The sequence below is a fragment of the Lissotriton helveticus genome, chromosome 11 (genome assembly GCF_964261635.1).
Source record: "Lissotriton helveticus chromosome 11, aLisHel1.1, whole genome shotgun sequence".
Classification (NCBI taxonomy): domain Eukaryota; kingdom Metazoa; phylum Chordata; class Amphibia; order Caudata; family Salamandridae; genus Lissotriton; species Lissotriton helveticus.
Window position 1 is genome coordinate 56,353,339 of NC_136072.1, and position 144,179 is coordinate 56,497,517.

At 43.2% G+C, this 144,179-nt stretch overlaps 1 protein-coding gene across 2 annotated transcripts; it reads left to right on the top strand.

Annotated features, from left to right (window-relative positions):
- Window positions 1-51,958: 51,958 nt before the first annotated feature.
- Window positions 51,959-111,191, top strand: LOC144792817 (cytochrome P450 2J4-like). Of its 2 annotated transcripts, none has more exons than XM_078668016.1 (9): window positions 51,959-52,200; window positions 69,831-69,993; window positions 73,472-73,621; window positions 74,895-75,055; window positions 81,616-81,792; window positions 87,848-87,989; window positions 101,740-101,927; window positions 106,253-106,394; window positions 108,969-111,191. In XM_078668016.1, the coding sequence occupies exons 1-9, from the start codon at window positions 52,030-52,032 to the stop codon at window positions 109,184-109,186; spliced, it is 1,512 nt and encodes a 503-aa protein (XP_078524142.1). In that variant the 5' UTR covers window positions 51,959-52,029; the 3' UTR covers window positions 109,187-111,191. The 2 variants fall into 2 exon arrangements, with proteins under 2 accessions (XP_078524142.1, XP_078524143.1); XM_078668017.1 differs by having other exon boundaries at window positions 74,958-75,055.
- Window positions 111,192-144,179: the final 32,988 nt, after the last annotated feature.

The window sequence follows — 144,179 nt, forward strand, 5'->3', positions numbered from 1 at the left end:
GCGTCGGTGAAGCCACGCCGACCCCCTGACCCTTTGCAGTCGTGACGGAACCATACCGTGCACTGGCAGATATTTCTGCTCCAAGTATCCCTCAGGCCCACGGAGGAGACGGAGGAGGCGGTCCAGCATCCAAACGAGACGGTGGAGGAACGCGGCGAGTCCCGACCAGAGCCCAAGCCGAGAGTCCAAGGTCCGAGGTATCCGGAGGCCCACCCGTAACTGAAGTCCGAAGTCCGAAGTCCGTCGTAGTCCAGTCCCGTTCGAGGCCTTCCGTTCCGTGCTGCCCGGTGAGTACCATTGCTGGGGTAGTATCTAGACAGGACCAATCTAAATTGACTCCTGGTCCGTGGGTTGGTGGTACCCAAGCTCACAAACGAAGTGTTCACCTAGGTGGATACGGGTCTTGATGCGTTCCTTTATGGGACCGGTATGTTCCGTACTGTTACAGCAGTGCATCCAGTAACTCTAGTCTGTTCCGTTCTCGAGAATTCTGTTCTGTTTCTGTTTTCAGTATTTTCAGGTAGTATTCTGTTCGAACTGTTATGTTATGATATTGTTTAATGTATTTCCAATGTCGTGGTATGCCTGAATTGTTCTCCCAATTGTTATTGTTTTTCGTGTATTGTATTGTGTTCCGATTCAAGTGTAGAATGCCGCTCTTTTCCAAGTTACGTCAGTTAAAAACTAGAAAGGGTCTGTTAGAGGAAGCAGTTCCTGTCCCGCCTAGGGACAGTCCAGGTCATTTTATGTATCAGAAACATGGCATAAGCGCCATAATGTATCTAGATTTATGGGTAGAGTATACCAAACAGTTAGAAGAAAAGTATAGATGGCCCGTATCGGGTACATGGGATGCCGAATGTATCATGCGAGTAGAAGAAGCATTATGGAAAAAGAAAGCCAGACAGTCACAGAAAGATGCCATCGAGTTATGGCGTAAGGAAGCGCATAGAAGAACGGAAAAGGAAGTCAGAAAGTCAGAGTTAAGTAGAGAATCCCAAGAACGAGCCCAAGAAAGAGAATTAATCGAGATAGGTGAACAAGTCAAAGCCGAACAGTCAGACAGGCAGAGGCATGCCCTTATTAAGGGTATGTATCCTCTTCTTGCCGAAGGAGTGCCAAAAGCGACCCCAGAGGCATCCAGTAATTTCCCGCCGCCATTAATTCCGACCAAGCTACGTCACAAACCGACCGCAGCTGATATTTTTATTTCGTCCTATTTGGACGACACAGTCCCCGAATATGCAAATCCTGTTCGTGCTCCGCCAGTCCCTGTAAATCAGGCACTTCCCGCTTCTCCAGACACCGGAGTACCTGTTACGGTACCCCCGGTCCAGCCTACAGTTCCATTTCCCACTCTGCCAGGACGTAGAGCCTCAGTAGACGACTCTAGTCTAGGGGCCGTAGGAGGAGCTACTCCTCAAACCCCGCCGCCACACAAACGTTTATCAGCACTCGAATTACATGCTCAAGCATCACAGCGTACTCCTAAAAGTAATAAGTCTGTCACAGAAATCAGGCAAGCCCTTAACGAATGTGTCTATGATCCAGTTCCAGGCGAATATACTATGGTTTTATATTCCTTACGTGTAAGGAGAGTGACCGAGTATCTAGTCACCTTGCCGAATATGAAAGAAGATCTAGACAGAATATATCGTTTCATCCGTACAGGGGATGATCCAGAAAGTATTGGCGAGATTATGTCTCAAAGGAAAGCCGAGATTCAGCTCATGATATTAAAGTTCCTGATCAATTGTTTAATAAGAGAACAAGATTACCCGTCTAAAGATCCCGTCGAAATGAGAATCCTGACAAGGTGGAGTGATAATATAGCCGAGGGTAAGCACAAGACCGTCAGTGCCATGGAGAGTATGTACAAGAAAATTCGTAAAGAAATAATAAGGTTACACGACCAGCGTAAAGCAGCACAAGTAGGCGAGAAAGAAAGTATCTCTGATCCTGAAGAGGAAGAGAACGAGAATCCCGCCAGAATAGCGTATGTAGGAAAATCCAGATTTCCAGATCGCCATTTACGTCTAGAACCCAAGGGTATTTTTCAACACCTAGCACCAGAACAAGGTTCCCTAGAACAAGTATTTCAAGCTACCGATCACATCCTCAAATCACGAGTCGGTTACAGTGAACTAAGTACTATGCATGAACAAGAACTAGCCCGATCAGCAGTCCGATGGATTACTGATTCTACCACTTTTCCAGACGAAATAGTGGCACAAATGTTTCTGAAACTGCCCCCAGCCGAGCAACGACTGGTGGGTATGTATATGATCCAGCACCTCATTACTCAGTATGAGGGTCAACATTCTGATCCAGGCCCGTTGCACGATATCCTGAACGAGTTACTCCAGTATAGATGGAGAGGTCTAGGTACTGATTTAATTAGTGTCATTCTAGAACAGCGCCACAAGTATAGAACGTTTCTGAACCCGCATTTTGTTCATGTCTCACCCCCAGAAAATAAGCCATTCTACATAGACAGACAGAATCCGTTACGAGAAGTCCACCCAGTCCAAGGGGCGGGTGGCGTAATGCAACGAGTGTTTGTATACACTCCGATATCAAAGATGGAACTTCTTGAAATGAAGAAATTAATTCCCTGTCATGACAAAGATCCAGCAGGGTTCCATAGAGAATTAAAAGACATGCTCCGTATGGGAGAATACACTTACCCAGACATCATTAAAATGTTAAAGGTCCTGTTACCCGCAGGGGTGTATGAAAAGTTAAAGGAAAAAGAATGGGAGGTGGGAGAGAAAAAGATCGATTGGACAGCTCTAGAAGCTGAAGACAAGGCACGAGTACCAGGTACCGGTCTTGGAGATAAATGTAAAGATTTACCAGAATTATTGATTCAAGTTTTACCCAGATTATTGACAACTAGGAAAGAAGACTGGGATGCAATCTCAGCCTGTAAACAGAAACAAGATGAGGATATTAGTGATTTTTATTCTAGATTTGAGAAATGTTTCAGTATTAATAGTGGTCTCAAGACAAGTAGTGAGTCATACCCTCACCTTTTCGTTACTAAATTAGTCGAGAATTCAAGTCCACAAATTAAAAATCGAGTTTTGAAAGTCGAAAGCACCTGGCAAGCAAATACTCCGTCCCAGATGCTCCAGATGCTCCAGTACCACCAGAATAGAATCAGGGAAGAGCAAGAACACGAGAGAAAACGTATGAAAGACACGAAAATGAAAGTGCTAGTTGCACAATCTGTTCCTCAAGACAGTCAGAAGAGGGGTCCGAATCAAGCCAGTCATCCTGCAGCTCCCGTTAAAGGGAACTGCAATTATTGTAAACAGCCAGGTCATTTTATAAACGAGTGTGCAGTTCTGAAACACAACATAGCTACTGGTAAGACTAAAGAAAGACCACGTCCGCCGAGACAAGAACAAGTTTCACAGACTCCTCAGCTACAGAATGCACAACAGACAGTTACAGTACCGCAGCCTATTGCTGCAACACAGCATGTTACATCACAGATGTACCAGTATGCACAGTCCGAGTATCCAGAGTATCAGTCATACTCATGAAACAGCCTAGAGAGGGAGGTAGGCTTGCCTCTCATCGAGATACCTGTAGATCAAGAAGGTCCCTATGTTCACAGTCAAGTATTAGGGAAAGACAGAAAGTTTTTGATCGATACAGGGGCAAGTAGGACCACAATTAGTCATGCCGAAGTTCCAGGGGCTCCGCTCTCAGGCTCAAGAAATGTTTCCCTTGGATTTTCAGGAAAACCCATCGTTAATGAGATATCTAAGCCAGTTACTCTAGAAGTAGGTCCATTGTCCCGCACTACTGATCTGTTACTTACTAAGTCATGTCCAGAAAACCTATTAGGTATTAAGACACTGAAAGAGTTAGGTGCAGTTATTTGCTGTTCCCCAGAGGGAATACGTCTGTTCCTACGTGACTTTAAGGGTCACTATGTGTTACGAGATTTTGATTCAAGATTGTCTAATGTTCCACAGCATTTATGGGCGCAAGGTCCAACTGATGTAGGTTACATGCAAATCACACCCCATCGTGTGACTCTCAAACCAGGTGTAGTGTTACCCCGAATCAGACAGTACAGATTGCCACCTGAGGCTGTAGCAGCCTTATCCAAAATTATTGACGAGCTCATGGCTCAAGGAGTAGTTGTAGAAACTGACTCCAATGTATGCAATTCTCCGATCATTCCAGTCATGAAACGTACTGATCCGAATGCACCCCCAGTATATCGATTAGTGATTGATTTACGAGAGCTTAATAAATGTATTATTCCTCAGTACCCAGTTGTTCCAGATATTTCTTCCCTGTTAACAGCCATTGATTCCGAAGCCATGTTTTTCACTGTCATTGATCTCAAGAATGCATTTTTTAGTGTTCCAATTCATCCAGACAGCCAGTTTCTTTTCGGATTCTGTTTAAATGGAAGGAGCTATATGTTTACACGCGCTCCTCAAGGTTTCACAGAAAGCCCTAGTATTTACAGTCAAGCACTCAAGAGACAACTAGACAATATTCACATGCCAACTGACACTGCCCTGCTCCAGTATGTCGATGATCTACTGATCACAGCCCGTTCTGAACGTGCTTGCGAGCGAGCATCACTTACAGTTCTGTATTTTCTAGCCGAGATGGGGCACAAGGTGTCACCTTCGAAGCTTCAATTCTGTGTCCAGCAAGTGGTATACTTAGGACACTTGCTGTCCAAGAGGGGTAGGCAGTTGACACCCGACCGTATCCAGTTAATAGCGAGTCTTCCCCAGCCCAGAACCCAGAAGGAGGTACGTGCCTTTATCGGCCTTACTTCTTATTGTAGACAATGGATTCCCCAGTATGCATTTCTAGCCAAGCCACTGATACAGTTAACGACACAGGAGGCAGCCGTATCGACTGTCCTCCCTTGGACATCTGACCATACACTTAGTTTCAACGAGTTAAAGAAAGCCCTATGTCAAGCTCCAGTTCTAGCCACACCGAACTATAGTAAGCCTTTTACACTTTTCGTTACTGAACGGGAAGGTACAGCATTATCTGTTCTCACACAAGATCAAGCAGGACAATACAAGCCCTGTGCTTATTTTTCAAGCACATTAGATCCAGTCGCCCAGGCGTTGCCTGCGTGCCTCAAGTCAGTTGCAGCCACAGCACTAGCTATCAGACAAAGTGATTCCATAGTTTTAGGACATTCCTTGACAGTACAAGTCCCACATTCAGTAGAAGTTCTTTTAAACCGAACACAAACTCAGCACTTGACAATTGCACGTTTAACAGGTTATGAATTGACACTGTTCCAGCCACACATAGAAATTAGACGCTGCAACGTCCTGAATCCTGCTACACTGTTACCATCAGTTAATTCAAATCCAGACCCACATGACTGTGTGGAAGTAGTTAACATTACGACAAAGCCAAGACAAGACCTGACAGACATTCCGTTACCAGATCCTGACCTGACACTTTATGTGGATGGTTCATGTATGAGAACTAGTACAGGAGAACTAGTCGCCGCGTATGCAGTGACTACTGACACTGAAGTTATTGAAACACACCGTATTGACACCCTGTCCGCTCAAGCAGCAGAGCTAGTCGCTCTGACACAAGCCTGTATACATGCCAAGAACCTGAAAGTTAATGTTTACACAGATTCACGTTACGCATTCGGAGTTGTACACGACTTCGGAGTGCTCTGGCAGGAGAGAGGTTTCATGACTTCTCATGGAACCAAGATTCAGCATGGTCTCCTTATTCAAGCCCTGTTAGATGCCATACATTTACCGACATCTATTGCTATCATGAAATGCAAAGCACATACGAAAGTCACTGACATTATTTCCCAAGGTAATGATCTAGCAGACCGCACAGCCAAGCTTACAGCACAGACTCCAGACATTCCAGTTAATCTGACACATACTCCAGATCCGACTACATGCATGACAGTTAAGGACCCTACACAAGATGTCATAGATATACAGTTACATGCTACTCCCGATGAAATCAAGAAATGGTCTGAACAAGGAGGGGTTCAGACAGATCAAGGATGGTTAACGAAGGGTAGAGCCACATGGTTTCTCCCCGATTCTATGGTTCAAGTCATTATCAATACCGCACATAGTCCAGCCCATTTAGGAGAAAAAGCTATGTTAGACAGTATCCAGAACATTTGGTTCAATAAGCATTTACGAGCTGCAGCCAAGCAGAAAGTCCGTACCTGTATGATATGTTGTCAGTTTAATCCAGGTAAAAGTGTCCCGGTGGAACAAGGTGGTTTCCAGCCCCCTGACCACCCTTTTGAGGTCCTCCAGATGGATTATATTCAGATGGAGCGATGTCGAGGTTTCAAGTATGTCCTTGTAGTAGTATGCGCTTTGTCCAGGTGGACAGAAGCATATCCAGTCCCAGATTACACAGCCGCGACCACTGCCAAGCAGTTGGTTCGTGAATTTTTCCCTAGATACGGACTCCCTAGAGTCGTATATTCTGATAACGGTCAGCCATTCTCCTCAGAGTTAATGAAGCACGTTTCCCTTTTGTTAGGGTACCAGTGGAAGTTTCATTGTGTACGCCATCCTGAAGCAGCCGGTCTTGTAGAGAGACATAATCAGACTCTAAAAATCCGTATTGCAAAAGTCTGTAAGGACAAAGGTGTGGACTGGTTAATAGCTCTGCCAGTCGCTTTATTTTATATGCGCATGGTCGCACATTCCAGATCAGGTCTGTCCCCGTATGAGGTCGTATTCGGCCGCCCCCCTAACATGTGGGGTACTCCTAGACCCCGAAGTATTACCGATGTTTCATGTAATATGCTGACAGATTACCTAGCTTCCTTGATGTCTGCCCTCAACTCATGTCGTTCACAGGTTGCCGCCGCATTTCCAGACAATACCGAGGTGGCACCGCACGAGATCGTTCCAGGCTCCCTTGTGATGATCAGAAATTTTGACAGATCAAGTCCGTTGGAACCACGTTGGAAGGAGCCACGTCAGGTCCTCTTGACCACCCGAACTGCCGTCAAGTTGGAAGGCAGGAAGGGGTGGGTCCACCTTTCTCATGTAAAACTTTTCAATCCATTGAAATCAGTCTCCAAAAACATTTTCCAGGATTCGAAGGACTGCCAGAACATTGTTTTAAAGGACTGTCCCGCACAAGACATTATTACAAACCCTCCCTTGTTAGAGAAAACTCCGCAACAGGAGTATAAGTTCAAATTAAGGTCTAGTAAAATAAGTCAGTCAGTTTGATTGTATAAGTCCTCCCCTAGGTGAAACGGTTAGACTGTTTCTGACATGTATAAAATAGACCCCCATAGTGAGAGAGTCAGTCAAAGTTCAATCAAATGTATCGTTTTTCTGAGTTTCATATTATTTCTCAGCATAATGATTTCCTGCACTAGTTACGCACTTTTCCTGTGTTTTCCAGTTCCTCATGTAAATATGTCTGCTAATGCTACAGTAGAGCACACGTTTAGTGATCTGCCTCCTCACGAATATTCTTACCGCCTCGCTATGCGCAACAACACATTCATCCGTATGTTACATTATTCACACCAGACCAGCAATGCCACTAATTGTTGGGTGTGTGGTCGACTCCCCCCTTTCCAGACCTCGAAGGGAGTTCTGCCACTCTTTCCTTATCCATTCTCACACAATGGTTCGTGTGGAGCATGGTCCACGTTAACGTCATCCTCAACAGATATGTCTTTTCTTAACAGTACATGTTTTCCAGACAAGCAAGGTCTCCCCCACAGAACAGGTTTAGATCTAGAAAATGAAGTTTATAATTTAGGTAATTATTCGTCGAATTTCATGGTCCTGAATGTTCAGTCTGATACTACTCCAGACTTACCTGCTATTTCAGTACTACCTGTCAAAGGCGAATTATGTGTCCGTAGTTATGGTTCTGTACACATAGGTCATAGTGACTGTACTATTGTTGTCAAGTATAGTGACAGTGGGAAATCTATTTTCAAAGCTTCACGTCATTCTTATTTTATTTGTGGTCAAACTGCATATGTCCGTCTGCCCCTCGATTGGGAGGGAACCTGTTACATTGCCTTCCTACTGCCACCTGTTTTCCTAGCCCCACCTGACTATCATAGGAATTCCTTCCTAGTACATACCAGACACAAGAGAAATCTCCCGATTGTCGATTATACTGAAACTGCTGCAGAGCAATTCATTGATATTGATAAAGGTGTGTTCCCTTATTTAGGCACAATTGTAAACAGTAAGCTAATCCGTAGGTTAACAAGAACCCTTGAAGCAGTAGTAGATGAGACTGCCTCCGCTCTAGGTAACCTAACCGAAGAACAATCTGCTATGAGATTTGTCGTTTTGCAAAATCGTCTCGTCCTTGACGTCATACTGGCCGATAGGGGCGGGGCCTGTAGAGTCATCGGATCCAGTTGTTGCATTTTCATTCCAAATAACGCGCCGTCTGTTTATTCAGCTATAACCAGACTCCATAAAATTGCCCATCTGTTACACCAAGATCCAGGCACCTGGACATGGTCCGGTTGGTTCTGGAATGTAATTTCCGCATGGGGATGGAAAGTCCTGTCCTTTTTAGGTATTGCAGTAGCGATTATATTTAGCTGCTGCCTCTGTATACAATGTGGCCCTGCGATTTGCAGCATGTGTGCTACCTCTTGTATTCCTAGTCCCAAGCCCCGTTCTAAATCCCGTTCCAAGACAATTCGAGACGAGCAAATGGTACTGTATGAAATGATAGATGGTATCATGAAAATTGATGTTTCCTGATGGAAACGTAGTGACAAGGAGGGAATGTGGAAAAGTAAATTTTGCCATGTTCTGTGTCCCTACGCTTCATCCATCATATGTTATGTGTGCATGACCAATATGCATATGTTATTCCCCATGCCTGATTAATGACGCAATTCCAGTTGTGTCCACCTCTAGTATGCTATTTTCCAGTCTTCGTGAATACTACGAATATCAGGCCTATGTAAAGTAATGTTGCCACGTTTCTCAGTGTGCACGTTATTCCATTATAAAGTCCCCGTTTCCAGGCCTCAAAAGGGCCCGGACCACAGATTCAGCTCCTGTCTCCTGAAAGCCTCGCTGAGGAGCGATACAGCCCCCACCTGTATCCTCGACCCTTCACTTACTTCCTGCCTCGCAGTGCCCGGTGCAGCTTGGCTCTGCCTCTGAGTCTGCCAAAAGTATGTTATAGTTCCAGTTATCAGTTCAGTCCTCCTCCTCTGCATTCCTAAGCTACTGAACTGCATCAATAGTTTCCGTCATTGTCTAGCCTTCTCGTCTCCATGTTAGAGAAATACTGTATTTAATGGTCATTTAATATTCTTCATCACGCACTACATGTAGAATAATGCATGGTCCAGTCTTAGAATCAAGTTAGCTTCTCCCCTCATGACTTCTAGTTTATATCAACATGTTCCCTAAACATCAGATACCAGATAGGGTTTAGGTACATGTCGCTCCGACCCTCCAGACTTTAGTCTCTGCTCCTAACACAGAGTTCGTAGCCCCCAGCTTCTCCTAGTAACACGTCATTGCTAGTTTTCGCGCACCATTAGGTTAGAGGTCCCGGCTCCTTAGGTAGCCCCCTTCAAAGTTTCCGCCCATTCATGACATATTCTGTTACGTTTGCACCACATGTCTATGTATACGCCCAGTTACACCTCTTTTTACTGTTATCTCTCGCGACTGCTACGCGTCACGCCTTCTGCTCCACCCACTGCTACGCCTACTGCAATGTAATGCTATGTGTTTGCGCTATGTATATATGCCTGTGTTTTGTTATTGAATGTTAGCGCGCTCATCCCAGACCCAGCCCCGGCAGCTGCCGGGCCTTATTGTCCTATTCCCATGCAGGTTGTCCTGATCCTGTCCTTATGCTGTAATAAACCTGCAGAAACTCCTACTACCTCGAATCTTGACTCTTATTTTATTGAGCTATCTGTTATGCTATAAGTCTAGTCAAAAATAGGGTATTAATTATTTATTTACCACACTATGAGGCATCCCTATCACTTCTGGAACCATGCCCCACACACTAAGAGCTCGATTACGACTTTGGCGCAATTAGCGCTTGCACGACTGTGCCAAAGCTAGCGGGAGGACCACTTGCCCTATAATGACTTTTTTAGACTTTGAAAGAGAGGAATCCCAGAAGTTATATAACTATAAAGACCTATCAATCGATTCCACCAGTGACAGTTGGTGAATACTTTTATCTGGACGCGGTAAGGAACCAGCAACATAGGTTTATTCTTTTAAGGTTCCCCTTAATCTTAATTCCCCTAATGCTGGGTTTTCCTTCAAAACAGTACGCTCATGGTGACTTGACAACTTGCCCATGCGATAATTTATCATCCCTGTCTGACTTCCACCTATTCTTCTTTTTGGATTTTTATAAGGATTAGAGACCCAGATACATTAACCCTTTAACCGCGGCGGAAATTCCGCCGCAGTGTGGGTGATTTATAGCGTGGGCGTGGTTCGGACGGCCCTACGCCATCCTCCGCACACGCCCACCATGACGTCGGATGGCCGGCGGCTGTCCGACGCACGCAAGGGGTTAAACCTCTTTTAAAGTGGCAGGATTTTAAGCAGTGCTGCGTCGCCCTACGCTATCTGAAGAAGCTTCATGATCCTTTTGTATGTTTCTGTGTAGCCTCATTCCTTTGGGCTTGTAAGCGTAGGAGACATTTACTAGATTTGGAGAGCTATGCTAACCGCTAGACTTAAACTTATTTATCCCCTAGAACATGCTATGTAATCTCCTCGCAACAGTCTTGCAGAAGTAAAGGCTCTCCATAACACGTGTAATATTTTTAAAGGGCTTTTATAACTTAGGATGGTGGTCTCTTTTTTTAATCTAAAATGTTCTGTTTTCAAAAACTATTTATTTATGTGGTAACCGAGAACCTGCAGTTCAGCATTTACTCTTTTTAATTTGCTCACTGCACATAAATTAGCCATTGAATTGCGTAATTTGCACAGCTCAACCCTATATCCCCATTGTTTTGGGTTTTTAACTTGTACATTGGTTTTTGCTATTTAAATTGTTAGTTTTTAAAAACTCACATGCATTGAACTGTATTGCCCTAAGAATAATGATACTGTTTTATCTTTTTAATATGTATACTTTGATGATCTATGCTTTCAAATTAGATCGAATAAAGTCATGGAAACAAAACGATACAACTTTTTTAGTACTTGGCGGGCATTTCCTTTACCGTTCTCAATGCGGTGCTATGAAATAGGCACAGCAATGGGAACTTCAAAGGAAAGACATCCATGAAATCAGTAGTGGTGATGAAAGTCATTAGATGCTTGGGAGGACCGCGGGGGTCCTGGCAAACATATAGATACCTCTTGACCATCACGCCACGGCAAGGGAATTTATTTATTTATGTCATTTTTAAAGCGTGCTGCAACCCTACGGGCATCCTGGCGCTATGAAAGTGCAACTAAAAAATGAGCATCATGGGGCAGGATGGGGAAGATGAGCAAATTACTCTTGGGGCAGTTATACTTTGGGAAAGAGCCATGTCTTTACCTTTTTCCAGAAAAGGCATCAGTTCGCTTGTTTTCCTGATTGCAGTAGGGAGGCTATTCCAGAGATGGGCTGCTGCTATGCTAAAGGCTCTGCCACCGTGAGTAGCTTCCCTGATCCTAGGTATGCTAATGAGATTAGTGGATGAGGAGCGGAGGGTCCGTGTGGGCTCATACCATTTGAATTTGTTTTGTAAAGTTTTGGGACCCAGACCATGTGCTGCCTTGAAGACAGTACATAGAGATTTGAAAAGGATCCTCTGATGCACGGGCAGCCAGTGTAGCTCGGCCAGTGCTAGGGTGGTGGAAGATCGTCGTCCTCGAGAGAGTGCCATTTTCGCGGCCGCCGTCTGGATGCTCTGAAGTCTGGAAATCAAATATGCAGGAGATTCCAGTAGCAGAGCGTTACAGTAATCCAGGCGGCTAAGAATAGTGCTCCTTACTATGGTGGCTCTAGTCTGTGCTGGAAGGAGAGGCAGCAGCTTTCGAAGGCCCTGCATTAGGGCAAAGCAGCTGCTCACCTGTCTGTTTACGTTGGTCTCCAGATTCAGGTTGTCATTAAAGCTGACCCCCAAATTCCGCACTGTTTTTACTGGTGTCAGTGGCTCACCTGAATCTAGAGGCCAAAAGTCAACAGGCAGGTTTCTGGCACTTTGCATTGCATTATCTCAGTTTTACCACTGTTAAACTCTAGTAAGTTACTTTTTAGCCAAGTTGCCATTTCCAGCATGCAGGTGTGGAATGTCTCAAGTGATTCTGCATGGGCACCATCAAGAGAAATCATCAGCTGCGTGTCGTCCGCATAGTTGCTCACGCTAATGCCGTGAGCCTTGATGATGCCCATCAGGGGTTGCATGTAGACATTAAAAAGGATCGGGCTGATCGCAGACCCCTGTGGGACCCCATGTGGCACTATGGCAAACTCAGACTGGTATGGAGGGAGTGCCACTGCCTGCCATCTATCTGTCAGGTAAGAGCGAAGCCAGTCGAGCGCCGCTCCCTCTACTCCAAATGTTTTCAGCCTTGACAGCAGGATGTCATGACTCACCATGTCGAACGCGGCGGACAGGTCCAGCAGAATTAGAATGGCTGATTCTCCTCTGTCCGCCCTCATTCGCAGGTTGTCCAGGACCATCAGCAAAGCAGACTCGGTCCCATGGGCTGGTCTAAACCCAAATTGCTCCTCTTCAAGGATGTTGTTAGTTTCCAGGAAGAGGGAAAAAGACTTACTGACCAGCCGTTCCATGATCTTAATTGGATACGGCAGGAGCGAGATGGGTCGGTAATTCTTGTGGCAACTGGGGTCCAGATTCGATTTTTTCAGCAGGGGTGTGACAACTGCCTCTTTACATTCTCTCGGTACAATACCTGTGCCAAGGGATTGATTGCATAACTGACGGAGTACAGGAAAGAATTCAGCCCCAAACTCTTTTACTACTTTGTGGGGTAGGGGATCCAGTGGGGATCCAGATGTTATGTTAAGGGCTATTCGCGCAAACTCTTGTTCTGCGGGAGTATCGAATTTGTCCAGGATAGCCTTTGGCATCAGATGTCCTTCTCTCTTCTTCCCGTTCTCCATGCTGCTCTTGTGCTGCGCTAGGGAAGTGGGGGCATCCTCCATACTCTCTATTAGCTTGGTAATTTTTTCCTGAAAGAAGGAGGCCAAACCATCACATAATTCCTGTGAGGGTTTGATATTGCTATTGGCGCACTCGGGGTGGGACAGATCCTTTACTATCTTAAAGATGTTGCGTGACTTATTTGAGCTTTTTAGGATAATGGCTGCAAAGTGTTCTGCTTTGGCTGTGGCAATCTCTTTCTTGTACTTAGTTATTTTCAGCCTCCAGAGTAGTCTATTCTGTTCTGTGTAATCTTTTCTCCATTGCCTTTCCGCCTTTTTACAAACGTTTTTCAGGTCTTTCAGTGTTTCCGTATACCAGGGCGCGGAAGGGTTACCTCTTTTCCTGATTACTTTTAGCGGTGCTATATGATCAAGTTTCCTGGTTACATGATCACATAGTGAGCGATAGTTCGCAGTAATATCGTTCTCTGGATTAAACAGGGTCCCCAGTTGAAAGAGGTCAGTCTCCTTTTCCCCTTTTCTTTTTAGTAGTCCTTTCCAATCACGGCTAATAAAGGTTCTGACCTGTATGTTTGCCGGTCCCATGTTGACCAGAGTGTGAATAATAAATGTTATAAGATAGTGATCTGACCATCCCACTGGTTGGATTATTCCCATGGCTATCAGATCTTATTCAGCGAAGATTAGGTCTAGAATGTTTCCTTCCCTATGTGTGAGAGTGGTTACCCATTGTTTTAACCCTAGGTTGGCACAGGATTGTGTGATGTTATAGAAGGCTGTATCTAGTTTGCCGTTGGTCCATAGGTTAAAATCTCCTAGTGGTAGTAATCTGCTATGGGTGAGTGTCAAGTTGTTAATGACAGCAATCAGTTCCTGCCGTTGCATAATATTAATGGACCCTGGTGGCCTGTAGCAGATTAGGCCAGTAAGGCAGTGACCTGAGTCATGTTTAATCGATAACCCAAGAAATTCAGCAACGATGGTCCCAGGGTAGCATGACCCCTAGGGTCATAATGTGGTGGTCGCAAGACCGCCACCACCACCCCACTATGAGTCTGGTGGTCCTCGAAGAACCAGATTCGTAATCTGACCCTTAGTGTAATGTAAAATGATGGGAGGCTGAAAAACAGACAAAATTGAAGAGAACATCATTGCCGGTATCGACCACCATGGGGTAGATACTGAACTCTGCCCGCTACACCCTACGGAAAGCTTCTCTGGCATCTTCTGTTATAGGCAACCGGGCTCTAGGGCTTCCTTTGGGCAGGATGTTAATAGACTTTTAGTACCCTACTGTGAAAGATCCAATTTTACCCCTTTGGGGGATTTTAATTTCCACTTAGAAAATATCCACTGTAAGGATACCCAAAATATTGTAGAAACCCTGGGCTGCTGTGGCTTTTCACAGCTGGTCAGAAAACCTACCCATAGAGCGGGACACTTACTTGGTGGTGTCTTCTCTAATGATGCTCGTTTAAGGGTGGGGGAACCCATCCCCCTAGTTTGGTCTGACCACTTTGCTATTCCTTTTGGTCTACACTTCACTGCATCAGTGACGGCTCTTTCAGGTAATAGGCCATCGGAAGAAAGGAGGAATCTCAGCCTTATAACCAAGGAGTCGCTTTCCACTCTTCTCAATATTTTAGCGGCGGAGCTTTCATAACTACTGTCTGCTGCAATGGACACACTGGCTCCCTTTAGCAAGCACTACTCAGAAAGGAAAAAACCCTCTGCCCCCTGGTATTCGGATAGACTTAGAAAGTTGAGACAGAGTTGTCGCAAACAGGAGAGGCTATGGCGTGTTTAACTTGATCCGCTGAGTAGGAAATTGCATAAACAGTGTCTAAAAGAATACAAATCTGCCATTGCGGAGGAAAAGAGACTATACTTTTCTAAGACTACTGAATCAATGAAATCCTCTAGGGATATCTTTAAGGTAATTTATTTATTTATTTATTTATTTTTTACATTTCTAGAGCGCTCTGTTACCCGGAGGTGTCCTGGCGCTAACCGATTGAAACTGGTGTGTGTGGGTAGAAGTTTAATGGGTGAAGAGCCAGGATTTCAGTGCCTTTCTAAAAGACAGAAGATCAGGCAATTGTCTAATGTAGAGGGGAAGCTTGTTCCAGGCTACTGCCGCTCCTAAGGAAAAGCTCCTGCCTCCCCATCTTGCTCTCTTGACTCTAGGGACAGATACCAATGCCTGCTGACCTGATCTAAGAGATCTTGCCGGTTTGTACCAGGGAAATAGTTCCTTCATGCATCTGGGGTCCAGATCATGAAGTGCTTTGAAGACCACACAGAGTGACTTAAAGGTAATTCGTTTCCGCACTGGCAACCAGTGAAGTTTTGCCAGGTTCTGTGCCACAGATGCGAATTTAGGTGTATCTGTTATCAGGCGAGCGGCAGCATTCTGTAATGTCTGTAGTTTGTTTAATATGCCGACTTGGGCGTTCAGCAAAAGGCTGTTACAGTAGTCTAGCCGAGATAGAACTAGACCGGTGACCACTGTTTTTCTATGCTCTTGCTCCAAAAATGGTAGCACTTTCCTAATTGTTTTAAGAACATAATGGGTGGATGATATCAGGGCATTAATCTGAGGTTTAAAAGATAATGAGTCGTCCACCAGAATGCCGAGATTTTTCACCTTAGTCACTGGGGCGGGCAGGGTTCCCATTTCTTCAGGCCACCATCTCGGGGACCAGAAGTTATCTTTGGAGCCAAAGAGTAGCACCTCTGTCTTCGAAGAATTTAATTTAAGACAGTTTTGCGCCATCCAAGCACCCACTTCTCACATACAGCCTTTGAACCTATCCGCCGTGCTGTCTAAGTCCCCCGGCATCAAAGACACAACTAACTGCGTGTCGTCCGCATAAGCTGTGAGGTTGAAGCCAAAGGTTCGAATTATTGGGGCTAGAGTGGAAACATAGACATTAAAAAGGGTAGGACTCAAGGAGGAGCCCTGGGGCACTCCACAGGGGAGCGAAAAGGGGCATGATTCAAAGTCCCCCAGTGCCACCGCCTGAGTCCTGTTGGAGAGGAAGGCCTGTAAGATCTTCAGCGCCTTATCTTGAACTCCGCAGGCCCTCAACCGGTCCACCAGCAGCTTATGATGGACCATGTCGAAGGCCGCATAAAGATCCAGCAGGATCAGGGCAGCTCTACCTCCTCCGTCCAACACTCTTCTAATGTCTTCCACTCTTTTACCTCTCCTGAGGTCATTGACCCCTCAGAATTTTCCCAGGAGCGGTGTGATAAAATATCAGATTTTTATTCACTAAGATTTCAGACATCTACTCCTTGCTTGTAGCCTCCAACGCCATTGTGAGGGTGCCTTATCAAACACACCCTCCTCCGCAACGAGGCCTCATCCACAGAGGGATCTCCCAGTCTTCTCTCTTTTCCCCGTATGTCTGCTGAGGCGACTGACCGGTTGTTAGAACGGGTGAAATCGGGTTCCCCTTTGGATCCATGTCCTCTCAAAGTGTTAACAACTGGCCATGACATCATCATTCCCCATCTGACTGATGTTCTTAATCTTGCAATCTCAGAGGGGCAATACCCTACCCTGTGGAAAACGGCCGTAGTGATGCCGCTTTTGAAGTAGTCCTCTCTGGATCCGGGTGAAATGAAGAACTACCGGCCGATCTCCTTACTTCCAGTTCCAGCTAAAATTCTGGAATCCTACCTAAACTCTCATCTTAGCACCGATCTCAAAGATCACCACCTTCTCGATGGCTCCCAACTTGGGTTCAGAAGCCACTATAGTACAGAAACAGCATTGACGGTCTTCATTATGGTCAAGGAGTTCTCCAACCCCAGCACCGGCAACAACGACATCACTCCGTCACAAGACCTCTGCGACTCCCTCGCCTCGTTCTTCCACCGCAAGATCGCCGACATCCACAACAGCTTCGGCGCCCCGCCCACGCACCCAACCGTCGAACCAACGCCCCCCACCGCCACCCTTCGCACCTGGACCACGGTGACCACCGAAGACACAGCCCGCACGATGAACACCATCCACTCCGGATCACCGACCGACCCCTGCCCACACCACGTCTTCAACAAAGCCGACTCCACCATCGCATCCCAACTCCGGAACATCATCAACACCTCCTTCAACACCGCCACCTTCCCGGAGAGCTGGAAGCACGCCGAGATCAGCGCCCTCCTGAAGAAACCTACAGTGGACCCCACCGATCTCAAAAACTTCCGCCCCATCTCGCTCCTCCCTTTTCCTGCTGAAGTCATCGAGAAGATCGTCAACAGACAGCTGACCGCCTTCCTCGAGACGAACGGATCCCTCGACCCCTCGCAGTCCGGCTTCAGAGCCAAGCACAGCACCGAGACCGCCCTCATCGCAGCCACCGACGACATCCGGACCCTGCTCGACAAGGGGGAAACAGTGGCCCTCATCCTCCTGGACCTCTCCGCTGCGTTCGACACGGTCTGCCACCGCACCCTAGTCCAGCGCCTCAGCAACATCGGTATCCAAGAGAAGGCACTGGAGTGGATCATCTCGTTCCTCGCCGGAAGAACACAAAGAGTCCGCCTCCCCCCGTTTCGCTCCGAGGCCACCGAAGTCATCTGCGGCGTCCCGCAAGGATCTTCACTCAGCCCCACCCTCTTCAACATCTACATGAAACCTCTCGCAGCCATCGCACGCCAGCACAACCTCAACATCATCTCTTACGCCGACGACACCCAGCTGATCCTCTCCCTCACCAGAGACCCCGACACCGCCAGAACCTGCCTACATGAAGGGATGAAAGACGTCACCGAGTGGATGAAGGACAGCTGCCTGAAACTGAACTCGGACAAGACGGAAGTCCTTGTCCTGGGATCTTCACCCTCCGCCTGGGACGACTCCTGGTGGCCCCCAGCCCTGGGCACTGCACCCAAGCCAACCGACCATGCACGCAACCTGAGCTTCATCCTGGACCCCTCCCTCTCGATGACCAGACAAGTCAACGCCGTCTCTTCATCGTGCTTCAACACCCTGCGTATGCTTCGCAAGATCTTCCGCTGGATCCCGACCGAGACCAGGAAGACTGTCACCCAGGCACTCGTCACCAGCCGACTGGACTACGGAAACGCCCTCTACGCCGGAACCACAGCCAAGCTACAGAAAAGACTCCAGCCCATCCAGAACACCTCCGCCCGACTCATCCTGGATGTCCCCCGACGCAGCCACATCTCCAGCCACCTGAGGAACCTGCACTGGCTCCCCATCGACAAGAGGATCACGTTCCGGCTCCTCACCCACGCACACAAGTCTCTCCACGACCTGGGCCCCAAGTACCTCAACGACCGCCTGACCTTCTACACGCCCACCCGCCAGCTACGGTCCACCAGCCTCACCCTCGCAGCCGTACCACGCATCCGAAGAGCCACCGCCGGAGGAAGATCCTTCTCTTACCTGGCTGCCAAGACTTGGAACTCCCTCCCCATCCACCTTCGGCTGACCCAGGACCATCTCGCCTTCAGGAAACAACTCAAGACCTGGCTGTTCGAGCAGTAGCATACCCCTCCCCCCAAGCGCCTTGAGACCCTCCCGGGAGAGTAGTGCGCTATACAAATGGCATGATTGATTGATTGATTGATTTTCGATAACATCTGGACTCAAGTGGACTCAGGGCACACTACCCTGCTTGTTCTACTTGACCTCGCCGCGGCCTTTGATGGTCTGTCTCCTCGTAGGCTGATTAATCGCCTTAGAGAGATAGGCATCGGTGGCTCGGCCTTGGAGCTTCTTGCTTCCTTCCTCAGTAAGCGGGCTCAGATGGTGAAGCTTGGTCAATTCTTTTCAGCCCCTAAACCTTTGCTTTGTGGTGTTCCTCAGGGCTCCTCTCTGAGCCCTACCCTTTTTAATATCTATGTCGCCCCTCTTGTAAAGGTGGTGAGATCTTATGGGCTAGAGGTGCTGTCCTATGCGGACGACACCCAAATAATGGTGTGTATTTCACATAGTGTGACGGATACGGCCCTTAACTTTAGGAATTGTATGCAGGCAGTCTTCTCCTGGATGGTGGAAAATTTTCTCAAATTAAATGGAGAAAAGACGGAGGTCCTGATTTTTGGGAGTAAACAGGAGATTTGGTCCAGTGACTGGTGGACAGACGCGCTTGGCGTCTGTCCCCACCTGATTTCCCATGGGAAAAACCTTGGGGTCATTGTGGACAATTCACTGTCCCTAAGCTTGCAGGTTTGTAGGACAGTCTCCACCTGTTTCGGGATCATTAGGATCCTGAGAAAAATCTCCCATTTTCTATCTTTGAGGCACGTAAGCAGGTTGTTATTGCCCTGGTAACGTCCTGATTGGACTATTGTAATGCCCTATATCTGGGCATACACAAGGGCCTAGTGCGACGTCTGCAGATGGTGCAGCACGCTGCAGCCAGGCTGGTGATTAATTTACCAAAATATCATTCAGTCTCAGCCTCCATTAGGTTGTTGCACTGGCTGCCCATGGACCGTAGGATCATATTTAAGACTCTGTGCTTGACTCACGATGCCTATCACGGTTCAGGTCCTAAGGCGATAAAGGCTATTGTACACCGTTATGTTCCTAGCAGGCCGCTTCGGTCAACAGATAAAAACATGCTTCAAGTTCCGAGATTTAAGAAGGCTAAATGGGGAGGAAGATCTTTTTCCTCTGCTGCTGCTAAAATGTGGAACGGCCTACCGGAAGAGATTTCGAGTCAGGCGTCTCATTCTCTCTTCCGTAAAGCCTTAAAGACCTGGCTCTTTTCACAGTACGCGGTATGAGCATGTTTCCTTATCTGCACCCTTATGCTCCGCTTATAGTGCCCTGATGCCCTTGGGCTAAGTTTCGCGCTCTACAAGAGCAATATTCATTCATTCATTCAAGTCAAGTCATAAACTTTTATTCGATTTGAAAAATACAAATCATACAAGCAAAACAGCTAAAAACAATTCATTGCATGTGTAATGACAATTCTAAGAATGACTCAAAATATATTCAAGAATAACACATACCAAAACCTATTGACATACGCTGGACAACAGTATATATTAAAAATGTGAAACATGGCTAAAAGACTTATAAAAAGAAGGTCATATAGGTACAGACAGGAATAAATATATTTATCGCACAAGTGCTTTTCCTGGCAGCTGTACATTAAAACTAAGGATCTAATATGGCTCGGGCATGCACGGGAAAAATAGTTAAATAAGTAAATGTAAAAAGGACCAGATATTTATATACAATGGGCATAATACAACATAAACAAGGACATTAGTGTACAGACAGGAATATATAAAATTATAGTAGCACTATGCTCTTCCTGGCAGCTGTACATTTCAAGATAAAAGTAGCAACAAAAAAACAAATATCCACATTCTCTAGAGAAGATAATAGTACTAGAGCACTCTTTGTAGATCTGATATTATGCCCCAGTGCCGCTAGCAGGTAGAATTTATGCAAATGTATGCACTGTGCCAGAGAATTTGCGAGCAGATGGATAATGTTTCAGGGCCGTGGGGTCCACAACCAAAGGAAAACCTGTGATAGTTTGGTTTTGAGGTCGGATTGCAGCTAGCAGGGTAGTGAACTTTTCAAGGCAGTGCAGGCCACATCTAATGGAGAAGCTCGTAAATGTTTGGGCTTGTAGTCGGGCTGTTGTAAGCAGGGGAATAAATCTTTGTGACCTACTGGCGAGAAGTGACAGGTCTTCGTGGTTCGTGATCAATGCATCGAGCTCTGGCACAGTGGATACATCTGCATAAATTCTACCTGCTCACACTTGTCTCGTCCTGATGATGATCTCACATTCATGAGATCGAAACGCCGTCGACCTTCACAACCAAAACTCCATTATTGAAACTAATTCATTTGGAGTTTTGTGTCATGTTGTGTCAATGCGATGTAAATTTTTATGTCACAAACACCCCACACTTCATGCACTTTCACTGTATGTGTGAGCACCAGAACTATTACTAAAAACTACACTTTGATACTGCCAAGAGAGGGATAATGCCGGCCGGGCTTTGCTCCGCTGAGGCGTCCACCACATAATCCTTTTGCCTGTTTGTTTGCTGTGGGTGACGGCCGGGCTTCGCTCCGCCGAGCGAATCACCCTCCCTGCTGCTTTCCTGTTTGGCAGGGCACTGCTCCGCCGAGCAGGACTACGTTTCCCAGCTGCCCCAGCCAGGACGCTGCCACACCTGTCATCACCGTGCGCCAGGAGGCGCTTAAAAGTCAGCGCGCAATCTCGTCCAGCGAGGACGCGTGCTGGACGCGCCGGGCTAAGCCCGGGCAAAGGGCGGGCCATCTGTGGCCGTCCGGGGCCAGACGAGGCCGGGCTGGGCCACCCCCCCTGACTCTTGACTCACTCTATAAGGTACATTATTATGATTCTGCTTTGTCTCTGGGAGGATACCACAACGCCCATATTGCTGAAATTACTGATAAGGACGATACAAATACTATATCATTGTGGACTGGTGGGAAGGGAAGGAACAAACTTCCTAATTACTTTGATACTTATTAGAGAGAACGTTAGAAGAAGGTCAGTGCCAGGCGATAGTGTACTCCAAGTCTAACTATGTCTAAACCTCCCAAAACGCGCTCGGCTACGAGTAAAGCACACCTAGCCGGTACACCAAAGCCTGTAAGTGTAGAGCCAAAAGTAGTACTGTCTCATAAAACAAAACCTACCGCGATTGATCTGATGCGGAGGAAAGTCACAGGGGAGATGGAGTGTATGGAGAGGAGTCTGTCCTCTTCTCCAATTCCCATATTAGCCACCCCCAAACAATATTGGGATATAAATACATCTGTGACATCTGTAATTTCCCATACAGAGATATTGGGTAACTCAATCGAGGGTATCCCCTGTGCACAGCTGGTAGTTCAGACAGGGGCAGACGACACCAGGGACAGTAATATAATTACATGTAAAAGACCCAAACAACGGGGGCGCAGGAAGGGCCAATCTAGGAAAAATAAACCAAACACAATGGTGTATCGATCCAAAGATAGCGAAGAGGCAATGTCAGTAGAAGTAGTGCCAGCCCACTCAGGACCACCAGGATGGATGGATGAGGTAATTGGAGACCTCAAAAAACATCTGGAAGTCTTTATCACTAGCCAATTAAAACCGATTGTCAGTAGGATAGACAAAATAGCAAATGAACTGATTAAACAGGGAAAGACCAAGGGCCCCATAAGTAGTAACTTTACTCCAGACCCCAATCAAATAACCAAAACGACAAATGGCCAAATGACGGATAAAAGCAACTGTGTTAGCAATATGCAATGTACGATCGCACAGGTACATGATTCACCCAAAACATCAGTACACCCAGAGAGGGGAAACATCCAGAAGGAGGGAACTAAGAACGCGGATAAGGTTCAACATCGAATATGTACGCAAATGGGGCAAATGGGGCAAGAAGGGTATTCCACAACTCAAGGACCAACTAATTTATATCATATAGGTCACCTTCTGAATGAAAGACCAGAAAATTCTCCAACACACATAAACCTGCCTCCTGAAGCAAGCCCTTACATCATTGTTTTTGCTGGGGTACCTGAACTCAGGGCTGCAGAAAAAGAATCACACTTAGAACTAAAAAACAAAATAACTAAATGGCTGAATATTCATAGGCCCTTGAACGTTGGGGAATGCGGCGAGATCCTCCACGTAAGACGAGCAAATTGGTTGGGTGGCAGAGGGAAAGACATCACAGGGGACTGTATTGTGGCAAACTTTAGAGATACCAACCTAGTGGACTATATACTAGGCAACCCAAACAGAAACCAGACCAGTACTATTCGCACCTTACCACTGGGATATTTTTACCCGAGGAGACGGAGTACTTACACATCGCCTTATCCCAAGTGGAGCACAGGAAGGGCACCACCTAGACAATGGGACAGAATGCACAATCAACCAGGTCAGCTTATACCACCTCGAGACTACCCACAGTGGAGAAATAGATTCAGTCCCCTACAGTCCCTTGATGAAAATGACTGACTACCCCCAGTAGGGAATGGGCTAGAAAAGATGACCACAAGGGTTGGAATTGAACGTACTGGGAAGAGGGCTAGGGAATGCCATGAAGTAAAGAGGACTGAAGAAGCCCTAACATATAGTGGAGTGGGCGACAATGGGGTTAAGTTGCCCGAGAAGGCTGAGCACAGTCCTAATGGTCAGGATCTAAAGGGAGGAAAAGTATCTAGGGCAGGGCTAGCTTTACTGTCCTGGAATATACCGGGATTTGGGGGGAAATTTGAAAACAGGGACTGGAGGGAGTATATCCGTGGTTCCCACATAGTAGTGATCCAGCGGCCTATAGAAAATATATCATAAACAACACTACCCAACTTCATAACCTAAAAACAAAATTCTATACTAAATTATGGACCCATTTATAAACCTGACATGTTTTTGGGCCTACTGAATCAGGTGGTCGGATTAAATCTATATACACCTAATTTACAAACTATATACAATATTAAACATTAGCGGAAAGAATATTGTCATTATAACAAATCCTAACTATTTAAACGACCACCATTGGCGACGTGATCTAGCTAATAGTAACCTACACTTCTGAATAATCAAGACCAGCTTGTTTGTCAAAAGTAAGATTTTATTTACTAAATTATGGTATTTCAATTGATAGTTTTATAAAGGTAATTTATTAGCATTGAAGCAAGCATGATTGTAAAGAAACGTGAGAAAAATACAATTTAAGCAAGTGAATCAAAGTTAAAGTGAGTATTTAAAGTTTAGCATTTCTAAAACCTAAGTCCCTAACTGAGCTAAATAGATAGAAATTAAAGTAAAGTTCTTTGAGGATTCTTACGTGCTCCACGCAATGTCCGACAGCACTTCACCCTCATCGGAAAGTCAGAAAGCAGCAGCCAGCCCATCCCTAGGGGCATGACTTTTTATACCTTTCTACACTAACTAAACTACGCAAAGGAAAGTTTTCAGAAATCTTCGACGTCCCATTGGTTGAGAGTGACAAGTGACATGTCACCCACATTTCAAATCTTCCATTAGGTCACTTTTCTTAAGGACCATTGTCCTTTCCGAATGCAACCAGGAGCTTCCTAGGTTTGCAACAAATGTACAATAATGTTCTCACTGCTTCCAATTGACTTCCGCGGATGCCAAGTTAAGGGCTGACAAAATGTTCTCTTTCGACCTTGGCCACGTCCGACAGAATGATGATAGCACGTCAGTTTTTGCTTTGTGAATGCAGCTTTTGACGAACACTTTATTTCAGAATGGGCGTCTCGTGACTTTTGCAGAAGTAAAATTCAGCTTTTAGCAACTCGAGCAAACTAGGCCCAAAAGCAGGCAACTTATGCTTTCTAGTATAAAACAAACACAAGAAAAGTATTAATGTAAGAAATAATGTAGATTCTGTATTCACCCCAGGATTTACTAATTAATTAACCCACCCGATTAATCAAATGTTACCTAGCAAATGCAAACAAATAAAGCAGCGTTTATATCTACCAGTCTTCATTAATCCAAGAGACTTATGTGCACCTAGAATAGTAGAAATGACATCACACAGACAAGGAAAAGCAAAACAAGCACATGCTTCTTTTAAGTTTGCAGCAGTTAGTAGTGACAAAAACGAAAACAATAAATGATTTTATTATTTTGCACGAACAAAAAGATGCAACAATTATGCACGTTTATGAGCACACATGTTAGTCCCCCCATGTGTAAAGTTTAATCTAAGTTGTATTAGCACGACATATCACAAATCATTAATATTATTATTCATGTTATGGAAATGTGACTTCACGAGTTTAAACAAAATTTTGTTTTCTATCTCGCTCCATCAACTCCCTCATCTGGTGATTAACAAATCACCACACCAGCACCCAAAATTTTGGTAATTTAAACTTCCGAGAAATCGATTCAAATTCATTTGTATCAGTAATCCTAAAAGTCTGTTTCTGCATAATCTTTGGAATTAGCATAACGCTCTCTATGTAACTCCTGTAATTCGATCTCCCTTTCTTCTTCTTTTCTAAGTTTATAGATTCTTTTCTTCTCTTTCAACTGCTTCTTTCTTTTATGTAACAAACAACCTATTTTGGTTAAAATAAAAATGAATACTATTATAATCAAAGGTGCCAAAATCTTGCCAAGAATTGAACTTCCAATATCGTGAAACCAGTTTTTAATTGCTTGGAACCTTTTTGAAAGTTTCCCTGTAAAATCATCTTCTTCTAAAGGAATTATCTCTGAATGCATTTGTGTAATATTCTTGATGTACATTTCAATATTCTTACTTTCATCAGGTATATATGTGCAACAATGTTGTACATGTAAAATGCCACAGACTCCTCCCTCTTTTGCTAGGAGTATGTCTAAAGCAAGGCGGTCTTGAATTACCATGGATCTAATTGCAATAACTTCAACATTCACTAATTGGAAACCATCAGCTGTGTCAGTTGATAATCTATCAACTATAGTGGACAATTTTCTGATTCTCCCTGCATTTAAGGTTATACCAACAAAAGGTATTACTGCTTGAAAAATATCTCCCAGAACTTCAGTAAAAGTTTCTCTTTTAACTCTATTTACATAATTATGAATTTTAAACAATCCTTCTGAATCTCTGTCAACATGAAACACTTTAGGAAAAACAATTCCCACATAACAAGTTCCATACCAGTGGTCTGGAAGGTTGTAGTAGGCTTTGTCACCACAAACAAAATAAATCCCAGGAAAGATTGGATCCTTTCCACCTTTAAATCCCCAACCTCCCAAAATCTGATAAGTATCTTCACAGTTACTTGCACCTACAAAGTAATTATCAAAAAGTGTGTTATCTCTCCTAATGCAAAGCTTTCCACTAACTGGTTTGTCTATGTGAATTGCAATATTTTCAAGCATTTTGCCATTTAACTTTTCATCCTCTTTCTGCCAGAATCTAGACTTAGTCTGCTTGACTAATTCATTCCTCTTATAAATTGCTCTTCTCTCCTCAACCATATTCAAAAATGTCTTTCCTTCAGCACTTAATTTGCAAGTTAGATTATTTTTATAAGCATACTCATAAGTAAATTCGTTAGTAACAAGGAAAAATTCTCTCATTTGCTTTGCTTTCTTATGCTTATTTAAAGCATTTTCAATCTTAATATTTGCAAAAATCTCGTCATAATCTGAATAGTAATATTCTAAACGTCCAGTTTGATAAAATAAGCTAGTTAACACACTACATGTTACACCATAAGTGAGAGGAAGCATATTATATGTTACTCCCTCAGAAACAGAAGCAGGTAACTTAACGCAGATGTAACAGTCTTTTGCATCCATTACCTTAACATATTCACTCAATAGCTTAGTGAATGTATTACTTGAAAAATCACTAATTGATTTATCTTGATGAATGTTAGGCTGATGATCAATAACTTTTGCAGACGCAATATGTTTAGTTTGGCTAACCAGAGCTTTGCTTGTTATGTTAACTTTGTGTAATTCTCTATTCATCTCCAAAGGGATAATCACAGCTAAAACCAACCAGAGCAGAATCAAAATGAGCAGACACACCAGAGTCATCTTACAGCATCTCTTAAAAACAGAACACTTTGAAGTGCTCTCCTTAACATAAGGCATTTTTGGTTAGTTTAGCCTCAAAATAAAACAAAATAAAACAACATTTTTAAAATCTAAATTTATATTTACACCCCCCTTTTAAAATATTTTTTTTTTTTTTTTTTTTTTTTTTTTAAAACCCTAAACAAGATTTCTTCGACCTTATGTCATACATAAGTTTTCTTCAACTAAACAGTTTTTCTTCGACCTTGTGTCAACTAACAAATTTTCTTCAGCCTCTTGCCAATTTAATATTTCTGTACTTCAATCATTGTCACTAATTTCTTGGACTTCGTCTTCTTCTTCACTACTACCATATATGTCAATAACGGGTGGAATTACTAAATAAGTCCACTCAGGAGACTTGTATTTTTGGTTTGGTCTTACTATTCTTTTTCCTTTTCTCGATACCACTTCAATTTTCCTTCCAACTCCAACTTCTTTTCCAGGACTCTTTTGACTACTGATTTCTTCGACTTGTTCTTTTGGTTTCTTGATCAACCTGACTCTCAATCTTCCACCAGGCCAGTAGTCTGCTTTTCTCACGTACTTCTTCTTTGGTTCAGAATTATTTGATTCTGACTTCCAAGTCCTTTTCTTTCTGTTTTCACTTTCACCATCCACGTCACTTTCTTCAGTTTCGTAGTCTGAAATTTCAATTGACTCAGGAACTTCTCTATTCGGCAATTTCACTCCTTCAGGAACTTCACTTTGTTTTCCATCACTGGTACTCGGTAATTCGTCTTCCTCCTCTTCTTCAATTACCCCCAACTTCCCAGATTTCGGATTTCTGTTCCTTACTCCAGAGCTTGTTCTCTGCCTTTCGATACTCTCCTGGTCTGAAACTTCTTTTTGTTCTGCTTCTTTGTCTTCAATAGAGACAACCGAATCCTCAGTTATCTTTCCCTTTAACAGATTCTCTTCACCTTCAGAATCTATTTAAATGATTTCCAAGTCTTTTCTTGTCAATTTTCCATTCACTGGTACAGTTTCCAGATGTCGACTTTCTTGTCGATCTTCAGAATCTGGATTTATTTCACCTTCTGTTTCGCCTTCTGCTTCAGAATCGGAATCATCTGTGGTATCACTTTCAACATCAGAACTCTCAGGAGTTGGTACTGGAATTGTATGACTAGGATGAATCCAGCGTTTCAATCCTCTGCACTTTACAGCATTAGTAGTGATCAAAATTATTTGCCTAGGCTTCTGCCATCTAGGAGCTAGACAATTCCTTCTCCGATGTACTTTCGTTCTGACCCAATCGCCAGGTCTCAGATCATGTGTCAAAACCTTTTCATTTGATTGTGTTTCAGTTCCCACCTGATTAGACACAGAAGTTACCATATCAGATAACCTTTTACAGTAATCCAAAATAGCACTGTCATTTATGCTCAACAGTTTACCTACAGGTACAAAAGCTTGCCTCATAACTCTTCCCATTAAAATTTCATGAGGACTCAAACCTGTCTTTTTATCTGGTGTACTTCTTAATGACATCAAAACAAGTGGAAGAGCATCAGTCCACTTTACACCTGTTTCAAGACACATTTTTCCAATTCTGTTTTTAATTGTTCCATTAATTTGTTCAACCACCCCTGATGCCTCTGGTCTGTATGCACAGTGTATTTTCTGCTCAATGCTCAAAGCTTCGCAAATTAACTTCATCAGTTTGTTATCAAAATGGCTTCCTCCATCACTCTCAATAGTGACTGGAAAACCGTACCTTGGGATGATTTCTCTGAGCATTAGTTTTGCTACTGTAATTGAATCACAATGTCGTGTAGGGAAAGCCTCTACCCATCTTGAAAATAAGCAAACAATTACAAGCACATATTTCAAACAATTGTGTAAGGGCATTTCGATGAAATCCATTTGTAACCTGGTAAAGGGACCACCCTCTCGACCAATTATTCCTGTCCCCACCACTGATTTTCTGTTTGGATTCATTTGTTGGCATGACAAACACCTTTGACAAAAAGATTCTGCAATAGTTCTGAACTTAGTATTGAACCATGTTTCTCTGAAAAGTCTAACCATAGAATCTCTTCCCAGATGTGCTGGACCATGATATAATCTGGCCATGTCAGCAATCAAGCAATTTGGTAAGACTACTCTGCCATCTTTGTAAACCCACACTCCATCTTCTTCACGTGGTCTACAATCTGATCTTAACCACAAGTCTTTTTCTTCATCTTCTGCTTCATTTTGTAAATCTCTAATCTCATGCCATGTTTCTACAACTGTTGTTAGCATTAATGAATTTGAATCAGTTTCTTTACTCCTTTCCCGATTGTATGAATAATTTTTTCTTGCGCAGTATTTAGCTGTTTCATCTGCGAAGGCATTGCCCTTGGAAATATAATCAATTCCTCTAGTGTGCGCTGCACACTTAACAATGGCGATTTCTTTCGGCAATTGTATTGCTTCAATTAATCTCCTAATGAAAACTGCATTTTTAATTGGTGATCCTGCTGATGTCATGTATCCTCTCTGTGACCAGAGTTGTCCATAATCATGCACAACTCCATACCCATACTGACTATCAGTAATGATGGTAACTCTTATATCTTTTGATATTTCACATGCACGAATCAAAGCAATTAATTCAGCCACTTGTGCTGAACGAACTCCTTCAAGACATGATGCTTCTTCGACATCCTTAACTGTACAAACTGAATATGAAGCTTTTAAGACACCTCCTTCGGATCTTAAGCATGAGCCATCTACAAAGTAGACAAAATCCGATTCAGACAAAGGTCTGTCTTTGATGTCTTTTCTTGGTTTAGTGCAGAATTCCATGACATCTAAACATTCATGTTCTGTTTCAATGTCATCAACAATTTCAGAATCAGGCAGTAATGTAGAAGGATTCAGATTCAAACATCTTGAAATTGAAACATTATCTGCTCCTAGTATGATTTTCTCATACTTTGTCAATCTGCTACTTGTTAAATGCTGAGTCTTACCTCTTGTCAGTAATATTTCTACTGAATGAGGCACAAAAACTTTCACAGGAAATCCCATAATGATCCCCTCACTTTGTTCGAGACTAATACTTGTAGCTGCAACTGCTTTTAAGCAACCTGGTAATGCTTTTGCAATTGGATCAAGAACTGCAGAGAAGTATGCAATAGGTTTCTTTAAATTTCCGTGTCTCTGAATCAACACAGATAATGCACATCCTTCTCTCTCACTGCAATACAGTTCAAAATCTTTCTCATAATTTGGCATACCTAAAGCAGGAGCTTGACATAAGCTCTTTTTCAGGTTTTCAAAAGAATCCATCTCAGCATCATTGAGAATAATTGGATCTTTTACATCTGACTTTGTCAGTCTTTGTAGTGGTTTTGCAATTACTGAAAATCCACTTATCCATTGACGACAGTAACCAACCATTCCCAAGAACATTCTGACCTGTCTTTGTGTTCTTGGTGGTAACATTGCTTGAATCATTTTTATTCTCTCTATTGTTACTTGTCTTTTTCCCTTTGCAATTCTGTGACCAAGATATTTTACTTCTTGTTTGCAAAACTGTAGTTTTGCTGGGGACACTTTATGTCCTTCTTCTGCAAGGCGATTTAACAGAATTATTGTGTCTGTCACACAATTTTCTCTTGTCTTTGCAGCTATCAACAGATCATCAATATACTGCACTAACGTTGACCTACCAGGTAAGTCTAGGTCTTCTAATGATCTTTTTAACAGTTCATTAAAGATTGAAGGACTTTCTGTATAGCCCTGTGGGATTCTTGACCATCCGAGGGTCTTACCTTGGAATCTGAAAGCAAAGATTTCATAACTGTCTGGATGTAAGGGAACAGTAAAGAATGCATTGCAAAGATCAATGACTGTATACCATTCAGCATCATGTGGAATCTGATATAGAATTACTGCTGGATTTGGAACCACAGGACAACATGGAACGACAATTTGATTAACCTTTCTCAAATCTTGTACGATTCTAAATGTTCCATTAGACTTTTTAACTCCCATAATTGGTGAATTACAAGGACTACTCTCCATTTCTTTTAATACACCCTGTTTCATTAATTTTTCAATTATAGGTGTAATACCTTCAATTGTTTCTGTTTTCATTTTATACTGTGGAATGTTAGGAAATTCTATTCCCTGTTTCAATGTAATTTTTACTGGATCTACATTTTTCATTAGACCCATCTCGTTCCCAGTAAAATCCCATATTTCAGATTTCACTGTTTCCTTGAGTTCTTCAGGTAAATCCTTTTCTTCAAATGCAGGAAACAATTTTGTTTCTTCTGCTTCCATCATCATCATTGTCATTCTGTATAAACCATCTTCCTCCATTGTTTGTAACTCAACTCCATCAGGAGAACAATATATTCTGCAATTCATTTTACATAGGATGTCTCTGCCCAATAAATTCACTGGACTACTATTACAAACCACAAATCTGTGTTTGTCTCTGTAATTTCCAATTTCAACTGGAACTGGATCAGTTAAGTCAGTTTTAATTTGCTGATTACTTACTCCGACAACTTGGATGGTATCCCCAGAGAGAGGTAGGTTTTCAATTTCCACTGATCTAACAGTAGAACGGGTAGCACCAGTGTCCACTAGAAAAGTGATGTCTACATCATTAACTTTCCCGTTTACAAAAGGACCAGACTGGTCAACCTCAAGAGTGGCTCCAACAACACACTCTTCCTCCTCTCTCGGGCACCGTCAGCAATAATCATCAGAATCGCTGTCTTGACTTTCTGCTAATAAAAACTGTTGTGAAACATTTTGCATTTGAACTCTTTGCTGTTTTTGCTGTTTTTGCGGTTTTATTACCTGTTCACTTCCCTGAAATCCCACGTTTGGATTAGATTTTTGAATTCCCCCACAATTCGGAAAAGGTGGTTGTGGCAATTGATCCTGACGATTATTCACCTGTTGCTGTTGTTGTTGCTGCAATTGTCGCTGAATGTTTAATTCGTTTAACCCCTGTTGCATCTGTAGCTGTCGCTGCAGGTCAACACCATTCTGCATCTGTGGATTTAATAAGGGATTCTTTAAGCTTTTAGGAGGATGAGGACACTCGTCTCTCCAATGTCCAATTTCGCCACAATTAAAACAAGGTAATCTTTGTTTCAACTCCTCAATCTTTGGGCTAAATTTCTTTGGGAAATTATTACTTTTAAACTTTCCTTGTATCTGGTTTGTATTTCCAGTTTGAACAAAATTAGTGTTCTTATTACCCATGCTGGCAATCTGTTGCTCAGCCACTTTTACCTGAGCCCACATGGCTTTCTCCTTGAGCTTCTTCTGTCTCACTTCTAATTCATCACTGCAATACTTAGCCTTTCTTAGAATATCATCTACAGAAAGTGATTGCCATCCTACAATGCTATTTCTGATCATTTCTCCGATTTCAGGTTTTAGTCCATAAACAAATCTATAGACAAAATGACTCATATCCTTTTCATCTAGTTTTTCATAACCACTGTATTGTTTAAAGATTAACAGTAGTCTTTCATAAAAAGAATGAACTGATTCTTTTGTTTCCTGTTCTGTCCTTTCTATTTTAACCCAATCGATTTCTTTGGGTGGAATTTTGTTTTTCATCCAAACAATCACCTTTTCATAAAAATCCATTACAAGAGGATTAGGAGCACCTGTTTCTTTGATTCGCTCAGGTTCTGTTTTTGGCCAACTAATCGATATTTTGCATTCTGTCCAAAGATCTGATGGAACGACAATGTCAAAAAATCCATCTAAATCAATCCACAGAACTTTTGACACTTTGATAAATCTATCTACTTGTCTGTACCATTCCACTGGTTTTTCCCTCAATTTTGGAAAGTCATTCGTAAACAACAGAATGTCCTTTCTCGACCAAGGGACATGAACATATCCTCCACCTGCAATTTCTCTCATTGGAAATTGTTTTGACAATTTTTCCAATCTTTCATCTTCCTTCTTTTTCGTCCATTTTACTCTCCACTTATTCAGTTCTAGCTTTTTGATATAAACAATCAAATCTTTTATATGTACTATTCTTCCCATTGAGTTCAAACTCTCAATGTCACTTTCTGAAAAGTCTAATCTATAATGTTTCGCAAAATTCTTTTGTTTGCTCACATCGATTTCAAGTTCCGCTGCTAGATCCTCTAGTTGATCATATTTATTTTTTGTTTTCCACTGAATGCTTTTGCAAATGAACAGTAGTTCATCATCTCGATAGTAATTTAAACTATCTGGACCGATTGTTCCGATTATTAATTCTTCGATATTCGCTTTTAATTTGGCCACATCAAGTTTTGGTGTGGTTACCCTGACTTCAGGACTCCCTATATCTGATATAGCACCCATTGGTGTTTTCGGAGATAAATCCTCATTAAAGGTTAAATCAGGCATTCTTGATTTAGAAGAGTTTATTTCAGATAAGTCTGAATAAAATTTTTCAGCAACCTTTTGAATTTCTGCATTTAAAGGAATAGTTAATCCTGTCTTGTTTGTTTCTTTTTGGTCAAATACAGGCTGAACAGGACCAATCGTTACTGGAACTGTCACAGCTTCCATGCCTTTTGTCATTCTTTTTATTAATTCTTCTTTAGATCTTAAATATTCATTATAATCGACATCTTCAACATTTCTTGCCTCTCTTGTATAATCTTTTGGAGCTTCTCTTGCCCTTGGAGCCATTGTAAAATGTCTACCTTCATTTCGAGCATTATCAAATTCTGGTCTTCTAGGAGTTTCAATGATTTCACAATTATTTGGATAAAGTTTAGGAGCTTCATTAATTGGAGGTGCACTCGGTGAAGTTTCAGTAGAAACCACCGGAGTAGACCATGATCTAGGAGGTCTCAAAGGTTGATTCTTTCTAGCTGTAGTATATATTTCTTCCATAACTGCATCCTCAGATTCACTTTCCATAGATTTCCCTGTAGGAGTACCCATTACCATTTCTTGTATTAAATACAATCCTTCACTCATGTTTCCCTGTCTCCACATTCGCAATCTATCTTCATGAGTTTCTCTTCTCCAAGGTGGATTTTTAGAAGGTCTTTTAATTCCACTAGCTTCTCTTTGTAACTGATACATCTCATCTTCCCACTCAACTAAAGCTTCAAATTGAGTTGGTCTCGGTTTTGGAATAAGAGCATTCATTTTCTCTCGTAAATTTCTCAAAACTTTTACGTTAAATGAACCATCATCAGGCCAAGTTAAAACACCATCGTTCTTAGTATAGCGTTTCCAGCTATCAAACCATAAGACAGTATGATATCCATATTCACCTTCCATGTACGCTGCAGGTGTTTTATACTTATGAAGTAGTTTACCACCTCGCGTTTAAATTTTCTTGTCAGGTGAAAATAAATTTTTAAATTTCTGAAATAATGTTGGCTTTTTCTCAACATGTTTAAAATGATAACTCATTTTTAAGAGTTAATTCTAATTCACAAAATCGTTCGTAAAATATTTCCGGGATGCTCCGCAAAACAACCAATCCGTGCGCGAAACACACCGACAAGCCAATGACAGTTGAGCTACGTCACTTTTCTGCTCAACCAATAAAAATGGAGTTTTCCTAAAGAACCAATTAGCTTACAGATCGTCAGAGACTCAAGAGCCAATCAGAGTATAGTTTGTGACGTAGGTCACCCAATCCCAGCGCGGCTCTGTGACGTACACAGCAGCTGCGGTTTCTCGTTTCTCACTCCTGGCGCTTACCCCTCCTTCACAAAATCTTTTCACAGCGCCATTTTAAGAACACTTTTCAGTGTAAATTAATTCTTAACAATGACTATAAGGACATCATCTGTTCGTTTCACTATTTAGGATAGTTTACATACATTCAAGTATCCACACTTCGGAATAGACGGCGCTATTCACACTAAGGATAATATTCAATTGTCAGTAGAGTAACCCTTACCCCACCCTTCTAACACGTATAATTATGAACTCGCTTTCCTCTGAACGCACCGCGAAGTGACAGTTCTAAGAGTTCCACTTGAACATAAAATACAAATCAAACTCGCACTTTCACACTGAAAATTCCCTAATTTCGAACACACATGAAATCCGTACAGGACTCTCACCTGTTTATAGAGATCATGCACCGTTAGCAAAATAACGACGTTATCCGTACAGGGCTCTCACCTGTTTATAGATATGAAACATGTACCCGTACAGGACTCTAACCTGTTTATAGATAATCATGCACCGACGCTACTTTACCCTTCACTCAAGCTCGGATATAACTAATACTCTTATCACAGTGAGTTTTATGGAAGGCGCTTTGTCCCTATTCTCATGCTGCTTTAATTTCTTAGAAAACCCTCACTATACAAGATTCACACCTAGCCCTAAAACTGTGCTGCTCGGCGACAACACTATGGTACACGGCGATACCTCTTGTGATACTCGGCGATATCACTACAAACGGAACAGATGGCTTGCGTGACTAATTTCTCGCCACACAATCTATACCGGTATAGCTTACAGATAGCACGAAAAACGAACTCAACATGTGTTAAAACATCGATCCTATTTCCTTACCATAACACTTTAGTAACCCTTAGCAACCAACATATTACCTTGGTTACCCTTAGCAACCATCAATTTCTGCTACCAGAGAATTGATCCAGCGGCCTATAGAAAATATATCATAAACAACGCTACCCAACTTCATAACCTAAAAACAAAATTCTATACTAAATTATGGACCCATTTATAAACCTGACATGTTTTTGGGCCTACTGAATCAGGTGGTCGGATTAAATCTATATACACCTAATTTACAAACTATATACAATATTAAACATTAGCGGAAAGAATATTGTCATTATAACAAATCCTAACTATTTAAACGACCACCATTGGCGACGTGATCTAGCTAATAGTAACCTACACTTCTGAATAATCAAGACCAGCTTGTTTGTCAAAAGTAAGATTTTATTTACTAAATTATGGTATTTCAATTGATAGTTTTATAAAGGTAATTTATTAGCATTGAAGCAAGCATGATTGTAAAGAAACGTGAGAAAAATACAATTTAAGCAAGTGAATCAAAGTTAAAGTGAGTATTTAAAGTTTAGCATTTCTAAAACCTAAGTCCCTAACTGAGCTAAATAGATAGAAATTAAAGTAAAGTTCTTTGAGGATTCTTACGTGCTCCACGCAATGTCCGACAGCACTTCACCCTCATCGGAAAGTCAGAAAGCAGCAGCCAGCCCATCCCTAGGGGCATGACTTTTTATACCTTTCTACACTAACTAAACTACGCAAAGGAAAGTTTTCAGAAATCTTCGACGTCCCATTGGTTGAGAGTGACAAGTGACATGTCACCCACATTTCAAATCTTCCATTAGGTCACTTTTCTTAAGGACCATTGTCCTTTCCGAATGCAACCAGGAGCTTCCTAGGTTTGCAACAAATGTACAATAATGTTCTCACTGCTTCCAATTGACTTCCGCGGATGCCAAGTTAAGGGCTGACAAAATGTTCTCTTTCGACCTTGGCCACGTCCGACAGAATGATGATAGCACGTCAGTTTTTGCTTTGTGAATGCAGCTTTTGACGAACACTTTATTTCAGAATGGGCGTCTCGTGACTTTTGCAGAAGTAAAATTCAGCTTTTAGCAACTCGAGCAAACTAGGCCCAAAAGCAGGCAACTTATGCTTTCTAGTATAAAACAAACACAAGAAAAGTATTAATGTAAGAAATAATGTAGATTCTGTATTCACCCCAGGATTTACTAATTAATTAACCCACCCGATTAATCAAATGTTACCTAGCAAATGCAAACAAATAAAGCAGCGTTTATATCTATCAGTCTTCATTAATCCAAGAGACTTATGTGCACCTAGAATAGTAGAAATGACATCACACAGACAAGGAAAAGCAAAACAAGCACATGCTTCTTTTAAGTTTGCAGCAGTTAGTAGTGACAAAAACGAAAACAATAAATTATTTTATTATTTTGCACGAACAAAAAGATGCAACAATTATGCACGTTTATGAGCACACATGTTAGTCCCCCCATGTGTAAAGTTTAATCTAAGTTGTATTAGCACGACATATCACAAATCATTAATATTATTATTCATGTTATGGAAATGTGACTTCACGAGTTTAAACAAAATTTTGTTTTCTATCTCGCTCCATCAGTAGCACTTCAGGAGACGTGGGCAGTTGATTCCTCTCCCTACCAGCTAGATGGTTATAAATGCTTCTTTGTGCCCGCACAAGAAGGCAGATCGGGCAGGGCAAAGGGAGGGCTAGCCTTGTATGTTGACCTTGATTTAAAAGGTACATGGACACAACCTCCCTGGGCTTCACATACTCTACAGGCAGTGGTATTCCAAGGACAAGGGTTGAGGTTGTTGATATTAAACTTCTACAGCTCTGGGCCTGTAGATAGGAACTATCCAGTTATACAGGAACTAGAGAGCAGATTAAATGATGAAACCGAGCTAAGGAAAGGGGGTGCGGAGCCAATTATCCTGGTCATCAGCGACTTTAATTGTCACCTTTGCCCAAAAGTCCTCCCTGTAAGCCCCGACTGGTCATTTTGCCCAATAGAAAGTGGACCACATTTTGAGCATAATAAGGAGGGAAAATTGCTAATGAAGTTGTTAGATAATTATGCTCTCACGCACACAATAGACCTGCTGGCTCCGAGAAAAGATGGAACTCTAACACCAACATTCAAGGGCAGAGGCTGCTCATCCATTATAGATTTTATGATAATATCCACTTTTGCTAAAGATCAGATTAAATAGGTGAGAACGGACTGGAGTCCCTTTAGTGACCATAATCCCCTAATTCTTGAAATTCGATATAATGGTCTCTCAATAAGGAGCGATCTGGCAGACATTGAGGTGCGCCCTACGGACCAGGGGAGGCGATTAAGATGGTCTAAAATCAACACTCAGGAATTCTACAGAACTTTAATAGAAAGAGGAAAAAATCAAATACATGTCTGTTTAGAACTTACAGTAGAGGGCAGAGATGTGGTCTCAGCGTTCGAGTCCTTAACCAACGTGGTTGATGGACTACTGAAAACTAAACGTCCCACAAAAGAAATAATACAACCACGATGGTTTGACACTAATTGCTCCCGGGCACTGAGAGAGCTAAAACTGTGCCTTAAGACTCTCCCAAGGGACAAGCAGAAACTAGCCCTGTGTAGGCGTATTTACAAAACCCAGCTCAAACAGAGAAAGATCACGCTGCAAAAGGAAGTCTGGGCTGACCTGAGGGTAGCAGGGGAAAACAGGGACTATATTGAATTTTGGAAAATCATCAATAGGCCCTGTTTTCAAGACAGCAGTACCCCAGTGATTAGTACTAACATACTCTCTGAGCAGTGGGTGACTCATTTTAAGAGCCTTTACAACCACCACTGCGACACAGTTTTGGTAGAGGTTTGGGATGGGCCCGGCCTACGGAATTAGAATTTTCATTACAAGAAATCACCGTGGCCAGTCAAGGTCTGACTCGAAACAAGGCACCAGGGCCCGATGGCACGCCACCAGATCTTTACCTAAGTAACATTGAACTCTGGGCGCCCATTATGACTAGGGTGTTAAATTCAGCGATAAAATCTGGGTTCCCGCGATCTTGGTCTACAGCATTGACTGTCCCTATCTTTAAGAAGGGTAGTAGGGACAATCCTCAATGCTATAGACCAATATCGCTGATAGATGTGTCAGCCAAACTACTGGGTAGGGCGGTTCTAAACCGCCTCACCGCTTGGACAGAAGAGCACCACACCCTAGTAGATACCCAATATGGATTCAGATCGGGTAAATCAACCAGCGATCAATGTCTCAACCTCTACCTGTTAATTGCCAAATACCCAAAAGCTAGCAATGGAACGCTTTATATGGGATTTATGGACCTGGCTGCGGCCTTTGATAATGTAAATAGAACCAAGCCCTGGGCCTTGATGTGCAACCTGGGAATTGACCCTGAACTTATAAACATCCTAAAAGAATTACATTGGGACACCACTGCTAAGGTCCGCAATAGCGCGGGAGGGGGGGAGTACCGATCCCTTCCCGTGCTCTAGCAGAGTGAGGCAGGGGTGTATCCTGGCCCCCTTTTTATTCTCACTGTACATAAATGACCTAGAAAGAACATTGATTGCTCTGGAAACTGACTGCCCCAAAGCAGGTTTGCGTTACATATACCAGTACTGCTGTACGCGGATGACGCGGTCCTGCTTGCAAGAACAGCACTGAGTTTGGAACATCTTGTGGATGGATTTGTGAAGTTCATGGATAACTTAGATCTTTCCGTGAACCTGAGCAAATCCTTTGTAATGGTGGTGGGAAAAAACCCCCCAAAGAAATATGTATTCAAAATAGGGGCCCACGTTTTAGAAACCGTTACCACCTTCTCATTTTTGGGTCTGCTATTTGATGGGGAGATTAAGTTTGATTCCTTAATTGAGGAAAGGTGTAGAAAATTGGTTTCAGCAAACGGTGCTATATTAAACTTTGCCCGTAGGCTGGGTCACTGTCACCAGAGCAAGTAATGACTTTATACAGAGCGGTAAGTACCGCCAAGGCCATGTACGGGGCAGAGGTCTGGGGTTTTAGTGATGTAAGACACTTACAAGTAGAGGAAGACAAATTCCTACGTAGGATTTTGAAGACACCGCAGAGTTTTCCAGCAGCAATTGCACACACTGAGCTTGGGGTTCCATATATCACCGACCAGATAAAGGTGAGACCTATCCTGACATGGCTCCGAATCTGGGTAAATCCGGAGGCGGAGCTAAGCAGGATAATAGTCAAAGACTGTTTACAAAAAGAGAAGTGCCTTCGAATCCCATGGCTAAATTATGTCAAGGAACCACTAGGAAGTATAGATCACCAGATACTGTTCAGGGATCCGACTTCGATTGATATCTCTTGTAAATATCGGATCAAAAAATTATTATTAGCAAAATATGAACTGGGCAGACAAAATCCTGATTTACTAAAAACATCTGTAGCTGCACACCGCTTAGCAAGTAACGGGGAGGGTATGGAACCCTATTTATTTTTAATGTATAATCAGCAAGACAGATTTTTAATGTGTCGTTTTAGGCTCAATTTGTTACCTAATATCTTAGCTTATCCGCCTGGTTTTACTTCAACAATTGAGCATTAGGGTGCCTGCAGCTGCGACAATAGGTCTCCGCAGGACACCCTTCATTTTGTACTTTTATGTTCTTTTTATCGAATCCCTCATCGTAGATTTCTTGTAGATATTTTAAAAGAGTTAAAATTTCGCCATGCCAAAACTGCATTACTTTTTCTGCAAAGAGCATCTGATATGCGCACCCTATGCTCTATTATGAGTTTTTTTTAAAGTTGCAGTAAATTTAAGAAACACGAGAGGTTGAACTAGGATGTATATAATATCATATGTTTGAACTGTATACATTTTGTTTTTAATATTTCATGGTTCAGAAATGTAATTGATGATTTTGTATAATGAATTTTTATGATGGTTTTTAATCATCGAAGTAAAGTTTACTGAACTGAACTGAACACTATGATACTCCGTTTATGCTGTTAATAAATGTGATGTCATACCAAACCTTGTGTCCCAGCATACATTGCATAACTGGTCCCACCTGTTTATTTATTTATTTATATCATTTCTAAAGCGCGCTGTAACCCTACGGGCATCCTGGCGCTGAAAAATGCGACTGATGGGCTGGTCAGTAAAGCAAGGACAGGGGGGAGGCTTTAAGGAGGTGAGACATTAGGAAATAGCCTGGTCATCAGGGGCTGCATATATACGTTGAAAAGGATTGGGCTAATCGCAGACCCCTGAGGAACCCCATGTGGAACCATAGCAAACTCTGACTGATACGGGGGTAGTGCCACTGCCTGCCATCTGTCTGACAGGTAAGAACGGAACCTGGACTACATTACTTTGCTCTACCTTACTAAAGGCTGTTTAAAATAGTTCAGTAGCCTAGGCTATATGAGGACCCGCGTGGCCTCCCCCTTATCGTTGTTTTCCTATACACGTCTCTAACTCTCTACCCCTGGTCGTACTATTGGGGTTCCCTTGTTCCTCAAAATATATACTTGATAAAAATAGCCACAAAGTACTATGGATCAGAATACCTCAGTTGAGTGATAGCTGATTATTCTAAATGAGCAAAAAATTTTGAATAATGAATAGCCAACAGTGTCTCCATCCGGTGGAAATTAAATAAGGCAGAAATCCTGGTCCAGCCGGAGGGGTGACTAGCGCAGATGCTAAAAAGTCTATGCCATTCTGGAACTTCTGTGCAAAGTTGTAACATACTTGGCGGGACCCTGGATGTCCCGCCAAGTATATAGTTGCTTCTGGAGCGCCGCACCACCATTAGGGAATGGCGGTTCCCTGGCAGAGTCGCGGTCTCAAGGCTACACGTCCGCCAGGGTCATAATGGGGCAGTCGCAAGACCGCCACCACGAGTAGACCGCCGGACTCGTAATAGGCACCTTAGGGCCTGTTTACGAATTCGGCAGATGGATTACTCCATCACAAACGTGATGGATATTCTGACCTCCATATTACAAGTTCTAATATGTTCCATTGTATATAATGGAACTCATAACACAGCAGACAGATGGAGTAACCCAGCCGCCAAACTGTGGTAGCTGGGTTACTCCTCACAATCATGACAGATATCCTGTCCGCCATATTACAAGTGCAATAGCATATAATGGACTTGTTATTCAACGGACAGGGTATCCGCCACATTTGTAATGAAGTAACCGATCCGCAAACGCTAAATCAGACCCTTACTCCATTTATGGACTGGAATGTCTATATGTGCGCAAAACATCACCTAAGTGCAGTGAAAGGTTTCAAAATAGAAAGATTAGATTTTTTTGACAGAGTTTTACATAGCGCAAACTTCACCCGGTATCGTGTATCAGAGCGCTTTACATAGCACCAGTTGCATTACATGAGGACACATTCATTTTTGTTAGGCACGGGGAGATTAAGAGATTTGCCCAGAATCGCAGGATGTTCAGTGTCATTGCCAAGACTCAAACCCAGTTCCCCAGATTCGAGGTTGACCGCCCTAGCCGTTAGGCAAGATTACTTCTGTCCCGTACTGCGTGAAACACACACTTGGGGGCCTCACCACAGGCTTGGGTCAAGATTTTAAAATTGAGAACCTCGTTTGGAGTTTGGTGGGCGGGTTACTCTGTCACAAACGCAACGGATATGCAGACAATCTACATTCATATAAATGCCCTAGAGTTGAGTCGACCGCTCGCAGCTCCATTTGAAATCCGTGACTTTGGTTTTGTCTCCTTGCCTGCTGTTCCCTGAAGTGAGGGCGAAATATTGCTTTTTGACTGTGAGTGAGGCTGTTCCAACAGGGGCCGGGACTGCGAGACCCAGGGTTCCGCGCAGGATCACCGAAGCGCACCTGGAGTCTCTTCCCGCCCCTGCTCCTCCCTGATTGGCTGCCTGCCCACTTAACAGCTCGCGGCCCCCGCTTCGCGGGAGCCGCTCGCAGCTGCATTTGAAATCCGTGACTTTGGTTTTGTCTCCTTGCCTGCTGTTCCCTGAAGTGAGGGTGAAATATTGCTTTTTGACCGTGAGTGAGGCTGTTCCAACAGGGGCCGGGACTGCGAGACCCAGGGTTCCGCGCAGGATCACCGAAGCGCACCTGGAGTCTCTTCCCGCCCCTGCTCCTCCCTGATTGGCTGCCTGCCCACTTAACAGCTCGCGGCCCCCGCTTCGCGGGAGCTGCTCGCAGCTGCATTTGAAATCCGTGACTTTGGTTTTGTCTCCTTGCCTGCTGTTCCCTGAAGTGAGGGCGAAATATTGCTTTTTGACCGTGAGTGAGGCTGTTCCAACAGGGGCTGGGACTGCGAGACCCAGGGTTCCGCGCAGGATCACCGAAGCGCACCTGGAGTCTCTTCCCGCCCCTGCTCCTCCCTGATTGGCTGCCTGCCCACTTAACAGCTCGCGGCCCCCGCTTCGCGGGAGCCGCTCGCAGCTGCATTTGAAATCCGTGACTTTGGTTTTGTCTCCTTGCCTGCTGTTCCCTGAAGTGAGGGCGAAATATTGCTTTTTGACCGTGAGTGAGGCTGTTCCAACAGGGGCCGGGACTGCGAGACCCAGGGTTCCGCGCAGGATCACCGAAGCGCACCTGGAGTCTCTTCCCGCCCCTGCTCCTCCCTGATTGGCTGCCTGCCCACTTAACAGCTCGCCGCCCCCGCTTCGCGGGTGCCGCTCGCAGCTGCATTGGAAATCCGTGACTTTGGTTTTGTCTCCTTGCCTGCTGTTCCCTGAAGTGAGGGCGAAATATTGCTTTTTGACCGTGAGTGAGGCTGTTCCAACAGGGGCCGGGACTGCGAGACCCAGGGTTCCGCGCAGGATCACCGAAGCGCACCTGGAGTCTCTTCCCGCCCCCTGCTCCTCCTACAAAGACACACCCCTGACGCTAAGCGGGACGCGTGCGGGACGCCGGACGAAGCCCGGACAAAGGGCGGACAGTCTTAGGCAGTCCGAGACAGGCTGAGACTGGACTGGGCCATTCACTTTGCTTGTGTCTGGCTCGAGACACCATCTTTCAGGCGTAAGACTGTTGTTAATCTGGTCATTTACACATATAACTACACTGTTGCATTTGAAATAGGAGAGCTGTTGTAGAACGTCACTTTGATTGTTTCCCTTTTATTTTTATTTTGGTCCCTCTTGTCTATTAATCCGGGGTTTTTATATTGTTTTATACCCTATGGTGTGGCGCAAAGTAGCTATTATATAAAATGCCGAAAAAACTAGCCCCAATTGCGTCAAATACGATTGATAACTACATGGTTCAAGTAGTTTCTAAAATAAATAACGAAAGACGTCAGTCCCTCGGACTTAGTCAATCACCAATTCTTTTACCTTTAAGTCCATCCCAGCAACCAACTGTGTTGAATGTATCTTTAGAGGCCATTGATAGCGACGTCTTTGACGCTGATCCTCATTCTAGTGGCGTACTCGACCATAGTATACCCCTAGTGGTCGAACTTGAAAATGACATAGAGGTTAATGTGGAAAGTGATGATGGTCTTGAGGCAGAGGTACATGTTCAGGGTTCGGAAGGAGATGTTTCGACCTTAGAGCAGGATACCAGGGCAGGTAGAAAATGTAAAAAGTCACTACCAAAGCGGGGTGGGTTACGCTCAGGAATGAGAAAGAAAAGGGTCTCACCTCCGTGTAAAACTAAGGATAAGAATATGGATTCTATGGAGGTTAGTCCCAAACGAAACAACATTGATGAAGAGCTTTTTCTCAGGATAGCAGACATGATAGAGATCAAAATAAAAACTATTATAAAACCAATGGTGGCAAAAATAGATAAACTTACAGCGGAGGTGAAAAAACTCAGTGGTATCCAGGCTAATGTACATAGAGAGGTGGGCAATGTAGTAACTTTGGTCTCAAACATTACAGCCTTACCGGGGGTGAATGGTCCTACCACGGTAGAGGTAGAGAAAAATTTGACAGCAACCATTCTACCCGGACAGGTACCAGAGAACGTAGATACCCACACACTAGTCAGAGAAGAGGCGCTGCCATCTATCGTTCAAACTGCTCCCAATCAAGAAATTGATAGTCCACAGTTTATGGTAGAAGCTTCCCCGTTGGTATTGGTGCTGGCAAATGTTCCACCCCTGACAGCTGGACAGCTAGAATCTCCTACTTCCCTTTCTAGTAAGGCGCTGCACTGGTTGTCAGGCAATATGCAGTTGGCACCTGGAGGAAAAGAGCAATTGGCAGGGGAGATTACTTCGGCCAGAAAAACAGCATGGATAGGGAATAAACAAAAAAAATTCAAAGGGGATTGTGTGGTGGTGAATTTTTCCCATTCGGCAGTCCTCCCTAATCTCTTGCCAAATATTTTACCCCCGCAGCGTAGGAATGGCACCATTGTTCCCCTTACCTTAAAATTTTTTTACGGGGAGCGACAAAATGTAACATACCCCAAGACCCCAGGGTTAAGGTGGGATATCCCGTGAAACAGGTGGGGTGCAGGTGCCCCAAGCAACGAATGGGGGATTAGTCTAGAAAATAGGTATGGCATTTTGTCAGGCCTTAATGACTGCGACTGACTTAGGGGGGATTCTATTTTTGCATCTATAAAACTGATTTCGGCCAAAGCAAATGAAGATTCTGCACCTCTTAGTTCAGCCTACACCAGTGTCACTAGTGTGCCCCGGTCCATCACACAGGGCATAGATAATACTGTAGAGTTCCCTGAAGGGATTAAGGGCAAAAATCAATCTAATGACTCTATGGTACTAAATACTGCCCATATCAGTAAAAACGTTTTTATACAGGAGGCACTGGTCTCTAGCCAAGACGGGGGTTTAGTACTACCATGCCAAGCTGGGGGTGGAAACGCCCCTAATTCTAGAACCGATGGTACTGATTTACCAGCATTCGCCACATTGGTTTCATGGAATGTGGCCGGGCTGAGGAGTAAGGTTACATCTTCGGATTGGCAAGCCTTCTGGGAAAACAAAGATATAATAGTCTTACAAGAAACTTGGCAGGTTAATCCGGAATATACGCAAGGATATTTAAACTTCTTTACCCCTGCAATTCCCAGCTTAAGGGGAAGATCAAAGGGTGGTCTGCTGACATGGGTCAAGCAGGACAGCAGATATTCTGTTACCCAGTTGAAAACAAACAGTCCGGATATTTTGTTAGTTAAACTTAAATGTTTAAATTATAAGGATTTACTTATTTTTAATGTTTACTCAAGGGGACTTCCTGGTGGTAAATCAACAGAAGCAATTGAACAGTTAGATATTCTCCTTGATCAATATGGTCCATTAGAATATAATATCATCGTTGCAGGAGATTTCAACTGCTGTTTTGAACCACTAGATAACTATGATGTGGTTCTCACAGTGGAAGAGGACTTCATCTGGAATAACCCTCAGTTGGTAATACCACCTATTAAAAAATGGTCAGAGGCAGCATTACAGCTCAAAGTCCTCAATGTGGAGCATGGGTTAAGTGCCACTAACGGAAGAATGGGTTCTGATAAGCAGGGCGCATCCACCTTTAATAATGGCATATCACATAGTCGTATCGATTATATCCTGACGAATAAGGAACATTGGTCTACTATGGTCGATATGCGAATAGAAGAACGGGTGGAGAGCGACCATAACCCATTAGTCCTTGCATTCAGGTTGTTTAATTTACCGAAATCTGAGGGCACTGGTGATTGCGTGGAAATAGCCCTCACAAACAACCAGAGACGGATTAGATGGGCAAACTGTGCTGCTAATGAAGAGGGTTTAGCTGCCATAAGGGATTTAACAGTCGAAGCCATAGCAGATTTAAGGAATAATTCCACTGTTGAGTCGATAGTACTGAACACAAGTCGGATTCATGACTCACTCTTTACTAAATTAGGATCTTTTTTTGTAAAGAGGGCGCCTAAAAAACAATGTAGACCAGCTAGGAAAGAGGATCAATGGTATGATAAATCCTGTAGAGTTGCATATAAGGCCTTATCAGATGCAGTAAAGACTAAAGAGATAGCCAAGATTAAGGTTGCCCGGGTCATGTACAAAAAAGCTCAACATAAGGCGAAAAGAGACTGGGACAACGAATATTGGAAGGAGCTCCTTAGTGCCTCTAAAGAAAGATCTATGTCCTCCTTTTGGGATATGGTAAAATGGGGCAGAGGGGCCAAAAGGGGCGACCCTACTAATTATGTATCGCCAAATGCCTGGGTTGCTTATTTTGCGTCTCAGTTCACTGCTATTGATACGTCGGGGGCAGTGAGTGAGGCCTTCCTAAAAACAAAAGAGGGTATTGACCACCTATCCTTTACTAAAGTGGATACCATAAAAATCTTGGATATAATACCCAAAGCTAGGGCACCAGGCATGGACTCCGTCCCAGCCGATCTTTTTATGTATGACAAGGATCTCTGGGCCACTTATATTTCTTTGGTAGCTAATGGCATTGCAATGGGCTCGCCAATACCCGACTCCTGGAAGGGAGCCGAGATCATTCCCATCTTTAAAAAGGGGGAATGTTCGGACCCAGGAAATTACAGGCCAATCAGTTTGATTGCGTGTATACAAAAGGTAGTTGCAAGGCTTTTACTGCAGCGTATTCAGGCCTGGATAGACGAAATGGACATCTTATCGCCTCTACAGGCAGGCTTTCGTAGCCATACAAGTACCATTGATCAAGTTTTTAGATTTGTTTTAATATATTGGCGTGTCGTGTTACTGGGGGGGGCCTGCTTTTTGCAGTCTTCGTTGATCTTAAATCAGCGTTTGACCTGGTGCCACGCACCAAGTTGTGGGCAGCCCTCCAAGAGCAGGGCATCCCACCTGAGATCTTGTCATTCCTAATTAGACTGCACGAGAATAACTATGCCCGGGTTCGCTGGAACCAACAGGGAAGCACAACTGAAAATTTCCCAATTGATAGGGGGGTGCGCCAAGGGTGCGTGCTAGCACCTACCCTCTTCTCGTTATACATCAACCGGGTGATCAGCTATTTTGAGCGGCAACCAACTGATGCTCCCAAACTAAATGGTAAGCTGATCCCCCTGTTGATGTTTGCTGACGACACATTACTGATTTCGCGAACACAGCAGGGACTCCAGAAAGCTGTTAGGGTTTTTGAGGTCTTTTGCAGGGATCATGGCCTTGTCATCAACACGACTAAGACTAAGTTTATGATCCTGCATAGGAGCAAAACCGTTAGAGGGAAGGTGGTTATGGATGGGGTCCAACTTGAACAGACCCAGGTATTTAATTATCTGGGCATAACCCTATCAACCAAACTAGATTGGAAACAGCATACCAACCAGCTACTCACAAAACACGCACAATTGACAGGAGCTCTCACCAAGGAGTTTTACCTATCCAACACTAGGCCCATCACCCCGGTTCTGAAGATTTATGATGCCAAAGTAGGAGCGTCAGTACTTTACGGGGCAGAACTCTGTGGCATATGATAACTATGTAAGCTGGATCACAAAATCCTTGGATCCACTTTTGCCTCTCCGCAGGTCATCCTCAAAGCGAGCGCGGAAATCAGCCCCCTGGTTTTCCGACTCGCTAAGAGAGCTGAAACGCCTTTGCAGACAACGAGAGAGAGCTTGGCGCTTAGACTTCCTCCCGGAAAAAAAGGCTTCCTATAGAGAGGCGATCAGAACCTATAAAGAAGGGGTCAGGACAGCCCAGTCACTCTACTATTCCGATAAAATTTTGGAATCCAAATCTAGACCCAAGGAAATTTTTAATATAATAAAGCAATGTACCAGTGCCGTCACTGCCCCCCCTCTGATCAAAACCCAGGAGCAATGCAATGAGCTGGCGGAATTCTTCTACAATAAGGTATTAAATATATACTCCACCTTTCCAGCCATGGCCGCAAATCATGAGGCGTTTGAGTCATTTCTCCCGGAAAATCCCCCCCCCCAGGCCAATCGACTCCTGAACCGATGCTTGATCATTTCCCCCTCCTGGACCTGGACACCTTAAACAAAGTGGCACGCCAAGTAAAGTCGGGCTCCCCCCATGACCCAGCTCCTCCAGGAATCTTGATGCAGGCAGGCGAAGTCACCCTCCCTGTAATCCTGGAATTACTAAACCTGTCCATATCCACATGTACAGTTCCCATTGCGTGGAAGCAAGCCATGGTTCGGGCACTTTTAAAAAAACCTAGCCTAGACCCTGATGACCACTCTAATTACCGCCCCATCTCACTCCTCCCGTGGGCTGGCAAGGTGTTGGAGAAATACATAAATGCCCTGCTGGGCCAGTTCCTGGAGAATCATTCACTACTTCACACGTCCCAAACAGGATTCAGACCAAAACATGGGACTGAAACTGCCTTGTTAGCAGTCGCCGAAGAATCTCGAAGGATACTGGATCAGGGAGGATCAGTGGCAGTGATCCTCCTTGATCTAAGTGCGGCCTTCGATACGGTCAGCCATGCCACTCTGCTGAACCGGCTCCAGAACATCGGAATCTCGGGAGACGCATTAAGGTGGTTCAGTTCCTTTTTAGCTGACAGATCTTTTCAGATCTTTGATGGCGACACAACATCTACCAGCAGGCCACTCAGCTGTGGAGTACCGCAGGGCTCGTCTTTGAGCCCTGTACTATTTAACGTATACATGGAGCCTCTGGCTGGGGTAGTCGAACCGTACGGCATTAAGATCGTGTCGTACGCCGACGATACCCAGCTGGTGGTTTCATTGGCCCAAGACAACAACAGACAACCCTCGGCTGGCCTGCTGAACTGTTTGGAGAACGTGAGGGAATGGATGACCAACTCCTCCCTCAAATTGAATGGAGGAAAAACAGAGCTCATGCTCTTAGGTCCAGCTTCACCAGTACCCTTTACCTCCTTGTGGCCCGACGGTCTAGGCGCACCCCCTACTCCCAAGGATAGTGTGAAGAGCCTGGGAGTATGGCTTGACAACAAGCTCTCTTTCTCCACTCAGGCCACCAGGCTGTCTGCCACCTGTTTTGGTCTACTTAGATCACTGAGGAAGGTTCTTCCACTTCTGCCTTTAGATGCTAAGAAGGTGGCGGTACAAGGCCTTATCCAGTCCCGTCTGGACTCGGATAATGCTCTCTACCTCGGGGCACCCGAGATGACCCTTCGGAAGCTTCAGGTGGTACAAAATTGTGCGGCACGTACCATACTCCAGATTCCACGATTCCAGTCGGCCAGACACGGCCTGAAAAGCCTACACTGGCTGCCAGTGAAGCAGAGAGTGGCTTTCAAGGCACTGTGTATCACGCATCGGGCCTTCTGGAAGACCGGCCCAGCAATCAACAACAGCCTGGTCACCCCCTACCACCCTAACAGGAACCTTCGGTCTACGAGTGCCTTTCTGGCAGTTGTCCCTAGAGTGAAGAGAGCTAGGTCGGGGGGTAGGCTGTTCTCGCTGAACGCCGCCAAGCTTTGGAATGCCCTGCCCCTCACTCTTCGATCTACATCCGACCTGCTCTCATTCCGTAAAAAGCTGAAAACTGTCTTATTTGCCAAATCCCCTTAGTTCCTGCTCCCCCGGCCCCGTCACGTCTCTGTTGAACTCAGCGCTTGGACGCCTCTGGGCAGCAATTGCGCTTAACAAATCGATAAATAATAATAATAATAAATAATAACTCTGGGGATTTAGCAATTTGAGAAAATTGGCGGGGGCGAAAAACAAATTCATTCGTAATATTACAGGCCTACCGCCTTCCACTCCATTAATCCCTCTCCATTATGATTTAGCATCTCATAGCCTCGATGATATGGCCAGATATAGATCGGTCGCCTACTGGAGGAGATTATGGGTTACACCCGAACTCACCCAGTATGCGCAGGCCTTCATTGAGGTAAGAGATCTTGATAAAGCAAGGAAAATAATATGGTTGAGAGAGGTTAAGGCTATTTACAAGGCCATGGGGCTATCTGCACTGTGGGATGACCCTGCAGGCAATCCCTTCCCACCAAAAAAGACTTTTCAAGGTCTGTACTGGAGTATGCTTGAAACAACGAGATTAGGCCGTTGTATCGAGCCGTCGCTTACGGCTGACTTCTTAGTTCTCAAGCATTCCCCGGTCTTTGAGGCATATTGGGATTGGATTACCATTCCAGGGGACAGGAAGAAGTACCATCAATTTAGGGTGGGGACACTGCCCTTAAATGCCTTTACCGCCAAATGGTGAGGAGGTCAGGGATTCGCCTGTCCCTTCTGCCCTGGTCAACGGGAGGGAATTGGCCATGTCCTTTTTGCCTGTCCTGAGTATAAGGTTCCAAGGAGATCCTGGTTAAAACCTATCTGTCTTCAGTTAGGACTTAAAACAGGTACTGAAGCAGTCAGGATACTGAGTACTGATAACTCCCAAGCCGTAGTAATAGCAATAGCTAAATTTCTTCACTGGATGTGGATAATTCGGGCCCGTAAAATGAGCTCACAGTAATTGATTTGTTCAAAACAAAAATATGAAATTGGTAAATGTATATGTATATGATTAATGTTCCTGGTGATGAATTTCCTTCTATATTTTAATAATACCTATATATAACTAATGATTTTATCTCTATTTTCTTTTCTATTGTAACTATTTATTGTTTTTATTGAATTGATTTTATGATCCTTAGCTGGCCATTGTTTATTGTATAGGGATGAATTATGGATCCTACTAGTTATAAATGATGTATTCTCCCCAAATTTTTCCTATTTGGATTTACAGACTTGCAAAATTGTTTGTCTCCTTTTTAAAAAAAATGTTTTTTTATGTAATGTCTTTCATGATTGAAATATATCGAAATAAAGACTTTTTGACTTTGAGTCGACCATGAGTGCAGTTAACAGGGAGAGATTGCAACTATAGTGGATTTTTGAGTTTTGCGAGTTGCAGTCAGAGCAGTCGGGCCAGCATGACTCGCGGGTGGTGGGGTGGGGAGTCGCACGGGGGAAGTTTAATTAAAACAAAAATAAATTCACTAACCTTTGCCGGCCTGGTCCGGTCCCGCGTTGTTCTGCTTCTGTGCTCCTTCACAGGAAGCAGGCAGCCTCCCTCCCCTCCCCTAAGCCAATCACTATGCTGCAATGGCAGCATTGTGATTGGTTGGGACGCCAACCACACAGGCGTCTATGGGGGGGTCCATTTTCTCCATGTAGGCTGGAGAAAAGGCAGAGTGCGTATGACTGGTTTGGTTGACCCTGGGGCCGACCAAACAGTCAGCGCACTCAGAGTGGGCAAGCCCCTCCTTCCCTACCCTAGAGCAGGACCGCCCACCTGCCCCCCCCCCAACCAAACCCTTCTACTTTCTCACAGTGCGATAAGCAGAAACATAAAATGGTATTTATAATACCATTTTATGTTTCTGCTTCTCGTACTGCGAGAATGCAGTGGGGCGACGCTCCTTCGCCCACATTGAGGAGCCGCCCCTGAGTCTGAGATTTGCAATTCTGCTTTTCATATTAGAAATGCAAGACTACAAGAATGTAAGAAAAGCCTGACACAAGGAACCCTGAGATTGCTGGAGTGTGCCCAGTCAGCAGACAATGATTCTGTCTGACAAATCATGACTCAGGAGTGAAATGATGGCACTGCCTCAGGTCGGGGAAGTGTGTTTAATCACCACTGTTTCTGCATCATCAGAGGAACTTGCCGCGCCTGCACACACGTGTCCTTTTCCGTATGGAAATAAATAAATGCAGAAGAGGGGGCGGTAAGAGACACAGAGAGAGCACAGAAGATTTAGAGGTTTCAGTTCAGCTCTCTTGGTGCAAAGAATTGCAGGGTTTTGAGGCAGGTGGGCACCATGCTGTCTCCGACTGAGCTCCTCCTGTCTCTGTTGGTGACTGTCCTCACAGCACAGTACCTCAAGCTCCAGTGGTCGAGGAGGCGATACCCTCCGGGACCGACCCCGCTCCCCATCATCGGCAACTTGTGGACCCTGAAATTTGAGATTCGCCATGAGACCCTCATGCAGGTAAGGTTGCAACGTTAGTGACAGCGTTTCATTTCCATGCTTAATTATGATTTACAGAATTTAATTACATTGTTATATGTGATTAAATCATGTTCCAATGTGCATGGCATGCATAGCCATGGACACAGGAGAGTATTTTAACTAAATTGTCACCGTAGAAACCCAGAGACCTGGGTTCAAAATCTGAAATACCTACTTACGTATTTTGTGTGATCTTGGGCACATTTTTCTCAGTGAATATACAACTTAATTGCAAAAATGTAAGGGTTCATAAAATAGATTTACACTATACGAGCTGGAGCTCTTGCAAAATGTTTTCTGCCCTATACAAAATGTATACTTTTTTTCACCCACCTACTAAAATAGACATTACACCCTCTCCATTCACACTGAACTATTGTGACAGTTCGTCATAGCTGCCGTGTCCGATGCCTGCGATAGGCTGCATTTTTACCTAAAGGTAGTTGCCATTCTGGGATTAAAATGGTCCATTCAATGAATGACGTCACAGTAGGTCTCAAAACCCAAGCAGACGTCATCAAACAATGGAACATTCTAGAATGCCTGTTGTTGGTGACGCCAGAGTCGGAAAGAGAACTGCACGTTCCTCTTTGCGCGAAGGTCCCTTTACTAGCAATATATTTGGGCGCATAATCTCAGGTCATCTTCAGGTAACACAATACTTTGTATAAAAGCCCCATGCCAGGTGCCCGGTGCCCTCTGGGCTGAAAGGGCTTAATCGCCAACGAAATGCAAGCGCCCGTCACTCCATAAATAAGAGAGGTCGATCTACTAGCAGAAACATAGAGTTTTGCTTCCGAAGAAAAGTAAATTCTATTTTTTTTTGTTGTGTTTTCTTTTATTAATCTGGTCTTGTCGGACCTATGTTAACAAGATGCACTATTATTTAGATGATACCCTTGCAAAAAGAAATGTTACTTACATCATGACATTGCTTCGTAATGTTTATTGTAGATTTTGTGTAGTGCCTCATTTCATATTTCTGCTGTTTCTAAGTGCTGTAAATAACAGCTTTTGCTATTGACTATTTAGCGTGAAATATGTCCATCGTATTTCACGCCCAAAAATTCACAAACATCACGAGAGCCGTAACCGTGAACCCCTCGCGTCCTGCCGGTTTGCGTTGTTACCATATTCCACTTCCTGCACTAATACTATACAGCACAGTGACATTTCAAGAATGTCGCACACGTGTAACAGTACATTTGCGAAATGACCTGAAGATAATCAGTTGTTTCAGGAGAAAATGTTTAATGCGCATTTATATAAATATATGTGTGTGTGTGTGTATACATATGTATCTATATATTTGTGTGTATACATATATATCTATATATGTGTGTGTGTATACATATGGGTGTGTGTGTGTGTGTGTGCACCAGTCCTACATTAGCAACAAGAGCAACCCATACCCATATGTGGGCCTGAGTATATTACATACGCGTAATTGTTATTCATTAACAATATTTACATATACACCTATTAAAATAAAAAAAATCAAGAGACACACATCCAGTTTCATACACTGTCAAGCTCCCAAATTTTTTAAAAAATGCCTAACAAATGCACATTATTTTGTATGCAGTCCGTTATCCTTCAATGCGCCCTGAAGAAGCTTAACAAGTCACCTCGAAATAATATGCAGTTCCTGATAGAGAATTCAGACAGGAAGGCAGAGGAATTGAAAACTGTGGGGCATATTATCAAGGGGGTTTATCTCCACTTTTTTGGCTTTAAAAGCCAAGAAAGCGGAGATAAAATTATCTCCCTATTACCTAGCTGTTGCTAACACCAGTTAGCGACAGCTAGTAGGAGATAGCGACAATCTTGGGCCCCACTTTGCATGTCAGTTATATTTATCATTAATGACATGCAAAGTGGGCGTGCCAAGATGTTAGCGACTGGAAACAGTCGCTAACATCGCTATCTCCTATTACCAACTTATGGAGATATTCGCGCTAAGCGCGAATATCTCCAAAAGCTAACACCTGCCCTGAGCAGTTCTTAGCCATGTTATCCAATGGGAGGTGGATAACATGGTTAAGAGCATTAGCTCGGTAATGCATGAATATCGCAGACTTTTCAGCGATATTCATGCATTGCGGCCGATTTTTATCGCATTTGCGATAAACCTTGGTAATACCAAGGTTTATTTGCGATAAAAATCGCCACAGCGCAGCGGTAAAATGTTGTCTCTAACCAAGCAATAGCGATAATTATCGCTATTGCTTGGTAATATGCCCCTTAGATTTTAAATTTGGAGAAAGGAATAACAGCTAGATCCATCCAACAAAAATATGCTCGCAAAGGGGCAGATTCTCAGAATCTGCCCCTTTGCGACCAGTATTTTTGCATTTGGGATGCATCATCTCAAATGCAAAAATCGCAAATAGAGAAATCGCTAAATTGCGATTATTTGCATTTAAGGAATCTCAAATTGAGATTCCTTAAATGCAATGCATGAAAGTTTTAAAAATAGCGAATTCGCTAATAGGGCACGCAAATTACCATGAAGTACAACTTCATGGTAATTTGCAAAAACTTTGAAAAATGCACTAAAGTGCATTTTTCAAAGTTTCATGTTGCGCACACACATGCCCTAAGGGCATGTGTGTGCGCAACATATGTGCACAGATCAATTTCAGGGGTGCAACAGGGTGTCCTTTGGACACCCCTGCACCCTTGAAATCGCAATCTCAATTTGCGATTCGCTAAATGCGATTCGCTAATTGAGATTGTCTTCCCATTCATTCCTTTGGGCCTCTAGGCCCATAGGAATGAATGGGGAGGTATTCCTTAATTGCGACTCGCAATTTGCGAGTCGCAATTAAGGAATTCTAACAAATTGCTATTTTTTTCAGTGATTTCTTGATGCATTCCATTTTGCTATTCCTTAATAGCGAATCGATATTTTTCGCTATTAAGGAATCGCAAAATGGGTTGTTGATGCATCTGGGGGTTAGTGCTATAAATATGACAGAACCTATCAAGAAAACGTCTGAGAATGTAAAAGATGTCATGAAAATATATCAGGACACATGAGATAGGGTAAGGCCCATAAATTACGTAGAGACAAAAATGATAACAAATCAGGTTGGACTTTTTTCCTTTGCTAAGACATTTGATCCAGAGGAAGGGAGATACACAAAGAAATACCTCCAAAGACTCAGAAGTAGCTAATGACTCGATTTCTAGCATGCGATGGGCTGGAATTATCAGACCCTGGTAAGGGTCCATCAAATACAACTTTTCTTTAGAAGAAATGAAGAGAATGGACAATTGCAACAAGGGTGCTTTATTGTCGCAAGAAAACACGGAGAGAAACGAGGGGAGGTAGATAAACAAAGGAAAGAATGGACGTGCAAGCAAGATCTTGGACCAACAGGAAATTAGTACAGAAGCATATGAGGCATCGAAGGATATAGCAGTGATTGACATGGCTGTATGCCAGAGGCGCGCATGGATAAACCACATGTGCCTATACAGTGCTGCCTAAACAACAAATGCGTCTTAACAACACATTAGTTTACCACGCATGCTTGTACCACTCAATTTTGTCATAAAGGCATGACTCGTAAAGGGAAATGTGTGGTACAGCTCACACTCCAGCCCCGCGCTCTGAGCCCTAAAAACAACCCGACCCCCCGAGCCCATAAAAAACAGACCCCCCTTGAGCCCTAAAAACAACCCGGCCCTCCCTGACCCCTAAAAACCCTACCACCCCTCCCGAGACCTAAAAACAACTTCAGCACCCTCCCGAGCCCTAAAAGCAACCCCTGATCCCAGCCCTAAAAATAACCCGATCCCTTCCAATCTTTAAAAACAACCCGAGCCCAAAAATCAACCGCAACAACCCCACATCGAGCCCTAACAAAACCCTAAACCCCTGAGCCCTGAAAACAACCCTAACCCCCCTAGGTCCTCAAAACTTCTCCACCCCCAAAAACTACCCACAAAACAAAAAACTTACCAGACAACATCCATGTCTCCACGAAGACAGAAGTATTGCTCTTCGGAGCCAGGGATAACTTCTGGTCCCCGAGCTGGTGGCCAGATGAAATGGGTCCTCCCCCCTCCCCGGTGGACAAAGTAAAAAACCTGGGCATTTTAGTGGACAATTCCCTGTCCTTTAAACCCCAGGTTAACGCACTCTCTTCCTCCGTGCATTATGTTCTTAAAACCATTAGAAAAATTCTTCCCTATGTGGAGAAGGAACATAGGAAAACCATCGTTACAGGTCTAGTCCTCTCCCGCTTAGACTATTGTAACAGCCTGATGCTAAACGCCCAGCAGAGCGTCCTTAATAAACTCCAACTATTACAGAACGCAGCTGCCCGCCTGATCACTGACACTCCAAAATTCGCATCAATTAGTCAGGATTTGGTGACTCTACACTGGCTACCTGTCCGCAAGCGAATTGTCTTTAAGGCGCTGTGCATGGTTTTTAAAGCCCTACATGACATGGGCCCCAGATATATGAAACGGCTCTTTCGCTGGCACATACCGGCACGAACATTGAGATCAGGGGAACTGGCCCTGGTCACGGTCCCCAGAACCAAAAGAGCTCGCTGGGGAGGCAGGAGTTTCTCCCTTGGGGCAGCCGAGGCCTGGAACAAACTTCCTCTCACGCTCAGACAATCCCAGGATCTGATGGCTTTCAGGAGAGAGCTCAAAACCTGGCTCTTTACCCACTAAGTCCATCTACTCATACCAGCACTAGCAGCTAGCGCCAGGACACCTCCGGGTAACACAGCGCTCTACAAATGTGAAAATAAATAAATGTCTCCCAATCCGTCCTCTTGCAGTTCACGCCCATCCGTGCATCTAGACCGCGCACTGCCTTTGCCATGCGTATGTGGGGTTAAGGCAAGCGCGATTCCACTTGCGGGGAAACTGCATGCACGACTCAGCCCTCGTTGCAAAGGCCATTTCCCATTAACATGTCTAATTTGGTGTTGACTAAAGATATGGTGTAAATCCTGAAGGAAGGTTGGGGATTTTGCCCTAGTGTTGATTGCGATATAAATACAAGTAAAATTGATCTTTACAAGTTTGTGAGGAAGTTTACACTGAAAAAGTATTTTGAGAATAAACCTAAGCTTGTCCAACCTGTGGTGAACACAGAATTTATATGATACAAATAATATTTTGAGTATTAGCGAGGTTGATAGAAACTCCAATTCAAATATCGATCTCTTACAAGAACTAGATATTGAAGGCAGACTGACTAAAGACATTGGACCTAAGAGCAAATCTAAGTTTTTGCTACAGTTGGACAGTAGATATAATATTGATTTGCTGCATCAGATGGTATTAAATGACCTTGATAAATGAAGGAATGGTATTGGAGTAAGACCTTGATCATGTGGTTATGAACAATCTGACAACTTTTGAAAAATCAGCCTTGAGTTGTCACTGTTGAAATCAAGAAACAACTGGGAGCAGTGGAGACATTTAGTAAATAAATTAACAAACAATTTGATTTAAGAGATTACAAGGAGAATTGATGCCAAGTTGAAGATTGATAGCCTACTTCTCAATGAGGATAAGTACACTTACCTGAAAGTTAATAAGCCGAGGCACCCGTGCCTATACATTTTACGAAAAATACACAGGAGGCTATCATTTCCACCAGGCAGATCTATAGTTCTCTGTATTGATTACCTAAATGAGCGGTTGTCGGAGTATGTAGATGTCTTTTTGAGACCTACTTATGATTCTCCCATTTCATATTAGGGACACTAAACATGGTTTTACAATTTTAAGTGTTTCTCATTGGAACCAGGGATGATGTTTGTACGTTTTGATGTGATTTCTGTTAACACCAGCATTGAGCTCAAATGTAGATGCAATTAAGTATTTTCTTATTACCATGAACATATGAATATCACTGAAGACAGTGACTTCGATCATGGCTAAGAAAGTGTCTTTATTGAACAATGATTGGTACAAACAGGTGTGGGGAACTACTATGGGCTCTCGATTTGTGCCCTCATACATCTGTCTAGTGGATGGTATTAGTGGAATCATGTCACTTTTTGTCTTACGCTAGAACACAGTACTGAGAGTTGCTGTATTTTAGGTGTGAAAATCTCTATCAGGGAAAATAAGATTGGGAGCAGATTGCATAGAAAAGAGACCTATTGTAATCCACTTCTCTATGCACCTTATAACCTAATTAGGTGCATGTCATATGAGGAAATGGTGAGAGCGAGGCACAGCTGCAGAGAGGAACAGGTGTTCTTAAAAGGGGATTATAAAAACAGCAAAAGAAAGAGCTTGGAACTAAGGAGAGAGGACAGAAAACACACAAAAAAGATAGCATTAGACTCAATGTTAGATTGTCGACGCATAGATACATTTGGTAGCTTTAAATAGACACTGGAATGAATGAATGAATGAATGAATATACACTTATAAAGAGCATGGCTACCAAAGGCCTCCCAGCGCTAGAGACAGAGCCTAACCAAGAAAGTGTCTGAAAATTCAGGAAAATAACAAAGTCTTCAGCCGTTCGCGGAATAAGAGATGGTTGGCCTCAAGCCGAATACGATCTGGTAGCTGAGTCCAGCATTTTGCCGTGATGACAGAAAATAGGCGGCCACCGCTCCGGACTTTATTAATTCTGGGGACAGTAGCAAGATGTTTTTTTCTTAGAGCACAGTGATCTTTTTGGGAGGTACGGAGAGATGAACCTCTTGACCAATGACTTAGTGACAGCAAAATGGGTCACAAAGAATGCTAGGTTCAGGTGGAACCCTGAGAAATATAGTTATGAACGAGCAAAACAATAAGCTGGATGACACACCATAAAATAGGGTTTTTATAAATGTGGGGGTTGCGGTGTATTGCAGATTTGTTGGTGATAAGAAACAATGGGCCAGGTGTAGGTAAGTTCCATTTACCGATTCTTAAATACCGAATTTTACCGATTCGGTATTTCAGAATCGGTAAATGGTATGTAGGAAAAAGTTCGGTAAAAAATACCGAATCGGTAAGATTCGGTATTTACCGAATCGGTAATTACCGATTCGGTATTTGCCATTCATTTTATGAATGTCAATTACCGAATCGGTAAATACCGATTCGGTAAAATTGTAAAACAGTCAAGGGTAGCAGGGTGTCACTTTGACACCCTGCTGCACCCCTGATTAGTGCAGGTGTGCACATGTGGCATACATACATGCCCTAAGGGCATGTATGTCTGTCACATGGCACAGGTTTAAATGCACATTTATGCATTTACATAGGAATTCGTTATTTACCACCAACTAATAGTTGGTGGTAAATACCAAATCCTTAAAGCCCTGAAGCACTGTTTACAGTGCTTCCTACATATCATTTACCGATTCGGTAAATACCGAATCGGTAAATTATGATTCCGTGGTAATTACAGAATCGGTAAAATGCCTGCTACATCTCAAAAGGCTTTTACCGGTCGGTAACGCCCGAATTCGGCTGTTACTGACCGGTAAAAGCCTACCTACATCTGGCCCAATATTTTCAAAACAACACCAAGATCACACATCAAATACGCACCAGTATTACATGTTCTACCAAATATGTGGTTTAAGTGATTGTTTGTGGGGTTATCTAAGTAGATAGTACATTAGATCGTTACAAGAAGGAATCCTTGAACACCTGAGAGCTTTAAAACAAAATGTTGTGTTAGCTTTCACATAGCTGTACACTGTGGTGCCTATGAAACTGAATCTCAAATTACATTTCGTAGCACACAGTGTTTTTCAATTTATCCCAGTTCTGCAGAGATTTGACCCTACAGAGAACTGAAGCAAACTGGGGGGCAGATTTACAATCCCCTTGCGTAATTTTTGCACTGCCGTTGCATCACTTTTTGTGACGCAGCATTGGTGTAAATATGCAGCCCATTTACAACCTGACGCATCTAGGGAGATGGGTCACGTTGTAAAGACCTGCGTTACATTATACCTGTGTCAGGTATAATGTATGCATGGTGGGCGTTGCAACGCAAAAAAAGCCTCGTAGAAGTGATGCAGTGAAATCTACAAGATTTCATTGCACCACTTCTAGGATGCCACTGCCTCAAAACCTTAAGCCTGCTTGAAGCAGGCATAAGGAGTGACGCAGTACAATGAGTATAGGTCTCCTCATGCATTGCTGGAGTTGTGTTGTGCTTGCGACATGACTTCAGCAATGCGTGACTTTTGCGCCAACAGATGCGTCAGTCAGAATTTCTGACGCATCTGTCAATCCTTGCGTCATGGTGCGCCGTATTGTAAATACCACACAAAAAGGAGAAAGGTCCTTGGCGGGGCTGAGGGAGGGCTGGACCCTATATACTGCAAACCAACAAACTGTGCCCCTTCACTCAATCACTTACGTTTTTAGGGACCAAATAAACATGGACGTTAAATTTGGTCCGGTATCTTTATTTATACCTTTTTATTTAAATGATTATTTCGAAAACAATTTTGTTTGGCAGATAGGGAATACAACATACACAATTATTGACAATTAACACTAACCTACATTAACACAATACCACTAACAAACTCTGTGGAAAAAAAGATTTCAAGTGTAACATCCCACAAATAATACAGTGCTGAACCATAAACATAACAATTAGACAATTTTATACAGACAAATCAAAAATACGTGGAAAGAGCCAATTCAATACAAGAGCAAAAAAGCGTAAGGCAGATATGTTTTTTGATACACATGGGTTGCCCAGCAAGAGCTAATTATATACATTGAATGTGTATCAAAAAACATTTCTGCCTTACGCTTTTTTGCTCTTGTATTGAATTGGTTCTTTCCACGTATTTTTGATTTGTCTGTATAAAATTGTCTAATTGTTATGTTTATGGTTCAGCACTGTATTATTTGTGGGATGTTACACTTGAAATCTTTTTTTCACAGAGTTTGTTAGTGGTATTGTGTTAATGTAGGTTAGTGTTAATTGTAAATAATTGTGTATGCTGTATTCTCTATCTGCCAAACAAAATTGTTTTCGAAATAATCATTTAAAGAAAAAGGTATAAATAAAGATACCGGACCAAATTTAACGTCCATGTTTATTTGGTCCCTAAAAACTTAAGTGATTGAGTGAGGGGGCACAGTTTGTTGGTTTGCAGTATTGTAAATACGGCGCATCTATGGTGGTGCAAGGGTTTCTCAGGGTGGCGCAGGGAAAGTGAATCATCTCTACAGATGCGTCACTTTCATGCAAAGCTGCCCTTGGATTTTTAAATTAAAAAATTTGAGAAGCATTTCTATGTGGACCACGAATTACAATAGTTTCTGGGGTATTAAAGGGTAATGTGTGACTGATTTGCACAACGAGTACTAATAATGAGGTACAATATTTAAGGTTTTACGTTTTGTTTTCATAATCCTATTGTATGGGTAACAAAAATGTCGGTGTCACATGTGGCAAGAACTTTATTGATGTACACTGAAAGGGGGTCGAACATAAACCCCTCCACCAACCCTCAGTTGAAAGAGTTTAGGTGGGTGGGGGTGCGGAAATACGAAATTAAAGACCAGGGGCCTCATTTATGAGAAATGACGCATCGCTGCGTGAAAGCAGCGATGCGTCACTTCTCAGTGCGCACTCCTTGCGACATTCCTGATGCGTCATATTTAATGTATGACGCATCATGTCGCAAGGAGTTACAGATACGTCAGTATTTCTGACGTATCTGTAGGCGCAAAAGTGACGCATTGCTGGAGTGTGTCACAAAAGTGACGCAACTCCAGCAATGTGTCCTTTCACATGGGGCAAGCCCCATGTGAAAGGGCCTGCGTCAGTCTTACACCTGCTGTGAGGCAGGTGTAGGATTTTGACGCATTTGAGTCCTAGAAGTGGCGCAGTGAAATCTCATAGATTTCACTGCGTCACTTCTAAGACCCTTTCTTGCGTCAATACGCCCCCCTTGCATACATTACACCTGGCGCAGGTATAATGTGGTGCAGGGGTTTACAAAGTGACGCATCTACCTAGATGCATCACTTTGTAAATATGGCGCAACAAGGCGCATTTTTTACGCCACTGGTGCGTCACAAAAAGTGACGCACCGGCGGCGTAAAAGTGACGCACAGCCTCATAAATGAGGCCCCAGAGTCGGTGGGGTGGGGGAGGGGGAGAAGAACTCCAGCTGTTACCTCAGGGTGGACAGCCCCTCCACCGTGGCTGAAACGCACCGTTTGTCATTGGTCGCCTCCCGGGGAACCTCGAGGTCACATTTTATGAGCAGTCACAGGTAGTTGCTTAATGCACTAGTAGTGCACGGGGACTTAAAGTGTAAACTCGTGTCTGGACAGCCTGCGGCAAAGTGTTCTGACACACATTACGAAATGCGTCAACCACCTCACACCGAGCTGCCAGCTGTTCGGTTCCCCACCCCGTCCCGCTTGACTAAATAAATACCTCATCACCTCTCTCGCAACCTACAACTGTAGAGAACATATTTCACAAGAAAAAATGAATACAGCTAGGCGTCATCCTGGAAACACATAGAGGTGGCTGTAACTTTACGTCCGTCATCAGATTAAACGTCAGGTGTGAGCACAACACTGCCAACTCCACAGCAAGTAAAAAAAACCACAGAAAAGCAGTCAAGCTACCTTCACACCTTGTATTTCATCCGTTAATGACATGTTGCACAATATCTTTGGGAACACCAGGGGGCTGATTCACAGAACTAACTTAAGACAAAATCCTAAACTTACTACTTTTGGTATTCACAGAAGTTAGGATTTTGTCTTAAGTTTGTCTTAAAACAGACTTAAGACAGACTTAAGTTAGGATTTTGTCTTAAGTCTGTCTTAAGTCTGTCTTAAGACAAACTTAAGGCAAAATCCTAACTTCTGTGAATACCAAAAGCAGTAAGTTTAGGATTTTGTCTTAAGTTAGTTCTGTGAATCGGGCCCAATGTCTCATGTCAATGAAGTTTTTTTTTATTGTAATTTTTTGCAGCCTGGGTGTCCTGTCATTGTATTCATTTAAGTATTTCAGAAATACCTCATCCATTGCTGTCTCTCTCAACAAATGGCACTTTGGTGAGAGTTCTGAAGCTGCCTTATTTCTACAGAAAACAAAAAAACATATATAGCGATTAATAGGGGACACTCACACTACCACCACCTTGTGAAGAAAGTGGTGCATTGTACGGTGTGGCTGTGAGACCTACTGTGTAATACACTCACAGTAGCATCTTGGGCCCAATCAGGCTCGCTCAACCCTGGGTAGCTGTGACTTTCAGCAGCAATGCTTAAACGAAGGAGCAAGTGTGAAGCATTTAGAAGTACAAAAAAACAAAATAAGAAAGCCACACAACTGACACCAATTTCTAAAAATATGTCTTATTTTTTATGAATTTCTAGACACCAAAACAAATATAAGGCACCAGAAGGTTTGGGAAATATACATTTTTAAGTAAAACGTAAATTACCGCTTTTCACTCAAACTTCCAACAAGCATTGGTATACTACAGTTAGCGGAAACTTTGTAAAACTTTTATAAAGTTTTGTTCTGCTTTTCCAGCCCACTTTGGATGACCAATTCTGGCAGGGAGGTGGTCATGGGAGTTTAAGGAGAGTTACCTTGTCACTGAAGTAGTCTCAACCATTGACTTCAATGGAGGGGTCCTGATTAAAGGGATACAGGATGCTGAGTATAATGTAAGATGCTAGGGTAGCTGTGTGGTCGATAGGGAGGGGCTTCTTGGGGCTACTCGTCAGTCCACAGTCTGGTGGGGAGACTTTGGCCACAGGGGTCGATGTCCTTTGAAGTCCTCTGGCTCCAGCAAAAGTCCTGTTGACACTGCCATATTTGTCTCGATTCACAGTGAAGCCAGTTGTTCCCTTTAGGAAAGGCTAATGTCCGACATGGGTGACTGCACTCTGATGACTCTCCCAGCTCCAGCAGACTCTGAAGCAACTTTTGAACATCACATCTAGGTCATCAGTGGCGATCAAGCAATTGTGGCTACTGACTTGCCAAGGCAGGATTCTTCAGGTTTTGTGGCCCTGGTACTGTAATAGGAAGTCAGCCAACTGACTCTTGGAGTTCACCTCTTCTGTCTGGGGATCAGGAGCAAATTTTCTTGAGCAGGGCACCCATAGGCGCAGTCCTCTCTTTGCTAGCCCAAGGATCAGCAGTTGCAGTCCAGAGGTTGGTGCACCCTCTCTTGCCAGGGCCAGGGAACAACAGGGTAGTCCTTCTTCAGCCCGGCTCCAGTCCAGATGTTATCTGAGGTCTGGGTGCCAGTGGTGCTATTTTCCTCCTCAAAAAGTGCCCTCTGAAAATGTGGTGGTTACTAGCCAATGGTCTACCAGGTCCCATCACACCTAATGATGACTTCTTGCAATGTGTGGCACCTAGTTATCCCAAAGTGCACTATTCTGCCCACTTCCACGAATGGCTGAATCCTTCTTTCAGAGTGTGTCGCTTTCTTGCCTACCCAGTACTCGTGGCTACCTGAGGGCTACACGCCCAACGAAAAAATGGTTTAGCAAGTGATTTCCCCTCGTCCCCGTTGCCAATCTGTCTAACTGAACAAAATAGCAGCCCTTCTTGTCTGTGTTTGCTATTTACCCGTCAAAGCTGTCTTTCCAATTGAAGCTTGCCTGCAGGGCTCACACCCTGAGGGGCTTCCTGCCAGGGAGAGGTAACACCTCTTCCATTGGCAGGCCACTGTTGGTCCCACACCTGGAGTCATTCACACCTCTCCCCAGGAGGGCAGGTGGCTGTCTGGTGGCCAACATCTGCAAATTGCCACTAGGAAACTTGGGCAACAGAGTGGTACCTTCCTAAAAGTTGCATTGCTTTAAAAAGTACATTAAATTCAACTTGGGCATCACGTAAGGTTTTATGTAGCGATTATTTTTTATACATTGAAGTACCAATTTTAGTAGTCCCATTCAGGAGTTAGCACAGGCGAGTTGTGAGCGTGTAACCCTGTACTCGCCAATGGGACTACTAGCCCCTCTGCAGTAAAAATGACAATTTGTTTTTTTTTCTGATAGGACATATAAAAATACAAGTCCAACTTCTTAATATACATAACCCTGGGTAACCTATATATATATTATAAAGGGAGGTTTTGGCTTTGCCATTAGTTTAAAACTGATTTGTCAGTCTACAGTGGCAGATGACTGGAAGACCGGTTTTCAGATTGTCACATCCAGGGTGACACAATAAGTTAGGTAGCCCTGGTAGGACACTTTAATTTACAGGCTCTGGGTACCCCTGGAACCAGAAACTAGGGACTTAGAAGTAAGTAAAGTTATACCAATTGGGTCTAAACCAATCAACCATTCACTTTTAAGGGTCAGAGCACTGGCATTGGGGGACTGGTTAGCAGATCTCCGTGCACTCTCAGATTCGAAAAAACAGCAGCATTAGTCCAAAACTTTGGGGGTGATAATGCAAAAAGAGGCATTTCCCCTACACACTTTTATTTATTTTAGGATGTAAAATTTATCCTTAGTTATATTTCATTTTAAGGACATTTCCAATTGACGCATCTTCAAGAATTCTCACACTCACTTGTGAGAAGTTAACGGTTAGAAAATACCTGATGTGGTTTCAAAGCAGTTGCGGGAGGTTTGTGGCAGGTGGTCCCTCAAATCCCACCATGCTGCCCTCTCAGCCTAGTGACACTTGGTCCATACAGCTGAGATCAGGGTCAGCAGAAGGGGAGGTGTGAATGGGTCAGAACAAAAAGTAGTGTTTTAGCAGGAAAAAAAAGCTCATCAATACTACACAAAATCCACTAAGAACAACAAAGCTAATAAGTCTGACTTTGGCCGGCAACATGCTGGCAATTATTGTTTTGTTTTGTAATGGTTTTTGCAAAACGTTATTGTTCGGAAGCTGCCAGGCCCTCATCAATCTAGACAACAACATTGGCTATATGTAAAAATATTGCCTTTGGTCTCAAACAATCACACCTTGCCATAGTACTACCTGGCACTGTATGGAGCTACTTTGTGTGTTTATGTGCCCCTTGGAAAAGGGCGGCAATGTGTAATACATATAATGAAGGCAACCAATGGTTGAAGTTGAATGGCATATTGCTCATTCATGCATGCTGGAGGGGTGGAAGAAGATGAGAATGACAGAACCACATATTAATGTACGAAGTCTGGTGGAAACCCCTATAGGTAACTATGCTATACGTATACTTTTATTAAAATGAAATAAAGTCTTGGCTAACAAAGATTTTAAAAAACCAATGGGCTTAGCATTGGCTGCCATCCTCTTGCCTTTGGGAAAGAAAGAAAAAAAGAAAGAAAGGCAAGAAAGAAAGAAGAAGGCAAAAAGGAAGACAGAAGAAAGAGTAACGGGTAAAAGATGGAAAGAATAAAGAAAAAAGAAAGAATGAAAGAGACAAAGTTAGAAAGAAAGAAAGAAAGAAAAAGTGAAGAAAGAAAGAGGAAAGAAGGAAGGAAGAAAAAGGGAAGAAAGAACATTTAGAAAGAAGAAAAGAAGGAGACAAGAAGAAAAAAGAAAAGGGGAAGAAAAAAAGAAAAGGGGAAGGTAAAAAGAAGGAAAAAAGGAAGAAAAGCAAAGGAAAGAAACAAGCAAATTGAGAGAGGGAGTTTTTCGACAATTGTTACTTTGGGTAAGTGAGATAATACAGCGAGGGCTTTGGCAGACCCAGAGTCCCTGTGTATATGATATACCACTCTACAAGGGACTTGTAAGTTAACTAATAATGTCAATCAGGTGTAAACCTATTTACCACGTTCAAAGGAGGGAGCACAAGCACTTCAGCTCTGGTTAGAAGTAGTAAAGTGCACACAGTCCTAAGCCCAACAAAAATGAATTCAGAAAAAGCAGAATGGTGAAGGATAAAATGTTTGAGAGTGACCCTGCAGATGGGGGCCAATTCCAACACCTACAAATTGAGATTTTGAGATACAACCTAATAATGCATAAGTAATAAGTTGGTCATTCAACTTACCATAAATATTTGCAACCTTTCTCATAGTAAATCAGACCCCAAGTTTCTTATGAACCTATATGCATACCCGTCTGCTTTTTCAGTATCAGAAGCATGAATTTCTAATTGCACCCAACCTCTTTTGAGCTTTACGTTTTCGTCTTGAAAATGCATTTACTGAGTTAAAGCAGTGTTAGCCTATTTACATTTTGAAACTTTAGTATATATATATATTTTATTTAAATGGTTTAAACAATTCACATGAGGGCACTATTTCTAAAGGGAAATGCTTGATTTACATCCTGACTAGTGGTACTATATACACATCAGTATTAGTACAGTGTCCATAATTTAGTGATTTAGCCTATATTCTATGGATCCATGAAAGGAGCAGCAATGTCAGGAAAAACATGTTTCTATGTATATATATATTATAATCTGCATGCCTGTTGTACAAATTACATATTGAGCTCCTAACCATAACTTGTGAATTTCTGTGGTTTTCCTGTCTTACTTTGTAACCATACCTGCACTTTAATCTTTGTTTTTCAACATGTTTTAACCCATCTCCCTCCACAAATTACCCAAACTGATTTACCGAGGCTAAGGCTATTGTGTTTCAAATAAGCATGGATATTTTTTAGTAGAGGGACTTGATCAAGAGAATGACACTCACCTCAGCCAAACTCTGCTGCACATACTGCACGATAAAGCGTTGATTTAGACAAAGGCCCACCTGCCCATACTAACCAGGGTAAGATTTTTCTGTTCACTTTCTTCTTACATGGTGAACATTTTCTGTTCTTGGATCAAATACAGTCAAAAGACCAGATTGGAGGACTGATGCCCCATGCGAAAACAATGAGCTTAAGGGCATGTCTATAGAAGTGGAGCATAATTGTTTTTATTTTTTATATACACATTTTGCTCCAGTGGAGCCTTCTTTAGCAGTCAATTATAAATACTATGGGCATGATTCAGAGTTTGCCAGAGAGGTACTTGGTCACATACTTGACGGATACCCCGTCCCCCTTATTACAAGTGCCATAGGATATAATGCCCTGGTAATAAGGCAGACAAACTATCCTTCATGCTTGTGCATGCTGCATGCTGAGGCAACCAGCTTCATGGCAAGCATCATGTACTCTGCAGTGGTGGCCTTGCCTTGCATACATCACACTGTCAAAACAAAGAAATTGCCAATACTGTTCACCTTATTTGTACTACAAATTCCTAACTACATATGAATTAAACACTAAGGGGTCCATTATGATGTCGGGCGGATTGCCTCCGCAAGGCTGGCGGTAGCCACCGCCGGCCTGGCGGAGGCAATCCGCCCGACATCCATTGCCAAATTCCCCCCGCCATATTAGGATGGCGGGGGGGGACCGCAGCGGTGAAAATCACCGTCCGCCTGTTTTCCGCCCCGGTGGCCTTGCGGCCGGGGCGGAATATGTTTAATATGGTGGCGGTGTCTGTTAGACACCGCCAGCCATATTACAATGCGCATTCTGGCACGCCTTTCCGTGGCGGCAATGCCGCCACAGAAAGGCAGGCGGAGTCCCCCTGCAGGGGCCCGTTGCGGGCCCCCAGGGACTCCGTGGGGGTGGGGGGTGCACATGGGGGGTACCTATGGTACCCCCCTGCATTTCAATGCACAACATAACAGGCACCTCGCGGTGCCTGTCATGTTGTGCATTGAAATGCACAACGTGCACTTTACACATGGCAGCGGGCGGAGATTTCTGCTCCGCCCGCCGCAATAGCACCCATACAGGATGCGCCCGCCTGTGTGGCGGGCGCATCCTAATGCCCTGGTGGGGACCCCCGCCCTTAAGGCGGGCGGTCCCGAGTCCCGATGTGATGGCGGGCGGACTAAGTCCGCCCGTCATCATAATGGACCCCTATGTGTCATGAAACCTTGTTTCTAGATTCATCTCTCACATGCATGCACACAACAGATTATTTACATTACAAATGTATTATTCAAAGCAAAAACCATAGATCAAATTATTTGTCAAATTTAAAACAATTGGGAGTATTAGGAAACTCTTATGGCTCATATAGCGGTCTACGCATTTCGAACTCAGAGGTGTTTAGAGAGTTCTCATCAGGACCATGCTCTCTTACAGAGAAAAACAGGGCTTGCTAATTGCCCACGACGCTGAACAATGTGAGAATCAGGCAGTCAGCACTCATACCTGTTATTTAGGTGCCGACTCAGCCGTCCAAGACTTCGAGTTGTTGGATCGGCGTTTTGTACAGGAATCGCTGTTATGTTCGCCGTCTCAAAATGACAGCGTTTGTCCACGAACTGAATTCGGGTCCGATGGTAGAGATACAATCACACGGCATGTAATCAATTTTCCAGTTGTGTGCCCATTCCAATACTTGACTTGTGCTATCCGGCGCCTCCAACCTTTGAAGACTTTTTTCTACCATTATGCCTCAGACGTTCCAGAGACAAATGTGTCTAAAAGGGAATAGCATAGGAGGCACAAAGCACCTCAGACAAAGAACTGTCTGAAGATACAAAGTAAATACATCTTGCTGCTTCACCACAGGCCTGCACACTGTCTGATGTTGATATAGTGAATATTCCATTATTGGGGTTATCAGAATGCCTGTATATTCTGGACTTCTTTAGTGATGTGCACTTTTACCTTCTGTCTCCAGCTTGCAGAGACCTATGGGAACATTTTCACTGTGTGGCTGGGGCAAAAGCCAGTGGTTGTGCTGAATGGATGCCAGACTATAAGAGATGGTCTACTCTCCCACTCAGAGGAGCTCTCTGGACGCCCGATCACTCCTCTTTTTGAGGAAATCTCAAAGGGCAAGGGTAAGTAATATGTTTGGATTTGTCTTTGCCTTAAGTCTGATTATGCTGTCTTTCTCCAACACTTGGAGTTTTAGGTAAAGGATTTCTATTACCGTATTTTCATTCATATCAATTTTATTGTCTTTTATCCAAACGCTAATATATAGGTAAATTATCTATAAACATGAATGTATTTAAAATTCTCTACACACCATTTATTCCTAAATATTGATATATAGGATTTCAGAACATATTTTAGTGATATTTTACATTTCCTGCTCTTCAAAAATCAAATTCTGACAATTTCATATAATTATATAAAAGCCATGATTTCAGAGGACACCACATTTAAAAATGAGTCCATTTAAAACATAGCTGTTTATGCCTACCGACAATACAATTTCAAACCTATCTTGTTACCTACACTAATCTAAATCTTTAGTTGCACATCCCAGATATGATTATTTCCATAATTGTATTTGCCTTATTGTTTTCAGGGTTTAGACAGAACATGAATTCTCAGCATTGTGTTCTTCCTCAAACCTGCTCCCATTTAAAGTGTTTTTTCTTGACTCAGATATTTTGATTTCCTAGGAAATTCATCTTATTCAAAACTGCATTTCCAGTTAAATGTTCAAATAGAAATGTCTGGTGAAAAACTCAGATATTTACTTAGACCCCAGAGGTTTATTCCAGTGAAAAAAATACTGGAGCTTTTACGCACAATGCACATTTTTCCTGTGCGTGGAACCCACTATTGAGGGACATTGCAGATTAGGAGCCCCATCCTAAATAGGTTGTACCTCCTAAAGCATGGTCAAAGGCTGCAGGCTAGGGCAGAGGCCACACCAATGTCCAATCAGTGGTTAACTACCTCTAAGTAGGGTAGAGGGGGCCTGCCAGTTTGGCAGAACTTGAGTCTTGCAGATATAAAGCAGTGCTCCCAGTCATTAAACTGCTTAATAACTCCCTTTTGTTTTCAGAATAAAATTAGACCCTGGGTTCAAACTGGTTTCTGGGTCTATATCAAAAGGGATGCTTTAGTAATTAAACCCTCAACACTTGACACGGTCAGAAGCTCATATCCTGGCAAATCTAGTCTTTTGTAGTTCTTAAACTAAGTAATCCACAGCTGGATAACAGTAACGGTATCAAACCTGGTATCAAGTGCTTTAAAAACATCATCATCATCTTTAGTACTATTATTAGTATTACTGGTAGTAGTAGTAGTAATAGAAGAAGTAATATCAAATAGTTGGTCCAGTAATCCATTTGAAAGAGAAATGCTTTGCTTTTGTATGATATTTCATTTCAATCTTGTAAATATTTAATTGTCTGATTTTATCTAAACAGGAAAATATGCAAGGTGCTATAATACTGAGAGCCTGATAACTAGTTTGGTGGTCTGACAGCCCAAACATCATTAAAAAGACCACAGCACCAGCGGTCTTCCAACTGCAATATTATGAGCTTACCGTGGCACCCGTGGTGCAGCTGAGGGGATCTTGTGGGGGTGATTACTTTTCCATATGTATTGATGCCTTTGTGAGCCTTTCAACTACACATGTGTTGGATGCACACATATTCATGATGCATATGGCAAAATACCACCTACCCATTGCCGGAGTCTGTCCCATATGTGGACAGTTCAGGCAATGGGCATATATTACAAAAAGGACCCACCTGTATATTGCCGGAAACAGGGTTGTAATCCTCAAGGTGAAGATGCTGCTGTGAAGGGGGGACCTGAATAAAGGGGTCCACATCCAACTCCGACTGAAATAATAGGAAAGGGGTAAGTACACACCCCAATTCCTTAGTTTCTGCAGAATTGAAGTCGGTGGTCCCATCGCCTCGGTCAGCTCGTCGAAAAGCCAACTTATAATACGGACAGCGGTGCAACTCCCCTGTACCCCCTATGGCAATGGCTTTTCCCCTACCACGACCAAGTCAGTCTACTGTGTGCTGGCGGTGTTGACGGTTCAGCCGCTGTCTTCCCAAATGCAGTCCGTCCATCTCGTAATACGGTGGTCGGACTGCCAAAATCTCAGCAGTCCCGTGACCACAGGTACAACAGATCAAACTTGTAATAAGGCTGAGTTGATGACAAAAGGGGTACATTTTGTGTTTGTTTCAAATATTTAATAACCTCCTCTGGTGGCAGGTGCTCCTAATATTTCTTGGAACACACTGTTTCTAACTCTTTATTGAAGGAGGAATGTTTCACATTTTGTATATGTTAATAGATTTGAAAGTCCTCATGATGCAATCTATGTTCTTATACTGGATGGGGAAGGTGGGCCATGAACAGCTTTCATCAACGAGAATACTGAACTTGTTGTTAATTTTATTTATTTCCTGGTAGCTAGTGCCCTGGCCGAATGGGGATTGGATTAGTGCAAATCTGCACTTGCATATCTCCCTCCGCTGTAATGTCAAATTGTTTAAATGTCAGGCATTCTATAAAGGTAGTAGCATTATTTAAAAGTATATATTTCCACTTTAGTGACTTACCTCCAAGGATGTCACCATCTCCCCGAAGATATCAATCCAATTAAATAAAAGAAATCAACAAAAACATATTTTCTAAGTCACACACCTACCTGTCTGGCTGACACGTACACAAACAGCCAGGATACCATCTAAATGGAGATGATGAAGTGTGTGAAAGAGAAAACTAGGCAGCAGACGCTTTCCATATCCATAATAGGAATTGTGACCACATGCCTGTTTCAAAGAAGACCGTCTGCCACCCATCTTAAATTTTGTAAATTGCTAAAGACACATCCCTTTAAAGAACAATGCATTGGGAGGAAGCCTGTATCTATTGATGACTCGAAATGTAATGTAGATAGTTACTTTAATTCTCATAGAATAGGATGGTAGAGTGGGAAACTGAGGACTGTATTTGGGAGAGAGTGGCAGCAAAGGGCTTTGAAGATACAAAGTGTTCCATACAGAGATGACTTTTTAGATCTTTTTGGAAAAGGAAAAGTGAATTTAAAATCCCTTGTGAAAGGACTTTGCCAGTCAGATAAGAATAGTGCAGAGGTTTAACACTTCACAGTCTGTAAAGTGTTAACTTGTCAGTAGAAAAGCCAGCATGAGAAGTTTACCTATTGTGTGCTGACAATTAGACTAATTTAACTATGAATATGGGATTACATTTCTCGACTCAGACTATATCCTCATTAGCCCCTCCATCTTCCTCGGGAACATGACGTGGAACATCGATCTACCACTGAAAACGCCTGTTTATCTGTCTCGGCCACCTCATTTTTGTCATCGGTAATTGGCCGTCAAGAGTCTTCAAGCGATCTGGTGGATTTATCCCTAGCCAATCTCCATCACTTATTGTATCGTGGGCCTTCTATTGTTGCACCATGCAAGCATAATACCTCCATGCTGAGATTGGAACAGTTTAGGATAGAAGTGGAGCTAGTCTTATTAAGCAGATGTGCTTCTAAAAGAACAGTAACAGGTTTCATCATTTCTACAGGTGTTGCCTTTACATCTGGAGACAAATGGAAGCAGCAGAGACGGTTTGCACTGATGACCCTGCGGAACCTGGGACTTGGAAAGAAAATTCTAGAACAGAGGATCCAGGAGGAGGCCAAGAAATTGGTGGAATTTTTTGCAATGAAGAAAGGTAAAGCCCAAGTGCCATTTCTAATATAGTAAAACATGTGATCCCCACACACAGTACTTATAAGTTGAGTAGGATCATGAACCTTTCCCCCATGAAGCTCCCTCTTGAAATGGCTCTGCTGAAATGGTTTGCTCACCATGACAGTCATTGTTAAGAAGAAGTAAAGAGTGTTTACATTCTTAAAAGTTACAGGCAACAAGCACAGACACTGCACAATATAATCCTAACAATATCAGAAAACCAAAAAATGAAAGCATTGTGCATATGCTGTGCGATACTTCCCTACAGTATAGTACGTTAGTGCATTTAGGTGCGCTGGACATTACCAAAGGAGATGTTCTTCCGACAGGTGTGTATTGTCCTCATAGTGGATGCCCTCCCAGATGTTATGTTCAGCGACAACCCATGTGTAGTCATAGATTTCCTGTAGTGAACTGAAGATGAACCTGAAGTAAAAAAGTTTCCAATACGCTTTTGACCGGGTAAATGTTGCAACACATAGGCTGGTGGCAACCATGACATTGTGATGTAATGGTTACCTACAGTTCACCCTAACCTTATCGTGGACTGTTCTGGTTGGGATGGGTGGTAGATGAAGCTCAGTAGTGCCACTTCTTGGTGCTAACTGTTAAGCATTTTTGGATTCCTTGAGACATGTTTGGAGCAGTTCTTTGTTGGTTTTTCGTGTGTTGCACAGCTTTAAGAGAGTTGGCCTCCTCTGCTTAATGTAAATGCTAAAAGCCCTTCTGGCAAAACCCTAAACTAATTGAATTCAATAATTTATAAGCACAATATTTATATCAAGGGATAATAACAGACCATGCTCAGAATTATTTACTTATTGTTGTGACCTAATAAGATATTTGGTGATTATGTGGCTACAAGACCCCAGAGCAGTGATCCTCTTCCCCAATAAAATTATTTCTGGCACAGTCAATATGTTTTGCTGCCCATTAGGTTGGTGTCCACTTATTTTAGTATGGTGCAGCATCTCTGTCCCCTACACCCCAAACCACCTCAGAGTGCCAGAATGTCAATTCACATATTAACTTCAGAAAGGTTTTGTGTGCAGGGGAAAGCATTGGGACCGGGCACAGCAGTGTGCTGTTCTTTAAATTGAGAGCCAGCGCTTATCTGGCATGAGCCGCCACTGGTGCATTGTTCAGGAAAAGGCTGCTCAGTGATGCAGCACATACTTGCAATCTCTTACTTATTTCTAGTTATAGCCAGATGGTATCTTTACTCCACTAATTGCTGCCTACTTTACCCACAGGGGATGCTGTGAACCCCTCGCCGGCCCTGCTAAATTCTGTCACAAATGTCATTGCTGCTGTAGTGTTTGGTCACCGCTTCTCCAGCGAGGATAAAGATTTCCTTCAGCTCATGGAAGCCTCTGAATTCTTCGCGAACTTCACAGACATATTCTGGGCTTGGGTGAGTGAGTGTAAAAACAGTCCTGAGTTTTAACATAATTCATGAATCATAAGAAACATGTTAAAGTTATTCATTAATGTATGTCAACTTTTTTATCAATTTTGTTGTGGCTTTTAAACTGTGAAGAAAAAAATTTAACAATACAAAATACATACAAAAATAAAGCAAAAAAGAATGAAAATAAGAAATGAGAATCTTAATCAGTAAGTGAATGTGGCACATATGTTAGAGAGTAGTGATATCCACTCACTAGTTATAGTTAGGATTCCCAGAGATAGAAATGTGTTGGATTTTGAGACATTGTCACTGTCTGACTAATCTTACAAAACTTTGCAGGCCTACTGTTTTTTCAGCATTTGCGGATGATGTAAAGTTTTGCAGTGATTTGTTAAGCGGGTGCAAAGTAAAAAGGGAGGTCTCAAAACAAGTTTTTTAACCAATGCATTTTTTATAGACTTTTTACAGAGCAGTGATGCCTAAATGGGCAGTCAGATTTTGATAAAAAGTGTCAAAAGTATAGATTATCAGATAGACAGGATCCTTTTTGAAACTAGATGGTATTTGTTTAAGTAGTTTTAGAGTTATAAGGCATTACAAATTAGTGATATATGGGCCGCGGTGATTAAAAAGTATACCACGGTACCTGCCAAATGACAAGGCAGTGTATGATTAGCTAATGACTGCTTTTAGAAAAATAAAAAGGCAGCCATGTTGTTTAGCCCACACTTAGGGGCTCATTAGGATTGCGGTTTTTCCGCCGGCCCGGAGGATGCGGAAAAACCGCAGCGGACCGACCAAAGACCCACCGCCACATTAGGATGGCTGGTGGGTCCTGGTTTCCGTCCGCAGCTTTTCCGCCGCGGTTAGCTTACAACCGCGGCGGAAAAGCTGTAATATGGTGACGGTGTCTCTCAGACACCGTCCACCATATTAGGATGCACAGAAAGAAATGCTTTTACACGGCGGATATTCCGCCGTGTAACAGCATACGGTGCTTCACTGCGGGGGCCCGTCGCGGGCCCCCTGGGTGAAGGGGGGGTGGGGGGTGCACATGGGGGGTACCTATGGTACCCCCCTGCATATGTATGCAGCAAGCGGCAGGCACCGCGCGGTGCCTGCTGCTTGCTGCATACATATGCAATGTATGCTTTTTTAACATTGCGGCGGGTGCAGCTTGAAGCTGCACCCGCCGCAATGTTAAATATCCAGGATGTGACCGCCAGGGTGGCGGTCACATCCTAATTTGCACGGAGGGACCGCCGCAGCCCATGCGGATGGTCCCTCCTACTCTAGGGTGGCGGACGGACGCAAGTCCGTCCGCCATCCTAATGAGCCCCTATGTCTGTGTTGTGATTTTTAAATTGATATATATTGTACTGTTGTGTAATAATAGCATAGGAAAACTTGAGACTATTTAGGGAAGTATGTAAAGATAGGTCAATCTAATTATAATACTCTATGTATTTAAAAAGAGTTTGCAGAGTAACATGGTATTAACTAGTAAGCACCACAGTACTTAAAAAAATGAAACAACAAAAATATGTAAAAAAATAAAAATATACCCTACTACACTATATTTCACAAATACAATTTTACATTTTTTCTGTAACTACTGCTTTACTTTCTAGTTGCATACTTAAAGAACAAAATTGAAGTTTTTCGCCCAAGTGGAGATATCAGACATTGGCCAAGGGTCTTGGGACTTCCATATTTATATCAGCAGGTTCAAGGCCTTTGCTATTGAGATTGGTTTGCCTGACTCAGAACCGTTCACATTACTCACCAAGGGGTCAGTTGAAGGACGAATTTGCTCAAGCCTCTAGACCAGCCTCTTTACAAGATCTAATCTAGCTAATCATTCAGATTAATAGTTGTCTTTGTGAAAGATGAGTGGACCGTCCTCAACAACCTCAGTGGAAACCCCATCAGTGGTCTGCATTTAAAACACATTTTAAGACATCTGATCCTGAATAAGAACCCATGCAAGTGGATTTTACCAAATGTCCTTTCACAGATGTAGAAATAACAAGATGATGTAAGCAGGGGTTATGTTTATACTGTGGCCAACATGGACATCTGAGTTCCTGTCCTGCATATCCTTCTTGCCCACTAAGAATACTGAGAATTAAAAAGCTGGCCTCTAGTGCAGCGAATAGAGGCGGGTAAAGGTTTGACACCCCTGCTTCCTCCTTTGAAATCCTCGAGTTATGTCTTGCTGGCTAGGTCTTACTGTAAGGGAAAATTCAACTCCTTTCCCAATAGCACTCACTTCCTGTTCTTGTTGATTGTGGAGCCTCCAATGTTTATATGGATATTCTCTGTGCTTCCAACAATAGGATTCCAGACCAAAGGAAACCAGTTCCAATTGTGATAGAGGAACTTTAACTGCTTCAGGGTTAGCCACTGAGGAACACAGATTGTGTTACTTCAGATCATTGCATTTTATAAGAACTTAACCTTTGCTATAGCTTTTCCTTGCTATCCTGTTAGTTTGGGCATGTATTAGTTAGCTCTGCACAAACCGTATATAAATTGGTCAGCAAAGTTCTTATTGGGTTTTAAATTTTGTGTCTCCACCTGTAAATCTAACCACCTCTCTTCAATTGAAAGTGTGGAAGTTATTCCCAAACGTCCTACCCATTTGATGCACAGTTATCAGAAATTCCTGAAATTTATCATGAAAATGTTCATGTTTTTCAAGAGTCAGTTACCAAGGAATAGCTTTTTCATCGACTTTTGAATGTGCTATTGAAATCTGTCCCTAAACTATAGTTTTGTACGGGTGCACTTTTTCATTTCTCTTGGAAACACTAGTCCTGACAGACTATCTCAATGCAAGCCTGGAAAATGTGCTGATTGCTCTGTCTTAGTCTCCTGATGGAGTCTCTTTATTTTATGGACCGAAAAAGGGATCTTTAAAACTTCGACCTTGCATCAATTATAGAGGACTCAATTCTGTAGCCATCAAGGACCGATATCCTTTATCTCTTATTTCCGATATTCTGGAGGCTGTGCAAGTGGCTAAAATCCTTACTAAATTAGATCTAAGTGGAGCATATCACTTGAAACAAATCCAAATCAGGTGATGAATGGAAGACAACACTGAGAACACCCCTTGGGCATCACAAATATCATGTGATACAATTTGGCCTTAGGAATGCCCCTGTTGTCTTCCAGTGTTTTATGAACACAATTGTTTTTTGATTTGATCCCCCAGACTTGGGTGGTCTATCTCAATGTTTTTCTTGTATTTTCTAAAGATTGAGTAGACGATTGACAGCATGTCACACAAGTCTGAGGGAGAATAAATAGGAGGACAAACTGGAAAAATGTCTCTTTGGGAAAAGATTCAGTAGGTTATATGGGCTACTTCCTTTCCTCTGAAAGAATAGCTAGGGATTCTAAAAAAGGTTCAAACCAACCTGGATTGGCCCATTCCGTTTTCAGTAAAGGAGATGCAAAGCTTTTTAGGCTTGGGAAATTATTACCCATAATCTATTAATAATTTCTCCAAGCATCTCTCTGATTACAGACCTATTTGGAGATAGTCAGTTATTCCTATAAACTAAGAAGACCCTATACCATTGGCCAATAGGACCTGCTCCTGATAGTGTATTTTGACCCCTAGACAATCATTTTTCTCTTTTCATCATGTCATGTTCTTTCTCCTCAAACAGCACACTTTCATGGGCTTTTTCTTCTGACAATCAAACTGGGGGTTTTAGTCTAAAATTATCACTTTTCATTGTGATATCCAAGAAAAAACGAGATATCTTTCCAGATATACCACTTGTCTCTCACATGTCAGGACACTCACCCAACAGTAAGACAAAGGTCTGTCACGCATTGACAAACCTTAAATTAGGCTCTCTTGATGAGCCATGTCAAATGGCCATGCGCCCTCCATCTGCAACAAGTTTAGTCAGATTATTTACATCTTGCTGATAAGTGGCTATGTCACATATGGATAGGAAATTGACAGCATCGTACCATGATGTTACCATACCATCATGATCAAATACCCTGGGCTGAATACCCCTTGATTGGGGAACTTTCATCCTTTTACCTTGCTACCAATTGCTAAACTGATGGAAAAGCGTGCTGCTAGTTGTGTAGCTAACCATCTTAAGACCTACACACGTCTGAGTGATTATGAGGCCATAGCACAGAATCCATGCTGGCAACTGTCCTCAATGACCTCTGAGGAAGAAAGATGACAAGGATAAGACAGCATGTCTTTTACTCTTGGATCTCTCTGTAGATGTTGGTATAGTCAATCATTCTATCTTCATTGGCCATCTCAGATATGTTCGGCTATAGTATCATTCCTTCCATTTGGATCTCTTGAAGTGAAAGTTCCCCATGATGACCATCAAGGCTCTGCTCTTATGTAATGTTTATCTTTATATCCAGCCTCCTGGTGGCCTTATTCTCTACTTCATTTTTAACACCTTGACCAATGGTGATGCACCCTACTCTTGCTCAGGTTTGACCACCAGCCCTCCAACTCCGTCAAGTAGTTTAAAGACTGTATTCTGGGTATGCATAGCTGACGGAGGTCCTCTTACTCTGGGAGAACATTGCATGATGGGCTTCAGACCTCTGGCTACAAAAATGTGACCCCTTTCTTACTGCTGGTGCCAAGGGGAAATACTAAGGCATCCTCTTTGACTGTAATTAATTCTTTCTACCCCAAATTCAAATGGTCTGGTCTGCAGACTTCCATTAACTTGAAACCCTCAAGAAACATCTCCCTTTTTTCCACCTGAGAAGCATGCTTCAGTTTGGGGGCTTGCATGAAAACCTCATGCAGATTATAATAAAGTAAGCTACCCTTGCCCTCTAGACTATTGCACTGTTAAGCTGACGTGCCTACAGACTATGTTAGTAAATCTTAATGCAGCAAAGCAACAACAACTTTGTAACATAAGCCTGCCACTGCCTTAATCTGGGAGAACAGATTACATTTTAAAATCCAATGCTTTTGTCATTTTGCATTCAATTCAAATGGTCATGCTTTTTTGTCACATAAATTGCTCCCCTATATTCCTTTTAGAAACGTCCGGTCTGGAGCCCTACTCCTGTTTGAAGTACCCCGTTTTAAGTACATCCATGCTAAGGCTATAGCCTTTCTGACACTTGACCGACAGTCAAGGAACAGTCTAGGTATTGAGGTATTCTATCTATCTATCTAATTTATCCAAGTTTACCCTTAATCTTAAAGATGCCAAACATGATTTAGCTACCCCCTCCCAATCGGAAACTACAGCTTATTAAATGTATTAAGGAATCCCCAATGTTTTCCTATAGGAGGGGTAAGCCACACTAGTGAAAAACAAATTTAGGAGTTTTATACTACCAGGACAGGTAAAACTTAAAAGTAAATGTCCAACGTTTTAATTAGACAGCACCCTGTCCATTCTGCCACCTAGGGCCTACCTTAGTGGTGACATATGTAATAAAGAAAGAGATTAAGGCTTGGAAAGGGGGTTTAGTCATGGCAGTTTAAAACTGCATTCAGGCTTCAGTGGCAGGCCTGGGACATGTTAAGGTGACACTTAAGTGGGTGACACAATACGTGCTGCAGGCCCACTGTTAGCATTTAATTTACAAGATCCTGGATGTATGGTATACCACTCTGCAAGGGACGTATAAGTAAATTAAATATAGAAATCAAGTGTAAGCCAATCAAACCCTGTTTGAGGGAGTGAGCACAAGCACTGGTTGGCAGTGGTAAAGGGCACAGAGTCCTATGGCCAGAAAAAACTAATTTCAGCACCAAAAATAGAGGTAAGTAGGCCCACTTTTGGGGGGAGACAGCCCCTTAAAGCTGATAGGTCGAACAGACGAGTGATAACAACATTGTATGAAGTTAACCGTGACATGACCAGTGTGTCATTGGCCCTAGTGCAAGAAAAGAAATGCCTCCCCGGGCCAATGTTTGAACTGGGAAATACAGCAATAATGATCCATTAGGCCCCTTGGGTTCTGGGCTCCAATGCCACTGCACCTGCTAAGCTACACCCCTGGAGTGCTAATCAAGTAATACAAGTATTAGTGATATGTATTCAGATTACCATCCAACCAATGTAAAAGTGCCATCTCGTTGACAACATGGATGTAATTAATATAAGCTATGAACATTTTGTATCTTCATCAACCCTGAAGAATTCTTGTAGTTTGTGTTCTCCCCTAATCCATGCTAGCACCAGGTTAGTGGTTTCCAATTTATTGATCTGAGATTGAATTGCATTGTTCCAAAATTCAAGTCCCCATCCATAATTATGTCCCACAGTTCTGCACTGGGTTTTATGGAGGCCATGTAGGTTTTTCATGGCTCTCAGAACAGTTTCTTACAGACCCCCAAATCCTCTATTTGATTTGACACCAAAATTATTAGAACAGACTGGGTTAAAGTACACCAGTAATCAAGGTTATGAAATTCTGAAAGAGGACACCAGAGGGCAGTCTGAAAACTTGTAATAATTTGACTGTGATGCATTAGTGTTTGTTGCAGAACACAAAACACTCTTCAAACCTGTTACTGTTTACTTCTGTAGCTCTTTGATGCTTTCCCTTGGCTGATGCGCCATCTTCCAGCACCTCATCAGAAGATCTTTAAGTGTCAAACCTTTATGGAGACATTTGTGAAGAAGGAAATTACAAGGCATAAAGAGAATGGAGTGCCAGAGCAGCCTGAAGACTTTGTAGACTACTACCTGACACAAATATCAAAAGTAAGTATTGAATATTGGTTGATTCTGGTTTAAGGAGGTGTTAGTTACACTTGAAAAACAAACAGGTATTTTCAAACAATTGTGGAAGATTAGGAAGAACTTTGCAATAATTGATAATATAATGTGATGAGGGCCTACTGTATTTCCCTGAATGTGTGAAAAGAAACAGAATAAATAAAGGGTTACTAGATCCTAATGTTTTCTAAGTCCTTAAAACTGCACAAATTTCATCTCACCATTTTTTGAGGATGTGATGTCTGCTATCTCTGTCTTACATGACCTCATCCATCTACACAGTCTTATACTTCCTTTACTCCCATATCGCCAACTATGGCTGATTGTAATGGACCACATACCAGATACATGGACCAAGTTACGTCCGCTGAACAAAGTACCTTAAATCATGGTTGCGGAATGTTGCAAGAACCCATTGTAGTAAAGATGCATGCTCCAACTTGGTGTACAAATGATCCTTTATTCTCAACTCTGAAGTCGCTGGAAACAGCAAGGAAACGGCACCTTTCTCATCCAAAATCCTAGTCCCAGCCACCCTCCACAAAGCCTTGGCTTATCCCACAGAAAGCTTACCTCGCACATTCAACTGCTTTCAAGCAGCAACACCAGACATCCTTCCTCTTTATACACATCAATGCATAACAATACATCATTACCAACATAGATAAGTATCACAAAATAAAATGTAAAATAGCCTCTTGAAGCCACAAGTGTGGAATAATGATAACAAAATACTATGGCAGAATGATACTAAATGCTAAACAGTGGAGTAGTGTGGCACACTGGTTAGAGGCGGCAGACCTGGGAGCAAAAGTCGGCCCGGGACCAGGGTTCAATTCCCGACGCGGCAGGGTCGTGGACCTGGGTCAGCGGACTTGATAATTCTCGCTTCGGTGCCTACTCTAATCAGAGGTCCCACTTGGCAACTCTGGGCATTAGCTTGCCTAATCTCCACAACGGCCCCATCAACGCCGGGGATGCCTGGCTCCAACTTGGGGACTCCCAGCAGGGACTATCCCACAGGGAAAGCAGTGCGCTTTACAAGCTACAATACAATAAGTTCTAAGACTTACTGATAGTAAAAACAAATCACAATGCTGGTCATACTATTTTGACACCATTGGCCCGATTATGACCTTTGGTGCAGCGAGATCAGGTGGTATGCCACAGCCACGCTCCCACTGCACCAAAGCTGTGGTCAAGCCACTCGTCAGATTAGGCATTTCCTTCTGTCTGGCAGGCTGTTTTATGGCATTCCCACAGCGGCGCCTTGAGAAATGGTCACCGCATGGGAACGCCAAAAACAGTTCCTGCACAACATGGACTATAAAGCCAATGCCATGCAGGAACTGGTGTGCATGCATACTGGAGGGCATATGTTGTGCACCCATGGCATGAGGCACTAGGGGGCCCTGTAGGACTTTGTTTCATCTTCACCATGGTTTTTATGTAGGTGGAACTGCCATGAAAACCAGGGCAAAGATGAAACTCTTAAAATCCTTTGCAGGACCGCAACGGTCCCGCCAAGCATATTGTGTCCTCAAGACTGCCGCATCACCACCAGGGAATGGCGGTTCCCTGGCAGTGGCTGCAATGCCAGGGCAGTATGACCACTCAACTCCTAATGGGGTGGTTGGACCTCCGGTGCAGCGGATCTTGGACCACCATGCCACTATGAGTCTGGCAGTCTTCGGACCGCTAGACTTATAATCTAGGTGGAGTTTGAGTAATCCCACCCAATTTCCCAGTTCTTTCCATACCAACACCATCTCCCCCCGAACTTCTTATTTTTTTTCAGAGGCTTCCACTCCAAACTTCATGTTCCATAATAACTTCTTCTCCTCAGAACCAATTGTACTCAAGAGACCCCTTTTTCTCATTGCCCCTCTCCATATATTTTGTCTCTGCATTTTGCCAATCGACTCATGCCACACCAGGTTATCACTTAACAAAGAGTTATTCAAACATTTCACAATGCCACAACTCTTTTGTTATGAAAAAACTGAATTAACCATGTAGCTAGAGGAAAGGTAAGAAAATGGAACACGCTAATATTTCAAATAATCACTTCAGCTTCTTAAAGGGTGGGTAAAGAAAGGACATGTCTATACATTAATGGATAGCATTTAATATTCAACTCTAAGGAGGGGAAAAATGGAACATGCTAATAAAGGCAAGATTTACGATTTTATTACTTGTCACAAGTGAAGGGTAAGAGAAAGGAACATATGCAAATAAGACTTTAGCAAAATTCAGGGAAGGAAAAAAAAAGGACGCAATTGATACTATTGGTTACCCACACAGATTTATATTTACCTAAAACGGAGTGAAGACCAACCCTGGCCACGGGTCAGTTAAGGACAGAAACCCCAAAAGTTGCAAACTCCAGTAGGCCAGCAAGTGCAGGTCAGATACAGGACAGGAAAGCCAGATTTGGATCAGAACCGGACCACCGAAAGTTGAGACCAGAACCCGCAGTTCAGTTGCAACGCCTGCGCTACTCCCTCTCTGCAGCTATCAGTCAGAACCCCGATTGGGTTATCGAATTTCCACGCAAAGTGCTTCGCCAGCACTTCAGGTCCCAGAACCCCGATTGGGTTAGCGAGTCTTCTGACAGAGTGCTTCGCAGCACCTCTGTTCTTGATCAGCTATTGAGTGCGTTGGGTCAGTGACAGGTCAGCTATTCGGACAAGTCGGACAACTTCTCTAGCTAAATCTAGGCTAGTTATACCATTTTCCAGGTCAGTGTACCACCCCCCAATGTTGCAAGTGTAAGGATCCCCAATTTCGATTGGACAAGAGAGGAGGAGAGGTCGACACACCACCTAAATATTTGATACTTCAGCATTGAATATTTAATTTTTACGTTCCCGCCCATCATTTTCAGGTTCACATTACATCTGCATTTCACTTCACAATGGCCGCTTTATTAATAAATACAATGTAATACAGCAGGTACATTCTGGCTTCTTCGACCAAGGGGAGAGGTCAGCTTCCCAGGCACATCTTGGCTGTGACCGTGTTGGCTGGGTTTCAATGACAAATGACTTCAGCCCTCCTGTTGTAGAGTGCCGTGTGCAAAAAGATTTTCAAAATGGAGTATTCCCGTCCCTCCGGCCCAAAAATTATGATACATGAAAAGTAAAAGGAAACAGTTTTAGAACACAGAATAAATGATTTCACTGTATACCATGAACTTCTACTCTATACCCATTACCTTATTTTAAACTATAGCATTAGGATTAGGCAAAACGAACAGCTTGGCGCAAGCAGCAGTGGAAGCTTCTTGCATGTGAGAACACAGAGCAGCCATATTAGCTCTAGTGCGCAGAAGCAACATATTCCCTCCAAAGCTGCGAGTATGTCTTGTCACGTGGGTCTGACCGACGCATGCGCAGTAGAAATTCCCGCGTAGCAGTGGCCATTTTATTTGCAAGCGTATTAGGATTAGAAACACATAAGCAAGCTTCTCTCGGACACCCAGAATATACGGGAAAATGTAAAATTAGTAGGACAAACATGTTGGTTACTTATTAATACTGTTATTCGAGGTTCTTGAATGCGAGCAAGTCGCTTTACATGCGAATCCTTGCTCCATCAGTTCTGAATACACACTTTCAGCTTTTGGAACCTTGCCCACCTTCCTGACCTTCACCCAATCACCTTCCACGATTCTCTCCACCTACCTTGGTCCGTATCTTAGAATCAAAATAAATACACACTGACCTTTCAGAATATTTTCCGGCAATCATTCTCTTTTTCTCGCAATATCCATCCATCCTAAACTGTCCTGGGGGTGCTGAGGACGAGTCTGGCTGCGGTGTTCTGGATGGTCTGGAGTTTGTGCAGCATGTATTTGTTGATTCCAGTGTAGAGGGCGTTGCCGTAATCCAGTCTGCTTGTTATGAGTGTGTGGGTTATGGTCTTTCTGGCTTCGCGGGGGATCCACTTAAAGGTCTTATGGAGAATCCGGAGGGAGTTGAAAGAGGCGGAGGAAACGGTGTTGATCTGGCAAGTCATGGTGAGGGAGGAGTCTAGAATGATGCAGAGGTTACGGGCGTGGTCCGTCGGGGTGGGTGGGTTTCCAAGGGCGGGGGGCCACCAGGTGTTGTCCCAAGCAGTGGGGGAGGGTCCATGGACAAGGACCTCAGTTTTCTCTGAGTTGAGCTTCAGGCAGCTGTTGTTCATCCAGGCTGCAACGTCTTTCATTCCTTCCTGGATGCTGAGTCTGGTGACTTCGGTATTCTTTGTGAGGGAGAGGATGAGCTTGGTGTCATCAGCATGGGATACTATGCCGAGTCCATTCTGTCTGACGATGGCGGCGAGGGGGGCCATGTAGATGTAGAAGAGCATGAGGCAAAAAAGCATTTTGTTTCATAACCCTCACCCACTAGGATTACCTCTACTTGGCATGCTTCATTATTGGGTTCTTCCCGGTCTGCTGCAGAATTGGGCATGCTGTTCCCTGTGTGTTACCCACAAGCACTGTATGGCATACACAAAATGATGGGCAAAAGGAGTTGGAGGTTTTTTAGAGTTAAAAATACTTGTCTGGTAGGAAAACCTGCATTTTATTCTATCATCCAGGTGGTATAATTTAAAGGGGAAGAACAGTACAAAGTATGCTCAGATTTAATGATCCTAATTTCTGATCGGTCGACACGTTTCAAGCCACAGTTCCCCAAGGCTTTCATCAGCACCAAGGGACTATTCTCCCTGAGACCACTCCTAGTTAAAAAACAATGAAAATGCAAAGTGGTATCCATTCACACACGCTGCATGCCAATTCAAATAAACCATACGCCTACTTGGTGTTACTTTCTGTATTTGTCTGACACATATAAAAAGAGAATTCGCTTGCCGTGGAGAATGGCACTTTACGGGGAACTATCTGTTCCTCAACAGTATAGCAAATAGAGATCAACATGCATTAAAATACACCCTAATGTGGCTATTACCCATGCATCTGGAAAGAAAGCATTCTAAATGCTGTGTTTTGATGGACACATCTATAATAATGAATGGTAAACCACTGTGATCAAGCACTCAAAGTAAAACAGACATACTAGACAGCGCAATAAATAAAAATGACATTGCATACCTGTATAAATCAATACCATTGCTTCATAGGTCCTCCGGTGGCAAGACAAGCCTTTTGCCACACCCTGCATGTAAAAATAAAGGTAAATTGGTTGTTGTGAATAAGACGTGTGATCCTTTTTTGAAGGATCGCTTCAGCTATGCTGTATTCACTGCACCAAGTCTTGTCTGGTTTAGTAGCCTGAGATCAGGTCAGCGGTGCCTGAACATTACCTGTGGGAACCCACATATCAGGCTTTTATCTGTCTTGTGTTAGACTGAGAGTGTTTGGCACGTGTGACTCAGTTGCTTGGGGTTGTTGGGGGACAGTCAACTAGACAGCGCACCCAGCCAAGTTGGCGGGATGAATGGAACCATTTCTTGGTTCCAATCTGTTTACTCTTCTCTCATTACCTTGCAGACCAAGGGTAAAAAAGGACCAGCTTTCCTTGATTGGAGATTTTTTCAGGTCTGCAGTGTGCATATAAGGCACTTATTCTGTTTGTGGAAAGTGTATGCCTTGGAAAGCTCAGAAAATGACCTACACAAACTAAGCTACACAATTAAGCTAGAACATTCTGGATGAATTAGTGAAATTAGATAAATAAAAGAAAGACACTCTTGTCTTGAGGATTTTTCCATAAACAATGAAGAAAGATCCACTCACTGGCTAACTGAATCAACTTTAATACATAATTGGCCCTAATAACCTGTGTAATATCCCATCTGGTATTATGAACAGTAAAGGTAATTTTTTTTCAACATTTAGGGCCTGATTCACAAAAGGGAAACTGGCACTTTTGAGTACGTTTACGATTGTTTGCTATTCACAAAAGGAATTATGTGTAGTATCTTTAGGAGTGTGGAGTCTCCACACATGAAAAGACATATCGTTTACCTCCCTTTACAATACGGATTTGGATATTTTGAAACTGCTCACCCAGCTTCTTATTTTACCCAGGCCTCTGATGATTCAACTACTCCATATGATGAAGACAACTTGGTCCACCTTTTGGTTGAATTGTTCGTAGCTGGTATGGAAACAACCAACAACACATTACTCTGGGCGCTCCTCCACATGGTGAATCTACCTGAAATACAAGGTGAGACTCTGAATGAGGACAGGATAAAGTATGCCTCATTAGTTTATACATTAATGTTTTGGGAAAATTCTTACATTTAAGCCAATAAGTATTCTGGAGGTTTTCAAGGCATGAGGTTACACAAAGACCTCTGCCTAAGGATGGTTTTGTAGTGTCTACAGGTGGAAGCTATATTCATTTCATAATGCATGGCACATGGGTCTAATGTCTCAAAGATGGGTAAATGGTCCTGGCTACTAAACTGGTACAAAAGGAATGTGTCTGTTAAAAGCCCTTGAGTTTGCATGGCTCAGTCTTATCATACCTTTGCTTGATACCCAGGAGTTGTATCCAGTAGTGGCTCCCCCGCAATGGCGGAGGAGCATCGACCCACTGACTGGCTCAGAGCCAGCAAATGTAAAACAAAATGATGTTCTAGCAATCAATTTTGCATTTTCTGGCTCTTAGCCAGTGCTGTAGGGAGTGGCAGGGTCGAGGCATGGGAGGGGGGAGGAGGAGTGCTATGTGCACTCCATTCCCTAAGTGCTCATGTGTGTTTGGCCAGTCATCTCAGGCCGACCAAAACACACATGCGCACCTAGGTTTCTGCAGCCCACTGCATTGAGCAGCCAGGCTGGAGAAACCCCACAGACTCCCTTGCCTGAGCGGAACATCTTTCTAGCCTGCTCAAGCCAATCCCCGTGCTGCAATGCAGCAATGGGATTGGATCGGAGACTGTCCCAGGGGCTGCTGGGACCCAGGAAGAGAAGAGTCGGCACAACGCAAGGCTGGATGTGGCTAGCGGCTAAAGGTAAGTTTTTTACAAAGTCATTTATTTCTACATTTCAAACACCCTCCCACCCGCTATCCCCACCCCGCGCTCCCTCCACCCACCTAACCACCTTTTACTTGTGGTGGCCGCCACTGGGTGTATTTTGGCAGTGTGAAAGTTTCCACAGCTATATTTGTAGAGGCATTGAAAAATTAGTTGAGTATTAGCATAAGCAAGAACCAATGTACTTCCTCTTTAAAGGTGGATCCTAAATTCAGTTGCTTGTGTGACACCAACAGTACATTTTATGTTCGGTTGTAAGCATAGGACATCATTTGTAAAAATCTTGCAATCTGAGGACAACACAGAAATTGACTGCTGTTTTCTACCTTCCATTCAACTTGAATATGGGCGTGCACATCTCGATCTTGACATCCCAAAGGACATTTGGGTCCACAACTTGATACTGTCTAGATGCATGTTGGCAGTCTTTATGAAAAGGGCAGATGATCTTCTGCTAATTACTAGTGGACCCGGTATCCGCTTTTCTAAAATCACCCTCGCATCATGCACTGTAAGGAACCATCTTGCTGGGTCTTAAATACTCTCCTCACACTCAGTGCTAAATATAATCAGAGAGCTCTTTAAAGTCGTAGTTCACCTGGGTGTTAAATCACTTCCTATTACTTAATGCTGTGGGTTCTAATTACACATCTGCTAAAAAAAGATTACCTGTATTCTCTGAGGAAAAATGTTGGTGTTTCCTATTCATTAACAGAGCACCTCACCACGCTTAAGGTCCAAAACTGGGGTACAAAGTTACATTTGAATATACCACTTATTTAATAAACCACGTCCTTATAGGGACAGAGCACATGGGATCCCAATGAAAATGCACTAATAGAATCCCCTGTCCCCCTTTTTAGGAATATGCGGCTAGGATCCAAGTCAGACCTGCAATTTGGATATAAAACGCTAAACACACCACAACTTTAGGTTTTCTTCAAGCAAGTTCTTATGAATCTAAATATCCCTATAATCTCCAAAAGACCACAATAGTTATCTAACACTGTATGGTTTATGACCTCAAATTTAGGAAGCCATCACTGTTACTTTGCCCTGAGGGCTTGTGTAGCACTAAATCTGAGATACTTCTCATGCCCCTTTCACAAGAACCTTGTTGAGACAAGTTTCTCTGCAGTGGTTACACCTAGAATTTGCCCGCATTTAAATCAGGCGGGGTAACCATTATGTTGGCTGTAAAGATATTCCATCACAGTTGCAGCGGGGTATCCTTACCTCCTACTTATAAATCACCCCCTAAGATTGTATTAAACTGCTGGACAGAATTTTAGCAATATCTATAGTAGAGTACTGATTTGTGCATGTTAACATTTATGGTTAGAGAAATCATTATTACCTGTTAGTTCTCAAGCACTGCACTGGTTTCTCTATATAATGTCATTTTTTATTTGTATTAAACACGTACCCACCTCTACACTAGTTATGTGAGTAAAAAAGTCTGGAAAGATTTGAGCATTTTGTCCTGGTTGATTTGTGCAACCATTCATTACTATGCAGTATCCATCCTGGGTGCTGGTCATTACTTTAAATATTTTTTTGCATTCATAGTCAAGAGTCTTTCTTGGAAACATACCAGTGAGAGCTGCAACTTGGGAATAATTGATAGGTAATATCTCAGATTTCAGAACATAGCTCGGTTTTTGGGTAGTGAATATGGAAAAGAAGAGTAGGAGGGAATATTCTTCATGCCATGAGCTGGTTAGGAGAATTCCAGAGAGAACATCTTTAACTTCTTCATTGGCTTCAAAATTAAACCAAATTTAGCAGAACTGATTTTTTTTTAAATGCCAACAACATGCAGTTCAAATCCCCTGGGACACAAGAATGAATGGGTTATACAGTTTCAGTTTCATAAGCTTTTATTCGATTACCACTTATTAATAATCATAAAAAGTACACAATAAAAAAAAAAAGATTAAAACTAAATGTGTGTCATGTTTACAGTGAAGAATTCATATCCATTTATAAATTTTGACGTATCTTAATGGTAGCTTTTAAAAAGGTAGCTATACACTTTGCAACATGTGGGGAATCTAAACACTGCAAATAAAGAAATGCTGGGTAACATAGTCTGTGTCCTGAAGATTGAAGAAGTGGGAGTATCCAAGATTTTCGTGGTGATTTATAATATTTGCAAAAGAAAATAACGTGGATTGTTGATTGTGAACATAGTCCGTCACATGGACAGTTCGTAAGTATGCGGGACCAATTTTTAGTTCCAGGGAAGGAAATTAAACGGAAGAAAGTGTTAATACGGAATCTTGTCAGAAGGTATTTCTCTTGATTGGACAGGTAGTAGGTCAGATAGGGTTGGATACCTTTTACAGTTTGTATTGCACAGATTTGACTATTTGAGGTTTTTATAATCTCCACCTGATTACGCAGTTCTCTCAGGTGGACCAAACACATCTTCTTTAGCTGTTTTCTAGAGATATCTTCGCAGCTAGGAGGATCGTCAAAATAAGACTTACAATCAAGGTCATGAAAAAAGTTCCGTACATAGACCAGCCAAGGGATCTTATGCCAATTGGTTAAAGCCATACAGTCTGTAATCAGGGATCGTGTCAGGTGGCATTCAGGTTTTGTCCATATACGTTGCCACAGTAAGATTGGTTGGGAGCGAACCGTGTCTGTAATGTATTCTATGCCAAGCTCGTTGTGTGAAGCATAGTTCGGGGCGCTTTGCGGAAGGGCCAGCAGGTATTTAATGAAACCATTTTCTGTTACTTGTAAAGAATCGATATGGCCATACCCCCAAACACCTGCGCCGTAAGTAGCCACACTGTGGCATTTAGCATAATATATTTTCAGGAGTTCGGGTGGTGCTGGTTTACCCAATTTTCTCGAGAAAGAGACCAGGGCCGATGTTGCACGTTGAAAAAGAAGGTTTCTACTGGCCGTTGCTTGTCGCCAGTTTAAAGCGTCATCCACGAGGATGCCCAAATATGGATAGGCAGAAGTTTTTTCCAATCTTGTATTGTCCACCAATATTGGTTTGGGGTTTTTGATTCTGGGGCCAATATGCATAGTAAAGGTCTTTTTTATGTTAATTTTCAGGCCAAGTGAACCCATGAAACTACTGTATTTGTTCAGTTGTTTTTAAAGTTGGTTTAATGTTCGGGCCAGTATGACTGAGTCATCTGCATATAGCAGTGTCGGTATTGGGCGGTGGTTTATCTGAGGCAGATCCTGGCTCCCTTCCAGCATGGCCTGCTCCAATCCATTGGTGTAAAGGTTAAACAGGAAGGGAGCCAGTACACAGCCTTGTCTTACTCCCTTTATTATCGAGAAGGAGCGAGTGAGCTCACCGTTAATACCAAATCTGAGTAGAGTTCCCGAAGGAAGACTATTAAAGGTGGATCCACTCCGAGGTCACCAAGTATTGTCCAGAGTTTTTCATGTTGGACGCAATCAAATGCCGCGCTAAGATCGACATATACGAGGAAGATGTTACCTCCTTTTGCACCAACATATTTTTCAGTCAGGAGGGCGAGGTTCAGGGCCTGTTCCACGGTCCCAAGACCCTTCTGGAAACCATATTGCAGGTCGGTCATGATGTTGTTTTCCTGGGCCCAGGATTGTAAACGGTCCAGGAGCACTCGACCTGCAATTTTGCCCACTGAATCCAGAAGGGAAATTGGCCTGTAACAGGCCGGGTCATTGCGATCGCCCTTTTTAAAAATAGGAAGTAGAATTGATGTTGACCATGACTGCAATAACCCAACAGACGTTACTGCTCTCAGAACCTGGGTAATTATTGGTGACCACAATTCCGTATTGTAAAGAAAGATGTCCATTGGAACTCCGTCAGGACCAGGAGCTTTGTCTGGTTTCGACGCCTTAAGTGCTTTTGTGACTTCCATATGACGAAAAGAGATGTTTATCGGATAGATGTTATTCTTTAATATAAGGGCTTCACTGTGGTCTATTCCTATTAGATCTTGCGGGGAGTGACCAAAAATTTTGGAAAAGTGTGTGACCCAATCGTCTGCCGTGACTGCGACATCTAAGTGCTGCCCCTTTGCACTATCAGCCAGAAACGGGGATCTAATCACTTGCCAGAATTGAGCACTGTCCTTACTTTGGCAGCTGTCATGGAGTTGTGCCCAAAGTTCTTTCTTGATTTCTCTCTTGCGATTCTGTCTAGCTAAATTGTAGAGTTTTCTTAAACTAGAAATGTCCTCTGGGTTCCTAGTGGGTCTATGTAGGGCTTTTTTTAAGCTTGAAAGAGCTTTGCGGCATGCTGTATCAAACCACCTCGTAGTAGGGTTTTTGTTGATCCTGGGTTTACCAGAAAGTTCTTTACCAATTACTTTCAAGATATTCTGGAAACTATCGATTATTAGCTGAGGAGTGGTATCTGGAGATAGACAGTCAAGTACCCAAGGTTTAGTTTTTTCGAGGACCCTCTCTGTTACTACTGCCGGGTCAACCTTGGCCCATTTGACTGTATAGCCATTCAATTTGTTCATGGTTAGTGCGTTTTGCTTTAAGTGACTCAAGGTAGAAGGATACGACTTGACCGATTTTGGGTTAATTCTTACACGGATCGGAAAATGATCACTAGTAGCATCTGTCCCGGTGGAAAAATTGGTTACTTGTCCCTTAAGTGTTTGAGAGGACAGAATAAAATCTATGGTGGTTAAGAAACCTCTTCCGTGAAAGGTTTGTGAGAAATCTTTCTGTGGCTCCACTAGATCGTTTACAAAGTTCAGATCTAGGGAAAATATGGTGTCATTTAGTTTATTTCCACATGTTGAGTGGACAAAATGGGGCAAAGGACTACCATGTTCGTCTTGCAAACCGCAATTGCCGGTTTTGTAATTAGAACATAATGGGAGATTGAAATCGCCGCCCCAAATTAGGTGTACAGGATTAAAATTAAAATAATTTTGCAGGGATGTTAAAAAAATGGCAATTTCAGCTAAGGTTGTCAAGCAATCCATTGTGGTTTTGTAGTAGTTTATTACAATATAGGTACAGTCTTTAGAAAAATGTATTTGCAATATTTGATAAGTAGAAAATTCTCTTAACATCTTAATGGATAGAGAGGGGAGAGTATTGGCAGCATAGACCACAAGACCCCACTTTGGTCTACCCAGAGCTCCCTGTATTGCTGGGACGTGAAAGGTTTTATAACCCGCAAGATGATTTGGAATCATAGACCATGTTTCCTGAAAACATAGTATCTGATGTTCCCTCACTGTTTCAAGCCATGACTCTAAAGTCAACTTGGAACGCAGTCCTGCAACGTTCCAGTATATTATAGAGAAATTCAAGTTATTAGAGTCAGAAGATAAATGAGAGACCAGGGGTTTGTAAAGAGAGTACTCTGTTTGAGACGTGGAAAGTTTACTAGGATTACTCACATTGTTGTAATAATGGGGACTTATGTCAGTGGTATCCATATGGGTTACCAGGGCTTTAGTTGTCGTTTCGTTCAATGTGACATTGCGGGTTTTTACAGTGATCCCAGACTGGGAGTTTATATTAATGGGCGGGGTTTGGTTAACTTGTCCCTGGGGTTTAAATGGGCATGGCTGTGATCCAGAGTTTGGTGAAGCGCTTGTGGTATGTTCGGACTCAGTCTTGTTTCTTAAGTGCCTTAACGGTCAATCCACCATCTCTAGACAGTCATACCGATTTCTTGTTGGAAGACCCTGCCAGCCTCCAGTGGGTTGTGGGGTCTGCCTTTCCAGGGCTGGTTATACCAATCCCTGTTTCTGCTTTTGTTCCCATAGGTGTAACTATTTCCCACCTGGTTCCATTGAGCTTCATGGGGATGCTGCCAGTTTGAAAAGGGAATGTATTGGTGTGTGTTCAGTGGTGGATAAAAGAAAGAAAGATGTTGGGCGTCTATTCCGCCTTTTTTCCCAAGGGATGGCCATGAGCAAATGTGGTCCACGGTAGTTGGATCTCTGCAAGTCACTATGATGCAGTCACCGTGGATCGACTTATGTTCATCGCCTATCCATATTACTCTACGGACTGTAGATATCCCGCCAGAGTGGTATGGTTCTAATGGTCTGTTTAAACTTAGCCACTGCAGGACTTTGTTCTTGAGTGACCAGGCGGTTTCGACCATACCTTCGGTTAATTCGGGAACGCCTGTGAGAATGACTGTGTATGGAGTTGCCTCCGGTGGGAGGTGCACTGGGCGCCTAAATCTTGGTGCCTTTTTGGGTACCGTCTGTGGTTGTGTAACCGTCAAGGTGGAAGATGTAATAGACGGTTTATTTGTATCGTTGTTCGTGGTTGTATCTGCTATTGTGTTCAAAGGTTTTACTGTTTTCACGGGACCTGTTCCGGGTGTAAGCTGAGGGACATCGGTAGATGTTTTAGTATTTTGGGCATTAGGCGCTGAATGTTGGTGTTTTGCTAATATAACAGTATGCTTTGATGTTAACTTTAATGGGGGTGGAATAGTCATCAATGGCTGCTTGGTTAATACAGCAATTTGTGGTTGTTGTTGTTGGGAAACTTTTGGAGGATGAATAAAGTTTCCCTTCCCTTGATTAACTAGGTGTGAGCTCATCACACTGGAATGAGGTTGTAGTAGAATTGCTATTTGAGCTTCCAGGTTCCTTATGCTAATTTGTATAGGTTTTAGATGCTGGGAGAGAAGCTCTTTTATTGTAATTAGTATTTGCGATGTAGTTTTGCAGGTTTTGCATTGATTGTCTATGTCCTCAATGAGGATGACAGGTGGTATAAAGTTATTTTCAGTTGATGTATTTGTACTCGGCTGTAAAGGTTGATCCCTCGCTGGTTCCCTCCCAAATTCCATGGGGGTATCAGGGTTTACTGCGTTATCACATGTGTTAGTGTTTCCTCGTTTGGGGATGGCTCCTTCCCTTGCTCCCCGAAGCTGTTTATCTAAGGTTGATTCCAATCTGTCATGGACCTGACATGCTTCTAGATCCGGAGTAGCCTCCAAATCTGCTGACAGAAGGGAATCAGACTCTGATTGGGTTACTGATAAGTCAACTAAGCATGGTACTGTATGGATGTCAGCAGCAGTCACAGGTAAGGGGAGGATAGAGCTGATAGGGGATTGTTGGATAGGGGAAGCCGCAGTTGCCAAGAGGCCCATTGAAGAGCGTTTTGCTTTGATAAGGTCCAAAGAAACTCTACGTTCCAAAAAGGATATACTGTGATCAATTGCCTCATTGGTCCGTGAAATGAAGTGATCTATGGGTCCGGTAATCTGGGCTACAGCCAGTGCAGTTTTTGTTTTGGTTTTGCTTCTTGTTCTTCCAGACATGATGGATAGATGCGAAATCCTTTAAACAGAAGCACGTCGGGTTTCACAGTGAGGATCAAGGGGGGGGTCCCGGTCCGGTCTCTACCGGGCATTAACGGGCAACAACGGGCCCGCCCTTGGCCCGGGCTTCGCCCTGGGCTACGACCCGCGCGCGTCCCGCGGTGCGCGTTATTGGGCTTACTTAAATTCAATTTGGAAAAGAGGAGGCGTGGCACTGGGAGGGGGCGCGGCTCACGCGGGAAGAGGACCCAGCTGTTGGTGGTGAATGCTGGTCCTCGCAGTCACGGGGGCCGCGCCTCTCACCTCCTCCGCGGCCACGGAGTTGGTCTTTTCCTCACGCTGGGATCAAAAGGCAGTAGAGAGTCTTGGCAGCTACTCCTGTAGCGAAGGGCAGGACTCACAGGACAAGAAACCTCCAAACGAGCGGCACCCACGTAGTGGGGGCCGCGAGAGGTAAAGAGCGATTTGCTGGAGGCGTGGCACTGGGAGGGGGCGCGGCTCACGCGGGAAGAGGACCCAGCTGTTGGTGGTGAATGCTGGTCCTCGCAGTCCCGGGGCCGCGCCTCTCACCTCCTCCGCGGCCACGGAGTTGGTCTTTTCCTCACGCTGGGATCAAAAGGCAGTAGAGAGTCTTGGCAGCTACTCCTGTAGCGAAGGGCAGGACTCACAGGACAAGAAACCTCCAAACGAGCGGCACCCGCGTAGTGGGGGCCGCGAGAGGTAAAGAGCGATTTGCTGGAGGCGTGGCACTGGGAGGGGGCGCGGCTCACGCGGGAAGAGGACCCAGCTGTTGGTGGTGAATGCTGGTCCTCGCAGTCCCGGGGGCCGCGCCTCTCACCTCCTCTGCGGCCACGGAGTTGGTCTTTTCCTCACGCTGGGATCAAAAGGCAGTAGAGAGTCTTGGCAGCTACTCCTGTAGCGAAGGGCAGGACTCACAGGACAAGAAACCTCTAAACGAGCGGCATATAATGGGTTATACCAACAAATTACAGGAAGGGGAAAGGGGAAGAGGACAAGAGAGATGCAAAGGTAACAGAGCGGGACCAAACAGTGTAAATGAAATAGCCTTAAACTCCTTTCAACCCTTCATGAGCCTATTGGGCACCCTTCTTGACAAGGTCACACGGCCTCTAGATGGTGTTCAAGCAACATTGGTCTTGGCCGTAAGCCACTCAGTACTTGATCTGAAGTGGTTTAAAGAACAAAGGACCAGCAATGAGCTGGTTAGGGGAATTCCAGAGAGAATATCGTTCACTTCTTCATTGGCTTCAAAATTAAACCACATTTAGCAGAACAGATTTTTTTTAAATGCCAGCAGCATGCAGTTCAAATCCCCTGGGACACAAGAATGAATGTCGATATCTTCATAGTAGTTAAAATTGATGCATGACCGGAGCATAAAAAGTTGAAATATTTACAGGGATTTTGGGGCAAAACTCCTCTCGTCTGAATGGAAAACAGCAAGGACATAAATAGGCATGCAAGTAAATAGCATGGGTTATACCAACAAATTACAGGAAGGGGAAAGGGGAAGAGGACAAGAGAGATGCAAAAGTAACAGAGCAGGACCAAAAAGTGTAAATGAAATAGCCTTAAACTCTTCAACCCTTCATGAGCCTATTGGGCACCCTTCTTGCCAAGGTCACACAGCCTCTAGATGGTGTTCAAGCAACATTGGTCTTGGCCGTAAGCCACTCAGTACTTGATCTGAAGTGGTTTAAATAACAAAGGACCAACAATATCTTGGAAAACAGCTTAGAGCATCACTGACACCTTGGAGATTAAGATGGCAAGCATCCATGTAGTTGGGACTCTGTTTCTGGGAGAGGCAGGATGCCACCAGATCAGCAGCAAACGTTGTGGACATATTTGCATGCAAGTCTCTTGTTTCGAGGCATCTGCTACACTAGATCATTTCTGCAATATCACCATCTTTCCGACACTCTGGCTACATTCAGGCTCTCCCACTATACCTCACTTCCTTACTTCGCTATCCTTAGGGATACCACAGATTTGTGGAGTCCAGTTTTCTCCAGACCTCAGGGCTACTGCTAGGTGTCTGGCTTGTAATTCTGATTTGTTCTCTGATGCTCAGCTTAGATGGAAGCAGGAGACAGCATGGCTCACTCTTCAGAGCAATGTCATCGGCAGCTCACCATGTCTCAGAAAAATCAGAAACACTGAGCTGTACTCAGGCAAAATCTCAGAAGCACTGCAAAACAGTGCCAGATCTGGTTAACAAAGAAGGCCTCTAGGAGCTACAAAATAAAAATTAAAAATGCGGGCGTTGGATCACATGCATCGTCTGATTTTTGGGTCTTTCAGGGAAGACATCATCCTTGCTCTTGTGTCCTCCTCAGGTCAACTGCCAAGTAAGCCAAAACATCTTCAGCTGGCAGTATAACCCATGAGCCTTATGTATCAACCTATAATAACAGTGTTGTTCCAAAAGTATTGATCAACTCTGTAAAATCACAGACAGTCTTCGACCCAGCACTCCCAACTATTTTATACTGAGTTCATTTATGGTCGGGAGGATTTTTAAAATGCTTGGCCCCATGAGGTCTCCTTAATTAATTCCAACACCCCTCTTTTGACATAAATGTTTTGAAAACTAAGCAACTCTGGCAAATGTAGATGAACCCTTTCTTATCCAAGTAATCCCAACAATGTTACTGAACACAATATTGCTGTTTAACAAAAGAGATACCACCCCAATAAACCCAACCTTACCTTTCTTCTGTGTTCGATCATCATACTCATCTCAATACTCTTCCAATTTCTGGCTTGTTTAGGACAATGGGTGACACCCTCCTACACAACACCAAACTGGCAAATGACCAAATAATTTTGTTAAAGACCAACGCCTCGAGTACAGAAACAATTAACAGAGTATCAAGTCAAGTAAGACTGCTGAATCGCCGAAAGGAAATTTCCAGAAGTTACACAGAGAAAGCATTGGTATTCTTCATATTGACCATTTGGTTGGCCAAGTACAGCTCCTGACAAAGAAAATCAGTTTGTGCTAAACAACTCAGACAACTATCTAACTAGGACCAGTTATTCAGCTTCACAACCCACTTAACCTAATGAGTTATCTATAAATGTAAAATCTATGGAGACAACAAATTCCTCTAACCAACACTTATCGTCCAAAGATAATGATCTAACCTTCACTCATAAATCGCATCTTGAACCTGATTATCAAGCACCGACTCGAATATATTTTTTAAATCCCACTGCGGATCAGAATAGTTCTGATAAAGTCATGCAGTAGGACTTGCTAAAGGTCTAACAGCAATCTGTCAAAATTGATCATGAAGGGGAGGGAAACTTGCAGCCTTTCATACATAAGCAAAGATTGAAAAGGCTAAGGAAATTAACTAAGAAAATGATGAAACCAAAAGCAATGGCTGATCCTCCTCAAAACATCTCAGATTCACCCCTATTCTTAAACCTTATCCAATCTTCAACCAATTAGGTGGAATAATGTGTAATCTGCTGCCACCTCAGTGACTGAGACATCAAGTTCATCACCTAAAACTCTGCCTAATGACAACCTGCCAACAATAATTGCATCCATCTTGATCGATATCAACACCCCAACAAACAGAAATGAAATAAACTGATGATAGACCTATGTTTTGTTTGCTAGTTTTAATGGTAATTGCTCTGAAACCTGTGTTCCATGCTGGCATGAATATATTCAATCAGATAACTTGATTAAAAAAATGCTATCAGGCATAAATCATCTTTTCAAAAAACACTTACAGCTCAACAAATCTTTGGGTTGTTTTGTAACTTCAGGTGACTTAACTACCTGAAAGACCCGGCAAACAATCAGAATGAACTGTTCTCGAGTCCAATCCTGACTCTAATACGTACCTGAATGACTGATCCACCAACCACAGTCCCTGTAATCCTGACGCCTTGCTTTTCATCGTGATTGAGTCTGAAGATTGATCAGCTCTCAAACTTTGCACTCTTCTAAAGGATCACATGAAGTTTTAAATAGATCTGATGCTTTAGACTGCTCTCTTCTTATCCTGATTTCCCAAATGTAAGATCAACTGATCTATTGAGGATTCATTTTATAACAAGTCACTCATCAACTAATAGCACAACCGGAGTTTTAGTCTCTGTTTTGTGTCGACAAAGTATGTGAGAAACAATCAGTTCTCCTAGCTAAGGGAATTCTAGTCAGAAGAGTGGGAAAAATGAACTATTCCTTAATCTTAAAACCTAATAAACAAATATTATCAAGTTCCTCTTATGAACAATATATCTACGCAAAAGTTAATGGGGTAACTATAAACTTCAATAGATCAGATGTTTATTTCTCAAATGGTGATGATCATTTAGTGGTTAATGTGTACAAGGCAATCAATCAAATCATCCAATCATGTGCGTTTTAATAATGAGTCTACATTAGTCAATGGGTTTTAATTCACCATCAATAGATCCTTTTCTTCATGGTCTGCTATAGATTCCTGATGTAGTAATTTTGAACTATACACTCTCCAAATCTTTTCTCAAAATCTGCTCTTGGAATAATGCTGGTGTTGAAAAACAAATAAAATAATGGGGATGACAATCTGTTGTAGGTAGGATTTTTGTTTGTGCTGGAAGGGACACCTTCCTGCACAAATGTGCAGGTAGGGATCACTTCACTTCCTGCACAAAAACAATCCTGAGAGACATATTCTTCTTTCTATGTGTGCTGTAGAATTCAGCACACATAGAAATAGGAAGAAGGCGTATCTTTTTGGAGCAGTCCCAAGTTTTCCAGTTCTGGTAAACATGGGAATGAGTCAAAAACCATGGGAGTTGCTTGGGAACACCCATGCAACACCCATGGAATGCCTTCCCAGGGCAGGGAAAGGCAACGCAGTGATTTACTCCAGATTTATGGAGCCACTCAGGATCATGCAAAGTGGCCTTTTGTGGCTTTACAAGTTTGCGTCTCTCTTGCACGATGTTGTGTGGTGCAACATCGATGGAAACCAGCTCTTAAATAGGCCCCTGGGTGATCAATCAGGAGATCATTGGAAGCACCTTTTACTTGACTAGGTAATGGAGCCACTCAGGATCATGCAAAGTGGCCTTGTGTGGCTTTATAAATCACACGTGAAGTTTGCGTCGCCCTTGCACCATGTTGTGTGGTGCAACAGCAATGCAAACCGGCTCATAAATTGGCCCCTGGGTGTTCATTCAGGAGGTCATTGGATGCACCTTTTACTTGACTAGGTAATAGAGCCACTCAGGATCAGGCAAAGTGGCCTTTTGTGGCTTTATAAATCACATGTGAAGTTTGCGTCGCTCTTGCACCATGTTGAGTGGTGCAACAAAGATGCGAACCGGCTCATAAATAGGCCCGTGAGTGTTCAAGCAGAAGGTCATTGGAAAAACCTTTTACTTGACTAGTTAATGTTTATTTGCAGAATAAATATCTGTGATCACATGGCCCACATGCCCACAAAGTTGACTTTGGGATGGGACCCAAGGATAATAGCATCATTTCCATGTATTAGAGGCATCAAACAGCATAGAGTGTCTGTTTACCTAGGGTATGTATATTTAAAATGTCATAGGACTGTCATATAAACTGGTTTGTACTTTTCCTGTCATAAGCTCTAAATGTCTCTTCACAGAGAAAGTGCAGAAGGAGTTGGACACTGTCCTAGAAGACTCTGAGATCATCCAGTATGAGGACCGGTTGAGACTTCCATACACCAATGCTGTGATTCACGAGATCCAACGCTACAGCAATGTCACATCCTTTGGGTTTGTGAGGCAGGTTGTGAAGAAGACCTCACTGCAAGGATTCAACATTGAGAAGGTACAGAAACACCTGAAATTTGTAACGGGGTAGGTGGGAAGGTGAAGCAACAATATCACTTTAAAAAACAAAATGGCTTGAACTGTAGTGCTTTTTATTCAACAACGCTTGCACTCACGAATGTTGTGAATTCATCTGCAAAGCAAGCAGATGCTGAAAGGATTACTATCCACAAGGTATTAACATAAAAGTGGTGGCGGTTTACCTATGGCACAGAGTGGTGTTCTTGCACACAAAGGCACACTTCTGTTTTGAGATGTTGTGTTTCATTTCTCACTACAGGTCTATTCCGGTATAGAATTCTGAAGATGCATACATACCATTACCATTATAGTCACTACAAATACTCAAGGCACATCCAGAGACCCAAAAAACTTTAGATTTCTTAAGGTGTGGAGTCTATCAATGTGCCTAGGATATTTTTGCTTAAGAAAGTGAGTCAGGGTTTAACAAGATCTTTAGGGTTACTGAAGATGATACTGCTGCACATTAGGTTATTTTCAAACAGATCTGGCTTTCAGAGACAGCGAGGCAGTGCCAGGCTGGATACCAAGATCAGCCTTCGCAAAAAAACAGGTCAAATGAGCCCCACCGTGCAAAAATTGACAAATAGAATGGGGTTTAGGGGTGCATGGTTTAGTCATGGTAAGCATTCCCTCTAGCCCACAGCCTAATGGAAATTAAAAAGTGGCACAATTACCAATCATGTCATGCTCCCAGGTAGAGTATCAAAGATTATGGAAACATTTGTCTAATGGCTATGCATTGGTCATCCAATAGACTGCTCAATGCACTCCCTTCAGAGGACCAATGCATATTTAAGATGGATTTTCATAAAGGCATTACCTTGGCCTATCAATTGCAGTCCTCAGTGAAACACATTGCATAGTCCACTGTAGGGTATGTATATTGTAGTGTTTTAAGTGGTTAAGAGGAGATGGTGATGGGCTGATTTACACAGGTTTTGATGTGATTGCCCAAGTATAGCTTTGACTCTAGTAGATAGGCTACTTATTGTGCTTGGGTGACTGGGGAAGAGATAATTTAATGCATTTATTGTGTACTCACAGATTACTTTGCTTAATTTGATAATCTTTTGGGTGCATGGAACTTGTTCTACGCTACAAATTGGGACCATAAACAGGTGTCTTCCTGACTAAATCACACACAATCACACAATTCATGTAATTTACTATGCCCCCTTAATAAATTTACCCAAAAACTATTTTGTTTTCTTCTTCATTTTTCATTGAAATCGATTTGTTATAAATCATAATATAGATATATCCCAACTCAATGTACTTCAGGATCTAATGACTCCCTTCTTCAGGTGACGCCCTTCTTCAGGAGAATAATATTTGATATCTACAAATACAGTTCAATGAGCACCATGCTGATAACATAAATAGCATAATACAATCAATAGTTTTACATTACGAAACTCACCGCCATGCCAAAAAAACACAGTTTGTATTTCAGTTGTTTGCATCCCAGATACGCTAATGGGCATATCCACTTGTGAATGGCATCAAACTTTCCAATCTTTTTTGTGTAACCACACGCCCATTTTATTTAAATTGTAGAATGTCACCCTTATATCCAGTACAGAAATAACATCCTCATCATACATCTCTATTGTGTCTTCTATAGGATATTAACCCAATATAGCTTCTAGAAGGGTATTTTAGCAATTTCCACTTAATTTACTCACTACTCTGTCACAACGTGCATTACCATGAATTAGCAAAGTTTACCCTGACATGTTTTGTTTAAAATGAATTTTAGTTGTGAAACATAATTCATAGTGTAAAATAAGATCGACTTCAACGCTTTACAAACAGCTATATTTGTAATACCTGGCTTTGTATCAAATGAGATCTCCTGATATTACTAAGAATTACTAATCAAGAGATTAATATCTATGTCTACATGTGGATTAAATATCCATGATCAATCTATATATCCTTCATAAACAAATATTTTTTTATGTTAATGGCAACCGTAGGTATCAGAGTTTCAAGCCTGGTCAGAATATTCCACACCACTTACTTTACAGGTGTATTACTTTTCAGGTGCATTTTAAAATTAATAGTCAACGTAATAAAAGAGGGAAAACCAAGGCTGTATAATGCCCTAGGGCTATGCCGGATAGATTTAACCCTACAGAATCTACAAACAATGTTATTGTAAAAGGACAAAAGTCTTTAAATACTAAACTGAATAGTTGAATATTAAATAATAAATCAAAAGTTTATTACAAAAATTGAGTTAAAAGTCACAACTATCTTGTTTAACAATATCCCAAATGTGGAGGACTTCCTTCAAGGGAAATGTCTTGGGTCACTAAGGCATTGTTGATCAAGAGATTCACTTTTCACAAAACTGGAAAAATTTGACTGAATATATCCGGGTGAACACAAGAAATGATGCACTTAGCTGCTAAGAAGAATATGCTTTAAAAGTCCAAAGACCAGATAGACAAATTTGAAAATGTCTGGAAAGACTTCCCGAAAATGTACACTTAGAACTATATAATATATTCTGATGCGTTAAATCATCAATCTAATCCCTACACTTCCACTCTACCTCATATTTAATATCACATTTACGTGACATATGTTAATGTTAATCTCGATTTGATGAAAACAGAAATACAAAAATTGCCTTTAGGTTTGGTGGAGATGACTAACAAGTATGACAGCAAATTATGCAAAAAGACAGCAATACCAACATCAGATGAGCAACATCTGCAAAATGGATCTGATTGGTATCTTATACTGCCATAGTAGGCACTGCCAAACTAGTTGTCAATCTAGCTTTTCCTTAAAGACTTACTTTGGAGATTGGCCAAACCATGTGAAAATCCAGTACCCTATTTGTTTGTACAAGTGAATTTAAAGCTGAAATCATAATTTTGATACATTCCATAAATCCAGAAAGGGCTACCTGATGGGTTTAAATGCATTTACTACCATTATTTTCTGGAGTGTGGAATATTCCATGGTATAAAACTCACTCAAGTTATGCGAAGTGGCAATTTCATGGCCTGGTTTGCCTTGGAATTTGGGGAACTCCCAAACTCCTCTCTGATCCTGATGACAACAAGACCAGTGCACACGCATATACGTAATTACAACATAAAGGTGAGCATTGTTAACAGATGATGACAAAGTGTTCTTTCTTCAAGTGTAGATTTAATGGTGTGTAACTTTACAGGCCAGCCAACATGTGTTTCGTCATTGGGTGTATAACCCTAGACTTCTTCTGGGCGGAAATTGAACATAAGATGGCTTGTGTCATAATACGTTACAAAAACAAAACCTTGCATGTTTTGTGTCTTACATGGGTGGGACACTGCACGTACAATAATAGTTCTTCTTCATCACCCGGAATCAAGGGAAACACCAATAGACTAAGATATGTGATTGGCAAAATGGAAACCATCATGTAGTCATCTATTCAAAAACCATGCATAATGGGCAACATTTTTTCACAATTCTAAAGCACACTCATTGTTCTGTGAAGATAGTGCGGTGTGCTGATGTAAGACCATGTCAATCATGTGTATATTCAGTCCGGACCCAAGTGCAGGGTGTTGAAGCAGACAGACAATGGGTTTTCTGTCTGCATATATATCTTTAAAAGTGGATAAATACAGAAACATTTTCTGCTTTTAAGTGACTCTTCATTCTGTCTTTAATGATTTATAGCCCAACAGCTGATCAGATGGATAGCATGGGAAATTAAAAACCAGGATGACATTTCTTTAAATAACTGCATGTGTCAATATACATTTGTAGCAAAATGCTAATATTTGCCAGCTAAAATATGACATCAAAGTACGAGTGCACGTTTATTATTTAAATAAATACGGAAATGTACAGTTTTGCAACTACATTTGTACGCAAAACACAAAATAAATATGGATAAATACAGAAAAAATAGCCCAAAAATAAATATGGATAAATACAGGCGGAAATGTAAAAAGAAAAAATACCATAAAACCGGGAGCCCTATTTATAATACTGAGTCCGGAAGCAGGCTGTGCCATCAAGTATTCTGACTGAAATACAGACATATATCTTGGTTAAAAGAAGACACTAGTTCAGCCTCAATTTGAGAGTAGAACAGAATTTTTCTTTCATTCTCAGTATGACCACATACTTAAATGTGTTGATTTATACCACAATATTTTTAATATCCCGTTTTATCATGTAACACTTTGTAAGAGTATTGTGGACTAGTGTTATTTATTTCACAACTAGTTGGTTGATGTAAGCAGACACAAAGAATTATTTTACTAATAGCAGGTTTGTTGCTTTCAGGGCACCAATTTGATAGCTAATCTGTCCTCTTCACTGTATGATCCGGCACACTGGAAGACACCCCGGCAATTCAATCCAGACCATTTCTTGGACAAGGATGGACATTTTGTGACCAGCAATGCCTTTTTACCCTTCTCTGCAGGTAAGCAATGCTTAGAACGGAAATTAAGATAGAAATGTGACAAATTTCCTTTTCTCCTTACCTTTTCTTTGTCAATTGTTCAAGATTAATAGTCGGTGCACACCTGTGACAAACGTTATACCAAATTGTAAATTGGTCTATGAACACAATAAGTCTTTTTGAGCAAAATGCTAATGGACATTGAGGAGGGTCAGATGCTTGACAAATTTTCAGTTTAACCACAATCTAAATAAGCTTCTTTCAAATTCAATATTTGTCAATTCATATTACATTTGTTTCCTGAAAATATTGCAATCAATCAACTTCTCCTGTACCTATGGCGGACACCATTGTTAAATAAACGGTAACATTTGACATTATCTCTTATCATGACACAGCTCTTCTGACCTAATCATAATTCATAAGTTAATGAACTCATATTGAACTCATAAAGGTGTGAGTGACATCTGAAACCATGGGAGAAGCTGCAAAGCTAATAGGAGCACATCACCACACTAAGGAGTGGAGTTTTTGCTTGTTTTTTTTTACTGGTACCAGGAACAGGTCCACGTGACTTCTTATAATTACATTATTTTTCTTTTTAGCAGAGGTTGGTCTTGATAAGTTTTCTGATCCTTTTGACCATACGTGTGTATATAAAAATAAAGGACTAATGTGAGACATATATGTAAAATGAATACAATGTGGATGGTTAAAGGTATGAAAAGGGGAATCTCTTTTTGTGCCAATGTGGTCATGGATATTAACAAAAGAGGTGGTGAATCATTACATGTAAAGCAGCAGTCTTTGAATATAAATGTATTAAACTCAGTGTGAGCCCTTTTATTTAAATTCCACCATCTCATTGGGACAGCAATAAAGAAACTGTCACTATATCAATGTAGGTACATTTGTGTAATTTAATAAAACAGCAAGGTACTTACATTAAATGAATGGATGAGCTTTAATTCACGTGTATTTAATTACAATCAAATAAGTGGTCAGTAATGGCTGCTAATGATTTTTTTTACAGTAATACTGTCATGGCAATACTACCTTGCAAAAAGGCCTGATTAAAGAAAGTTGCATTATTGCTCTGTTTAATAGCACAACATCAACACACCAATCTAGTTCACATATGACAGCTCACAGACCAACATATTGCAGACTTTTCTGTCTCCTTTCCTCTGTTGTGGTATCAGAGGCAAGCTCTCTTGTATGGAAAAGAGAGATGGTGAAGCATACCTGAAATCCCTGTCTTAGACCAATTCAATAAAAGCTAGCAACTTGCATTCAAACAAGAAGTATAGTATAGGTATTCTTAGGTAGGCCGTCTTCCACATGCATAGTTATGATCATATGTATGATTCCTGCAGTAGGTTAGAAATCTATTTAAATAAAAATACCTTCTACCAAGTACATATTATTATTGCCAAAGATACCAACGTTTTCACCATCTTCCGCTTTGGCCTTTCAGGCTAAAACTGTTGAAAACCCCTGAAAGACTACTAGAAATACCAAAGTTAGACATAAATCCTAATCAGTGAGCAAAAATCAGAGGACACCCATATGACTAAGGGGCTTATGTATGAACACATTTTCCCATAGACACAAAATGGCTAAAACGCTTTGATACATCTGGCCCTAAGTGTATATTGGATCTTCGTGAAAGTGATGGTATAGTAAGAACCAAAAACGTGGAGTATCCTGATAAATGAGGGACAGATACAACCCAGGTTGCTTGTAATACAATAACTTGATGCTCTTTAATTAAATTCACCCACTCACACTCAAGAAGTTTAGAGCAAAGACACACTATGTTCCATGATGAACAACAATGTTATCATTGTCCCCCTTTGATTGCTGGGCTGTATTTTTTTTAAGTGTCTCCCAATATTCAGGACATCGTAGATAATTAAATATAAAGTATTCCAGGTCATGTGGTGTTTAGCAAAAAGACCCATGGAGGCATTCCAGATCTCTACACATTGTCTTGCCCAAGGACAGGGATTCTTAAACTACCCCTACATCACCCAAGGACATAGATGGAGGGGGCATGTTTAGTCTGTCTCCCCCCGCCTTGCCCAAGGATGTGTAGTTCTAAGCTTAACTAACTTTGCATCAGTGCTCCACATGCCAGAGGCACAACTATTAGGCTCTAATGATCCAGTTTTGGGCTTGTGTACGTTTTTAATAAATTCCTAAAGCCACAGTTTTATAGGAGAGAACATAGAAGACTTATATGTCAACAACTTACATGATTAGATTTTAAAAAGTCTCAAAAATTCAATAACAAACTAGCAAAAGAAATACTTTAGGGGCCATTTTTCTGAATACAGTCTTGTTCTCAAAATGTTCAGAGATTTTGGAAAAGGACGTTAACTGATTAAGACAAACATTTTCCTAAGCTGAATGCCTGTAGCCATGCTGCATTCAGATCGATGGTGTGCACTTATCACACAAAATCTTTACATTACAAGCCACCCTTACCTCTAATGATTGGTATCATTACTACGAACATATCTAGATGATTGTATATTTGAGGAGATTACTTTAAATTAGGTGACCCCAGTTCTTTTCTTCTCTCTATTGCAGGACACCGTGTATGTTTAGGGGAACAGCTGGCCAGGATTGAGCTCTTTATCTTCTTCGCCAACCTTCTCCGGGTCTTCACCTTTCGGCTTCCAGAGGGGGTGAAAAGTGTCAACATGGACTACGTTAATGCACCCACACTGCATCCACACCCATATCAGATCTGTGCTGTGCCCCGCTCTGCAGAGAAGTCCGCAAGACAAAAGGAACTGCGGACGTGATGCCCTTCCGACACAAGCGGACAAATAATTTTCTAATTGTCATTGGGTACTTGCCATTGAAACAAAACTACCCCAAGCAAACATTATGTATAACAATGAGGTCTTTTGATGTTCTATGCTGATGTATTTTTCAGTTACATTCTCCCTTTGGCCTAATGTTGTTCTTCTCATCTGCCAATGAAAGACTATGGACCAGTTTCAGAGTCAGGCGGCGAGGGTAATACGTCTCAACAGCGAGTCGGGTGGACCGTCAGTAAGTCAATGACGTAGACTACTCCATCTCTGCCACCAACATAAACATCAACTGGGCCGACGGAGTAAGGGCCAAGTGGAGGTTTTGCCATGCCCTATTTAGAGTGGACAACCAAATGGCAACTTTTCCCTGTCTGTCACCGCCAGGTAAAACCTGATGGTAAATAGTAGTAAAAACTGCAACTCGACCCCCAAGTCAGAGAAAACCCCATGCTGAGGAGTCATTTCTTTTTTATTTAAAAAAAAATAAAAAATCCTGCTTTGGAATTTTGTTTTTGAAAATGAAAAAGACATCTACATTTTGCTGCATGGCTCCGTCGTGTTGACTGTGCCTTCTGTCAAACTTTGAAACGGATTGACGGGAACCGCCATGACCATGGCTCCTGCCAATGCAAGAGATGTCTACTGGGACAGATGGAGTAAATCCTGTCCACCAAAGTCAAAATCAGGCCCTATGTATTCATATAAAAGGGTGATCTTTTGAAACTCTTCCGTACTAGGTCTATATTTTACCCCTACCCTTTTGTTATTGGAGTTTTTACAAGGAATTGACATAGATACATATTTTGCCAAGTTTATTTGTGAGGAATTCAAATAACATAAATCACAAAAGTAAAACTACCTGATTGATTGAAGGATTGTGTTATTCTAATTATGGACTTAAGTATTACAAGCACTTCAAAAGAGTCTTATATAGGCACTCTATAAACATTCACCATATAAAATGTAATGAAGAAAGGTATGCACTTCACTGGCCGTGCTAGACCACAGCCCACCATATTTAAAGATCTCTGCTTTCCTGATGCCCCCACAGGAGCCACTGTGCCTCCTCTATAGGCACTGAAAATGTACAGGGAGACAGCCATATTTCATGCAACTTCTGTGTATAGTTTCAGTTTTTCAAAAACAAAATCCCAATATAAGGTTACAGACGTTTATAAAACTGGCAAGAGCAATTCCTTGGTGTACAGATTTCTCTTATATAAAGATCACGTTGGTTTGGAGACCTATTTAGATGAAATACATATTGAAGCACAACATATGCTGCACATTAAGTTTTGTCTGGGCATACTTTCTCGTAAAACATATACAGCCAAATGGAAAAATAACAAAAGACTGCGATGAACAATGTGACAATGCCTTGGGGGGGTCAGTGGAACTATCATGCACGTTATATGATTTCATCCTAAGACAACTACTGCCAGCATGAAATGGCTAGTTCCCTTTTTTGATGCACATAATATTTTGTAATATACAGATACCTTACATCTATTTTATAGGACAAACCACTCTGTGATCTACAATGCAGCCTCCGCTTATATCTGGACTACTTGGACAATAACTGGCAAGATCAAGAACAACTAAACCCAAACTAATTTTTATGTATGTGTTGGTATTGCTACAGACCTGCCTTATACTAACAACACTTTATTATACAGAGCATTACGTTAGACAATATGATGTGCAGTTTTATAGTCATATAGATTTGGCAAAAATGTAATTATTTACTTTTTTACAACGTTTTCATTTCTTCAAATTGGATTTGTACATGATCTGTTACTTACCTGTCATCCTGCCTGTCGCCTGTTTACTGTTGTGGAACAGACCAATTGTATCTTTACAATGTTTTTGAATTGCACTACGTAAATGTAATCACTTTTAGAACTTGTGTTTTATTTTAATTTTAATATTTTTATTGTTTGTATTATTAAGGCACATGCTGAAAACAATGAATACATTTATTTATAATGAACATGATTACTTGTCATTATTTTTGTGCTTCTGTCCAGAGCCACTGGGCTTTTCCTGGCAGTCTCAAACTGGAAAAGTAGTTCCTTAGACTATCCATCCTATTTTGGGTGGAAGGTCCATGATAATTACACCAGTGGCTCCAAGTCTGTCCAGCCGTCTGTGTAAGGTTTCCTCCAGCGGCTGAGCTAGCAGGGTACTACCAGCAGAAACATGAGGGTTTACCCCACTCTAAATAAAGCTGGCGTACTGTGAGTTTGGTGGTGAGGGTACTCTGCTATGCAGGGGCAGCTCCTCCATGAGGGTGGAGGAGCGTCGCCCCAATACTTTCTTGCACTGCAAGAAGCAGAAACATAAAATGGTATTTTAAATACTATTTTTTGTTTCTGCTTCTCACACTGCGAGAAAGCAGACGGCAGGGTTCGGTTGGGGGCGGGCTGGTGGGCGCAACTGCTCCAGGCAGAGGAGGAGTGGCTTGACCACTGTTGTGGGCACTGATTGATTGGTTGGCCCAGGCCCGACCAAACCAGTCTTGCACACTCTGCATTTTCTCTATATCAGCCTACATAGAGAGAATGACCTCCCCGTAGACACCTGTGGGCTCGGCCTCCTAGCCAATCACAACGCTGCCATTGCAGCCTTGTGATTGGCTTAGGGGAGGAGAGGGAGGCTGCCTGCTTCCTGTAAAAGCAGAGAGAGGAGACGTGATGCGATGCGCGACCGGATGCCAAGCTAAGTTAAACATTTTTCCTTTATTACCCCCCTCCCCGTGCGACCTCCTCCCCGCGCGACCCACCCCACCCTCTCACCCACGAGTCATGCTGGCCGCTACTACTGCTATGTTTGCGGCAGTATATCCTGTGTGTCAATGTTTAAATAACACCCTCACCTATAGTGAAAGCACAACATTTTGACAATGCTACTTTATAAACCTATGAGTTTGTGTTGTAAAAATTTGTCATATAATAATATGCACTCCAGGGGCTACCATTTTAGTGTATGTGTGATTGGCAGGGGGCAAAAGAAAGGGGTTCATTTTTATATCCCAATTGACTTACCGGTATTTCTACGCATCCCGATCAGCTACTTAAATCAAACAAGCATGTCTGGTGGCAACTGTTGTGGGTTTAGTAAACCACAGTGACCATAATTTGTGTGTAATTCAGGCACAATGTTAACTAAAGGCCAAACCTCTGAATCAACTTGACCCAACAAGATATTTATATAAAAAAAGGTGGAGATCATGGTCAAGCCCTGAGGGACCCCAACAAAGTACCATCTTTCTTTTCAATGAGAAGGAGGATGGATTGACAGCTTGAGCCCTGTTAGACAGAAAGGAAATAAGGCCTTCTAAAGCTTTCCCCTCAATGTCCGCTGCATGCAATTTCTGTATCAAGATGGTGTAAGTGACAGTGTGAAAAACGGCCCTGAGATCTAACGGCCACATGCAACAAGCAATTTTGCGATCACAAACAGTGCGATTCGCAAAAATCGGCTGTTTGCGATTGCAAAATGGCCTTTTGCTCTGCATGACAGTTTTTAGATTCGCAATTTAGGTAATTGCATTATCTTGCGATTACCTAAATTGCGAATGCAAATAGGGAATCGCAGTTTGCGATTCCCTAATGCACATGCAAGAAGCCTTTCCTAAATGCGAACTGTGCATTTAGGAAACGCTAATTAACATCAACTTCATTTTTCAAAGTGCTATGTGACCCACGCATGCCTCTGGGGAAAGTGTGTTTCCCTTACATGTGCACATTTGTTTGTTATGGGTGCCTCAGTGGGGCCTTAGGCCCCTGGACACCCTTACCTCTGCATTACCTAATTTGTGATTACCAATTAGGTATTCGCAATTTAGGCAATGCATGACCATTTCCACATATGGGCCTTGAGGCCTATAGGAAAGAATGGAGTTGCAATAGCAAATAGCGATTCTCTAATTGTGATTTCGATTGCGATTCTTAAGAATTTGCAATTAGAGAATTGCTATTTGCACCCTTAATAGATGCATTGCATTTTGCTATTACCAAATAGCCATTTCTTAAAAATCGCTATTTGGTAATTGCAAAAATGAAGTTTAATACATGTGCCCCTAACATTTTGTTTAAAGGCAAATAACATGCCCACACTTAAAACTCATAGGAGCCCTAAACCTCCACAAAACCAACTACCTCCCCCCCAAATTATTTTAGGTCTTCAGTCATCTCCCCAACCTCTCATATGAGTTTCTTCCTGACTCCCTCCCTTCCTAGACACCTTGAACCTTGGCCTTGATCCCAGGGCAAACATCCTAACTATTCCATTCTTTCTTCCTACTCCAAGCTGGAATTGTCCTCTCCAGCAGCAAATAATACACTAACACACTGTATATGCCTAGGAGGTTGGCTAGCTTCTGATCTAGGGAATACAAAAAGGTGCTGAGCCGTTCCTGGGTATAAGAAGTCAATACGAGTCACGTGATGAGGAGGATGTTGTAAGGGTATAGAAGATTAACTCTTGGGCATCCATTTTGTTGGATAAAATGCCCTCACACACCTTTGCAGGTGTCATGCTTCATCATTTGGGCTGCTCCTCGTTGGGTTGGCAGTGCAATACCCAACGGGCGACACCTCAAAGAGGGGCTCTTTAGCGGAGATCTTTTTCCAACTGCCTTATAGATGAAGTGCGGGTGTGGGGCCAGAAAATGTTTAGACGTACAAGTGTGGGTTAAAATAAAGCTAGGGGTACCAAGGAACAGTTTATTCTGGAGGTCCACTGCTCTAATTAAAATAAAGTCTGGGTGGTACTCGCTGGAATGTTATGCTTCCAGTGGCGAGTCTCCTTCCAGATGGTGCTATTGTTCGGTCAACATGTTTCTCGCTTGTGTCTATTAACTGGCGATTCTTCAGGACCTATGGAGCTTTTATAGCAAGTATCTACGATGTTCACTGTCTACATTAAAATATTAATAAACAAGAGGAATCCATAAGGAAATGGGTTAATAGTGTCCCTACTGTGGTTGGGAACACGTTTGATGTTTTTAGGTACCCCTCACACACCAACAGGCCCCTTGGTGTCATGCTTCATCATCGGGGTCATCGTATCCCTCTACGGGATACGGCGTGCTGCGACCAACGATTACGCGGGAGCACTTCTTGACTATGTGTGGTGTGTTGTGAGGGATTTTTTATATATATGTGTGTGAGTGCTGTGGTGGGGTTAGGATAGTGAGTGGAGATTAAAAAGGACCTGACTCGTGGGTATGCAAAAAAACTTTAATTGGTCCCCGAGTTAGTACTATTAAAAGGATACAAGAAGAGGTGTGGCGTAGTATTATGTGCGCCGCCTTCTTGTGTGTGTCAACATGTTTCGATGTAAAAACATCTTCTTCAGGACTGGGGTACACAAATCCCCACCTTACTCACGTTTTTCTAATCTTTTTCTGTATATTTACAAAAAAGTGATATTTACAAGTGAAGGTATGTCAATGTACCTACACAACAACCGCTGTTTCGCTGACTGTTTAATGAGGAGTTTATTGCTCCATGAGACCGTTTTTAACGTAGGGGTTACCCGGGCTTCCTTTCTGCGGGTCTATGAGGAGATTCCCTCTTCGCTGCCCCTTACGCCGGCGTAAGGGGCAGCGAAGAGGGAATCTCCTCACGGTCTCATGGAGCAATAAACTCCTCATTAAACAGTCAGCGAAACAGCGGTTGTTGTGTAGGTACATTGACATACCTTCACTTGTAAATATCACTTTTTTGTAAATATACAGAAAAAGATTAGAAAAACGTGAGTAAGGTGGGGATTTGTGTACCCCAGTCCTGAAGAAGATGTTTTTACACCGAAACATGTTGACACACACAAGGAGGCGGCGCACATAATACTACGCCACACCTCTTCTTGTATCCTTTTAATAGTACCAACTCGGGGACCAATTAAAGTTTTTTTGCATACCCACGAGTCAGGTCCTTTTTAATCTCCACTCACTATCCTAACCCCACCACAGCACTCACACACATATATATAAAAAATCCCTCACAACACACCACACATAGTCAAGAAGTGCTCCCGCGTAATCGTTGGTCGCAGCACGCCGTATCCCGTAGAGGGATACGATGACCCCGATGATGAAGCATGACACCAAGGGGCCTGTTGGTGTGTGAGGGGTACCTAAATACATCAAACGTGTTCCCAACCACAGTAGGGACACTATTAACCCATTTCCTTATGGATTCCTCTTGTTTATTAATGTAACTTAGGGAGAACGAATCCATATTCTCTCTCTCCTTCTTTTGTTTAAAATTGAAATTTACATTAAAATATTATCACTAGTGTAACTGTCATGTGTACAAACTAGTGCAATTCCTAACAATGAAAAGGAGTTGATTGTGTGTTATCCTTTTTCGTAGGATTACCTGTGTTAAGCTGCAACTACCTGGTAGGGGAGAAAAGAAGCAAATCACAAGAGGTACTAGACATATAATCAGGTGACTTCATATCAAGAGTGTGTTGCATGCTAGTTAGTGTTTCACTAGCATGTACCGACACACTAATAATTGTGTACGTGCACTCTCCTCAGTGAGCCACTATGTGGGAGTGCTCCTGTGGATAAAATGGTTAAAATCCATTCTGGAATAAAAACAGTCAACACAATAATGGTAATAAAAGCAGCAGTGATCGTGCAGGTGATGATGTCTCTAACTCACCTAATGAGTGTAGTTTTCAGGTAACAACAGTATCCAGCGGGTAAAGCAACAGGTACGCTCATCCACCGTTTGGCTAAGCATGGAAGGAAACCAAAGTTACACCCCTGAATCCCTGCTGTGCCTCTGAAATAAAGCGCTGATAACAGAAGTAGTGGTTATTGGTGCCAATGCCCTCTGTACATAAGGATGCAAATGTACCTTATACTGTTCATTCCTCAGGTTAGGACCAAATATTGGATTACCAGGTAACCAAATGGCATAAAACCCATCAATGTATTCTAAGTGTGCATATTTAAGGCTGACCAAGATGGAGCACGGCTTGGATACAGGGACCAAGTTCATCCCGGTGAAAATCTTTACCTTTGGACTTAGTAGGGAAAGGCAGCAAGCTGTGATTGAAGAGGGCTCCATGTAATCAGAGAGCTTCTGAAAAAGGTCTGGATGAAGCCATTGACTTTTGGAGGGAAAGCTCAGAGCAGGAGAATTTTAAATTTCGCACTCTGTAAAGGACCCTCACTGACCAGAGTCTTTCAACAGAAAAAATTTCTACCTTCAGAAAGTCATTTTTTTGGAGTTTGGATTCTTCCAGCAGGCCAAGGCTACATGCTGTAGCCTAAGACGTCTCCAAGAGGCTGGATATTTTCCCTGCGAGGTCCCGCTCAATCAGATTTTCTACTGTAAAGAACATCATAGTGAGAGCAACCTGAAGGTTTGGCCCAGCAACAAAGCACTTGGCAGGTTAGTCCGAGCCTCCCATCGTTTCTCAAAGTAAAAAGTTGGCAAAAAGTTTCTAAGTCCCAGATTTCAGGATTGGTTAAGAGGAGTACACTTTGAGACCAGTCAAATGTCCAGGACCTTGGGAACAGCACTATGGGGGTCAAGAATCCCTCCAGCAGACATCAGCAGTAGCATCCAGGTCAGGTACAGTTTAAACTGATCAGTCAGAAATGCAGAAAAATTTGAATTGAAGCTTCGTGTGACCCTGTAGCCCAAATCGATCAACCAGTCGCGCCACCCTAGAGCCGGCGACTGGTGCAATCACACTAGGTGCTGACTTTGGGTGGGAGGTGCCATGTTTGAAGTATATTATGGTTTTAAAAGCACATACTGACACGTTCCTGGCCTACAGCATTTTTCAGGCAACAATAAAAATGACAAGATTATTCTGGTGATTAATGTATTTCCTAGAGACAGGCCGGAGGTTTGTCCGGTGGAAGTTTAGACTCATATTAAGGTAGCGCAGAGGGTTAATATGCCTGCAGCAAGGAAAATGTACCATTCAGATCACAAAGCACATATAATGTAAATAGGTCAGTGAGTTGCAGCTTTTGTCTGAGAGATCCTTTGTTACTTGCAGATTATAAATTATAATCCTAACATAGCACAGTGAGCTATTAACTTTCATCTAAGAGCTGCAGGCAAACTGCAAGGTATAGATTAGAGCGTTATGATTTCCCCAGTCTTTCGTTATCCTAATTTTGGAAAAGGGGTTTATTTGGATAGAAATCGATTCTGATCATTAAAGAGAACCCCCAGCCATGATGTTTCATTTTAAGTTCTTAGTTTGTGCTTCTCCAGACCAAACACTCTTAAACTATCCTGCCTACCAGTGTGAATGACATGTGACTCCTACACCTTGTATTCCCCTGTCTTATGTAACTCTTCCTATACGTCACCTATGATTGATTGTCTCTGTGATTGTCTCTGTGTAGTGTGTGTGATGTAAGGTGCTCTGACACCCTACACGGGTATGAGTGGTGGCTGTGCTATAAAACTAATTAAATGCTTCTGAGAGAGAATGGTGATGGAGACTTGAGGGGCACTGTTAAAGGGTGGTAGTGAGGGAATCCTTGGCAGATGAGGTCAATGGGGTCGCCAACAAACACAGTCACACCGGGTGCCACCAGCGCTAAAGCCGCTCTGACTATCTAAGTGGACATTTCCGTGTTTTGGTAGAATACTAGGAATCATTCAAAAATATGATTGTAGCTCTCCTAGTGCATATCCCAATATCTTCTTAGATTGAAGGACTTAGACCTTTGTGGGACTATAGCAGGCTTTAGATGACAAGTAAGAGGCGAACACTTAATCAGGAGGAGGTTGATCCTGAATTAGAAATTTAAAGTACTGTCAAGTTTGTAATCAGAAAACTAGCAGTCACCCATCTTTAGATACTACTCCATCTGAAAACTTCATGGCCAATGAGTCACTATGTTAGCAGCAGCCACAATTCTGACACTGCTGCCAAAAAGGTATTTGTAGATTCAAGGAGGAGACAAGACAATAACATTGTAGAAGGAAAACATACAGAGGTACATGTCAAGCCAAAAGGCCTGTGATTAGGATCTCAATACAATCATATCAGATAGGTGAATATCAATCAATAGAGCCTAATTCGCAGATTTCCTGAGTACATTTTTGGTCATTCTTATACTATGGTATTCATATTTATATCTGATGGATCTAAATAAAAATTACAGCCAGCTGACATGTTTCGCGATACAATGGCTTCTTCAGGGCTTATTCATAATATGGCTAGACACACATCCGATATCACTTATTTAATATACCTACACAATTTCTCTCCAAATGCCATTTGAGAATTATCAAAAAAGTGGAATTATGCCGCTTATTGGACAACCGAATAAATGAACTTTTTCTGAAGAAACAAGATCAAAAGTACTCTCATTCCGATATATTTACGAACTCAGATAATTTGTGATTTAATTATTAGTATGAAAACACACTGGGGAGGTGGACAATGTTTCTTGAGGAGCACCAGGGCATTTCCTTGTTGCTTGTTATGAATTAACCCACTAAAAGAAATCACTGAACAACAAAAAAGGAAGCCCATGCTATGGCTTGGGAAAGCCTTAAGTCAGCTTTACTCCAAAATCTACTCAGAGCTTCTTGGAATCTAGTATCTATCTTCAGTAAGTCATGGGTCCGGTGCTCTGATTTAAAAATACTGAAAAAATGGAAGACATCCATGGCAGATTTATATACCCAGTCTTAAGAGGTGGTGGAAAAGGTGATTGAGTAAAGGGTACTCCAGCTGGCAGTTAAAGCCTCTTCATCAATGTTGGATTTTCGATTTTCATCATTTGCCAAACATCCAATGCTATAACGCAGGGGGCTCTAAACATTTCAGTACAAGGGCCACATCGTATATATTTTTTTTTTAAATTGTAGGCTGAACAAAATCTGTTTTTATAAATGAATGAATAAAATGTAAATGAATGTTTAATGTTTACTTGGATCTTTTTACAATCAGCGTGATATTATTCAGAACTAAAGAGAAATGTGACAATTACAAAGAAACAATGCCGTGCTTGAACTGAGAAATTATATATTATGAGTAAAAATGTCAAACATTAGCAAATGCTCCGAGAAAATAATCAATTGCTTAACTGTAGATAAGAAAGTTGGCTATTCATTTTTTAATTTATTTGAAATATTAGAGAATATTCCAAAGGTTCTGCTGCCACCTAGAGGCTGCTAAAGGAATTGTATATATATTTCTCTTTTTTTTTATTTCTGTAATTTTTTATTGTATAAAAAATATATATATTTACATGGAGCATGGAATATACATGAGTGGAGGAAAAAGGGAGGAGAAAAAGGCAAAAGAAAGAAAAAGAGAAAGACGGGGGGGAGGTAGGAAGGGGGGGTGTTCGCACCTGCTTCTCAGCTGCCCTAAGATCAGGGGATTCTGGGACAGAATTGGGACACTTATCAAAGAGATCACAGGAGTAGCCATACACATAGATTTCCCAAGTCTAGTCCTAGGTTTTACATCCCCGGCCATCACAACAAAAGAGGAACGCGACCTCATTGACCTATATATTTCTCTTTGATCATATGAAGAACACGAGGCCTTGGAAAATAACAGAGAAATTACATTTTAGGCTATCAATGCCTAATATCGCTGCGGGAAGGATACGATCTTGTAGAGGGCCTGGTGTGGCCTGCGGGCTATAATTTGGAGACCCCTGCTTTAATAGATAGAGGGAAATTCCCCAAAACATTGCTGAAGGCCATCTGAGGGCCCATCCATGAAAAGGCTCCAGGTTGGATCTCACTTGTCATTGCACTATTTACTTTTTAATGCACGCACCATCGAAGATTTTCAGATGGGTACCATAATATGAGACTCAGCAGTGCAACACCACAAACCGATATGCCCTTGGCTGATCCCTGGCTTGCCCTTTTTTGCTTTCCTCCCTTCCCTCTTCCCACCAGTCTCTGCCCCTGCACTTTTGGCATGCCCTCCTAGTGCCCCCCCCGCCAACTAGGTAAGCAGTCTGTCCTGTCTTCTGAAAATCTTTCATGAGAGACAGGCCTGCCTGTCCAGAGTCAGTCTTATTAAAACACTCATATGCTTGCTTCATGCCATGGAAGTGATTCTTCCCGGAAATATAATGGATGCTCTCATTTTACCCATGATTTATTTTCCAAAATGGGCTCATTATTTTGCAGAGTATATTTACTGCATTATTTGGCTGTAATGCTGTGATATATATCTGGTATTTGAAGCATGTCCATCTGGAAAATACACTCACCAATATAATCATTAGGACTAGTAAAATGAAAATAATGAAAACTTCTTTTGGAGCCAATCATAATCTGTATATACATGTGGACATCTTCTTTCTATAGAAGCTACGTCTCAAGTTTTTTTTAGAAAAAAATCGAAATCACTAAACAAGTTGATGCAAGCAAATGTGGGCATATAATTCAGCAGTTTTAGTTTAAAAAAAAAAAAGAAAAAAATTCCTCAGTTTAGCTCTTCAAGTTCAATGCTGGCACGAATCTATCTTCAGATGAGGACCTAAGGTGCAAAATTATTATACTCAAATTGGGGGCATTACAAATAAAAAGGTGAGCATAAACAAACCTTTCTAAGACTCATTTCTATTAGAGTAATGTTAGCACATTATGATAAACCAAATATTATCTCCTCAAAAATTAAAAAAATAAGGTACATTAATCCATCAGGAAAATACTCAGTGTTGATCCTCTTCATTCTCAATTCATGCCAGTTCATGTCTACAAATAAAGATGTCTCAAACTGAAATTGATAATATCTTAGATCAATGTCTCTCACTTCTGGATTCATATTTGCCAAATATGCCCACTCAGGAGATGCATACTTTTTGTTCGGTACTCTTACTCTGTCTGACTTCAAAATCTATGTCATTCAGTTTGTCTCTATTTCTCTTCAGACTGTCAACTTTTACAGCACTTTTTTCCTTCTCTCGCATTTTCAGACATATCAATTTGTGTCAACCTTCCATCTTCAGTTACATTTGTTCTGCTTGACTCATTTTCATATTCCATGTTTTTTTGATTTGCACTGCTTGCAAATGTAACTTGCCGAGTTGCTCATGGGGTTTTTTGAGTTCTGTGTTTGTTCTTTTTTTCCTTGAATTTTTTGAACTCCCTTAACTCTTTGTTCGCCCACCTCTAGATCCACGTAGCAAACTAGGGGTTGAATTTGTGGTTTGTGTACCCACTTTTTCATCTGAAGTCTTCACCCTGTTTGTGTGAGATACATGGATCCAATGTGGCAAACCTCCATACTTCATAACAGTATTTGTCTGTAAGATCACCGTCAAGGCTTCACACAAGGCTTAATCAACTTTATTTCGTTTATAGATACAGCAAGCATCATTCATAAATTGCAATTATTGTACAGGAGAAAGATGTGAAAATATGACTGTTCAGGTCTGCAGTAACATTGATAACTGTCCATGCAATGACCAATCCATTTGCAGATATAGACCATGGTATGCCAATCTTCTCCCCCACACCCTCTCGTGCTTCTGACGACAGCCACAAGCCTCATATATTGGCTTTTTGTTGTGTATTTGTGATTCTTTCAATATGGCCCCAGAGAACATCTGCTGTATGCGTGATGAGGACAGATAGGCCGTGTAAATGTAGTTTACCCGTATCATATGCTGTCGCGCAGAGATGGCCAGTTCCCTAGGGGTCATGCATGCCTCTCTCCAGTCATCACTGTCTAGGTCTCACGCCCATACAATCCACCTCTGTTCAAGGGAGTCAAGACTATCTGGGGCATGAATAATCAATGTGCAATAGATTTGGGTTAAGTCTTCTTTCCCCAACCGCCCCATTAGCACCTTCGCTTCCACCGGGCTGTATTCCAGGAGCAGGATGTCAGGGTAGAGAGGTGTACACAAGGCATGTCGCATCTGAAAAAATTGAAAGAGTTGCGGATTTGCCAGGGCTTACAGTTACTTCCTTTCCTGGAAGGACATCAGTCCATTCCCTTTGAAAACATCGCCTAGGTATGTGAAACGTATGTGGTTCTATTGGTGGGACCCCTCTAGAGCAGAGAGATGATAGACCCACATACCACATCACAGGGGAGTAAGTTCAGTCAACCTGCAGTCCCATTGAATCTGGCGCAATGCCACTCTCCAGCAGTGTATATCCACCCGGGTAAATAAGGGTGTACTGTGAGAGAGGGGCGGCCTTAGGCATGTACAAGCTGTGCACCTGCACAGGGCCGCCAAACCCCAGGGGCCGTCATGCAAATATATATCCTTAAAATAATAATCATCTGAGGATGGATACATATTTGCGTGGCGGCCTCTGGCAGGGATTTGGCAGCCTCCGGCTCTGTTCCACTTCCAAACACCCTACCCCCCTCTTCGGGGCCCCACCCGGACCCCCTCTTCCGGGGCCCCCTACCTAAGCTCCCTGCCCAGGGCCGCCATGAGCCTAGAGCCGCCCCTGTGTGAGACAGGGCTCCCATAGTGTCATCCCAGAAGGCGCTCAAATCCCACTACATGAAGTTCCAAGCGATAAGCCGGGTCGTCCCATCCCCCTGCTAACCACTCGCTAATGGGCACCAAGTTTGTGGCCAGATAGTATGCATAAATTTCGGAGAGCCCAAGTCCACCATCAAAGGGTGATTTCTGTGCTGCGATAAAGGCTACTCTGTGGTGTCCTCCAGCCCAGATGAAGGAGGTCAGCTTAGAGATCACAGATCAAAACTATTGTCTGGGTCTGGGGTGTGAGAAATTCATTAATATCTACAGGTAGCGGGGGAGACATAATGTCTTGAAAAGCATGTTGCGTCCCATTGGATTAAGGGGTCTATGTCTCGGTGGAGGGAAGAGGCCAGGCCTTGAAAGTTAAGCCTCCATGCCAAGTATCTTCAGACAATTTTACATATACATTTTTTTCACCAAGACCCAAGCACCAAGCTCTAGCTGCTTCAAAATGGATGTAAATTCAAACGGACATGAGACCTAGTAGTGCTGACTCAGGCCTCGTTATGCTAACTTAAATGCAAATAAATGCACATTATTGTTAATTGTTAAAAAGGCTGCTACACTGTCCTCTTGTTCCACACCTCAGAAGTCTTAAGCATTATTGTTAATTATTAAGAAGGCTTCTACAGTCTCCTCTTGTTCCTCACCTCAGTAGTCTTAAGCATTTTGTTTTCAGGGTGTTTCTACTTTGGCTCTCTACATGCCACATCCTCTGTTCCAAGATCCTGGTGCAGATTAAGTGTTGTCAATTCTCAGACTAAGGGTAAGTATTCCCCTTCACAAATAGTTACAGAACATTAACTGAAATTAGCAACAAGGTCATGATTATCAATGAATATGGAAGCAGACAGACATGTAGAGAACCATGTGTTGGATACTCTGTTGCTGCACTCCATTTCCAAGATGGTATAGACCTGCAAATGGTCCACTACCTGGGATGTGTTCCATGAATGGATTGGTTCATGCCATTCTTCCATGAGATTGACCAGGATCTGTTCTAAACCTACATTTTCATGTTGAGTTTGCGTCTTTTCCCAAATGCAAGGATGAAAAAAGGTGTTGGAGAAATTTTTGGAGTCTGAACTATTAAGAAAACAAAATTAAATATACACCAAATCAGATTTAGGGAGCCACAGTAAACTAATAGCTCATTATTCCCAGGGTTTACTGAACCAATTAAGTTGAACAAGTCATCCGCCCAACTTGAATCTGGCAGTCAACACTCGCTGTACAGTCTTTGGTCAGGCACAGAAAGTTGGGCCCATAGAGCTGGCCAAAGGTCAGGTCATGCACTAAATCTGCTCTGAGCTGCCAATCTCTGCTGCGCAGAAGGATTGGCTCTTTGAGATTGCTCTTTGACATGGTTTTATTTATTTAATAATTTGGATACACTGAGCCTGATTTGGAACAGAAAACCCAAGGCAAACCTCTTCGGCCCACGCTGCCCTTTAAGAGGTTTGCAGTTCTGAATCCATATCCGTGAATATCCATGCGCAATGCATGGGTCGGGGAAGCTTACTCTGGGTTTGCTGACCTCAGACATGAAACATAGCATGTATCTGCCATATCTATTTTGGATCTGCAGATCCCCGACTCCTAAAACATCAGCTGGAGTTCCCAGAATGTGTCTTGCTACCACAAACCCCGGTTGCTATTTTAGGTGTCGGATTCCTCAAATCTGGAACAATCCACAGTTCATGTGACTCATTTTAAATTAGTTTATATTTTCTCCATACATTAAAACTTTTGAGGGTTAAGGGGCGTGGCTTGGCCACCATCAAACATGGCCGCCATGTAGGAAAGCTCCGCTAAAGCAGGGAGCTGACTCGTTAATCTGTTGCTCATCCGTACTCGCTGACATCTACCTGACGACAAAAAAAATCACAGAGACTGGATTGCTCGTCCTGGGATGCCATATTACTCCAGAGCACTGTTGGAACCCATACAAATCTGTGTAGAGCCCCAGGTGGCTACAATGGGCAGTGGCCTGTAGGAAAGACAGTGTGTAACAGCCGCGGACCCAGGAAGAACTCCAGACATCCTGCATCAGAGGGCCTTGGGCGGCGCAAGCAGAGTTTAGGAGTCACTCGCCTCCACAAATCCGGAGAGCAGCTCCGGGGGAGAGGGCGGCGCCCAGGAGGCCTTGAATGATGCAGTGGTAGCAGTGTGAGTGAGGGCCAGATCGGGCTTACAGAGATCCGCTACTGGGCCCTCAGGGACACCATAACGGACATAGAGGGTGCGGTAAAAGAGGTGAGGAGGAAAATATAGGCAGCGCAGGGCGTGTCTGATCAAACCCTGCGCCACCGCTGGGCTTAAGGGACCACAGAGAGGTGAGGCGCATATTGTTCTCTGTCCCCCAACTTGGGAAAACATCCATAGGTGCCACCCTTCTTCATATTAGACAAAATAAGGCCTGTATCAGGTTCCAGAGATACTCTGGACCACAAGAGCACAGAAAAGAATATTTGAGACCCAAAAGGGGAAATATCCATAGAAACCACAGAGCACATTGATGGAAGATTATCAGTGCTGGCACTGAAGTAGTTGTGGGGGCCGTGACCCCCAGTGGAAGAGACTGATCATTCACTTGGGATTCCCTCCACCCTCCTCAAGGGGTAGGTGCAACTGATCAGGTAAACGGATTACACTAGCATAACATATTGAAGCAGTGATCCCACGGACACCCACGAGAGGCCTGCCCCTGTAAGGCTTAGAGGAGATAGAATTTGCATACGTACTGTGAGAGGAGATGGTGAAACCAGAGGGGTTTTGGAATTGCCAGTCTAACAAAATGGATAATTATGCGGTCCTGAAACCTCCCACAACAGTAGAAGGAGAAGCAGTGACAGAGCCCTCACTAGGAGAAATTATGACAACAATAGTAGATCTTAAAGGCATGCTAGAACCCAAGATAGACTTGGTGACTATGGAGGTCACCCTGATTAGAGTGGACCTACAGAAACAAACCAAAACGTTCACAATGGCAGAGACCCAAATACTCCAACTCCAGTCCATTTCCAATGGGGAGGCCCAGGTACAGTCCTTGACGCAGCAGGCCAGGATCATGGAGGCTAAACTTGAAGATCAAGAAGGGAGAGGGAGAATGAAGAATATCAGTATGGTGGGGGTCCCTGAGGGGGCTGAGGGTCAGAGTGTGGACCTTCTCCTGGAGGTCTTTACAGGAAACACTCAGAAACCTGTAAGACTGTCTAAATTCTTCTGGATTAAGAAGGCACATAGGATGCTTGTGCCAATGACCACGCGGGGTGCTCCCCCAAGGACAATAATAGCTAAACTCTTCAACTGTTGCGACCGCAAAGCGATCCTACAAGCTGCTAGATGAAGAGGGGACACATGCTTTGAAAACACACACATCCGCTTCTTTCCAGACTTTACACTACAAGTACAAAAACAACAGAGGAGTTTTGAAGGCGTAACACCTGAATTGTGAGAGAGAGACATAAAATATATGATGCTTTTCCCTGCCAGACTCAGGATAATATCAGAGGGCAAAACATGGCACTTTACTACACCTGAGTAAGCATGATAGTGGCAGGATGGGTGGCTTACGGCCTTCCGGCTTGGGGGCAAAGGACCGAGGCTCCAAAGAAGAAAAGTTAATAGCGACAGTAACACACAAGCGCAACCAGATCCCTGGGACACAGGGGCTCTGCCAGAAGCTCGACAGGGCCCAGGGAGCAGAATGAGGTGAAGCTGTGACTAGTGAGAGATGCTCAAGAGATACATAATGAAGTCGGCAAAACACCCAGTTTTTGAGACTGCCGGATGGGAATAAAGACAATGCAATTAGCGAAGGCGCAAGAGCGGAAGTCAAGCTGGTAAACCACAGGTAGAATTAGAATAGATCTTATACAAGCTTGATTGCTTATACTTAGTAGAGCACCTTAGGCAACCCTCCCCCCCCCCCCCCAGTAGTGTACTTAGTGCAAATCGTTAATGGAGCGACAGGCTCTCTTCAAGTCGGAGAGTTGGGGGTAGAAATAGCTGATTCCACAGGGTAGCAGGGTAGCAGGAAGGGGGGAGGCGAGGAATAGTTGGGGGGTATGGGGTTTCGGTTTCAAGGTTGATAATTTTAAACCTAGCGCTCAAGTATAATTGAGGCGGATCAGACACCACACAGTACAGGTGATCCGCAGGACCGAGGGAGTGGCAGAAAACCGGGGCGGGGGAGGCAGAATAGTCCAGCACAGCGATGGCCCAAGATAACAGTAGGAAAAATGCAAAAATATGGTCCAGGAATGTAAATGGTCTAAATGGTAGTCTCAAGCGGACAGTAGTATTGCAATTCATCAAAAGACATGCCCCAGACATTATCCTGATACAAGAGACACATCTCCGGGGCAACCGATGTAAGGCTCTGAATTGCTTTGGTTCTGTATTGCAGGCACACTCAGGGTAGACCAATGGTTCAGGGGAGTGTTGAATTCTATGCAAGGCCCTGTTTCCCCTTCAGGTGAATGAGGTGTGGATGGACCTACTTGGGAGATACACTGTGGTAAGTGGCCACTGGGAGGGGAGACAAATTAATTTCTGCTCTGTGTATGTCCCACCGGGGCTACAATCACCTACTCTTGATATGTTGGGGTGCCGACTTCTAGAACTCCCGGAGGGGCACCGGATTATTGGGGGGGATATGAATGATATGGTCTCTACAGAACTGGACATAATGGGTGGGTCCTCCACAGGGATGAAAGCGGGCCACTTAAGAGACCTTCTGGGGGCCTTGAGCCTCAGTGATATTTGAAGATGTCAGCACCACAGCCAAACAGTATACACACCTATCAGAAGCCCATGTCAGCCTGTCCAGACATACTTACCCCAACAGGGTGCCTGGGAGACTTCGTAGAGGCTGCACACGTGGCGAGGGATGAGTCAGACCACGCACCTGTTGTGGTGGCGCTGAGGGGCCCTAAAAGGGTCTTTGCTTTAGCCCCGAAGATAGATCCATGGCACCTAATGGACTAAAAATTATTGGCAGATTTTAGGAGGGGAGTCGACCACTTCTTCACCAAAAACAAGGGCTCAGTGAACTCCAGGATTACGCTATGGGAGGCATTTAAGGTAGTGTTGCAGGGATGTATGACGTTACAACGCATGCTTTTATCACGTATGCCTTTACATCGCAGTTTTTACAACGCATGCTGTTACAATGCATAGTGTTAAGGGGTGCTGGATAGTGAATAGTTTAATTTACTATACCAACTCCAGTCCCCGTGGATAGTAGGGAAGGTGTTGGATAGTAAATGAAATCCATTCCCTATCCTAGAGCGCCCCCCAACGCAATGCGTTGTAATGGCATGCGTTGTAATAGTTGCGTCGTAAAGGCACTGCGTGGTAAAAGTTGCGTTGGAAAGGATGTTTCCCGTGTTGCAGGGATCAGCAAAGGCTGTGATTGGGGCATCCAGGAAAGAGGCAAAGCTTAAAAGCACAGCTCTAGAGTCTGAGATATCCAATATAAAAGCTAGTATAGCTAAAAAGGGGAGGCAGTACCAGATCTGAAGTACCAGCTCCAATTGTGACAAAAAGATTTGTTCACTTTGCCGCTGATTAGCCAGAAACCAGTTCCAGGATGCTTGTTTCCGGTCCAGGGAAGACACGGCTTGGCAGTTTGGGCTGGACTGTTCTCACGTGGCAAAGGGTCACACTGATTTGCATATGTCCATGTCTGAACTGGGGTGGTGGAGTGAGCTAAAGAATGATGATGGATTAAACCCAGATCAGTTGACTCGGGGTAAGTGTTTGATTTGCTGAAGCACTCCGGCCATCATCGAATTTGAATTTGAATTTAAAATTATTTATATAGCGCGCGTTCACCAACGGCTTCATGGCGCTACAACTTACAGATGTCAGGGCGGGAATGGCAGAAGCTAAGTTTAAGAACAAGGCAGCTAATATACTAATTAAAAGATTTAGTAAACAGGTGAGCTTTGAGCTGTTTCCGGAATTGCGGATAGAGAGTTAAAGCTCTGAGCTGTGAAGGGAGGGAGTTCCAAATGAGTGGAGCAAGGGTCGCAAACTTCGATCCTCCCCATTTCTTCCTCCGAAACCTCGGGACTGTGAGAAGGGCTTTAGAGGATGAACGCAGTTCCCTAGTAGGAACATAAGGGATAATCTCAGATGAAATAAAAGCCGGTGCCGTGCCCAGACGACGTGCTTGGAAGGTGATAGAGGCAAGCTTAAACTGGACACGTTCACGTACTGGGAGCCAATGTAAAGACTTGAGGAGGGGAGTGACGTGGTGGAACTTTGGCAATTTAAACACCAGCCGTGCCGCCTGGTTCTGGATCTGCTGCAAACGCCTTAAGCTATATTCAGGAATACTTGCATATAGGGCGTTGCCGTAATCCAGGTGGGAAATGACCATTGCCAGAGTGATCAATTTCAGAGCGTCAAAAGAAAAGAAACGGGACACCTTGCGTATAGTGCGCAGTGAAAGAAAGGAAGAAGACACCACAGAACTAACCTGAGAGTGGAGGGTGAGCTGAGAGTTAAGTTTAATGCCCAATGTTTTTACTGAGGAAGAGGGGACAGGTGAAGGACCTAGGGAAGGGGGCCAAAATAAAGAAGACCAGGGACTTGATGAACCACCCGTCAACACCAGCTCGGTCTTGTCTGGGTTGAGTTTCAGATGGTTGTGGCTCATCCAGTCCCGGATATAAATCATAATAGATTGGAAATTAAGAACAGAGGCAGGGGAAGAGGACAGATTGAAGACAAGTTGGAGGTCATCCGCATAATTGAATACGTTGACCTCCATTTGCTGCAATGAAAAAATAAGAGGGGCAATGTAGAGGTTAAACAAAAGGGGTGAGAGGGAAGAGCCTTGGGGAACCCCGCACTGAACTTTCCGGAAGTCCGCGGAAAAATCACCCAGGCGTACCGCCTGGGTGCGGTCTCTCGGGAAGGAGGATAACCATACCAGGGCGGTACCCCCGATCCCCGCCGCCCCGACACGGGATAGTAAGATGGTATGATCAACCGTGTCAAAGGCGGCTGAGAGATCGAGGAGGACCAAAGCCTGGGTCTGGTTAGTGTCCATTCCCTCCCTGAGGTTGTCAAGGACCGAAAGTACCACGGACTCCGTAGAGTGTGCGGGGCGGATACCGGCCTGGCGGGGAGCTAAAACCCCATACATCTCCACAAAAGAGCTCAAAGTGCGGGTGACATGGCGCTCGAGCACTTTTGCCAAGAATGGCAGGAGGGAAATGGGGCGATAGTTGGCGGGGGCTGAGGGATCTGCACCCGGCTTCTTCAGGATAGGGACAATAACTGCTGTTTTGAGTGAACTAGGTACAACACCCTGAGAGAGAGAGCTATTAAGGAGATGAAGGGCGGGGTCTGGACAAGTGATAAAAATATGACGGAGGATGTGAGCAGGGCAAGGATCTAAAGGGGAACCAGATTTAACAAGGGGAATTATCGAGGCCAGGGATTCCTTGGTCAAGGGAGGGAGGGCACCGAGTCGTCCCTTGGGGGGAGGACATTGAGGATCTACAAAAGTGGGAGAGGAAAGGGGAATGTTAGCTTTGATAGTGGCAATTTTCGGGATGAAAAAGTTGTTTAGGGAGTGACAGAGTTCCTGGGAGGGGGTGGGCTTCACTGTAGCTCTGTCGGAGAATGCCAGGTTATGCACAATCGAGAAAATCTCCCTCGATTGGTTCTCAGCTGAAAGAACTTTAGAGGAGAAGTAGGCTGTTTTAGCTGCCAAGATAGCCTTTTTGTATTGAGTCAAGATGTTAATGAACTCCAATCGGAGTGAGGGGCAATAGTTTCTCCTCCAGGCACGCTCCGCTCGGCGTACCGCTAATTTGGTGGTCTTAAGCTATTCATTGAACCACAGGTTAGCATCCTTCTCCCGCTTTGAGGTGATCCGCTTCAGAGGGGCAATGGACTCACAGCCTGAGGAGAGCCACTGATCAATGGATGTAACCTGGGAGAGAGTAGATAAACCTTGCAGGGGGGGGTGGGAGGCAGCGAGTAAGGTGGATAAATTATCGGGGTCAACTCGCCCCCAAGAACGGTTCCAAACATTCTTAGGAAGTGGGGACTTAACCGGGGAATAGATGGGAAGGACAAATGAAATCAAATAATGGTCCGACCATGTGCAAGGTGAAATGGAGAGGGATTTTACGGGACAATTCAAGGACCAAATCTGGTCCAGGATGTGTCCTTTAACATGGGTAGGAGAGGGAATATGGGATATAAAATTGAGAGATTGAAGGGTGTCTGTAAAATCTTTTGAAGAAGGGCATTCTGCGGGGTCTGAAGGCCAAAAATTAAAATCGCCCAAAAGCAAGATGGAGGAATTGTTGACTGTGATCGTGGCCAATACTTCCAAAAAATTCGGGAGAAACAATAAAGGGGATTGAGGGGAACGGTAGATAAGTACGCAAGTAAGAGGGGGCGTAATAGCAGTGATACGAATAGCCAGGTACTCCGTAGTGGGAATATCTGGCAGAGAGATACTTTGAAAAGGGAAGTCAGCCCGGGCGATGACCGCTACGCCACCTCCTGCCCTACCATTACGGCGATCCGCCCGTATAGCATAATATGGGGCTGGGAGAGTGGCCAATAACACAGGAAGAGAGTCTTCGGAAAACCAGGTTTCTGTCAACAAAAGAAGATCTGGTGCATGAAGGTCCAATAGTACAGATAGTTCATGCGAATGGGCTACTGTGGACCGGGTGTTCAGATAGTAAACTGAAAGGGTTTTGGTGGTCCCAAGATTGACATTACCCCCAGGGGGATTGGGGGGAATGTGATGATGGGGAGGGATAACGGAAGAAAGGGCGGGAGACAAACCAAGGGAACAAATACGGGAACAGGTAGTGGCGTCTAAAGGACATGGGCCCTGGAGACAGCGGAGTTGAGCGGGGGAGTAGGTGATACATTGGGCAGAGTAACGTGCCCCTAGCCCCGGCAGGCCGCGGACGGGCGCAGACGGGCTTGACTTGTGCGCGACTTCGGCGCGAAGTCGGCGCTCCCGCTGCGCTCGTCCGCTGCGCTTGGTCCAGGTCGTCATTTATGTTGGCTTGCCGTGAACCACTAGTCCGCTAACCTGCACGGGGGAGAAGCAGGGCGGAAGTGGTGCAGGACCAGACAGGAAGTGTCGCTCATGGGCTGACCCTCCGCTCAAACGGCACACAGGGGCGGACCGGGGTCGGGAGCGAGAATGATGGAGGTAAGCTGGGATCAATTTGCTAGTGTTCAGAATGCTCAGAAACCATTTACCAGCGCAATGCTTTTAGTCAGCATAAAACAGTATTTTAAAAACACACAGCGTGCGCAACACAGCCCTCATCCCCTTCGGTAAAAAGATTTGAGGGACATATTGGAAGATAGTGCAGGGCACAACCATTGACAACTCAGCACAAGTTATATGAAGTGGGCAACAAGGCCAGCAAGCTCCTAGCATGGTTAGATAAAGGGAGAACAGGTAATAGATGTTTCCCACAGATTATATATGCAGATGGGAGGCACCACCAGTCTGGGGAGGAGATCGCAGAAGCCTTCGCCACTTACTACAAGGAGTTATATATTCCAGAGACCAGCAAATCGGAGGAGAAATGCACAGATTTCCTGTGCGATATAAGCTTACTTCGAAATACACGAAAATGTTAGAGGGAGACGTGCCTGTAGTGGAAGTTGGGAACGCGACACGATCCTTACCATTGGGAAAAGCAGCAGGTCCACACGGCCAACCAGTGGAAATTTTTAAATGTACACTTAGCAAATCTCGTCCCACTTGTTGACTATGCTAGAGGAGGTGGGAGAGATGGGTTCTCTGCCCGCGACCAGAGAACAACTTTGATAGTGGTTATTCCTAAGGATGGGAAACCACCGACAAGTTGCGGTTCTTACGGGCCAATTTTTTCACTCAATTTATGCAGTGGCGGCTCGCAGAGGGAGTGCTGCGGGGTGGTAGGGCGGGGCAGGGGAGGGACAGGGTGAGTGGGTAGTGGAGTTGGACATATGACGGCAAGGAGTAGGGTAAGTAAATAAATCAATAAAACTATTTACCTTGTGCTCGCTGCATCGCCGAGTAGGCAAAGCAGTGAGCGCAAGGTAAATAGTTGACTTAAATATGCATGGGGTCCACACTTTATTTTTTAGCACCGCACCCGCTTTTTACAGAAAAATCATTTACTAGCGTGCAACAGAATCACCTTGCCACAATCGCAACTAATGCATAGATCACAACTCTACAGAGTGGTAAAACTCGGAAATTGCTTTCCCCCATACCAAAGGTCCTTCACAAGTGTGCTGGCTTATTCTTTTGACTGTACTGTGCCTCTTAATTACAAAAGGTTAATAGGTGTGGACTCTGCACCACATTACCTGGGTCACTTTGGGGCTTATTTACAAGGCCCTTGCGCCACTTTTGCGTCATTTTTAACATGGGAAAAGTGACGTAAAAGTGGCACAAGGGGCTCGTAAATCTGCCCCTTTGTATTTACTGTTTAAACTAAATATTATCTTTGCTAACTGTCCTTCATCTACCGCTCTGCATCTAGTTCGCCTGCGGTTACAACGTTTGACTACATTACGTAATCTTTGCACTGGTGAATTTAAAAAGGCTAATTATGCAACAGCAATCAGCACACAAATTACTTGCTCTAATATAAAGTTTTGCTTCCCGACAAACATTAAACCCAACTGCTTTTACCTCAAAAGGTAAATAATACATTTTTCACATGCAAAGTTAAAGACTGAATGTAAAGGTCAACATTCAAAACTCGTTGCTTCGGAGCCACAGCAAACACTTTCAGTGGGCGCCTGATTAATTATGAAGGTTGCATGTTTATGCTCCACTTTATTGCACTTGCTTTTAAACAGTTGCAGTATTATTTGCAGTGATGTCTGTGTGTGTGTGGAAAGTTTTCTGGTGGATATTTTCCAGCGTGTTTAATGTTTTACAGCCAACACCTCCACAGGCTGTGCCTGAATCACGGCTTCGCTTTTCGCGGGCATGTGATTAATTGAAATAGCAATAGCATAGGCCAGGAGGCCAGTTTACATAACAGAGGTTAATATGGTGTATGCGATCTCGTGCCAGCTGTGTCAGTAGCTCAGTGGTTCCCAAACTGTGCACTGTGGCTCCCTGGGAAGCCGTGAATCATAGCCAGGGGAGCCACGCACCAAGCACTTTAATGCATTTAATGTTGAATGGTCTGTTGTCTTCAGTTAAACTAATTAGACTTAAACGCATGATGATGTTGATTTGTAAGTTTGAAATGCCAGAGACCGGTCCTCTGAAGCTTGTTTCTGGTCCAGGGAAGGCATGGCTTGGCAGTTCGGGCTGGACTGTTCCCATGAGGCACAGATTCAGACTGATTTGCATATGGCCATGTCTGAACTGGGGTGGCAGAGTGGGCTAAAGAATGATGATGGATTAAACCCAGATCAGTTGACTGGGTGTGAATGTTTGATTGGTCCAGGTGCTCTGTCCAACACCACCCCCTTTTGTACCACTTTGTTCGCCATAAGTTTGCAGGGTATGCTCAGACGTGAGTCCCTGGCTCACTTTGCCACTGGATTCAAGCAAACCGGGCTGAAGACGGCTGAAATGCCAGAAACCAGTCCTCGGAAGCTTGATTCCGGTCCATGGAAGGCATGGCTTGGCAGTTCGGGCTGGACTGTTCCCATGAGGCACAGGGAGACTGATTTGCATATGGCCATTACTGAACTGGGGTGGCAGAGTGGGCTAAAGAACGGTGATGGATTAAACCCAGATCTGTTGACTGGGTGTGAGTGTTTGATTGGTTCAGATGCTCTGTTCATCACCACCCTCTTTTGTATCAAGTTGATTTGTAAGTGACATGCCTAAAGCTGTAAATGTAGTGCCTTATTGATGGCGTGTCGAGGGAGATGATCTCCATATTTCACTGGATCCCCATGTTCCAACACTCCCAAAGTCTGCAGAAGATTCTTGGTTTATTTTGTTAGACTCGTTAATAGTTTTGGTTTTTTCCAAATGCATTTTACACCAATGCAAGTTATCAGAAAAAAAAATGGAGCCAGGGCAATGCATACAGAAACACGTTCAAGTCCTCTCCAAGGTGCTTCCACAAAATGATCCGGACCACCAAACAGACCGCTCTGTGGGATCACATTGATGCCAAAATCAATAGAAGCAAAGAAATCTTTGCCATAATGAAAGATTTTACCTCACCATTGACCACTTCCAACTTGATCACCTCCTTGTTGGACCTCAGCAACAATTTTTCTTAATTCTTTTGTAACAAAATTACTGCCATTTACAGCAACTTGAGTCTGCAACTGAACATGACAAACCCCACCAAACCCCTCCTGATCTTATCCAAAGAACCATTGCTAACCACTTGGTCCATCATCACCCCAGAAGAACCCGTTGCCCCCATGAAGTCCATCCACTCAGGGGCCCCATTGCACCACTGCTCCAGCACGCCTACTCCCAAGGACTGCAACTGTCAGTGCCATGCTAACACCCATTCTGAATGCCTTAACCTCTTCCCTGACCTTCCCAGATGCTTGGAAACATGCAACTATCGTCCTATTGCTGAAGAAACCTTCTGCTGACCCTTTTACTCTCACCAACTATAAACTGATCTCCCTTTTACCATTCCCACCTAAGGCTCATAGAAAATCATCAACAAACACCACACTGAAAGCCTTGTTTGAAAATCACTGCACAGCACTGTGGTGTATTCTCCCTCGGAGCCCTTACATACTCTGCAGTGATTACTGCAAAGCCTATAAGGGAGTCAAGGGCTATGCACTACAGAGTGATGTCCAGTGTTTTTCAAAGTTTAGAAACCACTGCATACCACTCAGGTGTGTCGCCCATACTTATTCTGCAGTAATCACTGAAGAGTATGTAAGGGCATTGAATGGTGTTTGGCTGCGCTATTTTCTTAGTGCAAAAAGCAGCCTTGCATCCATTTTTGGACGCAAGTGTGCATTTCACACTAATAAAATAGTGCCACTCCGCCCGTAGTGGAGTAACTCAGAGTCTTGTAGAATATTTGTGTTATACTACAGAATTTCACAGAATCAAATTACACCAATTACACCCACTCCTAGTTTCCACATGGCTGGAATTCCCTCACGTTTGCCAGCAGTGTTCCACAGGTGCCCTATATCCTATCAATTACCAGTATTTTACCATCGGTGCTCTTTATGTCTAGAATTATCCCGAGAGTGCTGGTGCCAGTATTTTGTCACAGCTGTCTGTCATGCTAAGAGTTGCTGCAAGTATGCCAGCACCAGTATTTTGTCTTGGGTCTCTCTATAAGAGAATAATTACCTTCAGTGTGTCAAGCCCACCAAAAATCTTGCAAGCATCACTTCACATTCTTGCTCACATGTTATGCCAAGAATACACAGCAGTGTGAGGTGCTAATATTTTGCTTCAGTTGTCGGTCATGCTCAGAATTGCTGCAAATATGCCAGCACCAATATTTTGCCTTGGGTTCCTCTATAAGAGCATAATTATCTTCAGTGTGCTATAGCATAAACTATTTTACAAGCATCACATTACTTGTTTGAAACCATTCCTTTAGAATTTAAAAAAGATTGGCTTAAAAAGTTGATGAGCGAGATATGTTCATTTATCTGGGCCTCGAAAGGGTCTCGGCTGTCTTGGAGCAAGATAAGGAGGTGGCTGGTCAAGGGGGGCTTGGCGGCCCCAGATTTCCAACTCTACTTTTGGGCTTTGCAACTAAAAAATTTGAGGATGTTGATGAATACTCCGAAGGCTTCAGACATGGGTAATATATATGCGGCAATGCTCAAATTTTGTTAATATAATGACTCCGGGTTCTTGTGTAAATTTTCCGACCCAAGATACTTTAAGGAAAACGTTAAAGATACCATATTATAGCTACATGGCTCCAATCTGGGATGGTCGAGGCTCACCTCTGTGGACATATGATGCATTGGCAATCCCTCTCAAACTTTCGGGGGTGGAGCGTTGTGGTGACATATTTTTGGATAGAAAATTGATGGAGTGGGATCATGTTCAGAATATTTGGGGCCAGGGATTTTCAAAATTTAAGTACCTCCAAATTCGTAGTTGGGCAAGCAAAGCAGAGAATACAATAGGACTCCAGAATGAGCTAGAAGACAATCACTTTTCAAGACAAGTACATAAAAAAGAAATATCCCTGTGGTATTGGTCGATACTTGAGGTGGAGGACGGCGTATTTTCACTTCCGGAAACACTATGGAGTGACTGCTTGCCGAACATCGCTACGGAAACTCAATGGCAAGTAACTATGGTTATGCTTTATAAAATAGTTAAGTCTGCAAATTTAAGGCGGAATCATCTGTTCACAATCCACAGGGCTTACTGGACTCCCCGTAGACTATCCAAGTTCAGAGCTGGAGGATCCGTGGAATGTCCGAAGTGTAGATGTGTAAACGGAGATGACATGCATATGTTTGTGGAGTGTCCGAACATTAGAGAATTCTGGGAGGCCGTAAGTAAATGTCTTCCACAAGTAACAGCTCAAAGGATAGAGGTAAGCCCTGAATTAATCATAACAGGAAGACTTAAACTGCAGAGTAAAAGTATTAATGATAAAGCCAAATTAGTATTTTACGGGATCCTCTTGGCCCGAAGAGATCTGTGTAAACTATGGGTATCATGTGTATCCCCTACGATTATGGACTGGGTGAGGGCTATGAGGAATACGGCAAAGATGGACACTATGGGTCAGAATGAGAAAAAATTTAAATATTGGTTACCATTTTTTACACATTTCGGGTGAGGTAGGGAATTGGTAGGGATTAAGGAAAATAGGGGGTATTAAGATAAGATAGGTTAATGATAAAAATCCAATGATTAAGGTCTTGGCCTATCTCACCGGTATTGAATCGAAATGGTAGCGACGGTTTTGAGAGTTGGATGGTATGCTTGGGCCAGTATGCAAGAGAGTCCGTATCTCTGAAAGGTGTTGCAAAAGCCGTTATCGGACAAGCTGGTATATGAGATAAAAGCCCATGGGCGGCACCGTTCTTTCATACAATGGGTGGCGAAAAGGCTAATGAGGATTAAAATAAGAAAAAAAAAAGCATCACATTACATACTCATTCATACTCACATTCGCTCACTTGCACGCATCATCTCGCTCACACTCACAATCAATGACTTGCACCCCTTATACTCATTATGATTCATTCGCACTCACTTACTTACATTCACTCTTAATTTCACTCATTCTCCCTCACTTACTCATATTTACTGACACTCAGGCACAGGCTTCCTAATGATTTGCCCTGGGTTTGTGTCACTTTTGTGACCATATCTGGCTCAAAGTGCTAAGGTGGGATTTACTGTCCAATGCAAATCGGGATTTACTATCCAATGCAAATTGAGATTTTCCTTAGATAGCATACCAAAGTAATGCAGAGTTATGCTATGTGCTGCTTTGCATTATTTTGCAACAAGGGGGAGTTCCAAGGGTGGTGCATGGGCATTCTCCTACAACCACTCATGGGTTTTGCTGGAAAACCCTTTCAACAAAAATTGGTTGACAGGAATTTGTGGCAAAATCTTACACCAAGGCAGGCATACAGAAGAGAAATGATTTCATTTTTCGCTGCTTTTTCCACCTTTGTTTGTGTGCAGCACACATACAAAGTGGGAAAAGTCTTAAAGCATAGTTTTTGTAACTGGAAGGTACTCCTTCCACTACTAAAGCTATGCTTCAGAGAACTCACATACACTTGCAAAGGTGTGTGTGTTGGCTCACAGCTGTCAAAAGTGGTTGAGAAAAAAAGGACCATATCTTAGAAGATCTGGTTAATTTTTTTCTCCCTTCCTTTGGAGCAAGGCAGTGCACCAACTTTCATGCAGCTTTGCGTCAAAGAATAGAAAAACTGGGCCTCAATTTCAAACAATCTAATATAAATTTGGCTCACCAAAATATGTGAAGAAAAGAAGACAGAAAGTAATTAGAGCGGCAGCTAAGCTGTGGTTTGATGTTAGAACAGCATGTGGTATTCCTCACTAACGGGCGGATTTTCAAGAAATTAACGAAAATGCGTAAATTTCCCTGCGCCTCCCTGCGGAATCCTTGCGCCACTATGGATGTGCCGTATGTACAATACGGTGCGCCATGGAGCAAGGATTGACAGATGCATCAGAAATTCTGACCCATCTATTTCCTCAAAAGTCACACATTGCTGAGGTTGTGTAGCAAGCACAACACAAATCCAGAAATGCATGGGGAGACCTATTCCCAATACACTGCGTCACTCCTTACGCCTGCTCCAAGCAGGCGTAAGGTTTTGGCGCAGTGGCGTCCTAGAAGTGGCGCAGTGAAATCTTGTAGATTTCACTGCATCACTTCTACGGGGCTTTTTGCGAGGGAACGCCCACCCTGCATACATTATACCTGATGCAGGTATAATGTGATGCAGAGCTTTACAACGTGACGCAACGTGGCACATTGTTTACACCGCCGCTGCGTCTCAAAAAGTGATGCAACAGTGGCACAAAATTGATGCAAGGGCCTCGTAAATCTGCCCCTTAATGTGAACTAGCTCCAACCTGGAACCCACCGGGCAGTGTATGAAGGATAAACTTGCACTCCCTCTGAGGCAAACTGCATTGGAGAATTGAGGGCGGTGGCTTCAGGGGGGGTAAGCTGCATGCATGGGAAGATCTAGTAACTGAAATTTTGGTAGGAATACTAAAGTATAAATACCATCAAATGAGTAAATGGTGTCATGCAAAAGTGCATTTAGGAATGCAGGCTGGCAGAATTGAGGTGGAGCTGGAAGACACCACCATAAGGAAGAACGAGGTTGCTACATGGTATTGGTTGATAAATGAAAGCTTCTTCAAGAACTATGGGGAAAGGGCTTGCCGACGCTAGATCTTGAAAATAAATGGTGAGTATCTATGTGCATTCTTTGTGAAACAGTTAAAGTAGCCCCCCTTAGGAAAAACTATCTGTTCACTATATACAAATCTTACTGGACACTGTTGAAGCTGCGGAAAATTCAGAAAGGAAAATGATGGCAAGTGCCATGAGTGTGGGTATGGGAAAGCAGGAGACTGGCACATATTTGTGGAGTGCCCCATGATAGAATAATCCTGGAAAAATGTGGGTAAGAAACTATCAGAGATAATGCACCAAGAATTGAGGTAAGTCCACCACTGAACATGTCTGGCATGATTGACAAGGAAGAGGTGGCGGCCCCTTTATCAGTGAATCAAAGTAATCTGCTGTTTTATTTGATTCTATTGGCAAGGGAGGAGATTTGTAAAACGTGGGTTAGGAAGACTCCCCCAGTGTACTCCAGACTCCCCCAGTGTACTCCAGACTCCCCCAGTGTACTCCAGACTTCCCCAGTGTACTCAAGACCCCCCGGTGTACTCCAGACTTCCCCAGTGTACTCAAGACCCCCCGGTGTACTCCAGACTTCCCCAGTGCACTCCAGACTCCCCCAGTGTACTCAAGACTCCCCCAGTGTACTCCAGACTCCCCCAGTGTACTCAAGACTCCCCCAGTGTACTCCAGACTCCCCCAGTGTCCTCCAGACTCCCCCAGTGTACTCCAGACTCCCCCAGTGTACTCATGACTTCCCCAGTGTACTCAAGACCCCCCAGTGTACTCAAGACCCCCCAGTGTACTCAAGACTCCCCCAGTGTACTCAAGACTCCCCCAGTGTACTCCAGACTCCCCCAGTGTACTCCTGACTCCCCCAGTGTACTCCAGACTCCCCCAGTGTACTCCAGACTCCCCCGGTGTACTAAAGACTCCCCCAGTGTACTCCAGACTCCCCCGGTGTCCTCCAGACTCCCCCAGTGTACTCAAGACTCCCCAATGTACTCCAGACTCCCCCAGTGGACTCCAGACTCCCCCAGTGTACTCAAGACTCCCCAGTGTACTCCAGACTCCCCAGTGTACTCCAGACTCCCCCAGTGTACTTCAGATTCCCCATGTGTACTCAAGACCCCCCAGTGTACTCAAGACTCCCCCAGTGGACTCCAGACTCCCCAGTGTACTCCAGACTTCCCCAGTGCACTCACGACTCCCCCAGTGTACTCCAGACTCCCCCAGTGTACTAAAGACTCCCCCAGTGTACTCCAGACTCCCCCAGTGTACTCAAGACCCCCCAGTGTACTCCAGACTCCCCCGGTGTACTCACGACTCCCCCAGTGTACTCCAGACTCCCCCAGTGTACTAAAGACTCCCCCGGTGTACTCCAGACTCCCCCGGTGTACTCAAGACTCCCCAATGTACTCCAGACTCCCCCAGTGTACTCCAGACTCCCCCAGTGTACTCCAGACTCCCCCAGTGGACTCCAGACTCCCCCAGTGTACTCAAGACTCCCCAGTGTACTCCAGACTCCCCCAGTGTACTCCAGACTCCCCCAGTGTACTCCAGATTCCCCTAGTGTACTCAAGACCCCCCAGTGTACTCAAGACTCCCCCAGTGGACTCCAGACTCCCCCAGTGTAATCCAGACTCCCCCAGTGTACTCAAGACGCCCCCAGTGTACTCCAGACTCCCCCGGTGTACTCAAGACTCCCCCAGTGGACTCCAGACTCCCCCGGTGTACTCCAGACTCCCCCAGTGGACTCCAGACTCCTCCAGTGGGCTCCAGACTCCCCCACTGTAATCCAGACTCCCCCAGTGTACTCCAGACTCCCCCAGTGTACTCCAGACTCCCCAGTGTACTCCAGACTTCCCCAGTGTACTCACAACTCCCCCAGTGTACTCCAGACTCCCCCAGTGTACTCAAGACTCCCCCGGTGTACTCAAGACTCCCCCAGTGTACTCCAGATTCCCCCAGTGGACTCCAGACTCCCCCAGTGTACCCCAGACTCCGCCAGTGAACTCCAGACTCCCCAGTGTACTCAAGACTCCCCCAGTGTAATCCAGACTCCCCCAGTGTACTCAAGACCCCCCGGTGTACTTCAGACTTCCCCAGTGTACTCACGACTCCCCCAGTGTACTCAAGACTCCCCCAGTGTACTCCAGACTCCCCAAGTGTACTCCAGACTCCCCCAATGTACTCAAGACCCCCCCAGTGTACTCAAGAACCCCCAGTGTACTCAAGACCCCCCAGTGTACTCAAGACTCCCCCAGTGGACTCACGACTCCCCCAGTGTACTCAAGACTCCCCCAGTGTACTCCAGACTCCCCAAGTGTACTCCAGACTCCCCCAATGTACTCAAGACCCCCCCAGTGTACTCAAGAACCCCCAGTGTACTCAAGACTCCCCCAGTGTACTCAAGATTCCCCCAGTGTACTCAAGACTCCCCCAGTGTACTCAGACTGGCTACAACATGTGAGATACATCCGGGAGCTGCAGTAAAGGGTCTCAGTAAGACAAGGGCTAGGATGTGGGAGTTGTGAGAGTGAATAACTAATGAGTCTGAATATTTGTGAAGTTAACATGTCCAATTATTAGAATCCAAACCCCTTAAATTACAGAGGGGGTAAAGGTTAGAGAAACGTCCCTTGGAACAGTTTCTAACTTGATAATTTAAGCATTGGACCAATTAATGTGACCATTACCTAATGACGTTGGGATAAGCAGAAAGTATTCAGGTTTTTGGTGATATGAGACGAAAAAAAGGGGAAAAAAGGCTGATCAAGGTTCAAGCTCAAGTTCAAGCTCAAATCTAATGGCCTGGTTTGATTTTTGACGGACGGCCAGCCATTCCGCCATAGGGACAGAGTGAATAACTCTGTCCCCATAAGGGAGGTACCGCCCGTCAAATTTCTAAAAGACCTCAAAGCAGGCAGTCATTTATAAAGCATTGGCAGGAACCGCCGTCACAGCAGTTTTCTCATTGCAGATCGCCATTTGGTGCAGGGCTACGTCATATATGCTCTCCTCCAGTGCTTAATTTGTAAAATTTCAAGTACCAGGGCTCGAACCCGGAGGCCACTGCAGCTTGCACCACCCATCGCCCCTGTCATCCCTGCCAAACACAACTACTAACCATCTCTCTTGGATGTAAATGTGACAGTTCGGATTATTTCAGGTCCCCAAAGCTAAAGGAATAGCTGGGGAGGCTTGAATTAGTCATTTTTTAATGTATATTGTTTTCCTAAACCACTGTTACACTGCTAATCTCTAAGTTACATGAGCAGTGCCACCTTGTGGCAGATTGCCCTAAGTGCGGTGTTGACTATTAGGTACCGAGCACCGGAAACCAATTAAGTGCAGGTGCTCAGCACCGGAAAGCTCCGGCTCAAATTAAGCACTGTGTCTCCTCGCCATGGGAGTCATCTTCCATGGTGGGGGGAGAAATATTTGTTTTCTACTATTCCTCACTTCTAGGAATTGCCTTGCAGTAACCCACAGTAAACAAAATAGCTACATTACCGCCCTTTCTGATTGGGTGGGCGGACATGCATTACTGTACAACTGCTATCTAATGCAAACCAGGAGTTGACCTGGAAAGCAATTTCCAAAACAACAATTTGCACCCATTTGCATCACGTTTGTGAAGCAAACCCAGCACAAAATGTCAATACATTTTCTTATGGGATCTTAGATGTTTTGGAAAACTGTATCAACATTTCAATATGCATGGAGGGAGGGAGGCGCTTTTTAAGCAGGAGAGGAGGAAATCCTGTTTATTTTGTTGTGAGCAGCAAAATACTTGACATACAGCATGTAAAACATGAACTATGGTAAAAGAAAAAAATACCTTAAGTCATCTAGAATGAAAACCTTATTTAAATCTACTGGGAGACACACCTGAGAAGAGTGTTGCAACTAAATTGTACTACAGGATCCAATTTAAATCCCGGCTTACCCTCTTTTGCTTTCTGTATTTTATCCCCCCTGGGCATTGGAAGTTCATTTCCAATAACTGTATATAGGCAGTTATCGAAGTGCATTACAAAAATATGGAAACTGTAATACTGCGTGCAATGGGGCACAGTGAATAAGCTTGGGGGCGGGGTCAATGGCGTGGCTAAAAAAACTAAATGTTCTGTAACTTTTTTTCAGTTGTTCACCTTCAGGTAACTTCATTTCAAATAATGCACATGAAAGGAAAGATAAATACAACTTAGGTTAATCAGTGGGAAATGCACTATCGTACAGTAGAAAACCTCTATTAATGCAATTCAGAGGTCTGTGTCTGTAACCAGAGAACTGCAGCATTGAAACCTGGTTGGTGCACTGGAGACTAGTGACTTGTATATGTTTAGTACAGTCTGTGACAGAAAGCACTGTGAATAGGTAAATCATTATTTTAAACTTGCATTAGACACAGTATAAGATGGGCTGTTACAAAATGCATAACAAGGTGTAAGATAAAAAATAGTGTTTCCAAAATATGTATTTTAGTAATATCCAGACTGTACGTAGTGCAAATAATTTTTATAGCTGTCTTTTATAGCACACAGTTCACAGTGTAATCGGGAAGTATCAAGTGATTCCAGAAATTAAAGCCAATCCTAGCTTCTAAGCACCCCCTACATTTGCACCAGGCCAGTTGTGCACATTTACA

Excerpts from the sequence above, each read along its gene's own strand:
- LOC144792817 (XM_078668016.1), top strand. The coding sequence starts at position 52,030 with ATGCTGTCTCCGACTGAGCTCCTCCTGTCTCTGTTGGTGACTGTCCTC. Across the intron at positions 81,793-87,847 it reads ACCTGACACAAATATCAAAA|GCCTCTGATGATTCAACTAC; the intron begins GTAAGTATTGAA and ends TATTTTACCCAG. Across the intron at positions 87,990-101,739 it reads GAATCTACCTGAAATACAAG|AGAAAGTGCAGAAGGAGTTG; the intron begins GTGAGACTCTGA and ends GTCTCTTCACAG.